Below are 144,179 nucleotides of genomic sequence, written 5' to 3' on the forward strand. Positions count from 1 at the left end.
ACACATTTGAGTATATCCATGAATTTAAGTAACTATGTTACTTTGAATAGGGTAGGCCAAAGTGTTATCGATTCCAGGAAAACACAGGCACAAATTTAGTCTAAATGTCTAAGATATGAATAACTAAAATAGTACATTTTAGTAAAAATCAAATGTAGAGTTTTAAACATGAATGTTTTTGAATCTATATTATGGTTAAAAGTGGCAGCTGAGTTACAACCAGAAGTAATTTTGGTTTAGTGAAAAGTAGACTACAACAACAAAAAAAATTAGCTTGATCTACTGTCCAGTAACAGAAGTTAGTTCCATTAATAATTCACAATACTTTCTTAAAGCCTGAACATCATTTCTACTGCAAGTGAAAATTGCTTAAAGATGTTACTCCGAGAATACCCCCCACCCAACCCAACCAAAAAAGCAAAGTTATGTGTGTACTCCTTCCTCTGCACTTAAGGATTTTCAGACGCATGAAATGATTGAAAGCATGAGACAAATACATTAGCTTAGGAAATATCCTGGGATTACTAAGCATACATTAAAACGTTTCTTTTATCCCACAAGTCTGATCTATGCACAACAAATCGGTTGTTACAAAAACAGAGATCAATATTATCCTTCTCACCTCAAAAATCTAAGAATCTAATGAATTAGCAAATTTGCAATCTCTCAAATTTGAGGAGTAAAATTGATCTTGGAACTCAAGCTCACTTATGGAACCATGTGCACTCTACTTCTGTAAACAAGACCATACGGTTTAAAGTTTTTTTAATCTATAAAATAATGACTCAAAATATCAGTGTGCAGTGCAACCAGGTTCTATTCTGAAAGATTATCACAGAAGAACCCTTTGGAATGGTATAAGCAGAACCCTATTAAAGTTGATTCAAAATATTAGCTAGCCAAAACATTCCAACTCAAACTAGGTGCTGTGTTACATTTTAAAATTCAAAACTAGTCACTCACAGCTGTTAAATAGTAAGTGGTAGCAGAGATATATAAGTAGTAGATCAAGTCTACTTATACAAATATGTTCTTAGAAAAGCCTAATAAGGTAGAGCATAGTAAAGAAAGTTAATTAAAACTATTAATTTGAGAGCCAATACAATTATTAACAACCTCTCAGCTTATAACTTATGAGTATTCATTCCTACCAAGCTTGTTCTATTTCTCCTTAGTAATGAATAACAGCATCTATTTTTCTTAATGTTTCCAGTAGTTGTAGTTAATAGAGGTAGCTGAGCTACTATTAAGTTATTCTTTGTGGATGAGGATTTTTCAAATGTTTAAGTTATTTTTTAAGCTACACAAGTTCTATTAATGCAATAAAATATAATAGGAAAAAGAAAATGGATGCAAGAAACTTTTGCATTTGGCACCTTGTCTAGATTGATACCTCAAGTATTCTTTTTTTAATAAAGTTAATGCACACATCAGGACACACCACAAAGATTTGCTACATATTTACAAGGCACCAACCCTTTCTCACCTTTAACATGAATTAAGCAAATCAATGAAAAGCATATTAAGAACCCCCCACCCCCCAAAAAAACTGTAGTATAAATATATACTTCAGTTCAGTACAATTCATGAAAGTTTGGCCTGGGAAGAGTAAAATAATCCAGATCGTTCTTACAATATAGAAACTGTAAACATTTAATAGCTGCCTTTAGGATTGGTGTATTGTGCAAAAGTTATTATTACTGGTACAGGAATCAAAATGGCAAAAACAAACTATATAAAACTCTGTAAGAAGGTGCTATACTTCTGTGATACAAAAGCAAAAGAGGGATATTCCATTGAGATAAAAATGTCATGCTACTCTTAAGAAGCTGAATGCTCCCTTCATGTAGTAAATCTGTAGTGTGTCTGTGGTGTGTGTGTATGTGTATGTGTGTGTGTGTGTGTGTGTGTGTAGAATTTTTTAAAATTTAAGGCCTAATGAGTAAGGCTTGTTTGAACAAATGAAGTGTGGAGATCAAAAGTCTTGAAACAAATGTATACTGGCATAATGGAAAAGCACCAATGTGAAAGGAAGCAGAAGTCCCCACACAACTTGCTTTGTAGATTTCCTGGTAAATTCCCTGCAGTAGAAGGCCATTAAATTTTTAAAATTATTCTAAATTTATTAACTGTTAATAATTCCATCCCATGAGATGGCTAACCCTGGCTTTTTCTGTCATTTTACGGACTCTGCCTGATCTGGATGTACCAAGATTTAGAGGATCTTCAGTGGACACAAAATTGTCATTATCAGAATCATCATTATATAAAACAGTCCTCCTGCCTTGGTTTCTTGTTTTAATTCGAGGCAGTCTACTGAAACGTCCTGAAAACATAGTATCAAATTCATCATCTGCAATACGTGCACGTTTGGCTCTGGTGGCTCCTCTAGAAGCACCTCTTCCTCCTCTCCCTCTCCCTCTCCCTCTCGTGCCACCTCCACCTCTTCCTCGACTGCCTCGTCCCCTGCCTCCTCTTCCTCTGCCTCCTCTACTCCATCTACCCCATCTGCCCCATCTGCCTCTTCCTCCCGTGCCTCTCGTCTTCCAGTTTCTTTTTCCATTGGCATATTGCTTTCTGAGTTTTCTTTTAGGCCTAGTTTGTATGAATTTGCTATAGTCATGGTCTCCATCTACATAATCTTGATCTGTTCTGGAAGTTGATTCAGAGTCAGAATCAGAACCACAGGTACTTTCAGAACTTAAACTGGATCCTAACTCTCCACTCTCTGAGGAAGATAAATGTGATTTCTCTTTTGTTTCTTTTTTCTCTTTCTCTTCTCTTCCCATGCTCTCATCTTCTTCTGATGCACTAAGTAGTTTTCTCTTGATTCCTGCCCGGGGTTCTCTGCCATCACCATTTGTAAGGGGTCCATCAAGGGAGTGATCTAAATCAAGATGAATAATTTTTTAAAGTTAAGCTTTGACATTGATAAGATGGTTATTTAGGTTCAAAAGTAAAATAAAAAGTCTATCAAAATATATTTGGTGCCCAAAGATAGATGGGGTAAAATCATGGAGAGTGCTGGAGTATGAATTTAAATCTGTTTGAAATGAAAGATACTAAGGTTTTAATTTTTATCTGATTCCTTTTTGCAGGGGATGGGGGGAGTGTGGAGGGATGATGGGTGGTGAGGTAGCTAGGTAGAAATTTTAAGGGCTTGAACTCTAGAAGGAATAATCTGGGAACATGTATCAGAATAATTTTATTCATTCATTCAACAAATATTATTGATTACCTACTATCTGCCAGGCATTGTATGGATTTTGGAATATGGCAATGATGAGACAAAGTCCTTGATCTTTGAATTTATATTTTAGTGTGGAAACCCTGATAGACTATGAAGTAAACAAATAGATAATATAACTTCAAGTACTAATATGGGTTATAAAGAAAAAGAAAAGTGGTTAAAAAAAAAGAGTGTGAATGTATGTATGGGGGGTATGTTAGATAGGGAAGACTTTTCTGCTGAGGCAGTATTTGAGAAAAGAACTGAATGAAGTGAGATCTGGGGAAAGAACATTCCACTGAAGGAAACAGGAACCCAGTATAATTAGAGTAGAAGAGAAAAATAAGAAGTAGTAGGAGATGACTGCCAGTGGAGAGTTTTAAAGCTAGAGAATGACAGGATCTGATTTACATTTTTAAGAGTGCTATGGTTGCTGTATAGAGAATGGAATATAGGAGGGGCAAGTTTGAAAGCAGAGATCAGTTGGGAGTACATTGCAGTGGTCTAGGTAAGAGATGATGAGAGATGTATCAATAGAGGTGATGATAAGTGATTAGATTTAGAATATCTCCTTCTGGGGGAGCTACCAGAACCAACCTTTAAAGTTCAAACTGACAGGAATTGCTGATGGATTGGATGTCAAGTGTTAAGCACAAAATGAAGATCAACTCCTAGGTTTTATGCCTGAGTTAACTTGGTGAATGGTAGAGATATTTTGCTAGGTTAGAGAACAATGAAGGAGAATAGGTTTGGGCAATCTGGTGGAAAGAAAAAATCAAGATTCAAGATAGAAATACTACTAGAAATCCAAGTCAAGACATTTTAAAAAGAAAAAGAAAAAAAGCAAGTGGATATACCAGTCCAGAACTCAGGGGAGACTTGGATAGAGTTGGAGATATAATTTTGGAAATTTTCAGTAATGAGATAACATTTAGGGTAAAGAGAAATAAGAAAGCTCACGAGAGAGCAAGTAAAGAGAGAGAAGGTGGCTGAGGACTGAGACTTGGTATATTCCAACATTTAAAGATAAAGAACAATGGCAAAGATAAGCGAGGTAGGAGGAAAACAGGAGAGTGGACTGGAAAAATTGGAGAGAGCAGAGTAGGGTTGTATGGTAACCACAATTACAATATTAGTCTAATAGTCTAGGTGTCATGGACTGAATTTTGTGTGCCCACTCCCCCCACCCCGCCAAATACATATGTTGAAGCCCTAACCCCCAATATGACTGTATGTAGAGCCTTTAAGGAAGTAATTAAAATTAAATGAAATCATAAGGGTAGGTGGGCCCTAATGCACCAGGACTTGCCTGTGTCCTTATAAGAGAAAGACACACCAGTGCTCACTTGCTCTCCCTGTCTGTGTATGCAAAGAAAAAACTCACACGAGGACACAAGGAGAAGGTAGCCATGAGCAAGCCAGGAAGAAAGCCCTTACCAGACACCAACCCTGCTGGCGCCTTGATCTTGGATTTTGAGCCTCCACAACTGTGAGAAAATAAATGTCTGTTGTAGGTATATGAAAAGGTGCTCAACATCTCTAATCATCAGGGAAATGTAAATCAAAACCACAATCAGATATCACCTCACACCTGTTAGGGTGGCTAATATCAAAAAGATAAAAGATAACAAGTGTTGGCGACGATGTGGAGAAAAGGGAACCCTTGTACACTGTTGGTGAGAAAGTAAATTAGTACAGCCATTATGGAGGAGGTACGGTACAGTACGGAGGTTCCCTAAAAAAACTAAAAATAGAACTACCATTTGATCCAGCAAACCCACTTCTGGATATATACCCAAAGAAATTGAAATCAGCATCTTGAAGAGATATCTGTATTCCCATGTTCAGTGTAGCATTATTCACAACAGCCAAGACATGGAAACAACCTGTATGTCTTTCTACAGATGAATGGATAAAAGAAGGAAATATTGCCATTTATGACAACATGCATGGAGCTGGAGGACATTATGCTAAGCAAAATATGCAAGATACAGAAAGAGAAATATTGTATGATATCACTTATATCTATAATCTAAAATAGTCATTCTCATAGAGGGAGAGAGTAGGATGGAGGTTGCCAGGGGCTGGAGGGAGGAAAAATGGGGAGGTGTTGGTTAAAAGTACAAAGATTCAGTTATTCTGGATATCAAATGTACAGCATGGTGACTACAGTTAACAATACTGTATTGTATACCTGAAATTTGCTAAGAGGATAGACCTTAAATCTCCTCAACACACACACACATACACACAAACTCGGTAACTATGTAGAGGTGATGGATATGTTAATTAGTTTGATTGTGGTGACCATTTCATGGTGTATACGTATATCAATATATCAAATTGTACACTTTAAATATATACAATTTTTATATGTCAAATGGTATCTCAATATGGCTGCTAAAAAATGAATATCTGTTGTTTAAGCCAATCTGTGGTATCTTGCTGTGACAGCCCATGTTGACTACTATACTAGGCTAGAGACTATGGGGATAGCAATACAAACTGTAGCAAGAGATTTGAGTGATACTAAAAAGTTGTAGAATTCACAAAACTTAGCAACTGACACTTATGAGGGATAAAAGGTGAGTCAAAGAACACTGTAAGATTTTAAGTTGGATGACTCAGAAGATGATGGTACCATTAACTAAAATAGTGAGTGCAAAAAAAGAAGCAAGCTTGAAACATAAAAATGGATGATAAGCACTCAAGGGAAATTTTTTTAAGAAGTACTGGAAATGAGACTGGTAGAATAAAGAGATGTTAGGGCTAGATATATGAATTTGGAGTCATCAGCATAAAGATGATAGATGTAGTTATTAAATTCCTTTATTTGTAGAAGACAAAAAAGTGAGAAACTTCAAATAGGAGGCATGAAAGGCTAAAGAAAAGACAAAATATAGAAATATAGGAGAAACAGAGATATAGGATCAGTAGAGTATAGAAGCCAGGCAGTGGAGTTCCTAGAGGGGGTAGTCAATAGCATGCAACGATATAGAGAGATCGAGGAGATGGGGACTAAGAAAAGGACACTGGTTGGTCACTGGAGATTACTGGTGATTCTGGGGAGAAAAGCTTTTGGAGAGTGGTATGGGCAGAGGCCAGACTACAAAGCATAAAGGAATGTTTAGATGGAAAGAGAATAGAGGTAGGAAGTATAAGCTATTCTTTCTAAAAGCTTGACAGTGAAGGAAAGGGCAAAAAGAGAAGTGGCATTAGTATGCAATGTGCAGCAGGATCAGAGGAGAGGGTAAAGATATAAACTGGAAAAATAAAGGCACTAATTATTTTAAAGTAATCTGAAGTTTCAATATTTCTCACATAACTGATATAAAATATATCTTTAGAACATCTATTTTTATGTTATTTGATACTTCAATAACAATGGATAAGCTACTTAATCTTTCATTAAAAATTTATATAAAATAGAAATATATATTCCAATAAAGATATTTATAAGAGCATATTAATCATTCTTCACAAAATTCAAATAGATGAACATATTAGAACTTTCTTTGAACATGCTCAGGGTCCATAACATAGGACTAAGTATAAGAAGAAAGTCTGCATAGCAACAATAACCTTCCAGTATTTATAACTGATGCCCTCAGACATGGTCCAAAATGGATGTACCTGATAATGAATTATTAGGTCAGTGATTTCTTTTTAAGCGGTGAAAATTAGTCTTCAAATAAAAGTTATATGAAAGCTCATCACACGAAATAAAAAACAGAGTTGTTCTGGTTGAAAGGAGAAAGCTCTTCTGAGTATTTCTAAAGTACCTCTTTGGATTACCCAGAAATAGGTAGAGCAGTCTGAAAACCCCTGAATTATTGAGACAGCAGGCCCCCGAAGGAAGAGAATATCTGAGTAACATAACTGGAAAACCAAAGGAAGGTTTTAGAAGTGGATGTTGACTGAAAGAAGGCTCACTTTTCAACACAAGCCCTTTTGTAAAATTGGGGTAGCCCTTAAAAATATGAGGCCTATTTAAAGGTGATTTTGGATTTTTTTTCCTTTCTTATTAATACGGTTTAATAATATGAAAAACCCTAAATGTGTCAAACAGCCTAGTTTTTATGTGCTTGGGGAAAGATCTTTTCATTTAGTTTTTTCTCCCTACTCATTTTAAATTTTATTTTAAAAGACTAAGATATGTTTGGAAATCTGCATATGAAATCCTATCTGACTCCAGTCTGACAATATTGAAATCCTCATTAACTATAAGAACATGCTAATTTTTACTACTTAAATACATCAGCTTTTAAATGATTTGTCTGCCATCATAAAGGAACAAAGAATAAATTCCCTGTCCATATTTATTTCTTACCTTGTTTAATCGGCAAAACTTTATTTCGAAATGATTTGGCTTTCCCTGGGTCATGGCTATTTCCACTTCGGCTATATCCACTGAAGCTTGATGAAGAAAATGGTCCATCCAGTTCATCATCAAGTAAATACAGTGACAGCCCTTCAGCAGCATCTGAAACTTACATTTAAAAAGATTGTAATGTTAACATAATTATGTTTTCAGAAAAATTAAACAGGCTCGTTTTAAAACTATATCTCAGTTATTTCACTCTAACATAAAAATTACAAATTGTTTAAAGAAAATATGAATATTTTGAGAACAAATGTTTTATTACATCATTAAGCTTTCAAGCACAGTTTGTCAGAAAAACTTGTCCAAGGAAACCACCTCCCCACATTATGAATCTTCAATTCTTAGGTTGGCAAATATATTATAGATGAGTGGTCTGAGATATTACAGATGTTAAAAATCATAAAGTCATATAATTTTAAAACTAAGTGACTTTAAAATTCATCTAGTCTTAACACCCTCACTTTAAAAATGAAGAAACTAAGTCCTATGACCTAATGTCTTACCCAGGGCCGCAGAGAGCTGGGGATAAAATGCAACTTTTCTATTGATACATCCAAATCCACTGCTCCTTGCATTATAAACCATATTGCTTCTTCTATATTCTTTAGTTAAACTAAAATACAGAACACCAAAAACAAAAGGCATATTTACCAGGAGATGAGAAAGGAGAGCTAGTCCTGGCATAAGACACTGAGGTATTCTGGTCATTTTTAGGCTGTAACTTCATTTGTTTCTGTTTCCCTTTTGGACTATAAGTAAAAATATATAATAATGAACAAATTTTTCTATTAGCAATATATTATGATAGACAGTATGATACAAAATGCTTAAGCTAAGCAAAGAAGAAATGCAATATAATTTAAGTGAAATAATTCAAATTGGTAATAAGACAAAGTTAAATTTCAATCATTAAAATATAAAAAAAAAAGGTTTTGGTATAGTAAAAGCCATATAAGCAAAGCTTTGGGTTACCAGCTCCACCTTTACACAGGTATAAGAGTTCTAACAACAACAACAAAAATCTCCGGCTTCCCCGGTGGCGCAGTGGTTGAGAATCTGCCTGCCAATGCAAGGGACACGGGGTCGAGCCCTGGTCTGGGAAGATCCCACATGCCGCGGAGCAACTAGGCCCGTGAGCCACAACTACTGAGCCTGCGCGTCTGGAGCCTGTGCTCCGCAACAAGAGAGGCCGCGATAGTGAGAGGCCTGCGCACCGTGATGAAGAGTGGCCCCCGCTTGCCGCAACTAGAGAAGGCCCTCGCACAGAAACGAAGACCCAACACAGCCAAAAATAAATAATAAATAAAAATAAATAAATTTAAAAAAAAAGAATTTCTAAAAAAAAACCAAAAAAAATCTCTTGGATTCCCTCAAAGTAGTCAATAAACTTTAAGAAGTGAGGTAATACATACAAGATGCTTTGAAAACTAAACTGCTATGTCAATGTAATATACCTAGGAGCTCTGCTACTAGATAATGAACTGCTGCTGCTTCTTAGACGTTTTCTGTACCGTGGCCTTCTCCTCTTCTGACTCTGGATTGCTGACTTATATTCAGAGATGATATTTTTAATATGACTTTCAAATAAGGCAGATAATCGCAATGTCATGCTATAGATCTGAAAAGGTAGAAATTAGTCTTGTTTTACCAACTACTTTAATTATATAAAAATAACAGGTTATAAACATGCCTGAACAATATCAACATCATCCTTTCAGACATAATATATGTGCTTCTTACACTTGAAAAATTCTTCCTGAAGAATTAAAACAAAATACCATTTTCACCTACAAATTAATAAAGATTTTTAAAAGATAATATCCAGTGTTGGGAAGGGAAGGAAAAAACATTCTTATACATTGCCAGTGGGTATTTTAATCTGAACAACATTCTAAGGACAATCTGCAATATTTGCCAAAAACCTTAAAATATATACATCCTTTGGCTAATAATTTCATCTTTAGGAATTTATCCTAAGGAAATATCAGAGAATTACACACACAAAATAATTATGTTCAAGGATGTTAAAGATGTTAGCCACAGCATCATCCATTTAAAGTGAAAAACTAAAAACAACCTAAATCTCTAGCACCAGGACGCTGGTTAAACAACACAAAACCACCTACACAAAACCACCTACTCTTCTGTTTTCAAAGAGTAATAATAAGATGGAAAAATGTTCATAATATATATTTTTAAAAAGGCTTCAAAATATAAAACCTACTGTTTAAAGATTATACAAACATTTATGAGTACACATGTAAATGTAGAAAATAAATCAAGTGTGAAAAATTATGTGTACAGAAATCCGTGAAAATTCATTTCATATGAGGTGGAAGTGAGCATGTATATACCTACTGTGCAATTGATTTAAAAGTTAATCAGATACTAGTGATTAGGAAACACAAAAATTATTACTTTTTTGTTCTCAAGATGTTTAAGTACTGACAAAACAGAGAAAGTATTAAATGTGAGTATGAATAAACAGTTATAATTTCCCAATATAGTTCACTAATTTGTTATAATAAAGGGAACATAAATATTCAGAGCTAATCTAAATATTTCATATAAATTAATCCTGTCAACCACTTTTATTTATCAAATTATTTATTGGACATATTAAAGAGTACTCAAATTCCTACCACTCCTTTCCTTGACTTCTCTCTGGCAAATATAGGTATTACTTAAGAGTAAAGAAGAGGCAGGTAGGAGAAAGGAAGAAGGGCTTAATTTCAGAATGACTATGCTAAATGTATCTTTAATGCATGCTTAATAAACTGTTTCAGAGAAAGTACTGAGAATCAAACTTTAGAAACTATGTCAGAATGGTAGTACATACTTGTTTAGCAATTTTAAAACTGGTGAAAGAAAATTGCCTGATATATATAACTAAACACTTAGGTAATTAATCCACCTAATATTGGTTTTTTCATACCCTTGACTTTTTATTAGAGGTATAAGCTTTGGAGTTGCTGAATATTTGGCGAACATCCTTATAAAATTCCAGAGGACTACCATAGTTTCCTGCTTCCAAAGTTTCTTTCACAGTGCTGAAGTCCATAGGAGTGTCTATAACATGATAATCCTACAAAGAAGAATGTGTTATTAAACACACAGGCTGGGTAACAACACTACATAATACAATGGGACTGAAATTTGCATCATCATGAAACAAACACACTGCTCTTCAATCTGCCAGTTACCTCTTCCTAGTCCCAAACCATCCATTTAATAGAAGTCTTTTGGTGGCTCAGGGAAACAGCAGGGGTCTGTGGGAGGGTCTTAGCCCTCACCCTTCAATGGAAAACCATATGACTCTCTCAAGGGACAGAATAGAAAATCCACAGCCACTGGCTTCATCTCTACATAGATGGGAATATCTTGGAAATAGGTAGCTAATTTGTGACATGGAACTATTTAATTCTGTGTGAATAATCCCATCTTCTACTTTCATTGAGCAATGTGCCAGGGAGTTGGCATGAGGGCATTCTACCTAAACTGTCATTAGTTGAAGGTCAAAATCAAATTGGTCATGTTTGTGCCTTTCTCCTATCTTTTTGTTTTTTAATAAATGTGACACTTGTGCTTCATCTAAAGTCTTCAGTCTCAGATTCATAATTAGTTTGATTTTTATTAGTTAGGGGTAGGAGAATATTCTTTCTATTTTAACCTAAATCTTTCAAGTCTAGTTAAGATATTCCTAGGGTTATCATATGGAATTATATCTGAAATTTATACTTATGTATACCACAACCACCAATAATAAACATGTTCTGGAGTGAAAACCATAGTCAATATTAGATCCTTCATCCTACTTAGAATCATTAAGAAATAAAAGCACAACATTTCTCTCAAAGGAGAAGCCAAAGGGCCAGATGAAGGGGCAGAAGAAAGGTATTATAAAAAGAGAAAATATTTTTCAAAGTATGAGGAACCACAGTTGATCTTAATGTATCTTCTTAAATTTTTTTGCTTAAATCATAAAAACCAAAGTATATTCCAACATAATATGGCTTATGAAACAAAGATTTTCATAGAGAAAAAATATTGGCACTTCATGTAATACAATGACCAAAACTCAAAAGACCCAGTCAGCCTGCTGAATAAAGTCCCACTGGGAACAATCAGCTGCAATTACAGACATAATTATGTTGTGTAATTGATGTTTTCTACTCTGCTACAGTAGCTTTAGGCCTATGGAAACAAACAAACATCTACCCAGATGCTACAAAGAACTCTCCAGAGCATGTGTTGTTTAAAAGACAAAAAATAAACAACCAAAAACTCAAAGGTAAAAAGATAGTGAGCAAAGTTGAAAAATAGCTTTACAAATTATAAAAGGTTTGTTTACAGTATTGGGATTTAAAAAAGTAAAACAACACAAAAACAACCAGAACATATATGCCTTTTAAGAGACTACTAGGCCTACCTCACAAAGAGATGGATCTTGTTGTCGTTCTGGAATAACTGACTCAGAGGATTCGCCCTCTTGCTCTTGATGGCCCTATTAGGGTAAAGAAGATATATTGTATTTCCAGACCACCACAACAAAATATCAAGACTTGCAATGCAATTATGATTTAAAGCTCAAAGATCCATAAATAGGAATTATGTGTTTACTGACTATAATTTAAGATGAAGGAATTCTACATTTACCATTCTCCTCTACCATGAAAAACACAAAACTAATTTATTCTACCTAAACCCCCTACAAAAACAAATCAAGTTTTGTTGAACGTAATTTTGTTCCTTATTTGAATAATATTTTTTCCCAACTGAAACCTGTGTATGCAGAGAATACCGATGTTTACTAATTTCAGAGGATGGTTTGATGTATTTCTGAAATATTGCTGTACCTTTTTTCTGAAAAAGCTAAAACAGATTTGCTATCTATACTAAAAGGTTATTCAACATATAAATAGATATACTCCTAGAAAAGGAATCCTGTAATTTAAGTTCTCATGCTTTTATCTTTGATGAAAAGTAATATGGTATATTGATTACTCTAAGTGATCATATTGAATAACTTATTTATTATAAATTAAATAGGGCTGACATATGTTATCAAGGGTCTCCAGTATGTAGAAGTTTATTAGAAGTTAATAAAATGCATTAAACAAATATGCAAAATAAAAGCAGGAAGGAAATGCAAAGATGTTTAGATTAAAATTTGGTTTACAACTGTGTAATTTACAAAGTACATGTCAGGCATTTTAAAAAGTCATGACTAATCACACTACCCACTTTCACAATTCAAAGATACACAAACAAAGAAGGAAGAAGGAAGGAAGGAAGAAAGGGGGGAAAGGGCTCTTAACTAGAACTTAGCATGGACATTTATGGGAAATTACGTATTGGTAATTATTTAAATAACTATACTTACTGGGTAGGAAAGAGGATCAGATGGCTGTCGAAATGGCTCTGAGTCTTCACGTTCATAAATGAGGCCCAACAGTTCTGTGCATTGTTTTCTCCAAGCATCAGGATCACACTTTAAAGACAGTCTTTTGCCTCGGCATTTGACCTGTAGATTTTAAAATAATTATATCTAAAAGCTCTTTCCTTAAGTCTTCATTGATTTTCTCCTGTCTTCCTATGTTAATATATATCTATATAAGATAGAGCAGCTGCTATTTAAAAGTTTCTTAGTTTAGATTAAACATCATTCTCCCTGGCAAAAATATAAACAAATAAAAACTGGATATTATATTCTTAGAAACAGCAAGAATTCTAGTATTCTGAATTCTCATTTTAAGAAAATCTACAAGGTCAATAATTTTAATACCTTAGTCTTTGCTGCTAGTTAAGAATATTTGACAATGGCACCATAATTTTCTCAAAATAACACTTGAACAATATATATATTCTTAAGTAAACCCTTTGTGGTCATAATATATTCTTGCCTTTACTATTTGATGCCTTTTTTACACAATCTGTTTCAGTATTTGAAAGGAAACATTTTCCTTATATACAACAAATGTTTGTCTAATTATCATAGAGGAGAAGTGTGCAGAACAGAGTTAACATAACAGACCTGAGGCTATCTTTAGCAGGGCTTGCTTATAAGGTTGGCCCTTGACTGGCGTCTAGGAACTTGATACTTGAACTCTTTCCTAAATAATAAAGGTGGTTTACTGTGCCCACACTGTTTGTACAAAGAATGTCACTTGTGCTGAACATTCACTTTCCTGTACATTTCCTATGCTTTCCTGCTTTCTGGGAGTCTGGAATCTTGGCAGGTGCTAGCTAGATGGGGTCTACATAGCAAGCTCCCAATAAATTCTTTGGGAGCTCAGTCTCTAATCACACACATGTTGCTACATTTTCATTGTGGGGAAAGAATGTACTCTGTGTGGCCCTTCAGAGGAGAGAGAGAACATAAAGAAACCTGCACATGGATTCCTCCAGACTCTGCCTGTATCTTTTTCCCTGTGATCCAGCTGTGTATCCTTACTGTGTCACTGTCATAAACCTTAGCGATGAGTTAACAAGTATATATACTGAGTTCCATTAAGTCTTTCTAGCAACTCTCCAAATATGTGGAGTTGGTCTTAGGGATCCCTGACACAGGAAGCCTGAATTTTTTCTTATCAGCAGTTCATTTATTCACTTACCCTTCTTCCAGATGAAGTACCAGGACCATCTGAATCTAAATCAACCATTTCTGTATCCTAAAATTAAAAAGGAAGAATGGGAGAAGATATTAAGTTATATTCAGTCTTACAAATTAGATAAAATTTACAAAGAAATGGCAAATATAATCAAAATTAACTCCCTCATTGGAGCAGGCAACAGAACAAAGGTGGGAGGGAGACTCACTCCAAACTTCACCTACATGCTATATACAAGTTGGAAAATATACTGGGAGAAGAAGAGTAAATGAGGTTTCTCTTTAAATCAGAATAGGAAATGAGGGGGAAAATACAATCATTGGTATCTAAAGTTGTACCTAAATGTTAGTATTTTTTAAGAAAACTTATTTTATATGACATGCTAATTTAATATACTATAATCATGAATTACTCATGATTAATCTTTTGCTACTTCAAGAAATACATCTCTTTTCTATAGGGAAAATATGAATGTTTATTAAAACATAAGATTCAGTTAAGTATCCCTCTGAGGGTTAGTTTTTTAATACAAAGAGGCAAGGCCCACACACCACTATTAACTTGGTGATGGTGAAGCACACTGGTAATGCCTCGGAGAATCTAGAAAAAGGCTACAAATGAACTTATCTACAAAACAGAAATAGAGTTACAGATGTAGAAAATAAACTTATGGTTACTAGGCGGGTAAGGGTGGGGGAGGGATAAATTGGAAGATTGGGATTGACATATACACACTACTATATATAAAATAGATAACTAATAAGGACCTACTGTCTAGCACAGGGAACTGTACTCAGTACCCTGTAATGGCCTATATGGGAAAAGAATCTAAAAAAGAGTGGATATATGTATATGTATAACAGATTCACTTTGCTGTACACCTGAAACTAACACAACATTGTAAATCAACTATACCCCAATAAAATTTTTTTTAAAAAAGAAAGCAAAGTAGCTCATGAGCCATTGGCTTCCCTTTCTAAAATTGCTGAATTACATTTTACTTTAATTTTCTATTCTAACCCAGAGTTCCATTCTGAGGTGAGCAACATCCATCCATGATAAAAACTCCCTGAGGGGTTAACATCCAAAAGATATAACAAAATAGGTATAGATTTTATTTCAACATAATAAAGGCCATATATGACAAACTCACAGCTAACTTCATGGTCAATGGAAAAAACCCAAAAGCTTTTCCTCTAAGATCAGGAACGAGACAAGGATGCCCACTCTTATTTTATTTAACATAGTATTGGAAGTCCTAGCTAGAGCAATTAGTCAAGAAAAACAAAGACATCCAAATTAAAAAGGAAGAAGTAATACTGTCTGTTAGCAGATGACATAATATTACATATAGAAAACTCTAAATACTCCACCAAAAAACTGCTAGAACTAATCAACAAATTCAGTAAAGTTGCAGGATACAAAATCAATATACAAAAATAAGTTGTGCTTCTATATACTAATAATGGGCTATCAGAAAGAGAAATTAAGAAAATAATGCCATTTATAATTGCATCAAAAAGAATAAAATACCTAGGAATAAATTTAACCAAGGAGTTGAAAGATCTGGACACTGAAAACTATAAGACCTTGATGAAACAGAAGAATACACAAATGAATGGAAAGATAGTCCATGCTCATGGAATGGAAAAATTAATATCGTTAAAATGTTTGTACTATTCAAAGCAATATACAGATTCAACACAATTTCCAACAGCATTTTTTGCAGAAATAGAAAATAATCTTAAAATTCATATGGAACCATATAAAAGAATTCTAATATCAATCTTGAGAAAGAAGAACAAGCTGGAGGCATCACACCTCCTGATACCAAACTATATTACAAAGATATAGTAATCACAAGAGTATGGTATTGACATAAAACACACAGATCAATGGAACAGAATAGAGCACAGAAATAAACCCATGCATATTGGTCAATTAATTTACAACAGAGGAGACAAGAATATAAAATAGGGAAAGGATAGTTTCTTCAATAAATTGTGCTGGGAAAACTGGATATCCACCTGCAAAAGAATGGAACGGGACACCTATCTTACACCATACATTAAACACAACTCAAAATGGATTAAGGACTTGGATGTAAGACATAAAACCATAAAACTCCTAAGAGAAAACACAGGGGGGTAAGCTGCTTGACATTGGTCTTGACAATGATGTTTTTGGATGTGACAAAATCCAAAGGTAATAAAAGGCAACAAAAGCAAAAATAAACAAGTGGGACTACATCAAACTAAAAAGCTTCTGCACAGTAAAGAAAACCATCAACAAAATGAAAGGCAATGTACCAAATGGGAGAAAATATTTGCAAATCATATATTTGATAGGGGGTTAATATCCAAAAGATATAAACAACTTGATAGCAAAAGAACAAAGAATCCAATTAAAAAATGGGCAGAGAAACTGAATAGACATTTTTCCAAAGGAGACATCCAAACGGCCAACGAGTACATGAAAAGGCACTCAACATCACTAATCATCAAGGAAAAGCAAATGAAAACCACAGTGAAATATCACCTCACACCTGTTAGAATGGTTATTATCAAATAGACAAAGAAATAACAAGTGCTGGCGAGGATGTGGAGAAAAGAGAGTCCTTGTGCACTGTTGGTAGGAATGTAAATCGGTACAGCCACTATGGAAAACAGTATGGAGGTTCCTCAAAAAATTAAAAACAGAACTACCATATGATCCAGCAATCTCACTTCTGGGCATATATCTAAAGGAAATCAAAACAAGATATCAAAGATATAAAGTTGTACTCCCATGTTCATTGCAGTATTATTCACAATAGCTAAGATATGGAAACAATCTGTCTGTCAACAGATGAATGGACAGAGAAGATATGGTGTATATGTATACACAATGGAATATTATTCAGCCTTAAGAAAGAAGGTAATTCTGCCATTTGTGACAATGCAGATGGACCTTGAGGGCATTATGCTAAGTGAAATAAGTCAGACAAAGAAAGACAAATACTGCATGGTATCACTCATATGTAGAATCTTTAAAAAAATAAAGACAAACTCATAGAAACAGAGTACAGAAAAGCGGTTGGGTGGTGGTCCAGATGGTGGGGGGGAATATGGAGAGGGTGGTAAAAGGATACAAACTCCCAGCTAGAAGATGAATAAGGTCTGAGGATATAAGGATCTAATGTAAACCATGGTGACTATAATTGATAACACTGTATTGTATAACTACAATTTACTTAAAGAGTAGAACTTAAATGTTGAAAGAAAGGAAGGAAGGGAGGGAGGGAGGGAGGAAGGGAGAGAGGGAGGGAGGGAGGAAGAAAGGAAAAATAAGGTTGCTGAATTACATTTTACTTTAATTTCCTATTCTAATCCAAGTAATGCTACTTTGAGGAGGTATTCTTGCTACATCAAATTCTGAATCAAAATGCATTTATATGAAAGGTCAGAGAAAATATCAGGAGTAAGAATGATACATTTTTCATTAGTTTCAGGAGGATAATATCTAATTGGCATATCTGAGTTTTCCTTAATAGGTAAATAACGTTTAACTTCAATAATACTTACAACATTTTATAGTCAAATACATTTTTGTGATTTTTAAAAACACTGGAGATTTACCATTCTGGGAATTAATAGTACAGAAAATATAAACATGTAAAATACCTCTGTACAATAATAGCCACTGCAATAAAATCCAGCATATTTGAGTCACTCATCCCTGGGATGAATTGTTTTCCATTAAATATTTTTGAATTATCACTTTTCATTACTGTTTAAGCCTCTTATCTTGGTTTTTGCTTCTCTCTGTCATAGACTCTAGTCACAAATAGCTTAATGTAAATTAGGGATATGACTGTGTGGGGAAATAAGATACATGAGGGTCTACTGACAATACTAATTCCATTTCATTAAGAAAAACTGGTTTATGTTTGCAAATTTTCATAAAGGAAATCAAATAGCAATTCCATGAAACTACTAAAAATGTAGACTTTCAAGTTTAAAATTATAAAATACTTAAAAATTTTATATATACTGTGTAGAAAATTAATCCCTACTAAAACTTCCATCAACTAACCATTCTTTTAAAACACTGTTTAGTGCCTTGTCCTGTTTTCAAGGGCTGGAAAATAAAGTATTGATTTCTCATCACTGAAACCCACTATGTCAAAAAGGATGACTGACCACCTCTCTCTGACTGTAGCACCACTACATTTTTGGTATATATTATCTACATATAGGTTAAAGAGTTTAATACAAAAAGATGCAGGTGTTCAGCCAGCTTTCAGAAATCAGCTTCACTGCTCATAGCCAGTTTTAACACTTACATATAATACTTATTGTACTTTAAATGACAGAAAAGGAATTCATGCCTACTAATCATGCTGTGATTCTTACCTCCTCTGCATCAGTACTGTTTAGCTCTTCTGCTTTAATTTTATTATAAGTATCCAGTATATCAGTACAGCTCTGATCCCTGAGAAGACAAATAAGTTAAAATACATTTCAATAAATTTTAGAAGTCAGAAGTCAGCCTCTATGGGAGATAAAACTGCTTCTTACCCAATAAATCGAAGTAAGACATCAGTTACAATTTTGGCTGCTTTAACTATAGGACTGTCTGGCTCATTGAAAGTCCTAGCATTATGCTCAATGTAGCGTACTTCCCACATTAATGCTGATATTCTCCTATGAAAGAAAAAATACCCTGTTACTCTTGGTTGATACATTTAAAGTCTATTCTAGGATTAGACAACATAGAACAACTAGGCATTTAATCATGATATGTCAAAGGTGTTCAAATATATGTATGTGACTCAATATATGTGTGTGACTAATGTGCACTAATAAAGGTATACAGTTAGAGTATTTGAATCACAGGCAAGAGTTCAGAACCACTGGACTATAAACTTGGATATGAAAACTTGGAAAAGAACTGACCCACGGCATTGTGGGTAAATAGTGATTTGACCAAGGTCAAAGTAACAAAAACAAACAAATAGTGCTTTGATAAAGTCAACAGAAGAATGTTTCATTTTCAGAGAAAAGCAAAAAACAAAAAGGACAGATTTTTATCTCATTGCTTTTATGATATATACTATTGAATGAAATTATAGGTAAAGATATAAAATACACCCAACTGGTTATATTTATAACCATCTCACGGAATAATTGTGGTTAGGACACAGTAGACTCTAGGGTGAGAGAGGTAGCAAAAGCTGCCCTCCACTGCCTTCCCATAATCACCCCACTCCCAACCAAAACCAAGGAAAAAATAACTTGGCTTTTTCTATACACACTTTGGGGCTGGTAATTAAATCTAATTAACTGCTGCCTAATTCCCCAACAGGGGATTTAAAACATGCTCCAAGTCCCTGGAGCACCATAATCAGGATGAATCCACAAACTACTTAATCTGCCTTTAATAAGCTAAAATTAACTGTAGTTTTTGTTTCATATGTGACTTGTGCTAGTCATAATTTCTTCCCTGTCCATACCCCTTCTTACCCTGGAAGAGTGAAAATCTACTGAATAAAGGGAAATCAGTGTTCCAAATTTTCAGGAGAAATTTTGGAGTGGGTCTTCTGAACGGTTATTTTACACTATGAAAACAAAGATCTCAGTGTATCATTATGCAAAAAGGAAAGCAAAAGATATAAAACTATACAAGCTTTTAGGAAATGATAAAAACTAAACAGACCTGTAAAAGCGATTTTCAAGTCTCCGCCTGATGGTGTTGAGGTCAGTTGGATAAGCAACTACAGTACAATACAAGGGATAGGCACTGAGATCCACTGGAACAGCAAAAGGGCTGGCAAAATCTACAACATTTACAAAATTAAAAAAAGACAATTATAAAGAACACTAACATTTCATGTTAACAAACAAAAACACATATAAACAAGAAGGGTGGGCAATATAATACTACATTTCTAAAATGCTGATGATTCAATTATGCAAAAACTAGACCAATACTATTATAATGTTATTCTTTTTATTTGGGCATTCTATCTATGAATCAATCATGCATGATACACTGGTTCAAATCAGGTAAAAACAAGACAGAATTAAAGGAGAACTGTGTTTAACTTCAAATTTATGTCTTTTCTGGATAAATGTCAAATGTCTCGTGATATACTTCAGAAAATATAAGTAGTCATGGAGTAAAACATATTACTGCACCCACTGTCTTTACCAAAAAATCGATCCAAAGTTAGGCTCAGGGAATAGCTAGAGAGCCAAAATGACTCAAGAAAGTAAAAGACACCCTATATGGCTGCCTTCACTATTACAGCCCCAGAACTGAAAAAGTTTGCCAGTCATTACTTTGGCCAAGCAAATAAAAATGTTATTATTAAAACTAGAATCACCATGCCTCTTGAGTTAAAAGTATACCGTGAGAAAATGCATTTCCTTTTACAAAACTTATAATTCTGCTGGTTTTCCTTATTCCTTCCCATCTTCCTAATATTCTTTCACATTCACCATACCCAGGGAAAGAAGGTGGTTGATGCCCTGAATAACTCGTTCACATTCCTCATCTCTGGAATGAGCCCCCCACTCTCCTTCCTGAGGTTTGTATAGCAAAGCAGTCAATTCCTCCTGGGACACAGGAACACCAGCACCAACTTCATCTGGAAAGGCAGCTATGCATAAAGTGAAAAATCAGAAATAATTAGTTTCTAGAATCATGATATTGCCATTTTTCTTTTAGAAAAATTATAATTCATTTTTTAAAAGCATATTTACTTCCTTCTGGAATTGGCTCCATATCCCAGGGACTCATCTTTTCTCTCTCATTATTGTCCCAGCTATTAAAAAATAACAAGATACAAATCAAATTCAGATGACACTTTATATACTAGCATCATTTGCATTACTTCTTGGGGGTGAAATTTGTAAAGGGACAATACAGTTTCCTTGAAGTACAACTTTGCTTACACAAATATAATAATAAGCCTCTAATAGAGAAAACATGGTCCATCAATATGAAAGAGAGTCATAAGCTTACTCTTAGTTCTGCTGGCCCTTTTTTTTTTTAATTCCAACCAAGCATACATTCAATGTTAAGCCAGGGTACGGAATAAAAAGATCTCTTTGGAAAATTCCATTCAGGTTAAAAAAGTCGATTTAATAGATCACTTCTTTCTATGAGATAACCTACTTTATTCTAACAGGTTGAGTATTATAGCTTCTCCAAAAGTTTATTATTCCCTTTTGATCTACAATATGGAGGCTAAAAGTCAATCTTCACGGAATAAACATTTGTTCTATCATTCTTGGGAAGAAAGCTTTATTTATCAGGAATCTTACAACTCTGGTATTTCATGAAGAACAAAAGTAAATTGTAGACAAACAGTATATCCAAACATAATGCAGTCACTCCTGTCTAGAATTCATACCATTAAATAAAAGACTATGTAAATATTTAGTATTATATTCCAGCTGTAACAATTAATTTAAACACTGAATTAATTTCAGTATTCTTCATGAAATAATAATTGTAATTCTTGTCTAAAATAGAAATACTTAAGAGAAAATACAGGAATAAGGGAGGCAGAAATAAGTCTTCAGTTCCTGCTTTGTGTTAGCATGCATACTGGACCAAAAGGTTTATCACCAAATTCCTTCCTTAAAGGTATTATGATTACTTCCTTACAGGTACAAGTCTTATAAGACTAGGTAAGGTAGGGTTTATAGAAAGTCCATGTAGTACTAAAGTATTATATCAGGTGTAAAAGACCATAAATATACTTACTGAACACTGTAACACTGGAAAGAACTATCAGGATACTCTGGTTGAAAAGGCTGCTGACTCTCCACGGTCCCAAACCACCAGGCGTCATCTATTATACTGCGGAATCTATCACCTACAATGTTTTTAGAAATTCTTAAGAGTGCTCTTGAGAATAATCACTCTGTTCCCACTCTAAACTGCTAGTTTTTGTTGAATACAGAAGCAGCATTGTATCCAGCATTATTAGAAGTTTCAATCTGAGTTTTCCATATATGTGAATTTTACATTTTACCCTCTTCAAGGATTTTGATTTCCAAATGCTAATAATTATTCTGAAATAAATCACATATTACCGCATATAATTTAACGTTTATCAATTACTTGGGATCATCATTAGACATACTGCTTTTTGTACTGCGCATATGATACTACAGTTGTTTCTTCTATTTTTTGTTTCACCATTTTGTTTTTAAAAATCTCTTCATGCTAGTTTTGTACCTGTAAATGGCTAAGGAATACGAAACCAACCACATGGACAAAAATGTTTCTCCCACATAAGAAAGGAGAATTTAAAAGTACTAATAGCAGATAATAACATAGTGTTTGCTCTGTGTCAGGTACCATTTTATTCATATCGACCTTATAGGTATGTTCTGATGTGATTCCCATTTTACAGATAATGGAATTGAGGCAGAGAGAGGTTAAAATCTTGCCCAAGATTAAACAGCTAGTGAAGGGGGAGGAATAGAGGGGGAGAGAATAAGAAGGGGAAAGAGAGAAAGGGAGAAAAAGGGAGAGGGGGAGAGGGAGAGAGGAGGAGGGCAGAGGGGTAGATGGAAAGAGGTAGAAGAGGATGAAGAGGGAGCGGGAGAGGGGGTGGGGGGGGAGAAAGAGAGAGAGAGAGAGACAAAGGAGAGAGAAACCCACAATCAGTAAAGGTCTGTTAAAAGCCCAAGTGTTAAGTACTCCATTTCATGGCCATTGACATTTCAAGATTTTCTTTTTAATACAGATTTGTATTCTAATAGAGTAGGTATTCACAGAAAATGTTTTATGCCACATACAATGTTCATAAAATCACCTAAACGTAACTGAAAAGAAAAATTTAATTTAATTTTTCTAATTTGGCTAACAGCTTTTTCAGTCTACCGGTTTCTTTCTGTTAAATCGGTTTAAAAGTTACTTACTCTACTTCAAACAATAATTATTCAGTGAGAATTCTATACTTACCAATCTGCCAGTTCCTTTCTTTGGCTTCATTATAAAACTGATGTAGCACAAGGAAGTCAATGACATCTGGCATGTCATGATACCTGAGGAGAAAGTAAAGTACATATGATTCAGTATACTGATATAACAGTATATGTTACTTTCTAAACATCCAGGAATATATGCTTAATGTGGAGGTATTGAGCAAAATGTTGCAAATCTCAAGGTCCCTGTGAATGCCTTTACTTAAATTAAAGCCCATCTGTTTGATCTGTTTGGCTTAAATATTTACTTATGACATTATTTATATCACTAGCTATATTACTTATTTACTTACTTATTTATTTATTTATTATTTATTTATTTTTGGCTGCCTTGGGTCTTCGTTGCTGTGTGCGGGCTTTCTCTAGTTGCGGTGAGCGGGGGTTACTCTTCAATGTGGTGTGCAGGTTTCTCATTGCGGTGGCTTCTCTTGTTGTGGAGCACGGGCTCTAGGCGCGTGGGCTTCAGTAGTTGTGGCACGCAGGCTCAGTAGTTGTGGCTCACGGGCTCTACAGTGCAGGCTCAGTAGTTGTGGCTCACGGGCTTAGTTGCTCCACGGCATGTGGGATCTTCCCAGGCCAGGGCTGGAACCCATGTCCCCTGCATTGGCAGGTGGATTCTTAACCACTGTGCCATCAGGGAAGCCCTATATCACTATCTATATTACTTTTATCCTGTCTATTTTATAAGATTGTTGTTTCTTACATTACCCAATTGTGTAACCAGGTCTTCAACAAAACTAATGATGCTTAAATGTCTTGAGGCAATTGATCACATACATAGTTCCATATAAAATTCATTGTAATAGCGCAACTCTAGATATGAGAAGAAGCAACAAGGGAGAATATTTCCTGGATTATAAGAGTCTAGTAAAACAAATGATCCCAAGCCTAATCCAGAAATAGGACATTGAGTGGCCTATCAACAAAGTCCTTGCCTGACCTAAGAATAAGCCTTCGTAATGCCATGGGACAAATGGGTCATGACATTCTTCCCAAACCTTGGTTGAATTTATGACCAACAGGGGGTACTGTAAACAAAAATATGTTGCCTGCCACTCCAGTTCTACAAGGATCAAGTCATTAGCCACTGTAGTTGCTGACCTACAGCACACCCTGAAAGGAATTCAAGATGAAATATTCTGTGTTTTGGATATATGGGCCCCTAGATAGTTAAGATACATATGTAATGAAGAATTTCAATGACCCCAGATTCTTGCATCTTCCCATATATAGAAAAGCACTAAAATCATTAACTGAGATATCTGATCCTTGTGACTAGCAATAACTAGCAGGATGTATGCTTGACTACATGTATTTCCCAGCCGCCAAAAAATCATATATACGCTGGCTCATTCCCTCCTACCTCTTGAGAGCAGTTTGTCAGAGCTATCTGAGAGGCTGTCTCCTAGACTATAGTCCTCAGTAAGTCCCCAAATAAAAGTGAAACCCACAACTCTCACATTGTACGTTTTTCAGTTGAGTTATAGATAGATAGATAGATAGATAGATAGATAGAGAGCTATTAAGTGGAGAAACAAAGCAAGAATTCAACATTAAACCTTGGTCTTTAAACTCTAAAGCCTGTAGTGCTGTCATGTTTTCTTTCCCATTAAGACTTGTACTCTGCAGAATACATGATAGGGATTAAAATACACACACACACACACACACACACACACACAAGATCCAAGATAGATACTCACTTAATGGAAAAAGATTCTCCAGTCATTTTGCCTGAAATGGGGTCCAGAAATGCAAGCTTCAAGCAGCATAGTGTAGGTGGTCCAACCTCATATTTGATTCCTACAATCTTAACAAATTCTTGTTCCTATTCATGAGAATACCAATAAATTATTACTTTCAATATAAATAATTGCCTAACATTTGCATATTATTTCATTATTATTTGAACAATTTAAAAATTATCTGAAACAACATTGTAAATCAACTATACTCCAATAAAACTTTAAAAATAAAAATAAAAAAATAAATAAAAATTATCCTAATACCCACCAGATACTAGGCACTCCACTAAGTGTTAAAAGTAATAAGACATGGCTCTTGACCCCTTAATAGCAATTTGTAGTTTAGTGCAGGGCTATAAACCAATGATAAATAGCAGAATCCCCTTGGGAACCTTTTTAAAATTCATGTTCCTAAACCTATTACTATGGAATTGAGTTCACTATGTCTGGGGTAAAGCTCAGTCATACATATTTTGAAAAAACCTCCCCAGGTTTTTCTCTGGGGAGTTAAGAATTGCTCTGCTGGTTAAGAATCACTCCTCTTGTCACTACTTCTCCCCTGAACTCCTTGACAGTCTGTCAGTGGGAGATTTTTGTGGCCGTCCTCTTGCCTCCTCCAGCCCCACAGAACCCTACAAGTCTCAGTCATGCGTGAGTGCATCTCCAGCCATGTTGGCCAGGCTGGTGTCCAGATCAGCAATTTCTGCTGGGAGCTCTACCGCCTGGAACATGGCATCCAGCCCGATGACCAGATGCTAAGTGACAAGACCATTGGGGGAGGAGATGACTCCTTCAGCACCTTCTTCAGTGAGACAGGTGCTGGCAAGCATGTGCCCAGGGCAGCGCTTGTAGACCTGGAACCCACAATCATTGATGAAGTTCGCACTGACACCTACCACCAGCTCTTCCACCCTGAGCAGATCGTCACAGGCAAGGAAGATGCTGCCAATAACTATTCCCAAGGTCACTACACCATTGGCAAGGAGATCATTGACCTTGTCTTGGACCAAATTCGGAAACTGGCTGACCAGTGCACAGGCCTTCAGGGCTTCCTGGTTTTCCACAGCTTTGGTGGGGGACTGGTTTTGGGTTCACCTCCCTGCTGATGGAACGTCTCTCTGTCGATTATGGCAGGAAGTCCAAGCTGGAGTTCTCCATTTACCCAGCCACCCAGGTTTCCACAGCTGTAGGTAAGCCCTACAACTCCATCCTCACCACCCACACACCATACTGGAGCACTCTGACTGTGCCTTCGTGGTAGACAATGAGGCCATCGATGACATCTGTTATAGAAACCTTGATATTGAGGGCCCAACCTACACTAATCTTAATCGCCTCATGAGCCAAATAGTGTCCTCCATCACTGCTTCCCTGAGGTGTGATGGAGCCCTGAATGTTGATCTGACAGAAGTCCAGACAAACCTGGTGCCCCATCCCCACATCCACTGACCTCTGGACACATATGCCCCTGTCATTTCTGCTGAGAAAGCCTATCATGAACAGCTTACTGTAGCAGAGATCGCCAATGCTTGCTTTGAGCCAGCCAACCAGATGGTGAAATGTGACCCTTGCCATGGTAAATACATGGCTTTCTGCCTGTTGTACCATGGCGACGTGGTTCCCAAAGATGTCATTGCTGTCATTGCCACCATCAAGACCAAGCGTACCATCCAGTTTGTGGACTGGTGCCCCCCGTCTTCAAAGTTGGCATTAATTCCAGCTTCCCACTGTGGTACCTGGTGGATTCTTGGCCAAAGTACAGTGAGCTGTGTGCATGCTGAGCAACACCACAGCCATTGCTGAGGCCTGGGCTCACCTGGACCACAAGTTTGACCTGATGTATGTCAAGAGTGCCTTTGTTCACTGGTACGTGGGTGAGGGCATGGAGGAAAGAGAGTTTTCTGAGGCCCGTGAGGACATGGCTGCCCTTGAGAAGGAGTGAGGAGGCTGGAGCAGATAGTGCTGAGGGAGAGGATGAGGGTAAAGAGTATTAACCTGTCTGCTGCAATTTTACACTATTGTCTTGGGACTATCTTATTTGTGTTCTGTGAAGCTGCCCATTGTGGCCCTATCTTGTCAATAAAAGTGATATTTCTATTTAAAAAAAGAAAAGAATCACTCCTCTAGCAGAAATACAGTTTGTAAGTAGGCAGGTGGACATGTTATGTATATGTCTGGGAAAAGGACTTACATTTATGAGTGCCTACAATATTATTTTATAATACCATCCTTATACATTGTTATTAGTCACACTTAACAGATGACAAAACTGAGCCTCATGGGTGCAGTGACTTGTTTCAAGTTATACACTAGTATATAGCAGAGCTGGGATTGAAATTCAGGTCTTATTCCAAAGCCCAGGCTCTTATACCACATATATGTTGCCTCCTAAAATCTCCTATAACCACAGGGTTAGAATTTAAAGTAGGAAATCATATGGTTTATTTATTCCTTTGATTCTAAAAAAAAACAAGAACAAAAACCTCAATTTTCACCTGATTCAGAACAGATGGTAGCATTCCTGTTTCCCAGGAGATGATTATGTAAAGCTCACTTGATAAGAAATTTTAGCACCTTACAACCTTGATACAATTTTTACAAGTGTCAAATCTTTATTTCAATAAATATACATATTCTCTCTTGCATCCTTCCTTTGAAGCATCATTACACAACAACCCTTCATTTACCTGGAAAACTATCATAAAATTGCCCTTTAGTCTCTTGTTCTCAGAGTCGAAAAAACAAAACGACAAAAACAAATGTAAACCTAAGTAGAAATGATGGTGTATGTATCTCTGTGTCTCTTTGTCTGTATTTATATAAGTATGAATGAATGAATGAATATGTATTTACAGTGAGAAAATCCTTCTCTAAAAAATAAACATATCTGTTTTATTCAATGACATGTAGCTACATAGGTACTATATCAAAAGAAATAATAAATAAAGCACCACAAAGTCATGAGTTTCTTAGGATTTATGATATTTACAATATCCTAAATCTGCCAGAATCTCAAGCGTGTTTGTGGTCCACATATGCAGTCACAGTTTATAGAGCCTCTAGAACATACAAAGCTGCTGAGGAAAATATCCACACCATGGAACTACTGCTTTGCTCCAATTATATCAATAGAATTGTATACACTACAGGATCTGAAGCTTGAAGGAAATTAGGTCAAATAATCAAGACAACAGGTGGCATACAAATTTTGGGAACCATAAAATGTGACCCATAACACTCAGCTGTACAAGAGTATGGTACATCACTTTATCCTGGATGAACAATCAATAGTGAAATATCCAGAAACTGAGAATAAGCCTACAGGCTAATAACTTAATTCCCAAGATACTTCAATTGCATAGCTTATTAATTTGGTGAACTTACCCTGAGATCCATTTTATTCCATGGCTGTTTTTGTAGGTTAACGCTGTATATTTTTGATTTTCTTACAGCCCGTACATAAGCTTCATGTCCTTGCCTAAAATATATAAGCTAAAACAAAAAACATGAGGTATTAAACAGCAGCATACCATTTAACACCTCTATATGTCCCAATATATTCCTACAAATGTCCTCTTCTCTTTACAAAGAATATAAATAATTATAATTTTGAAAAAATTTATACAATAAAGGTACTTATAATCAAATAATGTTCATTCAGTACTCATGCCTATGTAGCTCTGCGCTAAATATTGCATAATAAAAACACACACAGTCCTTCTTCTCCTTAGCACCTTCATAAATTTCTGAAGAAACAGACTAATGACAAATGTACACGAAAGTGGTCATATTTTAAAGTAATATTTTTCAAACTGTAATTGACATTCTAAAGCATCAACATTTTAATAGCCTACACATTATATATATATATATATATATATATATATATATATATATATATATATATATATTTCTAACCACAGGCTACTAAATACAGTAATTTCTAGACAGATTAAAATTTTTCTTTTGTAAGAAATAATATCAGAACTAGCATGGTATGGAAGGAAAATGAATCCAAGTGCTTGATAAAACTGTTCACCTCTTTAAGACAGCATTCACTACCATATTCTGATTCATTAAAAAAAGTTTCTTTCCCACAATAATTTTTTTTCGTCCTCACACCATACTGACAGGTTCAAATCACCTCCCAACCACAAAAATCTTAGCCTCCTTTAAGGTTCAGAATACTGGATCTGATTAAACAATCAGCAAACATTTCTAAAGTGAATGCCAACCCTGGATACAGCTTATTGTCCCAAACCTGTGCCCACCAGGGTAGAACAATGCCAGTGTGAATGGCCTTGCAGTAATATTTCCTAAATATCCCTGGGTGCACTCTGTACCTGAGAAGCTTAAGATCAGATTGCAAGTAGAATATGTAAGTAATGCCACCCTTCTTGTACATGTAGCTTCTTCCAAACAGCAGGCCTGCTTTGTAGGCGTTTTTCCCACTCTGCTTCCTTTATTTATTATTAATCCAAATACCCCACAATCATTACACAAAGGCAACCATGGGGACAGGGAAGAAGTCAGGAGACCTGACTGCTGTTGGTGCTACCCTTACAGGCCATGTGACTCTGGCCTTCCACATGCTCACCTGTCAAATGAAGAGGACACTCTGCTGGCAGGGGTGTTCAAAAGATTAATAACAATAACAAAGGACAGAGAGACTAGCATGCTTCAGGTACTATCCTAAGTGCCCTACAAATATCCTTTAATTTAATCCTTCCCAGAGCCCTATAAGGTAGATACCTTTATCCCCACTGTGCAGTTGAGGAAACTAGGGCACAGAGAAGTAATTTGTCAAAATCTTATTAGGTTTCATGCACTCCAATGTCCATTGCAGCACTATTTACAATAGCCAGAAGCAACATGGAAGCAACCTAAATGTTCATCAACAGAAGAATGGATAAAGAAGATGTGGTACATATATATAATGGAATATTACTCAGCAATAAAAAAGAACAAAGTAATGCCATTTGCAGCAACATGGATGGACCTAGATTTGTCATACTGAATGAAGTAAGTCAGAAAGAGAAAGACAAATATCATTATGATACCACTTATATGTGGAATCTAAAAAAAAAAAAGGGTACAAATGAACTTATTTACAAAATAGAAGTAGAGTCATGGATGTAGAAAACAAACTTATGGTTATCAGGGAGAAAGGGGGGAAGGAATAAATTAGGAGATTGGGATTGACATGTACACACTACTACATATAAAATAGATAACTAATAAGAATCTGCTGTATAGCACAGGGAACTCTACTCAGTACTCTGTAATGGCGTATATGGGAAAAGAATCAAAAAAGAAAAAAAAAAGAGTGGATATATGTATATGTATAACTGACTCACTTTGCTGTACACCCGAAACTAACACAACATTGTAAATCAACTATACTCCAATAAAAATTTTTTAAAAAAGAAAAAAAAACTTATATTTCCTATAATACTTTTAAAGGGGTGGTAGAGATAAATAGAAGAAAGTAACGTAAAAAATACCATACTATGGAGATTTTAAAAATACACTGACATATTCTACCAATCAACACTAAGTCAGAATTTCTAATAGTTAAAAATACAAGTAAAATTTTTTTAAAGGTTTAAATATTAGTATATAAACACAACTGTAGTGGTAAAAAAAGTCATTACCATGCTTACCAATAACATGATAAGCATGTTATTCAGATATCCTTTATTAAATATTTATTCCTGTACTCAACAAATATTGATCAAATATGTATGTACAAGGCACTGGGTGCTATGATAACACATCAAAATAAAATCCTTTCCCTCAAGGATATGGACAGACATGTAGATATATGAGTATGATACAAGGCAGAATGTAGTATGTATCATAAGAGAGAAATAATTTAGATGGGAAAGCACATGAAGAAGGAGTGGCAAGCAAATGGTAAGTAGGGATAACATGCAGAAGAAGTTGGCATTTAAGTTAAACCTTGAAAAATGAGCATTTTGAGAGGCAATGACCAGTGGGTAGGGGTATTCCAGGCAAAATAATGAAGGCTTAACACTTAAAAGTAAAAAGTAATGCTGTCATTAAGAGACTGATTATATAAAAGTATGTTTCTGCCTTTATGGGTTCTTTAAAAACATTCTTTAATTCACGTATTTCACTGTCTGATTCACTTATACACCTTTTCCATTACCTGAACAACTGTCATTAGCTAATACACATTAGTCTTGAAGCATATAATCATGCACTAAGTTTAACAAAATAAAGGGAAAGGTAAATATGGTCCTATAAAATAGAGAGTAGTCTCAGATCATAGAGTATACAGATCCTTATTCTGTTCTAAGATTTTTTTTTAAATATTTATTTGCTTATTTATTTATTTATTTATTTTTGGCTGTGTCGGGTCTTAGTTGCAGCACATGGGATCTTTTGCTGTGGCGCATGGGCTTCTCTCTAGTTGCAGCGCATGGGCTCTCTAGTTGTGGCATGCGGGCTCAGTAGTTGTGGCAAGCAGGCTTAGTTGCCCCTTGGCATGCAGGATCCTATTTCCCTAACCAGGGATCGAACCTGCGTTCCCTGCATTGGAAGGCGGATTCTTAACCACTGGACCACCAGGAAGTCTCCCTGTTCTAAGATTAATCCAAAATTATTTCTCTTAAGCCTCCATAAAAAAAGGCAATAAATACAAGAAATAGTGATTTTGGATATACCCCTAAGAAAGCTCTTCTAAGTTTTTTCATACAGCATTCATCCAGAGTATGTTTTACTAAAATAACCACACAAACGAGCATTGCTCAAAAGTCTGACACTTATAAGAAGACACACTTAGGAAAGGAAACATTTTAATAATATCAAAAGATATTATAATAATAAGTAATAGCTTAATTGTAAGGCTACTTGGTAGCTATCTCTGGTACAAAATATCTATAGAAGACAATTATAGAAAAGTTTGGTAAAACTTTTATTGGTTCCAAGATTTTTAGAACCATTTCCAAGGTTTTGCTCCTTCTTTATTATGATGATAATATTACATTCCTACTATGGGTCTTAAGTTGAAAACTGTGGGTAAGCATTTAATCATTCAAAAATGAATGATTAGTCAATATGTCAGAGACTATACAAGCCAACTAGGGCTCAAAATATAACAATGCTACCATAACTTTCATAAGAAAATCAAATAAAAATTTTTCACTGTATAGAATTTAAATCAATTTTTGACTGACCAATCATAAATATGGCTGTTATTCAATCATAGGTTCAGTAGGAAGGCCTTGTTTGTGAAATGACTTTCCCATAAGCATTGAAAGGGGTGATCATCCTCTAGAATATTTTCTATCAGGTTGAGCATGGGCTTCTTTTAAAAAAACAAAACAAAACAAAACAAAAACAGTATTAGGACTTGATTAGGATTCAAAATACCACTCAATTGGGCTTCCCTGGTGGCGCAGTGGTTGAGAATCTGCCTGCTAATGCAGGGGACACGGGTTCAAGCCCTGGTCTGGGAATATCCCACATGCCGTGGAGCAACTAGGCCCGTGAGCCACAATTACTGAGCCTGCGGGTCTGGAGCCTGTGCTCCGCAACAGGAGAGGCCACAATAGTGAGAGGCCCGTGCACCGTGATGAAGAGTGGCCCCCACTTGCTGCAACTAGAGAAAGCCCTCACACAGAAACGGAGACCTAACACAGCCATAAATACATAAATAAAAATTAAAAAAAAAACAAAATACCACTCAATTCTACTATGTGGCAATTAAGATAAAAATAAAGACAATTATTTTCATGGCTTCACAAGCCAATCAATTTATCTCAATGTTCATTGAGCATCTACTATACTAAAGACTCTGTGTCAGGCCCTACAAAGGACACAAAAATTAGTAAGATTCAGTCACCGTCCACAATAAATATATAATTGAGCAGCACAGTTAAGACTGTGAACATATAACTATAATAGAATTGAGAATATAAATGCCCTAAGACTGATATTAAAGTGAGTACTCTTGAGGTTCCAAGAGAAAAACGTTAGTTAACAGAAAACAATTACCTCATCTCCCATCTGTGGGACAAACGGGGAACGTCGTGGTATGGTATCCAAGATCCACTGAGGGGCAAACCATTCTTCATTGGGCTCACCTGCCATAGAAACCAGTCCTCCTTTCTAAAATATAGTTCACAAACATATAAACTATAAATATATGAACAGTTGTAGAAAAAATAGCAGGTAGAAAATGTTAAAAACATCAGGTTATAATAAAACACAAAATATACAAATTTTAAACATTTTCTTTTACCGATTAATTATGCATAACTTTTGTACCAATAAAACAATCAAGTGAGTAACATGTTCAATGTTGGCTGACAGATAATATGACACTATATACTATCTAAAAACCACAAATTTTACTCTTTATGTCCCTAGTATATCAAAGGAATTCAATACAAGTAACACAATAACTTTTTGCCAATTAAATGATGACCATCAAGAAGATAATTCTGTCTACTAAAGCAAGAAGTTACAGAATGAATACAGAATCCATTTTTAAATTAATATTCAAGGAACTGTGTGGATTAAGTTTTTACATCATTCAAATGAAATTATAGTGGGAAAAAAACCCCCATCATTGGGATGAAATAAAAACATAAAGAAATAGAAGAAGCCCTACATGATTTATCATATCCTTCCATTTTACAAGTCAAAAAGATATAGAAATTTATGACTGGTGACATGACAAGAATAATCCTTTTATACTACAGTGGCTTATTTAAAAACTCTACTACAGGGGCTTCCCTGGTGGCATAGTGGTTGAGAGTCTGCCTGCTAATGCAGGGGACACGGGCTCGAGCCCTGGTCTGGGAAGATCCCACATGCCGCGAACCGGCTGGGCCCGTGAGCCACAATTGCTGAGCCTGCGCGTCTGGAGCCTGTGCTCCGCAAGAGAGGCCGCGATAGTGAGAGGCCCACGCACCGCGATGAAGAGTGGCCCCCGCTTGCCGCAACTGGAGAAAGCCCTCGCACAGAGACGAAGACCCAACACAACCATAAATCAAAATTAATTAATTAATTAATTAATTAATTTAAAAAACCCAAAAAAACTCTACTACATTTTAACAAACAACTGTCAAAGTGTTTTTATTTAATGTTAAAATAATAATGAAAATATTCTAGCCTCTACTTTTGACAACAGAAAAATTTCAAAAAATCTTTACATCTTTTATACAATTTTACTTAGTTTCTCAGACGGAATATTATTTTTAGAGAAAAGTGAAGTGTTACTGTTAAGTATTCAAGTATCAAAGGCAAAAACCAAAACCAACAAAAAAAAAAAAAAGAAAAACAACCTGTAAACTTACAAACCTTCTTTCTAGTCTGTTTAGGTTTCTTTTGCCGTTCTTCAAGTGACTTCAAATTCTCCTCCTCAGAGCTGCTGCATATTTTCCGTGTTGCCTGTCTCGTTTGCCTTTTTGGAGGTTGCAAATTTATTCCAGCATCTGCTGTCCAATCAGAATATTCACTTGATGAATCACTGTATATAATACATAAGTTCAGAAAAGGAATAGTTTTGCGTCATGATTGAAAGATGATCATTTTGTAATCAAACAGCATTATAAATGACATGGTTTGATTTTCTTCTAACCAAAGATTAAAAAATATCAAATATAGAATTTTGATCATTACCTAAGTGATTTTAGTGAAATGCTTCTTGGATAAAGTATAATGCTTAGTTTCCCATAACAGGATTTAAAATTCAAAATTCCTGTCCAAATCACAAAAGCTTCTTTAAATAAAGATGTTCCTTATCCCTGGAAATGGTTAAATATAGTTGATTTAAACCTGAAATAAATACACATAGCCTGCCAAGGTGTAGAATCTTGGATTTACAAAGAATCTTATTTTACAGATGGAACTATTTTAGGGAACTAAAGCCCATGATGACATGCGCAAAAAGATATTGGTAGAGCTAGGATAAAACAACAGGTCTCTGGGCTTCCAACCCAGTACTCTTTCTACTATAAAATACTATTTTAACTCTGGCTTTACCAAATTCCTACAAGAACATAATTTCACATTAAAACTGTCAAATGATTTTGACCAAATCAAAACCATTAAAACTACCTGGAGGAACTTTCACTTTGCCATTCAATAACAGGATCCTCTATAGAAGCATCACTTGTGCCAACTGTTTCATCTTCCTGCAACAAAGAGCCAGCAATTGAGATATATGGTTATTATTAACTAGCATATTATTAATTAGCATATATTACCTGTTTTATAACACTTTTTGTATTCCCCCCTCCAAAAAAAAGTTCTAGTTAAAAATGTATGTAATCATTTTTCTATATATACTTGTAACTCATAACTAAGCCTACCAAGTATTTAAAGATTTCTAGCATCTACTATCTTACTGATATGAGACACCTTTTCTTATTTCAAAGACACAATAGACTCCTTAAGAAACACAAATATAACCCTCTTAAATTTTGTTAAAACCAGTGTTTTCTTTTTTTAATTGAAGTATAGTTGATTTACAATGCGGTGTTAGTTTCAGATATACAGCACAGTGATTCGGTTTTTGTTTGTTTTTCATTGGGGTACAGTTGCTTTACAATGTTGTGTTAGTTTCTGCTGTACAACAAAGTGAATCAACTATATGTATACATATATCCCCTCCTTCTTGATTCAGTTTTATATGTATATATATACATAAAAAAATATGAATTTATATGAATATATATATTCTTTTCCAGATTCTTTTCCCTTATAGAAAGCCATTGTTTTAAAAAATACCTACCCAAAAATGATAAAAATACCTATATGCCTCTACCAAGTTAATATAATTACTCTCCATAAAAAAGTTAATCATCTTTTTATTATGTAAGCTCTCAAATGTACCAAGGTAGAGGAAATAGATAACATCCTTGTGTACACAATCTCCAGTTTAGACAATAACTCACAGCCTATCTTGTATATATACCCTTACCAACTGCCTCATACCCCAGGTATTATTGTGAAAAAAAAGCATTTACACTATAAATATTTATTAAGATTAGGATTCTTTTTAAAAACATAACCACAACACAATTATTACATTAAAAAGATAACAATTCTTTTTTTTCTTTTTTAATAACAGCTTTATTGAGATAGAACTCACATACCATAAACTTCACCCCTTCAGAGTATACAGTTCAATGGTTTTTAGTATATTCAGAGCTGTTCAACCATCATCACTAATTTTAGAACACTTTCATCACCCCAAAAAGAATCCCTAAACCCATTAGCAAGGACCCCTCACTCCCCACTACCTCAAGCCCCTGGAAGCCACCAATCTACTTTTGGTCTTGGTACTCTTGTCAAAGTACCCCATACTTTGAACAACAAAATCTGTACCAAGTAATCTTTGTTTTTCTTCTCTCTTCTTCTTTTTCATGTATTTTTAATTTTCTTAACCATCTTAAATTGCTACGTTGCCCTGAATTTCTCCTTGCCTATCTGTCTTAGTGACACTCATGCAACAGGACTCTTTAATCCATCTACATTCAATGTCTTTTTGTTTTAATTCTTTTAAGTCCATGGCTCAGAGGCAACAGGGTTTTTTTTTAATTTTTATTGGGGTATAGTTGCTTTACAATGTTGTGCTAGCCTCTACTGTACAGCAAAGTGAACCAGCCATACACACACACACATCCCCTCCCCTCTGGATTTCCTTCCCATCCAGGTCACCACAGAGCACTGAGTAGAGTTCCCCATGCTATACAGTAGGTCCTCCTTAGCCATCTATTCCATACATATCAATAGTGTTTATATGTCAGTCCCAATCTCCCAATTCATCCCACCCCCCCCTTGTTATCCATACGTTTGTTCACTATGTCTGTCTCTATTTCTGCTTTGTAAATAAGATTGTCGATACCAATTTTTTCAGATTCCACATATATGTGTTAATATACAATATTTGTTTTTCTCTTTCTGACTTACTTCACTCTGTATGATAGTCTTGAATACGTGATCATTCTTTTCAGATCAAGATTTTCATGGGTGGGGGGAGAGAAGGAGTGATATTATTGATAAGAGTTAAAGAATTGTGAATGGTGGGAGAAGAATGAGGGTACCATACATTATCAATGTATAATTAAACCCTCATTATTCACTTAAATACTATAGTTATTAAGAGAACAAAAGGAAAGGACTGGAGAAGAGAGGAACATGAGGAAAAGAACTGCTATAGTCTTTATTTCATTACCATGGAAAAGGTAGGTCTGAAAAAAATCATCACTCAGTAATCTCCATGATTGGTAAAGTCAACAATAACAGAAAACATGTATATTATGATTACACAGTCAACAAGTTCTGGAACTGTATAACTAGTTATCTCAGTTAATATTCCATTTCTTTCCATTTCTAGGCAGATTTGCTCTCACTCTCTTTTCTTACTGTCCCAAAGCCAAACTTTTCCTGGCATGTTTGATACCCTCAATAAAGATAATATCTTCGGTACAAATAAGAGAAGATATCTAAAGGAATTCAATATAATGCTCAAATTTGCCTATTAAATGCCTTATTAATAAATAATACTCATAAGAAAGTCATTAAAATAATTTTCTGTTAAATTTACCCTTAAAAGTAAACCCAAAGTTTATCAAATTGCTATTTCTTTCGTGATATGTCGATTTTCAGCCTTTCATAGAAAAAAAGAACTTTGAAAAGGAATCTAGGTATCAGATATGCCTTAACTTCTTTGTGATTTTACAAGGTCTCGGATATTGACCTCATTGATAGTCTCATGTTATTAAACCTAGTTGAAAAATTTAAAAAAAAAGTAAACCCAAAGTGATGACACTAACTGGGAAACAAAAAATTACATTGAGTAAATAATAGCAGATATCTAACCTCTGAGGAGCTATCTGAGTCTTCCTGTACACCTGAATTTTGACATGATGCTTGTGAATTATGCTCTATGTTGGATCTTGTTTGGTAAGTATGCTGGCGTTTGCGTTGCGTCCTTCGTAAAGACCGCCCACAGCTAGGCGGATAATCATTCTATAAAACAGAAGGAAAATAAATTTTAAAAAATGAAAGGCTCAGTGAATATACACAAAAGAACATATATAAAGCAAATCAATTGGGCTTGATTTGGAGTGAGGGTGGAGGTGAGAGATAGGAATAAAGTCCCAAAAAGAAAACCCAAGATATATTTTTATACTATGTTTTTACATAAAAAATATACTTCATTTTTATATATTTAACCCACTTCCATTAATACAGATTACTTTCCGTATTTTGAAAACTTTGTGATCAAATTAAAGATAGTACTGAAATTCTAAGCTGCAAGAATCTGCCCACTCAGAATTTACATATACCATATTATCTACAATTTATTACAGGATGAAGCAAGATATCTATATCATATGTATGTGTATATATAATTCTTAATATAACATGTATTTCTTTAGTTCTATAAAAAACTACATTTAGTAAACGAGTCAAAATAAAAATTTAATTTTTAATAACAAAAATGTAAAGTAAAAACTGTTTTATTCTACCCTTTACAAGTATAAAATATTCTTACTGATATACCATATGTCAAAACTATAACCCTAATATGTCATCAGGAGTAAACAAGCTTAAAGGTCTTCTAAATCAGTATCAAGGGCCAGTTTCTTATCTTACATGTAAATGTTTCTCATTTTCAATATAAATAAAAATGTTTACAGATCCAACTACCCTGTTTATTAGTCTCAGACAAGTCTGATGTTTGACAAATCAGCTTAGCAGGAAAAAAGAATATAAATCATGGATGTGAGTCATTCAAAATCTCTAAGAAAATAATCTTATCACAGAACATCATATACGCTAATAAAATCTGAACAGAAATTAAGAAAGTGGGTATCAAAATGATCTAAGAATATTTAGAGATATTCATATAATAATTACCTGAAATTGTATTTATCAATACTGAAAAGACACTTAAAATTCAGTACCCATTGCTTATATTTCCTTAATAAGATTAAAATCAACCTAGACTTTCCAATTTACCAAACTCTTCAGGAGTTACAGTTATTAGTTCTGGGAACAAAACTATATTCTTATGCCACTAGTTTGTTCAACCTCAGAGTACTAGTCAGGGGTTTAAAATGCACCTAATGGAGTACAGGAATCTTATTCCCTGATTAGCAGTTTCTACTGGGAATATGAATCTTCCTAATGTATATAGAACAGATTTTACTCCTGTCTAATTAGGTAGGCCAGGAGTAAGCCTAGGGCAGGGGTCAGCAAACTTTTTCTGTAAAGGGCCAGAGTACAAATATTTTGGCTTTGCAGGTCATATGATCTCTGTGGCAACTACTCAACTCCACAGAGCATGAAAGCAATCATAGACAATATATAAATGAATAGGTATGGCTGTGCTCCAATAAAACTTTATTAATAGGAATAGGCAGTAGACCAGATTTAGTCCATGGGCAGTTTGTCAACCTCTGCCCTAGGGTATCTGAACATTTGTTTTACATTGTGATTAGTGATCCAGCATTAATTTTAAAGTTCTACTTTAACCATATGAAAATGGGATTTTAATACAAATATCCTATACCTACAATGACCATATATCCTAGATTTGGGGGGATAGTTCTAACTTTGTGTAATTTTATCCTTATTAATAATAACCATATATCTCCATTTGGGGTTTCAAAAAAATAGTTTCCCTATATACAGACACCTATCGAAATAATCCCTTAATACATAACTGCCACCTTTCAAAAACCTGGTATCTGCAAATATTTACAAATAGTGTATTGCAAAGTACTGTAAAGCTAAACTTACCCTTTGGGTAGCATAAGATGGCTTCTTCTTCTTTTCGACTGTATAAAGACTGATTTCTAAGTCACCTTTAGCAGTTCGACATTCTTCCTGAACCCTAATAACAAATCAAAGGTCAAAGTAACAGAAAATCATCAAAGAGCAAACCAATGGTTTATTTATTATTAGAGAAATGCAAATCAAAACTACAATGAGGTATCACCTCACACCAGTTAGAATGGGCATCATCAGAAAATCTACAAACAACAAATGCTGGAGAGGGTGTGGAGAAAAGAGAACCCTCTTGTACTGTTGGTGGGAATGTAAATTGATACAGCCACTATGGAGAACACTATGGAGGTTTCTTAATAAACTAAAAATAGAATTACCATATGATCCAGCAATCCCACTACTGGGCATATACCCAGAGAAAACCATAATTCAAAAAGACACATGCACCCGAATGTTCATTGCAGCACTATTTACAATAGCCAGGTCATGGAAGCAACCTAAATGCCCATCGACAACGAATGGATAAAGATGTGGTACATATATACAATGGAATATTACTCAGCTATAAAAAGGAACGAAATTGGGTCATTTGTTGAGACATGGATGGATCTAGAGACTGTCATACAGAGTGAAGTAAGTCAGAAAGAGAAAAACAAATATCATATATTAAGGCATATATGTGGAACCTAGAAAAATGGTACAGATGAACTGGTTTGCAGGGCAGAAATTGAGACACAGATGTAGGGAACAAACATATGGACACCAAGGGGGGAAGCGGCGGGGGGGTGGGGGTGGTGGTGTGATGAATTGGGAGATTGGGATTGACATGTATACACTGATGTGTATAAAATTGATGACTAGTAAGAACCTGCTGTATAAAAAAATAAATAAAATTCAAAAATTCAAAAAAAATAAAAATTAGATAACAAAAACACCTTTAAATATAAAATTGGACATTTTAACCATTTTAGGTATGTAATTGAGTGGTGTTAATGACATTTACAATGTTGTGTAACCATCATCACTATTTCCAAAACTTTTTCATCACTCCAAACATAAACTTTGTAACCATTAAGCAATAACTCTTTATTTCTCCTTTCACCAGTCCCTGCTAACCTCTAATCTACTTTATGTCTCTATGAATTTGCCTACTCTAGATATTTCATATAAGTGTAATTATACCCTATTTGTCCTTTTGTGTCTGGCTGATTTCACTAAGCATTATATTTTCCATGTTTATCCATGTTATAGCAAGTATCAGAAGTTTTTATGGCTGAATTATATTCCAGTGTATGTATATATCACACTTTATTTGTCCATTCATCTGTTGACAGGCACTTGAATTGTTTCTACAATTCAGCTATTATGAATAATGCTACAATAAACATTGGCATACAAGTATCTGAGTCCCTGCTTTCAATTCTACTTCTAACGTTTTGAACAGAGAATTATTTCATATTGTTCTACTGCCAGGGGGTAGCATTCAGTTCATATATTAGCTATGTCTCCCTTTTCTTATTACTGCTAAAGAAAGAAAAGGTGAAACCAAATTAATTTTGCTACTTGTTGGCTCAGCTGGTAAAAAGGTTTCGCTAGGAAGATATTAGGATTTGAATGGATTTTCTATGTTCTCTGTCAATGTCCTTTCTCTTTTCCAAATCTATTTCTAGTTGCTGTGCATCATCTGGAGTCAATATTACAGTAAATGTTAAGGTTTACAAATAAGGATAGGGATTCTAAGTTTGAAATTCATCCTAATGAAATCCTTTCATCCAAAGAAGTCTACTTAAATGATATTTCTAAATATACGCTAAGCACTGGGTCTACTACATACCTATACTGCACTCCCAAACTGCTCCAATTCTGAGTTTCCTCAGAACCACTGTTGAATATTGGGTCCATGTATCACTGACATTTAATCACATATGGCCTCATGTTCTTATTTAATAGTATTTTTTCATATCTTCTAACCTAGACTATAAATTCAAAGAAGACAGAGATTATGTTTTTTTCATTTTTCAGTATTCCCCAAAACATTTACCACAAAGCTAAGCAAATTTAAGATAATCTTTAAATAGTTGTTATGGAATAAACTAATGAAATAATGTGGAAAAACTAATGCATGGCTCAGCTAAATTAAAGAAAAATACCTTAGTTATTAGCCTAACATAGTACATTTCATTTTTTTTAACATCTTTATTGGAGTATAATTGCTTTACAACGGTGTGTTGGTTTCTGCTTTATAACAAAGTGAATCAGCTATATGTATACATATATTCCCATATCTCCTCCCTCTTGTGTCTCCCTCCCACCCTCCCTATCCCACCCCTCTAGGTGGTCACAAAGCACCCAGCTGATCTCCCTGTGCTATGCGGTTGCTTCCCACTAGCTATTTTACATTTGGTAGTGTATATAAGTCGATGCCACTCTCTCACTTCGTCCCAGCTTACCCGTCCCCCTCCCCATGTCAAGTCCATTCTCTACATCTGTGTCTTTATTCCTGTCTTGCCCCTAGGTCCTTCAGAACCATTTTTGTGGGGTTTTTTTAGATTCCATATATATGTGTTAACATATGGTATTTGTTTTTCTCTTTCTGACTTACTTCACTCTGTATGACAGACTCTAGGTCCATCCACCTCACTACAAATAACTCAGTTTTGTTTCTTTTTATGGCTGAGTAATATTCCATTGTATATATGTGCCACATCTTCTTCATCCATTCATCTGTCGGTGGACACTTAGGTTGCTTCCATGTCCTGGCTACTGTAAATAGAGCTGCAATGAACATTGTGGTACATGACTCTTTTTGAACTATGGTTTTCTCAGGGTATATGCCCAGTAGTGGGATTGCTGGGTCATATGGTAGTTCTATTTTTAGTTTTCTAAGGAACCTCCATACTGTTCTCAATAGTGGCTGTATCAATTTACATTCCCACCAACAGTGCAAGAGGGTTCCTTTTTCTCCACACACTCTCCAGCATTTATTGTTTGTAGATTTTTTGATGATGGCCATTCTGACTGGTGTGAGATGATACCTCACTGTAGTTTTGATTTTTGTTTCTCTAATGATTAGTGATGTTGAGCATTCTTTCATGTGTTTGTTGGCAATCCGTATATCTTCTTTGGACAAATGTCTATTTAGGTCTTCTGCCCATTTTTGGATTGGGTTGTTTGTTTTTTTGATATTGAGCTGCATGAGCTGCTTGTAAACTTTGGAGATTAATCCTTTGTCAGTTCCGTCATTTGCAAATATTTTCTCCCATTCTGAGGGTTGTCTTTTCATCTTGTTTATGGTTCCCTTTGCTGTGCAAAAGCTTTTAAGTTTCATTAGGTCCCATTTGTTTATTTTTGGTTTTATTTCCATTTCTCTAGGAGGTGGGTCAAAAAGAGTACATTTTAATTTACTTACTCAGAAAGAACGTTACCATATTGACTCACCTACTAACCCCATTATTTAGTTCATTGACCACCACTCTTCTGCTCCATGCCATGAGATCTCTTTCAGTGGCCATCTGGCTTCTAGGAGCATTGTTATGCATTTGTCGGACACCTTCAATTTGACCACTACGTCGGAGTCCAATGTTTGGGGAAGAAGATATGTCCATATTTGGATTTCTCAGAGCTAAAACAAAAACAAAGGAAGGCACCACTCTCTTAGCAAAGGCACCAAACTCTTCCAGATCAGAGCTCTAAATAAAATAGGAGATTCAAAGACAGTACTGCTGGACAATATTGCTATCCCTTTTTTATACATTTTCTGTACCCCCTTTATGGTTTTTACAGTCTTATAGATAAAGCAGGCACTCAATAAATGTTTACTGTCTCTATAGCTCTTTTAATATTTTTCAGAGGACTTTCACAACTGTCATCTACTAAATGCTCAGTAAATACAAAAGGTGTATTTAACATATTTGGTAGATTCATAAATGTTATTAGTACTAGTTCAGAAAGCAGCTTTTTAATCTAAATTCTACCTTTATTTAGCCCATTAAAAGGTTTTTGAATAGAACTCCAATAAAGCTTTCAAAAATAGTAAGAAAAAAATTATTTAAAAAAATTTTTAAACTATCAAAATTTCATTTTCAAAATTGATAAGGAATGAAAGAAAGGGGAAATAAGCAATAGAAATTTTACTTTTGTTTTTAATCCTCCAGTAAGGTCCCTGTTTATTTTTTTTGTAATTGCAAATAAAACAAAAATGGAAACTGAAACATTAAACTGTTAAGATAAGCACCAGAAAGAAAAAAAAAACAAATGAACATTGCAAAGAGAAGTCAGTGGGGTCCCTTTGACTAACAGCATTTCAAATCTAACCACAGAAACCTAGTATTGAATTGCTGACCTCTAAATCAGGGTTCTAAGAAATTTTTATGTCTTAGGAACAAAAGGCCTGGATATATAGGATTATCAGCCCACTTCTTATCTTGTTCCAGGTTAAGGAAAGCTTATCTGAGCTAGGTGCTCCAAATGACATGAACAAAGAATGTTTTTATTTTAATTTTATGGGATACTAAAGAAATCAGGAAATGAGTAAAAGACCATGTGAATCACCTCAAATTTAAATCACCTTATTCATTTCTGTGGACTCCAAAATGTCACAATACCCAAATAAATGACCTCAATTATGTAAATATAAAAAGAAACACATTTGCCAAAATCCCGCACGAGGACTGCATTTTAAACAGAACTAATAGTTCTTGAAAAAAGTAAAACTGACATAGGCTAAGATTATATAAAACTCAGATGCATAGACACATTTCATGTAAAGTGAAGGAAGACATACAATAGATTGGAATAATACTGGTAATTAGAATAAAACTTGTCAAAGTCAATTAAAAAGTTGTATCTGTATTCCCTAAGAAGAGGACTTCTTGTCTTCCAGTATATTTTTGTAAACTCGAGAGACAGATGATATGTTGCTTCCTTTTCAACAAAGGAGGGCAAATTTTTTTTGGTATTAATTTTTAAACTTAAAGTGGCTTTAATTTTGAAAACTTTTAGGTTGGTTCCCCTAGAAGGGGCTGGACTTATTGTAGCACCTTGCTTATTACAACAAAAGTAAAGACTGCAAATACATAACTGAGTTAACAGAAAACAGTATATTAAAATACACCATCTGTGGGCTTCCCTGGTGGCGCAGTGGTTAGGAATCCGCCTGCCAATGCAGGGGACGCATGTTCGAGCCCTGGTCCAGGAGGATCCCACATGCCACGGAGCAACTAAGCCCACAACTGCTGAGCCAGCGCTCTAGAGCCCGTGAGCCACAGCTGCTGAGGCCGCGTGCCACAACTACTGAGGACCGCGTGCCTAGACCCCGTGCTCCGAAACACGAGAAGCCACCACAGTGAGAAGCCCGCGCACTGCAACGAAGAGTAGCCCCAGCTCACTGCAACTAGAGAAAACCTGCACGCAGCAACCCAACGCAGCCAAAAATAAATAAATGAAATAAATTTATAAAAACAAAATAAAATAAAATACACCATCTGTATTCCTTAGGAGATGCTAAATCACTTTAGCCCCAAATGATAATGAGATTATGGCACTTTAGTGTATCATATCACAACTGTAAATTAACAAAAATGTTGCTTTTATTTAAAAACCTAAAATGCTCCTCACATGTAATTACTTGGTACAAGTAAAATAATTAAAGTACAGTCATCATACCTTTTACAAATATACACATACTTACCACCATTAGCAGAATATGATCTATTAATTGGAAAATGTGGAACATCTCCTTCATTAATTAGCCTCAGATCTTGTTCTCTTTGTAACTCCCTGATTATTCCATCAAGAATGCTCTCATCTTGGTCATTGGTTTGTTGCCCAATTACCTGTTCTACTACTTCACCATCACCTTAATTAGACCAAAGATATAAAGCCACAAAATTATTTACATTTCAGTGTACCATAAATATAGTAAAATCAAGCTTAATCTATAAGTTTCTAGACAAATAATTTTAAAGGGATTAAAATGAAAATAAAACGTATAGCAAACAAAATATTTTCTAAAGAACTATTACATATGTCAGCTTGTGTGTTTAACTTAACCAATATCCCCAAACTAGACATTATTATGAGAGCCTTCTCACCTTAAAGAAAAATTATTAAGTTATTAACTTAAAAATGAATTTTCTCTATAGAATATTCCAAGCTAAAAGTTGGGAGTAGAGATTTGAGTAAGGTTTTAATAAGTTCAACTGAAAATACCGAAAATGCTTTGCATCTTTCGTGAGAATTTCCTTTCGGAAAGAAATCAATTATGGTCTTTCAAATATTGTCTCTTTTGATAATACCTCAGTATATTGATGAGTATAGAAATTATTTCTTATAATGAAATTCAACGATTACATCTGAATAAAAACTTATTTACTTCTATGATCTTTTTCTTTCTTAAATACATCTTAGACTTATTTTTCATCTTGTCCTCTAGTCAGATTAAATGGCATCTGGTAGAGTAGCCAAATGATCAGGTCTTATAGGAAGTAAAATATGAATTACAGGTTTTTTTATTCATATGCTTTCAGTTTTATCTCCTATTAATATTCATGCTTTCCCCCCTTATTTAATAAATATGACATCAAAGAAGTAACTATTGGCACATGTGTAACACCATTTCATTGCTCTACAAATCTTTATGAGAGAGAACATAAAAAAGGATATGCAACATTTCATTCTAGAAAGGTCAAGTCTTAATTCCCTAGTAAGGATATAAAATTCCATTTGCAGGAGTTCCCTGGTGGCCTAGTGGTTAGGATTCAGTGCTTTCACTGTGGAGGCCTGGGTTCGACCCCTGGTCAGGGAAACATCCCGCATGCCGCATGGCACAGCCAAAATACAAAAAAAAAAAAAAAGAAAAAAAATTCCATTTGCAAATAAATAACTCATTGCCTCATACTTGGAAGAAAACCTACAAGTAACAAACTAAGGTATGAAGCCATTCTGGTGTGGGAGGTGGTGTGGAGGCAGTATACCTAAGGGAAATATGCCAACCAGAAGAGTTGCTTTAATAGAGAATAGCTTATTTCAATGTCTTTTTCTACTACGTTCCCATCATGCATCACACTCATCACTGCTTCTTCAATATCCTCCAAGATTGAGTGCTATTTAAACACTCAGCATCCCCCACCCCAAAACTCAATAATTCTTTACATTTCAAACATGAGGATGGGTAAACAGCCACTTCCCAGTTTGTAGTTATTGAAATTTCCTCTTCTTCAGTCCATTAACTATGTACTCTCAAATTAAAATACTAATACTATGAGCAGTGGAATTTCACCAATTATAAAAGCTTGACACATTAAAGTTAGTACATTTAATCATCACTAGAAGTCAATACGATAAACAACAGGATCATACATATGTTCAGGGTTCTAAGAAAGCAGGTCAACACATTCTCTGTTTGAGTGTACTCTTGTTTGTCCTAGTCCATTTATCTGTGTCCAGGTGAGATAAACAGTGTAAAAGTACTCTGGTAAGATAAAAAGTTCTATGCAACTGAAAATTAATAAAGTATTAGGTAAAATATAGTATAACCTACTACAGAGTTTAGCATGGGGATATATTATAGAGAGAACAGGAGCAAGTATAACATTTTGCAAAATGTTTTAAATTTAATTTTGTAGAGAACATACCATTAGCCACATATCCCAGCTGTGGTATAAGCTGTTCATCTTTACAATTTTCCCGTCCTGGTACTAGCCTTTGGAATTTTGTGGGATGAGGATTTCCATCAACATCCACCAAGAATGGGGGAGGCATGAGATGAGGAGCTTGTTGGGTTTGTTCATCCAATACATAGTTGTTGGCATCACGGATAAGAGGTCGATAATCCGTATGGAAGAACATCTGATCTGGAATCTTTATGACAGATTTTTAGTACTTAATATGCACAGGAAATTTATAAATAAGCATTTATTTTCATTCCTAGAGCGCATGTGTTTTTCAAATCAGACAATTTCTGCATTATCTTTATAGTCCTCTATAGTCATATGTTCCCTCTAGGTAGAAGTGAATCACCTAGATCATAATCCTATCTTTTCCCCACAAAACTCTACAATCTATATTACTTTCTGGCCCTCCAATATAGTATTTTTCCAATTAGGATAAGAAGAAGCAAAGCAACAACACAGTAGATAAAGTTAGTTATTTTTTAAGTTGTAAAAAAAAATACAAACTTTTATAACTATTTTTCTTGCTTATTTTTATTCAAATAAGAATAGATGGAGTATAATATAAATGGTGAGGCAGGTAAATATCAATTGCATGAAAGACACTCAAAGGTGATACAAGTATTGAGCTGAACTCAAAGATTCTAAGCTCTTTTCCAACTCCAAGATTCTATAATCTACCCTAAAGTCACAGCTACTAAAATATAAGAAACCAATTAAGTTAGCTTCCAAAGTATTTTAACAAGATCAATAATAGGTAAAGTAGCCAAGAAAGAAAATAAGCATTCAGTCACCAGCTGTTTATTCCCAATTTAGGATAAGTAGAGGATGTAATCTGGTAAAATTGTTCTCTTATTACACCTGAAAGGCAATACAGAGAATATGTTCTAAGCAAAAGGATTTCCTAATGAATTTTTTTTTTAATTTTTTAAAAAATTTTATTTATTTATTTTTGGCTGCGTTGGGTCTTCATTGCTGTGTGTGGGCTTTCTCTAGTTGTGGCAAGCGGGGGCTACTCTTCGTTGCAGTGTGCGGGCTTCTCATTGCGGTGGCTTCTCTCGTTGCGAAGCATGGGCTCTAGGCGCGCGGGCTTCAGTAGTTGTAGCACGCAGGCTCAGTAGTTGTGGCTCATGGGCTCTAGAGCACAGGCTTCAGTAGTTGTGGTGCACGGGCTTAGTTGCTCTGCAGCATGTGGGATCTTCCCGGACCAGGGTTCGAACCTGTGTCCCCTGCATTGGCAGGCGGATTCTTAACCACTGCGCCACCAGGGAAGTCCCTCCTAATGAATTTTTATATCTACATCATCCTATATCTTAATAGTAATTTGAACTGCCAAGCTTTATGTTCTGTCAGTGATGAAAAATTTTACCAAAAAAGGTGACTTTGTTGTATTATATCTATTGACACAGAGTGACCCTTATTAACTGGAATACTTCAAATAAAATTTATGAATGATACAATAAAAAATTGCAATCTACAACAAAAATTAAATATACTAACCTTTTCATAGTATCTACTGCATCCAAATCCAAAAAGCAGCAAATGCCCATGAGAATCAGTACAAGCAAAATTGTTTCCATCTGGTGAAAATTTACAGTCAAACACTGCACCATGGCCTTGACCTTCAATCTGAAATTTAAAAGAGTCACTTTAAGTCATCTTAAGAGGTAATTTTCAAATAATAAGTGGTCAATAGCTTCTGCTTGCTAATATCTTGGATTATGTGATGCATAAACATTCCAATGTACTCTCTGACTTCTGTAGCCAGAACCCTACTGTAATAGTAAAGCTCTAAAAGAAATTAGGGAGAATTTCACATCAAACATTACTAGCAATGTCATATCTGAAGAAGAACTGCATGAATGACTGAGGAGAATAAAAAAGACCTAAACACAACCAAATTGACAAAGGCGCTATCTCAGCAAAGTCAAGATATTATCTTCATATTTAAATTGTAATGCAAGTTTTAAAAGAACCATCCTAAAATTAAAGTACACAAATCAATCTCACTAACACAAGGCAGAGGGTTATTATTCACACCCTGAATCTGTATAAAGCCTATAAAAGGGAGCTCAAAGGCCAACAATTTAGAAACGTTTAGTCAGAACTATTCTTCAGAAAGGAACACTAAATATGGTGAATATGAGTATTCCCATCACCACAGGAGGGTGTTCTACTGGAAGAAGAGATGGCTCACCATATTTTTCCATAGTTTGTACGAAATATATCTTAGAAGTATCCATATGTCCAATTCCATGTGTGCCAAACAGCTTTCTGATTACTAACTAAGCTATATGGGGTTTACCAGAGACAGATACAATACAGTCACTGTTGTGATTCATTAATTAGGATTATAGTTTAAACATTAACTTTTTTGTGATTTTGGTTAGTGTTAGCTCCAAATGCTTATTAAATTTGAGTTTCTAGAATTAAGAGCTGGGAACAAGAATTTGGAAAGTGCTAACACCACAATAACAGAGACACCCTGAAAGGCATAATTCTCAACTGGCCTTACTCTTGGGTCTTGAGTCATTCTCTAAGTTATTACATGGATTTAAACAGATGACAAGAGGTTCCTTGGCACTAAGTATACTTTAATTACCAAGTTGTCACATAAGAGAAGTCTGTTTTAATATCAACTAAGCATAGATTTCCCTTACCATGTTAAAATAATTCCGAATTTTGGTCCCCCGGTCAAGGTCCCAAATAAAAATGTTCCCATCATGACCTGCCGAAAGTATGATCTTTTGGTCAAATGGATGTGCTTCCAAAACAAATACTTCATCATCATGTCCCTGTGACAAAATCAATATTAAAAATGAAAAGCAACACTGAGTATCTGGCTTATTTGGTTAAAAGATCTCGGGAGTGTGCTATCAAATCTGATTCAGATGAATTCATGTACACAAATTTAACAGCATTTACTACATGCACGCTATAAGAAATAGTTTAGAGTTCCTTATATATTTAAATGCTGATTTCATAAAATATTCAATAGAGAGAAGACCTGAAAAGATGTTTAAAATAAAGACAGTCCAAATCAGTTACAGTTCATTAACCAGGTCCCTGAAGTGGAATTCTTATTTCTAGGACTCTGCTATTAAAAGGTTACAAAATATGTGACAAACAGAATCTTTTATTAACACCCAATTCTAACACAGTGATAACAGACAAACCTTCATTATTCTTCATCCAGCACTCTCTATCACTGGTATTCATATTGTATTGTGGGAGGCCCCATGGTATATTCAAACAAGCTATAGTTTGTCTTTTTTATCTTTATCTACTTTAAAGTTGAAGGTTTCATCTAATATGCTATCTGAAAAATGGGTTTGCTGCTAAAAAAAAAATAAGTTTGAAAACCAATGCTCATGTTTCCCTGACAATAAATCAAGTAATATCAGTATCTCTATAGACCTTAGATCATGAGTCTGCAAACTATAAACTTCAAGCCAAATCTAGCCCCCGGATATTTCTGGACATACAGCCTGAGAGCTAAAAATGGTTTTTACATTTTTTTAACAGGTAAAAAATGAAAGAATATGCAACAGAGACTATATGTGGCCTGCAAAGCCTAAAATATTTACTATCTGGCCTCTTAAAGAAAAAGTTTGCCAAAACCTGATTTAGATCATTGTTGATTTTCCTAAACTCCTGACTAGAGAGTGCATCATTAACAACAGGCTCAAAGTCTTAGAAAAGCATGCAGGACATCCTGAAATTGGATTTCACTTAGGAACACGTCAGCATATTACACATCAGGGGCTTCTAGAAATGATCATATATTGTGAACCTAAAAAGTGCATTTTATCCCAAATCACTGTATACAAAAATAGAGTATCCTACCATATTACCATTATGGACAAAAATTTAAAAGTAACTTTAGAATGGCTCAAAATGAAAAGTGGAAGATGAGGAGGTAAAATCGATTACAATAAATATCATCAGAAAACTTTTTTCCCAATGACTACCAAAAAAATTATTTATTTATCACAACAAAATCTCTTGCTGAATATCTAATTTGATATAGTAAATACTTCCTCAGTTTCCTAACCAGTAAATAATAAAATTACTCTGTTAAACTCAAATGATAGTGATACAACTACATTAGTGTACATTAGGAAAGAGAGGCTTTTAAGTAGGGGGTTGCATTTTTGGCCAAAATGACATAGTCACTGGGTCATGGGAAACAAAACCTAGTCAGCTTCAGTAATGTCTTAAGATTTATCATCTGCCCTATTTTTATTTATCAAGCACACCTCTATTTCCACCACTACCACAGAATCCAAATTATCATCATGGCCCATCCTATCACAGAATCCTACAGTATACCCAGAGTCATTCTTATCTCATTCCAATCTATTCTCTCTACTCTATTGCTAGAATTACTGGGTATTTTTCAAAAGCAAAATTCACATGCTATTCCTTTGCTTTTAAACCTTTTCATGGTGTCCTGTTGGTCTCAGGATAGATCCTGCAAGACCTTGTATGGTCAGGCCCCTGTCCATTTCTCCAGTCCTATGGGGTGACACTCTTTCTGCTCTCTGTGCTCTAGCCAAAAATTGGCTTTCTTTCTCCTCCTTTCTACCTCAAGACCTTTGTACATGCTTTTCCCTCTTCTTAGAGGGACCTTTCAACCTTCTCACATATGTAATTTACCAAATATTTATTGACCACACTGAGACAGAAAATAAACAAAAAAATACAATAAGAAAATATCAGATAGTGATAAACACTATGATGAAAATAAAGCAAGACAGTGACTGGGAGGCTACTCTAGATTGTTTGATCAGGGAAGGCCTTGTCAAGGAGGTGACATCTAGGCTAAGAGCTACAAATCTTAACCCAAACTTCACTTCCTCAGGAAGCTTTTTCTGACCCTTCCAGACCAGGTTTGGTCATCCTATTGGAAACTTGCTTTGCACTTTTCTTTCTTAGCATTTATTTCTTAAATGCTTGTTTCTTTTTTTTTAAATTTATTTATAAGCTGTAAACTCCAGGAGGATGGGGACCCTTTAATTTAACATTTACTCCTAACTCAATGGTTGGCACAGTGGATACTCAGTAAGTATTTGCTGAATGGAAGAACTTTACGCCCTAGTTAAGACCCTGACATACAAATTGTTAACACATAAAATATAAATTCTATACCAAAACTAAGCAGATTTGACTGTTACAAGTACTAAAAATAGTCTGTTCTAAAATTTCTTCATTAAAATTCACTGGAAACAGATGACCCATGAGTCAGCCCATGGGAAGTGTACCACTAAAGAGAACTCTAAATTAAGATATTTATTAAGACAGAATTTTATAAAACCAATGGCTACAACATGGCCTTTGACGCTGTGATTTTTAGAGATAAAGACCTGTAGCCACTGGCCACATGTGGCTACTAAGCATCTGAAATGTGGCTAGTGAAAATTGAGATGTTCTATAATTGTAAAATACACACTAGATTTCAAAGATTTAGTATGAAAAAATGTGAACAATTTCATTAATATGTCATATTAATTACATGTTGAAATGTTACTATTTTAGATATACTAGGTTAAATAAAATATATTATTAAAATTAATTTTACCTGTTACATTTTACTTTTTTATTGTGGCTACTAGGAAAATTAATATTATATACATGGCTCATATTATCTTTTTATTGGACTGTGCTGACATAGACAAACATTTCCTAGTAAGTAATAAAGCAAACAGTATAGGTTTTTCCACACATATTAATAGAAACTTGTATCAAGGAACAGGGAAAGCCAGAATGAGATAAGCATTGATTTAACAGAAAAAAGGAAGAATCTAAAACTCCCCTAACACAGTGTTAGGGTTTTACTTAGGAAGGAGGACTTGGGAGGTATATGAAAGATCAACTGCAAATCCTCCCAAAATTAAAAAAATCTTTAGAAATCTCAGAGGCAGAAGCAAGAAAAACTACAATCCTGCAGCCTGTGGACCAAAAACCACAGTTACAGAAAGATAGACAAGATGAAAAGGCAGAGGGCTATGTACCAGATGAAGGAACAAGAAAAAGCCCCAGAAAAACAACTAAATGAAGTGGAGATAGGCAACCTTCCAGAAAATGAATTCAGAATAATGATAGTGAAGATGATCCAGGACCTCGGAATAAGAATGGAGGCAAAGATTGAGAAGATGCAAGAAATGATTAACAAAGACCTAGAAGAATTAAAGAACAAACAAACAGAGATGACCAATACAATAACTGAAATGAAAACTACACTAGAAGGAATCAATAGCAGAATAACTGAGGCAGAAGAACGGATAAGTGACCTGGAAGACAGAATGGTGGAATTCACTGCTGCGGAACAGACTAAAGAAAAAAGAATGAAAAGAAATGAAGACAGCCTAAGAGACCTCTGGGACAACATTAAACGCAACAACATTCACATTATAGGGGTCCCAGAAGGAGAAGAGAGAGAGAAAGGACCCGAGAAAATATTTGAAGAGATTATAGTCGAAAACTTCCCTAACATGGGAAAGGAAATAGCCACCCAAGTCCAGGAAGCGCAGAGAGTCCCATACAGAATAAACCCAAGGAGAAACACGCCGAGACACATAGTAATCAAAGTGGCAAAAATTAAAGACAAAGAAAAATTATTGAAAGCAGCAAGGGAAAAATGACAAATAACATACAAGGGAACTCCCATAAGGTTAACAGCTGATTTCTCAGCAGAAACTCTGCAAGCCAGAAGGGAGTGGCATGATATACTTAAAGTGATGAAAGGGAAGAACCTACAACCAAGATTACTCTACCCGGCAAGGATCTCATTTAGATTTGATGGAGAAATCAAAAGCTTTACAGACAAGCAAAAGCTAAGAGAATTCAGCACCACCAAACCAGCTCTACAACAAATGCTAAAGGAACTTCTCTAAGTGGGAAACACAAGAGAAGAAAAGGACCTACAAAAACAAACCCAAAACAATTAAGAAAATGGTCATAGGAACATACATATCGATAATTACCTTAAACGTGAATGGATTAAATGCCCCAACCAAAAGACATAGACTGGCTGAATGGTTACAAAAACAAGACCCATATATATGCTGTCTACAAGAGACCCACTTTAGACCTAGGGACACATACAGACTGAAAGTGAGGGGATGGAAAAAGATATTCCATGCAAATGGAAATCAAAAGAAAGCTGGAGTAGCTATACTCATATCAGATAAAATAGACTTTAAAATAAAGAATGTTACAAGAGACAAGGAAGGACACTACATAATGATCAAGGGATCAATCCAAGAAGAAGATATAACAATTATAAATATATATGCACCCAACATAGGAGCACCTCAATACATAAGGCAACTGCTAACAGCTATAAAAGAGGAAATCGACAGTAACACAATAATAGTGGGGGACTTTAACACCTCACTTACACCAATGGACAGATCATCCAAAATGAAAATACATAAGGAAACAGAAGCTTTAAATGACACAATAGACCAGATAGATTTAATTGATATATATAGGACATTCCATCCAAAAACAGCAGATTACACGTTCTTCTCAAGTGCACACGGAACATTCTCCAGGATAGATCACATCTTGGGTAACAAATCAAGCCTCAGTAAATTTAAGAAAATTGAAATCATATCAAGCATCTTTTCTGACCACAACACTATGAGATTAGAAATGAATTACAGGGGAAAAAACGTAAAAAAGACAAACACATGGAGGCTAAACAATACGTTACTAAATAACCAAGAGATCACTGAAGAAATCAAAGAGGAAATAAAAAAATACCTAGAGACAAATGACAATGAAAACACGACGACCCAAAACCTATGGGATGCAGCAAAAGCAGTTCTAAGAGGGAAGTTTATAGCTATACAAGCCTACCTAAAGAAACAAGAAAAATCTCAAGTAAACAATCTAACCTTACACCTAAAGAAACTAGAGAAAGAAGAACAAACAAAACCCAAAGTTAGCAGAAGGAAAGAAATCATAAAGATCAGAGCAGAAATAAATGAAATAGAAACAAAGAAAACAATAGCAAAGATCAATAAAACTAAAAGTTGGTTCTTTGAGAAGATAAACAAAATTGATAAGCCATTAGCCAGACTCATCAAGAAAAATAGGGAGAGGACTCAAATCAATAAAATCAGAAATGAAAAAGGAGAAGTTACAACAGACACCACAGAAATACAAAGCATCCTAAGAGACTACTACAAGCAACTTTATGCCAATAAAATGGACAACGTGGAAGAAATGGACAAATTCTTAGAAAGGTATAACCTTCCAAGACTGAACCAGGAAGAAACAGAAAATATGAACAGACCAATAAAAAAAAAAAAAAATTCATTTGTAGAGGAATCTTTTAATAACAAGCTCCTGGGAGATGAAGACCTCAAAGAACATGATCTATAACAAAGTGACTCTGTTTACCAGAAAAGACACCTTCACAAAGATGCCTGGCGACCTCAGTGGAAAGGACCATATCAGGAATTATTAACTAAACCGTGTGCAGTGAAACTTGCTCCCATTGACTCATGGATCCATATACCTCATTTTAAAAGTTTTCACAGTCCTGACTGGATCTCTCACCCTATTGGTGACTTCCAACTGAAGCTAACTGGAAACAAACAAACAAACAAAAGCTTTCCTGGGTCAGAAGCAGACAACACCTGAAGTAAACAACTCTCCCAAGAATACAGACCAGGCCAGAGTACTTCATGCCTGACATCTATGACATTGGGGAATTCTGTCTAATTTATGTGAGGATATGCTCCTAGCCCTATTACATACTGTGGGATTGCTACAGTGGTGGTTTTGGTGAAACTTTTGCAGGTGTTATAATTTTAGCAATTACCCAAGTGGCTGTTACTTTATTTCCCTTAATTTTCCTCATGTATAATCTACTATTAGTTGCAGTGATCCTACAAATTCTCAATATAATTAAATATTATCAAAAAAAAAAAAAAGAAATCTCAGAGGCCTTAGAAAAGATTATCTCACATAGGCATCAAATAAGGATGATACTATGGCATACAACAAAGAAATGAGTCATGAGAATTGCTATCTAGTCCCTATCATTTACTACTGTGTAAACCATATGGCAATCTCTTGGCCCTTCTGAAAGTACTTATGAATCGATAATTGAAGCAGATAGGAAATAGGCTTTTAAGTAGAGTTCAACTATGACAAATTCCTTTTTTTAAAAGAAAGAAGGAAAGACACCATTTTCTCCTACGTCTTCCTCTTACCTCTACTTCTTGCATAAACTAATCCCCAAAGGTAGAATACAAGATACCCTTGTTAAAATAAAGTCAGCTCTACCCTTAAAACATTAACAACAAAAAATCCCAACTCATGCTAAAAACAAAATAACTTACATACCCTTGACCACATATGATAACATAATGCATAAATAAATATCAGACTTGGAAAGGATCTTAATAAGTTTTCATACTTGCTTTTAGCAGCTACACCATGTGCCATCCTTATTTTGTAGATATGTCAACAGAGGTACCTTGAATAATTACTTCTCCAAAGGACAGTAAGCCATAGAAAGTAAATTAGAACACTTAAATTTCCTGTCTTCTAGAATAATGCCCTTTTTGACCATTTTAATTATTCCAAAAATAGAATACTTACGGATAAAGTATGAAGAAGTTGGCCTGTGATAGAATTCCATACTTTCAAAAGGAAATTGTTCACTGCAGTAATAACTGTGGTATCATAGCGATCCCAGGCCACCATAGTCACCTTAAGTTTAGTGACCTTGTCTTCTCCAGATGGCAAATTATTCCTAAACAAAATGATTTCAGGTTCATAAATTTTGAACAAAGGTGCATCTAACATAGCAAATTATGGCAAAAATCTCTCCAGGAGCATGCAACTTTTTAAATTAAAAACTCCTAAACTATACTTTTAACTATTCATGAAATAAAATAATACGAGTAACACATAGGGCAATACCCATAAGCTTATTTTAGGGAGGAAAAAAAACACAATATGACAAAAATTTTATTGTTAGTTACATGAGAACAACAACAAAAAAGTGAAATTAGAAAGGAATCTGCAGATACCTTGAAAAATAAAGTACAAGGTTAGATTGGTTACCAGAAAATATGAAGAAAACATATAATGGACACTTTATTCTTAAATATTCATTTTTGAAACTAATAGGTCTTATAAAAAAGCAGTAAGAAATTCAGTAACTTTTGTTTTAATTGAATGACGTTATCAGTAGCTATGACCACAAAGTTGGTTCTATATTGTTATTAATGGGAAGATAATTAATTTCCGGGTCATACCCTAAAGGAATTGCAGTATCCTAAAGAGGAATTATATATCTTCCAATGAACAGTGAAGATGATGAAACAGAATTCTGATTAATTGTATTTATAATGTCAAGTAGGAATGTTAGCAATATGAAATATAAAGGTATCCTCAGTAAGTCAGAGAAATATCTAAACATACGATGACACTTAATAGGGACAATCCTCAAAGTAGAAAATAGTATAAATAGATATAAAAAATGACTTAATAGAAAATCAGGGCAGAGAATGATTATATGGGCATTAGTAAAGCACAGAGATCTTTGGATCACAAGAGACCAGAATTTTCAATGAGTCAGCTATGTTCCTATCATCCAATCTGTCCATCAACAGCAAAAGGCAATAGTGCTTAGAGACTATATACAGATGCAAACTTCACATCTACCAATTAACTACAAATTAAAAAGATATTTATTTTCATTATTAAATAGAATTCAATAATGTAAAACATACTATACCATATGAGAACCACTAAAATATCTAACATCCAATCTTACCCAGTCATTTTAGTAGCCATATCTAGCACTATACTCTTCCACTCTTGTTGCTGATATTGCCAGATTCTTGCCGTTCCATCTCTACTTCCACTAACAAATCTTAAACTGCAAAGAAACAGTTAAAATATCCTTATTACCTTCCTCTAAAATGGAAATCACTATTTTTCTAATTATAAAAGTAATACATTCATCCTCATATATTTCTGCGGAGAATAAAAATGGTACACTTTGTAAAACAGTTTGGCAGTTCCTCAAAATGATAAACAGTACCATATGACTCGGCAATTCTACTCCCCCATAAATATACAAGAGCAATGAAAACATAAGTCCACACAAAAACTTGTACACGAATATCCATGACATTATTCATTATACGCCAAAAAGTGGTGACAACCCAAGTGTCGATCAACTGATAAATGGATAAACAAATTGTCGTATATCCATACAATCGAATGCTTGACAGCCACAAAAAGGAATCCAATTCTTATACATGCTCCAACATGGATGAATCTTGAAAACATTATAAGTGGAAAAAGTCACAAAAGACCAAATATTGTATGATTCCGTTAATATGAAACATCCAGAATAGGCAAATCTATAAAAACAAAAAAGTGGATTAATGGTTGTTCAGAGCTGAGGGTGGAGGTGTAAAAAGATTGGGGATTGAAAGCTAAAGGGTATGATATGGGAATTCTTTTTAGGGTGATGACAATGTTCTAGGGATATGGATTAAGAGATACAAACTACTATGTATAAAACAGATAAGCAACAAGGATATAGTGTACAGCATGGAGAAATATAGCCATTATTTTATAATAAACTTAAATGGAGTATAATCTATAAAAACATTGAATCACTATGTTGTACACCTGAAACTAATATAGTATTATAAATTAAATATACTTCAATTAAAAAATAATAAAATAGGGCTTCCCTGGTGGCGCAGTGGTTGAGAATCTGCCTGCCAATGCAGGGGACGCGGGTTCGAGCCCTGGTCTGGGAGGATCCCACATGCCGCGGAGCAACTAGGCCCGTGAGCCACAATTACTGAGCCTGCGCGTCTGGAGCCTGTGCTCCGCAACAAGAGAGGCCGCGATAGTGAGAGGCCCGCGCACAGCGATGAAGAGTGGCCCCCACTTGCCACAACTAGAGAAAGTCCTCGTACAGAAACGAAGACCCAACACAGCCATAAATAAATAAATAAATTTAAAAAAAATAATAATAATAATAAAATAAAATTGATCGTAGTGAAGGCTGCACAACCCTGTGAATATACTAAAAACATTGAATTTTATGTGGAATGTATCTCAATAAAACTGTTATAAAAATACATTCATTAACCTATAAATCTATCACTGTTCATAATTTAGTTTCTATTCTTTCAGACTTTATTAAAGATATATATATATATATATATATTTAGATATTACCCCTACAGAAAATAGAATTACACTACATATAATGTTTTATAATGTTTTTCTTTAATTTAAGTGTACAGTTTGAACTCTGAACAATGTAGGGATTAGAGGCACCGACCCCCACACTGCCACACAATCAAAACTTTGCGTGTATATTTTGACTCCCCCAAAGTTAAATACTATTAGCCTACTGTTGACCAGAATTACCAATAACATAAACACTTGACTAACACTTATTTTGTGTGTTATATGTGTATCTACATATATTTTATACATTCATGACATACCTTTCTCTTAATTTTTTTGATATTTCTAGGCTACATGGTTTGTCTGAGTTTTTTCAAATTGTCACAAATCTCCAAAACTTTTTCTAATGTATTCATTGAAAAACAATCTGCATAAGTGGACCTGCACAGTTCAAACCTATGCTTTTCAAGGGTCAACTGTATTTTGTAGATATATTTCTATGTTTACAAATATAAAAACTACCATCACTTTCAATAAATGTTCAACAATATGGATATATCAAAATTTATTTAATCAACCTCCTAATGATGAATATTTTTACTGTTTCTAGTCTTCGCCATTATAAATAATGTTGTGATGAATATCTCTATACACATCTTTGTAAAACCTTATATATATCTTTACTGAGTCAAAGGGTAGGCACATTTTTTTTTTTAAAGAAAGAAAAGCTTTATTCTGTCTCAGCTTCAGGTTTGGCCACAGATGCACACACTGGGAGCTGTCAAATCAATGACATTTTCCTAGTATAACAGTATAATGGACTCTTTCATGAAGAATTTATACTCTCTTCCTGAATCTTTTCTCCCTTATATTCCCCCTTCAGGGTAGGCACATTTTGAAAGCTTTTGACATACTGCCAAATTATTTCCCTGAAAAGTTTTTTTAAAAACAATTTACAGTATCATCAAGGTTGTGGGGGAGTGTCTATTTTCCCTAAACCCTTGTCAATATTGGGTGTTATCATTTTTCAATATCCTGTCATTCTGAAAGAAAAAAATTGTTACTGTTATTCTAAATTGCATTTCTCTGATTATTAGTAAAATTGGACATCTTTTGATGTATTTACTGGCCACATAACTAATTAAGATAAAATAATATTTCTCATTTAAGGAAAAAGGCAAAGAATTAAAAAATTCATATACTCCTAGAATGAAAGAATAGTAGCTGTACAAACCTTCCAGTGTATAGCTCAGTAGGGTGCAATAAACCAACTTAAAAATTATTTTAAGGATTTTTCATTCCTAATAAAAACATCACTCTTTGTGGACCATCATTATTTACTCTCGCATTTAACAAAGATTAACACATTCATCATAGTAATCACCCAGTGTTTGAAAAGTATTTAATAATAAAACATGGTCACCCACATAAAGTCTTTATAGACAGATAAGGATACAAATTTATGCTAAGTGGTTGAATTTTTAAATCTATTCTAGGTCAATTTGTAGGCCAGGGCAGAAGATTATCACCTTCTGGGGACCAGACATTTGAGAGGGTACATGAATACCTGTATATAATTTCTGAGTTTACAGACATAGGAAATTGTGTATCATATGAGTAGTAGAGACAGTAAGCAATACAGATGCTCAAAGGAAGACAAGACAGCTAATATCTCAAGCAGTCAGGAAAGGCTTCAGGTAGGGTATGAACCTTAAAAGGAAGATAGAACTTAGAGAAGAAAAAGAAACAGGAGGCAGAAGGAAAATAAAAGGAAGGAGAGCAAAAGGGAGAGGGAGGACATAGGCGGTATAGAAAAGGAGTGAAAGGAAGTAGGCTATGATTATTTCTGGTGTGAGGTAAAGTATAAGTGAAAGAATGGATAAGAGAATGTATATGGGATGTAATAATAATGATGACTAAATCAATTGGGCTGGATCTAAGTATTTAAATGGGGAATAGTAGATAAGAAAAGAATGTAGGTATAAGTCAAGTTGAAGAGAATTCTGAATGCCAGGCTAAAACATTTGAATTATAAACAAAGAGAAAACACTAAAGATTTCTGAACAGGGCAATGTTAATCTGACAGAGATGGACTAGATACATTTAGAAGGGAAAAGAAAACTGAAGGTAATGGGTCAAATAATGGAATTCTTGACTAAAATGGGTGATAACAGAAATGGAAAAAGGAAAATCACTAATAAAGGAGGAACTGATAGACTATGGCTACTACTTGGATGGGAGCTTAGAAGAGCTGGGGTAAGAATGTCATCAAAGACAGACAAGGGCTTTCAGCCTAAGTGACTGGACAGAAAAAAAAATGTAGTAGAAGTAGTGTTTTCTGAAGAAATACAGGTAAAATATGTGAAACATCTGTTTATACAGATATGTACTACATAGTTACCTGTCTCCATTGTTACAGAACTGAACAGCAACAACCTTGTCCTAAAACATAAAACAGATTTTTGGTTAGAATTAATTTATTTTTAAAACGAATAAAGTACTCTTCCCGCCATATTCACATATGAAAGTATCATGGAGTAGATATTTTAATGCTATAATTTTCTTTAAAAAAAACCCTCTAATTTTCTTTTAAAAATTAATGAAGGCTGAAACAATACATTAACTAAGGAGGAATACTTATCAGCAGTAATTTGAGATAAACCAGACATAAGCAAACCTGTTTCTAAACCATAATCTCAAGAGACAGATAGTTCTGAATAGGTGATAGTTTATTATATTCCCCATAATAAGACAGCACACTAATCTAAAATGCCAACTTAAAATAATTCATTTAATAGTAGTTGAATTAAATTCCTCACTTAACTTTTTTTTTTTTAATTTTAGAAAACCAATGATTTCCTGTTTCTTACATGGTTTATTTAATTATTTTACAATGAATTCATTTGACCATCTTTAGGTTCTATAATTTAGATACTGTTGTTTGAACCTTTCTTTACAATGACTAAACTATACTTTTACAAATATAATGTGCATTGTAGTGATTATATTATAGTAATGTACCTTCAAATGTTGGAAACATTTTCACAAACCACAATTATTGAACTACATTTGAACGTAATTTTTTAATTAATTTTCTTTTTTTATTTGAACTTAATTTTTAATAAAAAGCTCAGATACTAAATGTCTTCGTATTTAATTATTTTTTCATTTTAAAAACGTATTAAACCGTCTTCATATGTTCAGACGTATCTGTGATTCACACTGTTCCATGATTTCACTGAGTATTTATCTGACAGATTCGGGATTCTCACTGCCAGTTGCAATAACTGGTTTTAGATGTTCTGGAAGGACATCTTACTTTCAATGACTAACAGCCACCACTGATTTCAACAAGGAATGTTTAAGTTTTCTGACTTTTTCTTAGCTAGGCCCTTGCCAAAAAGCCCCTACCAATCAGTTTTTCTTCATCTTTTCCCCCCTCAATTATTTCCCATTCATTTATTATCTCCTCCTCTCTCAGCTCTCAATAAATTTGACTGCACTGTATACACACCTTGCTTGGGTGGTAACTGTAAAGATGCCTCCTTTGTGTGCTCTAGCACAAGTGGATTTTTCCCACTGGATAGTCTCAGATTGAGATCTTTATATATTTCCTAAGTTTTTCTCTTTCACAATTTACATAATATTCCAGGATTTTAGTATCTAGGAATAAGTAACAGCAAGGTGAGAGCTCAGCTAGGTTCAGTAACTTTTCATAAGGAGAATATCCAATTATGTTTATATGGTAAGACAAAAGCAGGAGGCTGTTTCCAAAAGCTCAAGGAAAAGGTTTCTAACAGGGGTCTCTTTTACTACAAATTTCGGGAACATGATTGATTCTGGAACTCACAAAGTATCTTTTTTTAAAAGTCATCTTTCAGGGAAGTTATGTGTGTTTTATTGATATGTACTAATACTATTCTAAATAAAGTGTCAATAGTAGTAGGAACAGTAACAGTAAGACTTGTAAAGCTGAGTACTTTCAAATGCTGACTATACAGCTTTGACAATGAGGAACATGAGATATACAGTGAGCTGAAACAAAAATACTCCCATATTCAACAGTAAATAATTACCTGGAGAAGGTAAGGAAATAAACAGAAGGAAGAAGTGAAAGGTACACAGGGATATGAATAAACAGTAGTGGCTCCAAGATTCCTGAAAATGTCACAGGAGAGTGGAAAGAGCTTGGGAGGAAAAATGCCAGGCACCAATGGCTGTCACCCCAGCATAAAATTGTAACTAAGTGGGATTAGATTTCAGGAGTCTGATGGCATTCTGAAAATAATCAAACTAAGATCAATGAGCTAAATTCAGTAAAAAGAATTTTTTTCCTAAGACACACTTTAATGTGTCTTTTAATAAGTGTATAGACTTCAAAGTAACAAACACTCATATAATTAATAAAATAAAGCAAGCTAGAAGAGGATTTTTATAAATTATTACTGTAATATATATTTTTCCCTTCCCATACAGTCAGATAAAAATTGTCTTAAATACTACAACCATACTAAATCCAGAATTTCACACTGATCTTCATTACTAAAGAGACATCTTACCATATAGGTTTCAGTACCAATCTATATTAAATTAGGGTAGAGATCAGAAAAGAAATAAAACCAATTTTCCAGGGGTGTTTAAAAAGAAAGCAACATATTTAAGTTTCTCATTTTGTTCTTACCGTATGTGACTCTAATTCAGCAATTTTCTCAGGGATCTCAGAACCCAAATAATATATTCTAATCACATGGTCAGTGCTACCTGTTGTAATGAACATACCACCTAGAGGATTAAAAAACAAACAAACATTGTACCAAAGAATTTTAAAAACCCTCTGATGGCTTCCTTAGTTATACGTTACCTTGTTAATTAAAAAGCCTTCAAAAAACATAAGGTTATTTTCTAACCATTAAAGACATATTAACATTTCTGAGGAAAAGTAAGTAAAATTCAAGAAAAACAAGAGGAATATTTAAAGAACAACTATACCATTCACCCAACAAAAATCCACCAACTATACACTAAATACAGGCCTTTGGATCATAAACATTAAAGGCATTGAGGAATTCATTTCTTCATATTTTATGTAAAAACATAATGTTCCAAAATTATTTATAAAATAACCTATATCTACAATTCTCTGTATAGTGGCTATAGTGGTTGAGTGTGAAAACTCAGCAGCTTTTGGGATGATGAAAAAAATTCTAGAGATGGATGGTGGTAATGTATGTAGAACAATGTGAATATACTTAATGCCACAGAACTGTACACTTAAAAAATGTTCTTAAAATGGTAAATTTCATGTTCTATTTTACCACAACAAAAAAGAAAAGGTTAACCAGCACATAATTCTTAGCAGTAGAAAAGCACTGTTTACATACTGTGAACATGTCTTCTACATGGAGCCACTGTAAATGTTTTCTGAAAAGTCAGGGCAGGATTTTAGTGTTGAATTGTGTATGAGTATTGGGTGAAGGCTTTACTTTTTACCAACTAAATTCTGCATTATATAAAAACATATTAATTGTAAATAAGAAAACAACTCAAAATCTATTACATGTTAATTAGAGACTACAAAGGTCTGTCTATTATAACATATGGTTCGCATTTTTAGTATGCTTCCATTAATTCTCAAACATATGCATTTTTTCTCCACAAAATTAAAAAATATTTTACAATTGAAAAATCTTTTATAACTGGATTATTCAATATTTTAGATACTCAAAACATTCAATTTTTACACATACCAGAACTGAAAGATGAACAAGATATCTGAACTCCAGGTCTAGATCTCTCAGTAAATTTCACGGGGCGATCTCTAAGAGAAAAGTAAGATGTTTTTATTTTTCATCATGTTCATTTAATGTGCAAGAATTTTAGCACACTGCTAGATAGTGACAGATTTATCATCAATATTATAGAAACCACAAAACTGAAGTAGTAAGTACTATTCCCATTATTGAAGTTAAAAATACATTTAAACTTACAAATATACTTTATGCTATCAGTATTATTATGTTAGCTTTACAAACAAATTACCATGTTACTTACTACCATCATGAAGAAAGGTTCAAAGTGTTCTTACCAGAGTAAGAAATGAAACAAATACTCCTTATCAAAATTTTGTGTATAAATTAAATAGTCTCTTCAACATTGGTTTCATAAAAAATTTATTCTAAAATCTCTAACATCAAATTGAAGTAGGTATGGATATGTACATACACACTCATACATATATAAATTTATATACTTACATACATGGACTATCAAGAATCTCTCAAGGTGATAAAGAAAAATTTCTAACCCAATTCTAAACTTACTTAAACTTCATTGTTTTTACATGCCATTGCCAGAAACAGATAGTTCCGTCAGCACCAGTAGAAGTGAGGTATCTGGTTGTGCCTTTAGTTGATGGACAAAACTGGAAAAAAATTTTTAATTAAAATAGAAACCTTTCATGTTCAAGCTTAATTTCAGTTTCAAGAAATTAGTTATTTAAATTTCCTAGATTAATGAATACCTTATAAAAATTCAAAATATCAAAAAACTAGAAAAGTCATTCATTGAATTTAGGATAAAATATTTTAGCTCTAAAGATAATTATTTTAAAATTATTCAACATCATACTTTAATATTATTATTTTCCTACTTTTAATGGAGGAAAAAAACAAAGTCATTACTAGTTAAACCATTACAAATCTGCTGAATACACGCTTATATAGCAACCATATAAAATTTTTGTAGTTCACATGAAAAAGGCATGCATCAGAAGTAAGTCTAAAACAGTGATAAGGAAGTTAATGTCTAAGTATTTGGGTTTTAACATTTTACTTTAAACTCTAATTTCAATGAAGTATGATAGAAATTTCACCATTCTTAAATTTAAATCATCTTCATGTGTTTTAATGGATAACATAAAATAGGTCAAATGTCTGTATGTATCATTGTGGAAAAAAGAGATTAAAAAAATACACTTGAGTTGCCAATTTAAAGTATGACTACTATCTGATGGTCTTTATCATGTAGGATTCTCAGGCTCTAACTCTCAGTATCTTACAGGTCCTCAGAAGAGAATCAGAGAAGGGAAAAGCCACTAGGATCCTGATACCTGGGACATAGGAAAAGGCTGAAAATCAAACCAGGGTCTCTAGCATGCTCATGAGCTTTAAAAATCCCAAATAGGGAATTCCCTGGCAGTCCAGTGGTTAGGACTCAGAGCTTTCACTGCCATGGCCCAGGTTCAATTCTTGGTCGGGGAACTAAGATCCTGCAAGCCACTCAGCATGGCCAAATAAATAAACAAAAATTAAATAAAAAATAAATAAAAAAAAATTCCAAATAAACATAATGAATACCTTCCAATGAGATGAAAATTAAGGATCACTGGATTTGAATAAATTTTAAATTCAAATCAAAAGAAAATTATCATTATAGATATTAGAAGTCATTTATTTAGTTTTCTTGTTTGGAAGCACAGAACTTCTAAAGACTACAGAGTTTAAATCAAACAAAAAATATCAATTAATATTATCCATTAATAGTTGATGAATAGTAAAGAAATCAGTACTGAGGTAGCATGCTTATATTTTCATTTCTGACATAGAGAAGTGTGCAATAGAAAGCTTAATCCACAATCTATAGTAGGGGTCTGCAAATTAAGGCCCACACACCAAATCCAGCTTGCTGCCCGTTTCTGTAAATAAAGTTTTATTGGAACACAGTCACCTTACACTGTCTATGGTTGCTTCTGCATTGCAAAGGCAGAGTTAAGTAGCTGCAACAGAGACCATATGGCCTTCAAAGCCTAATATATTTACTATCTGGCCTGTAAATTTGCTGATCTAGGATCTATAGGAATGAGACAATAAAATATGAAATATAATGATTTTATTAAGTTTGAAGAAACACTAAAACCTTTATTATGCTCATATTTAAAATGTTTCAATCACAAAGGGGAATTCAGTACATTAATGTACCTTAACTGGATTGTTTTTAAATGAGAAATCATGTTTAAGATTATAAAAACACATATGTGCATTTCTGAATACAAATTAATACACAGTTATTGAAGAAAAGTTAGAAAATATAGAAAAACAGAAAAAAAGCTATTTATAATTCCACTACCCAGAGGCAACCACTATTAACATCATACCATTTTACCTCAATTTTATTAAAAAAGAAAGAAAGAAAGAAACTGAAAGAATAAAAATACACTATGATGTTAACAGAGATAGTCAATTAGCAAAGAATAAAGCATATAGAATGCATGCTAAATGATGATCATTACTATGAACAAAAATGAAAGAGTGCTGGGGGGGTAATGATTTACAATTTTAGAGTGGTAAGTTTGTCAGAGAAGGTCTCCCTGGAAAAGTGACAGACATTTCCATCACTTAGAAAGTAAGGGAACAAACCATGTGACTATCCAAAGAGGACCATTTCAGAGACATGAAACAGCAAGAGCAAAGACAGGAGTGTAGCTAGAGTGGTCTAAAAAAGCAGCTAAAGCAGAATGAGAACAGGAAATGAGTAGTAGGAGATAAGGTCAAAGAGAGCAAGGGGCTGAGTATGTAAGACCTTGTGGGTCATTGTAAAACCTTCAGCTTTAACTCTGAGTTTGGAGGCTATTAAAGGTTCTGAGCACCAGTGACATGACTTAACTTCCTTTTTTTAAACTTCCATCTTAAAATCACTCATGCAGCTATGCAGAGGCTAGACTGGGACAGGAAAGAGGGATGGGAAGAAGCAGGAAGATCAGTTAGAAGTCTGTTCCAAAATCTAGGTCACAGATGATAGTAATTTGAAATAGGGTAGTAATGATAGAGGTCATGAGAATTTGTTCAGATTCTGGATATATTTTGAGGGTAGAGCCAACATGGTTTGCTAACGAGTTAGATATGGGCTATGAGAAACAAAAAGTCAGGGATGACTACTCTGAGCAATTGGAAGGATGAAATTGTCATTTGTTTAGATGGGGAAAGCTTTGGGAGGAGCAAATCTGAAGAAGGAAGACAGGGGTTCAATTTTGAAGATGTTGAGTTTGAAATGCCTCGTAGACATTCATGTGATGATGCCAAGTAGGTAGTTGAATGTACAAGTATGGAGCTAAAAGATAGGCCCCAAGATGGAAATACAAGTTTGGAGTCATCAGCATACAAGATGAAATTTAAAGCCATGAGAGTTGATGAGATCAGTAAGGGAAAGAATGTTATAGAAAAGAGGTCCATACAAAAACAAACCAAAACAAAAAACAAAAACAAAGAGGTCCATGGATCTCTAGGGCACTTACACACATAAATCAAATGAGACAGAAACTAGCAAATGAAACTATGAAGGAGCCAAACAGTTCCATAAACATTTCCAGTATAAACAAATATTCATATTTTTTTATGTTGTATGAGACTATCTCCAAATTCCAGAAACAGTCTGTCAGACAGGATGGTGGGAACACAAGTAACTAGTAATATCCCAAAACAAAATCCAAAAAATAATTTCAACTAATTAAAACTTTGACATAAAAGTGTTCAAATCTAATATATGTTGAATCCAATTCTTGCTAGGGCCTCATAAACAGGTGATATATTATTTAAATAACACACAAAAAATTGACTGGCATATTTATTAGTGATTAAAGAACAAAGAAAAGTGAATGGGAGTAATTATCTCATCCGCAAAAGTAATCTCCTTGACCAAAATAAAAGACAGTGTCAGAAGGATTCCTCTGTTTTGCTGTCAACACAAAGAAGAGAACAAAGTTCTTTGGGGAGTATCCAGGACTTTCACTACCAACATCTGGTAAAAACACTATATGGACAAATATTTAAAAACTCAATGTATTGTATGTCAAACATCAAGTTGAAATAAGAAATGACTGAAACTAAGAATAAAAATTTCCCTAATATTAAACTATGCATACACACACACACACACACACTAAATCTGAACTGATAAACATTTTGCATTAAATATTAACACAAAGTATGCCAATATTCAAATTAGAAGCTACTTACATCCTACCTAAAAGGTACTGGTGTTGTTCCTTAAGGCAATTCCAAGTCTCTTCCCTTCTTCACAAATACAAATGAGATAAAGAAGATGTCTTACACTGCATTTGAAAAACCTTTTCAATGACCTTTTTACTTATTTCTAAAGGGAACAGATTTATATGAAAAGGAAACTTTAAAAAATACCTGTCTGCAAGGTAGGGACAAAGCCCTTAAGAGATCAATATTTTTCTGTTGCCATTCTTTGTATAATCCACATGATGTAACAAAAAACAAGAGAATTCTCATTCTTATTACATATACTAGAGGTAGCTTTTTATTTTTCTTACCTGTATGGAAGTAATAGAAGCTGAATGTCCCTGAAGGACTGCAACTGGTGCACAAGTTCGAAGACACCACACTCTTACAACTTTATCACAGCTGCCTGCGGCAATGAGAGTGTTTTCATAGTTAACAGCCATGTCAGAAATTTCAGCAGAGTGCCCTCGAAGTGTAGCAAGAAGGCGCCCATCATCTGTTGCCCAAATTTTCACCAAACAGTCATCTGAACCCTATAGCAACACAAAAGGACAGAAGATTTACAATAAAGCAGAAATTCGCTCCCTCCCCGCACAAAAAAAGCAAAAACAAAGGAGAATTTTATTAAGTTACTTCTAAGCCTTTACTTTTTAGTCTCTTTTCTTCATATAACATGGAGTGAGTAGAAAATATAAAATATGTCCAAATGATAGCACTGACAAAGCACTGTCCAAACTGATAATGGCATATGTGAATAACTCCTCAAAACTACTACCAATCCTGACAACTCAAAATATTTTTTACTTTTAAGTGATTTGGCATTAACTATCTCTGCCATTATTTCTTTCCTTACACCTGACAGCCTTTTTTCTTAATTGCTTGAATATTTTTTTTCTCTACAAATACTTAAAACTTTAACCTAAAATCTACATGCAAACATGAGACTTTGTTAATAATCTCTGGGGAAAATATTATGTGGAACTTCCTACTGAGAATTTCAAAAGAGCTTTAAATAGTAAAAAGCAATTCTACTGTGGTAGATAAGCTATTTAATAATTATCTGTTTATAAAAAGATGAAAATCATCATCCTCATCTTCATCAACACCCATATACTTAGGTGATGCATTTTGGAGTCATGAAAACAACAATGGAAGAGTCTGTAATGAACTCCAAGAAGTCGAACTTCTTAAAATACAAACCACTTCCTTTGTTGTAGCCTAGGAATTTAAAAAGAAAATTATGCCATTACCTACACTTCTACATTAACTTAGTACTGAAACAATAAGACTAAGCCTTTACTTGGAAATATTAGTGTGCTATAATTTTGTACTCAAAAGCACACAATATGATCTGGTTAATAAAAATCCAATTTTAAAAATAATTAGTATTAAATTCAAAGAGAGATATATATAATAACTGTAATCTTCATTACTAAACATGTAGTTCAACTATTCAACTATAAGGATGATGTAATCATTAACTAAGCAGAACTGGCACCAATGGAAAATGCATTTTAATAAATGTTTGCTAAAATGGAATGAAACCAATTGAGTAGATAAACTTGTTTCACATAAATTAACCACCTCTAGAATATAAGGCCTTCTGAAGATTTAATTTTTTGAAATTAGATTTCCCAAATGATAGAGGTCATTATAGTTCATCCATTTACTTATATAGAAAGAGAAAAGATTTTCAATTTCCACTCATCTTTTCTTGCATGCATGCGTCTAAAAAGGAAGAACTGCTTACAAAGCATAATTCAATGCCATGAAGCCTAGCTTCCATTGTTGTAAATCTCTAATATGCTATAGTATCATTAATTTTAAACTCACTGTAAAAATTCTTCTCCCACTTCGGTCAAATGCTACACAGTAGACAGATGACAAGTGCCCCAGAATTCTCTTATGCATCTTAATGTGCTGGTAAGCAGATGAAGGGAAAATATGGCTGAAGCGACTACATCCGGTTAATTGCCTGGCAGAGGTGATATTCACTGAAAAACAGAAAACACGGGATTCACTTCTTAAAACCTAAAAGTGAAAACTACATTTAACATGAAGTTAAATCATCAGTATTATGATGAAACAAAACAGGGTACACACACCACGGCAATTCTACACTGTGAGAAGTCTAAATTCCATCACACATTTCACGATTTTATGAACTCAAGTTCACTACCACAAAGCACTAAGAATACTCTTCTTTCAAATCCCAGAAGTCTGATTTTCTGTTTACCTTACTATGGTTTCCCAAGTACAATCCCCTTTTGCCTTTCTTGGTATACTTCAGACAAAGACACTGTAACTTTAAATATATATAGGTAAATCTTACCATAACATGAAAGAATTTTAGAATAAAAACGGTATTTGTTTAAGTATAACACATCTTAAAATGTATATAGGAAATTTTATGAACTCCTGTCCTACCTCCTCACACCCATCCACCCTGTAAACAGCTGCACCTAAAAATTCAAGAGTAATACAAGAGATGTACACAGTAAAAAGAGGAAGGAAGCTATAACACCACATAGGTTTTCAGTAACAAACAATCCTTTCTAGACTTGTCTATAGGTTCTCCCCCTTTTTGGTTTCAGAAACTATTGACTCTCCCTCTAATCAATGAACTTTTGAGAATTCATCTCTTATAAGGTCATCTTAGATCCTGTCTCCTTTTTTGTTTGTTTGTTTTGTGTTCTGATTTTCTTAAAAAGCAGCCAGAATAAAGCATAAATCTGCAAAATTCTCCTCCAAATACCACCTGGATTCTACTCACTTCCCTAAAATGAAGATCTTGTTCCCTATGTAAGGATATACAAGCACCTACTTGCTCTGTGACATTCCACCAGTCTTCCCTTATACACTGAAAGTATTCAGCATCCCACATATTATATTTTAATCAAAACATATAAGTCTTAAAGGTTAAAGTGACCTTGAGGCAAGGCAAAATTTTACCATACTTCATAATAATATAGTATAAATAATAATAGCTTTATGTTGAAACAAGGCAAAATTAAGGCAAGAATTGGGTTGTAGCTAGATTAGTACAATTAGAAGCATGCCACAATCAAAAATAAGAAACCTTTCAACATCTCAATCTTAAGAGCAATGAAGTCTTTTTCAGGCAATGGTCAATCTACTGGCCACCTTAAACTGACAAAATGACAAAAATTGAATGATGAATAGCAAAATCCAACTTTGAATGCAAATCATTAGAAATCTGAGTATTTATGTCGAGATGCTGAATAAATAATGGTGGAAAATCCATAAGCATCAGTACTAGGTAAGAGGTTTCCTTTTTGGCAGTTGCTTCCCATGCCAACCTCTAGAAATGGCCACAACTCTAAGATGGGAAGAGCAGGCACCGTAACTTTCGTACTTTAGCAATCTTCCCTCTCCAGTCAAACATTTCTTACTGCTCTGAGTTCCTTTAAACAATCAACCATTACTTCTGCTTTGCTTTTTTACATTCATAGTCTGTAAATAAATAGAGGAAAAGGTGTGTTACTTTTAAGGAAGGATTTCTCAACCTTGGAACTATTGGCCTTTGGAACTTTGGGACTGAGGATTCTTTGTTGTGGGGGGCTGTCTGTCTACTGTAGAATGTTTAGCAGCATACCTGGCCTCTACCCACCAGATGCTATTAACACCCCACCAACAACAACTTGTGACAAGCAAAAATATCTCCAGACATTGCCAAACATCTCCTGGGGAAAAAACTGCCCCTGGTTGAAAACCAATTTGAAGTTTAAAAACAAAAAACACCATCAACATGAAGAAAAAAATCAGAAAAGCAGAGATAGAGAAAGAATCAGAATTACAGAATATATGATGGACTATTCTGTAAAAATTAATAATTAAAATATGAAAACTCCATCAATGTGGAACAATTTAGGAACTACAAAGCAAAAAATATAAAATATGAACTTGTAAGTAGGTGATGATTTAAATTATACAAAAAACACATACATATATGTATAAAGACTAGAAAGAAAAAGAAAAATGAAACCAACTGCTTTGTGATAAAAGTATAGATTTTTTTAAGTTTCACTTAACACTCTTCTAATAATACATTTTTATCTTAAACACAAGTTTTCTATTAGGTTCTCTAGTCCATTAACAGCTATTCAAAAAATTCCTATATAAGGTATATCACATATTCGACAGCAGGATCATCAAATATTCCTTCTTTCCTATCTCAGCGATTTTTGTTTATTCATATAGCACCTGAGATGATAATATTTATACATTTTTCTCAGTCATTTGGTAATGTCAACAGGCCTTAGGCTCTATATACAATAAGGAGTTCTGTCAACACTCTTTTGCATGTATTCTCCATTTAGCCACTATTTTTCAGCACTGATGCTTTTTGCTTTTCTTACATCTCTAAAGAATCCTTTATCAAGAACATTTTCTGAAATTTGTAATGGCTGATAACTGACTATAAAAATACAATTAAAAAGAGTTCACTTTTGACCAATCCTTGAGTATTTTACTAGAAAGTAGATCTCATTCTTCTAGCATAAATATTATATAGCTCCTTCGGGGGAGAGGGATGCTTAGAGTCCTTATTCCTTTCCTCAAAAGTAGTAATAAAATAAAGGGACACACACACACAATTATCACTGTGTTGTATTTAAATATCTCTGTCAAGATTACTATGAAAAACTATATGCCAATAAAGTGGACAACGTAGAAGAAATTGACAAATTCCTAGAAATGTACAATCTCCTAAAACTAAACCAGGAAGAAATAGAAAATATGAATAGACCATTGGTAACCAATCTAGTGGTTACCAGTGGGGAAAGGAAAGGGGGAAGGGGCAAGTTAGGGATAGGGGATTAAGAGGTACAAACTACAATGTATAAAATAAATAAGCTACAAGGATATATTGTACAGCAAAGGGAAACATAGCCAATATTTTATAATAACTATAAATGGAGTATAATCTATAAAAAATGTTTGAATCAGTTATACACCTGAAACTAATATTGTAAATCAACTATACCTCAATTAAAAAATAAATAAATAAAAATAAAACAGTCAAAAATAAAATAAGGGACTTCCCTGGTGGCGCAGTGGTTAAGAATTCACCTGCCAATGCAGGGGACATGGGTTTGATCCCTGGTCAGGGAAGATCCCACATGCCACGGAGCAACTAAGCCCATGCACCACAACTACTGAGCCTGTGCTCTAGAGCCTGCGAGCCACAACTACTGAGCCCATGCACCACAATGAAGAGTAGCCCCTGCTCGCCACAACTAGAGAAAGCCTGCACGCAGCAACAAAGACCCAACACAGCAAATAAATAAATAAATAAATAAAATATATACCCTTTTTTAAAAAAATTTAAAAAATAAATATCTATCAAATGTACTATTTGAATGCATTGTTTCTTCTTCTATTATAAGCAGAATGCAAGATTAGAGATGAGCAATTTAAACTTTCACCCTAACAAAGTAGAATGAAGTATTAATGAGAAACAACTACAAATAAATAAAAAAAGAAAAATCCCACAATCCTATGCCAATATATCCACTATTCATTATTGCATTCTCAATATTAAGCCTTCTAAAATCTACTGTATTTCAAAGGTATGTAATAAGTTTTAGTATATATAATTAATTACCTTGATTACTTATTTAAGTATTTCAAAAACACTATAAAGAGTAAATGTTATCTCAGCTTCAATTTACTAAGGAATGTAGCTCTCAAAGTTACAAAAGTGAAATGACAATACAACCCTCAAAACACTGGTTAGAACGGGGCAATCAATCAACATAATTTTAGTCAGAACAAAATGCCTGCTTCTCCATCCACTGTTGTTAAGGATCTGGCAACCTTGAAAAATAGTACACCTTACTTATGACACCTTTCTATCTGGGGAGCTGATATGGTTATAGTCAGGTTCGAACAATCAACTACAGAGCATTTTCTCTTGAGTACTGATGTGAACATGCCAACCTTGTCTTGAAATACATTAAGAACTTTTGAGAAAAACATCTTTGATGTCACAATAATTTCTTTGTATTTAGCAATGCTGACAAATTCAATTAGTAGATAAATTAGTCAAATATACATACATATAAAATGTATTTAAATACAAAATATTACATTCAGAATCCACTATGTCTCCTAAGTTTTTTCTTTAAATCTTTGTAGGATAAGCTTCCAAACTGTTCTCTAAAAAATGATATATGAACTAACCCAAAAAGAGACCAAAATGCTTAAAGATTCAAGTAATAACAAGATAAGACTTATTCAGTGTATTTTATAAACTTTTTAAGTCACAGAGATTAATAAACAGCTACAAATGGAATAATTGCTTTCTCTCTTTAAAAGGTATTTGTTGACAACCTACTATGAGCTAAAGCACTGTGACAAATACTAGAATACAACTTATAAACGAGTCAAACAAGATTCCCATCCTTGTGGAATTTACATTATTCCACTGGGCAAAAGCTTTCATCATTTACTCAATTGCAGGAATGAATAAGATACTTTAATGAAGTGATCTGCAGGAATATATATCTCTCAAAATGTGTTTTTCTAATAAGTTCTGCAAGTGATGCTGATACTGTGCCAAATTTGTGAACTACCAATTCTAGTCCAGCTTCCCTTCCCACAAAATTATCCTTTCTATAATGTATCTGGTAGATAGCCATTCAGCCTCTGCCTATACACTTCTAGTAAAGAGAAGATTATTTCTCAAAAATGAATGATTTATATGTTGAGCTGCTCTAATTTTGCAGAGACTCTACCTTTAACTGAGCTCAATTTCTTTCCCTGCAAGTTCCAGAGAATCATACAGGTTTAGCCCTTGAGAGCTACACTTAAAAAAAAAAGTCAAATCCCTTTGTTATATGGTAACCCATGAAATATTTAAATCATTTGTGCCTTAAGTCTTCTCTCAACATGTGAAGTCCCCTCTATATTACTCACAGCCATAATTTACAAACACCTTTCTTTCCTATCATTCCCTATAGAAAAAAACATTCTTTCACCATAAACGCTACTGTGGTTGCTTTTTTCTGGTAAGTCTCTAGTTCATCAATGTCTGAGCCTCTTAAAACAATACGAGGACTTCCCTGATGGTCCAGTGGTTAAGATTTCACACGTACAATGCAGGGGGTGCGGGTTCAATCCCTGGTCAGGGAACTAAGATCCCACATGCCGCATGGTACGGCCAAAAAAAAAAAAAAAAAAAAAAAAAAAACAACTGAGCAAAATATCCCCAGTGGTCTGATCAGCACAGAGTACAGGGGATTATTTCCAGCTATGCCTCTATAAATGTAATTTAAGATTGCAAAGACTACACTAGTTTTCTAAAACAGCTGCCTTACACTATCTAATAGTCAGATTAAAGTTAGTTTGACATTCTTTTCTAGTAAATGTATTTAAGGTCCTAGTGATCACCTCCTTCTTTTCTAAAAGTACACAAACCACTTATTAAATAAGCCTGTCTAAAATTTTCTTGGGGTTAAAGCTAAGTTCACCAATCAATAATTTAAAGATCTGTTCTTTGTTCCCTTATTGTATACTTGTCCATTGGTCATTTCCATTTCTCTTGTCTACTCTGATTTCACAAAGAATACCTGCCAGTGAAAACTAGTTCAGTATACTGTGACTTAATTCATTTGGGACTCTTAAAGCAGCTAGGTACTCATGCATGTTGGGTTTTCTTCTCTTTTAACCATGCTAGCTCTATCCTTTACAGTTTAGAGATCTTCCTCTTTGATAGAGAAGACTAAAGCAAAATATAATTATCCCCAGCACTTACATTTTAGTTATAAATTTATTCCATCTATTCCTTTTTAATAAATCTATAGGTTCCTTCCCCATATGCTAATTAGAACTTTAAAGGTGTTTTGGGGGTATTCTTATATGGATTGAACCATATGAAATTGTTGATATTCAACCATTTTCTACAAATAGAAGTAGTAATTTTAAATGGCTCAACATAATAACTAAATTGGAGTGGGGAGGAATAAAAGGACATTCATTATTAGTTTGATATAGATATCCTGCTTTTTTACCTCTCCATTAGGAAAGCATCATCCATACTGTACAGTCTGTAATATAATCCAATATAAATTTCTCACTCAGTCTCTACACACTGTTTTTCATAGCACAGCCACATTTTGGCCTATGGATTTGTAAATACATTTAACATGCACTGCTACTCCTTACCTTCCTATTAGATATGTTTGTTTAGGACCAAGTATCGCCACTCATCACATTTTAAGAACTAATACCATTACAAGTTTTGAATGTCTTTATGTTAAATTTTCTAGTTCACTTTGTTGCGTTATATCTAATATTTGTAAATATTCTGCCTAACCTGTATGTTTTCTATCATGAATTACTGGTCACTTCCTCCTTTATGGATCTTTTCCCTATGTTATACCTGCTATACTTCATCATATCACTTTTTTTTCTTATGGGTAATTTTACTAGTGCCAGTAACAAACGGTAAAATTAACTTATTTTGGCTTAATTTCCTGTGCTTTCGCCACATCAGTTAGAAGTGGTAATGAACAGTAAAAGGGAGAGAATACAAGGTCACAGTTATCCCACAAGAAGACTCAAATTTTATGAAGAACATATTAAAGAATTAATTAAAACTGAATAAAATGCACATAAAGATTCTCCTGAAATCTATTTTTTCTATTAATATTTTAAATGCTATTTAATTACCTTTAGAAATTAATAATACTGAATGGTCTTTGAAAAAAGGAATAGAATAATATCATAATTTGAAGTGTATAATATTCTAGTGTATGTTGGATATTAATGCACCATTTTATGTAATCAAATTCTATTTGTTTCAAAATTACAATATGGAACACTGTGTCCCAAATTAATAAGGTTAGAATCAGACTGACTTTTTTCATCTAGTCTTCAATAACAGCTTTGCCTTCCTCACTTTTTGGCATCCTGAATTATAAGGATGTGCTTCTTTTCTTACGTTACTCTTTTTTTCACTGTCCTCTCCATTAGTTATCCATCCCACCATTGTATAGGAAAAAAAGTAAAATCTACCAATAACCTATAAAATTCTAGTGTTAGAAAAAAGTGTGTGTATTTTAGAACATTTGTTGAGTGTGGCACAAGATATACTATTTATTCTCTTGACTTCAAAGGTTAGCACTAGACCCTCAAATATTGAAGGGTGATTTTAAAAAAAAAACTTAAAAAAATTAGAAGAATCAATAACAAGGACACTTAACAACAGTACATCCAAATTGAGGACTTATTACAGGGTTGTTGTACAAAAAAAAACTGTATTAGTACATCAGCTTATTCCTACAATAGTTCAAGACCACACAGTTTGTTCTCCTAAATTCAGTCAATCACATCAACACACTTAGGTCAGTAAGCAAAAAGAAATAGAAGGATCATTGCAAGTGCATAAATTCTGTGAAAAAATACCTCAAAGCACATTTCCTTCTATTATCTTCATACATGAAAGATAGAACATTATTAGACCAAAAAATGATTAGGAAGCCTATGCTAAAACATACTGAAACAATTATATAACAGGTAGAGGACAAAAACTGTAAAGTAGTAAATAAGTTTAAAATTAGGGAAAGTTGTAATAAAGTATAAAATATTTGTTATTTTATACTAAATTTAAGGTTTTATATTTTATATACTTAATAAAGAAAATGTTGAATTAAAATGAGTATTTCTTATAGAATTTCATACTCCACATGATTTCTTGCTAAGACACAGCTATCAATAGCAGAATCCAAATTTAAAGTGCATTAGGGGAATGATGTCAGCATCATGACAGTTTAGTTTTTCTTTTTTTCTCTCCCCTCTGATGAACAACTAACTGGGCAATAATAGCTGAGAACATCCCAATCATGGGAAAGGACTTGGACATACAAGTACATGAAGCTAATAGAAAACCTTATTACCGCAATGCAAAAAGACGTTCTGTAAGACACATTAAAATGAAAATTTCAGAAATCAATGATAAAGAATATTAAAGCCAGCAACAGTAAAAGAGAAAGTAACCTACAAAGGAAACCCCATTAGCCTATCAGCAGATTTTTCAGCAGAAATTCTATAGGCCAGGAGAGTGTGGACTGACATATTCCAATTATTGAAAGAGAAAAATTGCCAGCCAAGAATACTTTATCTGGCAAAGTTATCCTTCAAAAGTGAAGGAGAAATAAAGGTTTTCTCAGCCAAACGAAAGCTGAGGGAGTTCAGCACCACTAGACTTGCTTTGTAAAGAAACACTAAAAGGAGTTCTCCAACTGAAATGAAAGAACTAAAAAGCGAGATGATGACATATGAAACACTCTGGTAAAGGAGAAAAATGGACAGAATTAGAAAACTGTAATTCCATATTAGAATGGTATGTTAACCACTTAACTTTAGATACAGGTTAAATGGAAAGACTATTAAAAATAACTATAACCACTATAATTTGATAATGAATACACAGCATAAAAAGAGGTAAATAGTGAAATTGAAAATAGAAAAGTGGAGGAGAAGGACTCCCCTGGTGGTCCAGTGGTTAAGACTCTGTGCTTCCATTGCAGGGGGCATGGGTTCAATCCCTGGTTGGGGAACTAAGATTCCACATGCTGCATGGCACGGCCAAAAAAAAAAAAAAAAAGAAAGAAAGAAAGAAAGAAAAGTGGAGAAGAAAAGGGGTGGAAATCTTTAAAGGTGAATGAAGATAAGTTGCTATCAGAATAAAATGGACTGTTTTTTCTTATCTTTAAGATGTTTTATGTAAGCCTCATGGTAACCACAAAGCAAAAATCTGGAATAGATGCATTAAACTAAAAATAGGAGAGACAGAGCATTCCACCATGGAAAACCAACAATTTACAAGGCAGGCAGAAACAATGGGAAAAAGAAACAATGGAGAAATAAAACAACCACAAGGCAAACAATAAAATGGCAGTTGTAAGGCCTTACATATCAATAATCACTCTAAATGTAAATGGTTGAATTCACCAATCAAATGGCATAGAGTGGTTGGATGGGTAAAAAAACAAGACCCAACTACATGCCATTTACAGGCAAATCGGTTCAGCTCTAAAGACATATAGGCTCAAATTAAAGGGATGGAAGAAGATACTACTGGCAAGTGGAAACCAAAAGAAAGTGGGGATAGCCATATTTATCAGGCAAAGTAAGACCTTCAAGCCAAAAATGATAACAAAGACAAAGACTGTCATTATATAATGATAAAAGGAGTCATTACATCAAGAAGGTATAACAATTGTAAATATATGTGCAGCCAAAATAAGAGCACCTAAATATATTAAGCAAATACTAACAGGTCTGAAGGGAGAAACAGACAACAAAACAACAATACTAGAGGACTTTAATACCCCTCTGTCAGCAATGGATAGATCACCCAGACAGAAAATCAATAAGGAACGGTTGGAATTGAACATACTTTAGATCAAATAGACTTAACAGATATATAGAACATTCCATCCAATGGCAGCAGAATAAACAATCTTCTCAAGTGAACATGAAACATTTTCCTAAATAGATCATATGATAGGACACAAAACAAGTCTTAGCAAATTTAAGACTGAAATCATTCCAACTATCTTTTCTGACCATAATCGTATGAAACTACAAATCAACAACAAGAGGAAACCTGGAAAGTCTACAAATATGTGGAAACTAACCAACACACTTCTGAAAAGCCAATGGTAAAAGATAAAATCAAAAAGGACACAAAAAAACTATCTGAAACAAATGAAAATGGAAACACAACATATCAAATCCTATGAGATGCTGCAAAAGCAGTTCTGAGAGGAAAGTTTATAGTGATAAATTCATGTATTAAAAAAATTAGAAATACTGGAAATAAACAACATCACTTCAAGAAACTAGAGAGAAGAACAAAGTAAGCCCCAAGTTAACAGAAGGAAGGAAATAATAGATATCAGAGTGAAAATAAATGAAATAGAGACCAGAAAAACAATAGAAAGGTTCAACAAAATTAGGAGCTGGTTCTTCAAAAAGATAAACAAAATTGACAACTTTAGCTAGGCTAAGAAAAAAAAAAGTGAAGACTCAAAACAATATTAGAAATGAGAGACATTACAACTGATACTGCAGAAATACACAGGTTCATAAGAAACTACTATAAACTATTATATGCCAACAAATAGATAACCTAGAAGAAATGGATAAGTTCCTAGAAACACATAAACTACGAACACTGATGCAGGAAAAAATAGAAAATCTGAACAGATCAATAACAAGTAAAGAGACTAAATCAGTAATCAAACACCTCCCAACACAGAAAACCCCAGGACAGGTGGTTTCACAGGGAAATTCCACCAAAAATTTCAAGAAGAATTAATGACAGTCCTTCTCAAATTCTTTCAAACTGTAGAGGAGGGAACACTTCCAAACTCATTCTATGAGGCCAGCATTACTCTGATACCAAAGGCAGATAAGAGCACCACAGGAAAAGAAAACTACAGATCAATATCCTTGATGAACACAGATGTAAAAAATTCTCAACAAAATATTAGCAAACGGAACTCAAGAACACATTCAAAGAATCATAGAAAATGACCAGGGCTTCCCTGGTGGCACAGTGGTTAAGAATCCACCTGCCAAGGAAGGGGACATGGGTTTGAGCCCTGGTCCGGGAAGATCCCACATGCTGCGGAGCAGCTAAGCCTGTGCGCCACAACTACTGAGCCTACGCTCTAGAGCCTGTGAGCCACAGCTACTGAGCCCACACGCCACAACTACTGAAGCCTGAGTGCCTAGAGCCTGTGCTCCAAAACAAGAGAAGCCACTGCAATGAGAAGCCCGTGCAGGGCAACAAAAAGTAGCCCCCACTCCCCACAACTAAAGAAAGGAAAGCCCGCATGCAGCAACAAAGACCCAACACAGCCAAAAATAAAACAAATTAATTAATTAATTAAAAAAAGAAAATGACCAAGTGGAATTTATCCCTAGGATGCAAGGATGGTTGAACATACGCAAATCAATAAATATAGTATATAACATTAATAGAATGAAGCATAGAAATCACATAATCATTTCAATAGATGAAGAAAAAGCATTTGACAAAATACAACATCCTTTCATGATAAAAACTTTCAACATATTGGGTATAGAAAGAGCATACCAACATAATAAAGGCCATATGCAACAAACTCATAGCTAACATTATATTCAATGGTGAAAAATCGAAAGCTTTTCCTCTAAAACCAGGAACAAGACAAGGATGCCCACTCTCACCACTCTCATTCAGTTTAGTACTAAAAGTCCTAGATAGAGCAGTTAGGTAAGACAAAGAAATACAAGACATCCAAGTCGAGAAGGAAGAAGCATAATTGTTGTTATTAGCAGATGATATGATTTTATATATAGAAAATCCCAAAGACTCAAGTAAAATATGTTATAAGGAATCAACACATTCAGTAAAGTTGCAGGATATAAAATCAACATAAAGATATGAGTTGCATTTCTATACACTAATAATAAAACATCTGAAAACAAAACTATCCCATTCACAATAGCATCAAAAACAATAAAATACCTAGGAGTTAATTTAACCAAGGAAGTAAAAGATCTGTACAAAAATAAATAAATAAATAACTACAAGACTTTGTTGAAAGAAATTGAAGATACAAACAAATGGAAAGAAATTCCATGTTCATGGATGCAAAGATTGTTAAAATGTCCATGCCACCCATATCTATCTGTAGATTCAACACAATCCCTATCAAAATTCCAATGGCATAATTCAAAAGAAAATTCAAAATTCAGATAAAACAATTCCAATGGCATAATTCAAATAAATAGAAAAAGCAATTCTAAAATTTGTATGGAACCACAAAAAAACCCAGAATAGCCAAAGCAATCCTGAGAAAGAACAAAGCCAGATATACCACACTTTCTGATTTCAAACTATACTACAAAGCTATAGTAATTAAAGCAGTATGGTATTGGTATAACCACAGACCCACAGACCAATGGAACATATTGAGAGTCCAGAAATAACCCTCCATATATGGTCAACTAATATTCAAAAACAGAGTCAAGGGAACCAAGAACACTCAATGGGGAAAGGATAGTCTCTTCAACAAATGGTGCTGAGAAAACTAGATAAACACAGGCAAAAAAAATGAAATTGGACCCCTATCTTACACCACTCACAAAAATTAACTCAAAATGTACCAGAGATCTGATACCATAAAACTTCTAAAAGAAAATGTAGGGAAGAAGCTCCTTGACATTGGTCATGGCAATGATTATTCACATATGACACCAGAAGCATAAACAACAAAAGCAAAAATCAACAAGTGGGACATCAAACTTAAAAGCTCCTGCTCAGAAAAAGAATCAAAATGATGAAAAGACAACCTACAGAATGGGAGAATATTTTTACAAACCATATATCTGATAAGGGGTTAATATCCAACAAATATAAAGAACTCATAAAACTCAATAACAAAAAATCTGATTAAAAAGTGGGCAGAGGATGAGTATAATTTTTGTGACTTTCTGTCTGAATTAAAAAAAAAAAATCCCACAAGGACTCAGAGGCAAAGAATATACAAATCAATTTTCACTGCAAAGTAAAGGAGCTGTTACAGTGGAGGATTACTGGACTGAATGTCAATATTATGACATAGTATGAGTGTGTTTCATGTTTGGTAATTGCAATCATTGTTGCTTTTGTTGTGGTCATCCATGTACAATGCTTGGTGTCAGTCTATTTATCTCTTGTAAAAATAAAATACAGTGTGTGTGTGTGAAAAAAAAATATATAGATGGCAAATAAGCATATGAAAAGATGATCCACATCACATGTGATTAGGGAAATGAAAATTAAAACAATGAGATACCGCTACATACCTTTTAGAATGGCCAAAATCTGGAACACTGACAACATCAAATGCTGCTGAGGATGTGGATCAATAGGAACTCTCTTATGAAAGACAAATACCATATGATATCACTTATATGTGAAATCTAATTAAAATATGATACAAATGAACTTGTCTATGAAACAGAAACAGATTCACAGATATAGAGAACAGACTTGTGGTTGTCAAGTGGGATGGGGTGGGGAAGGGCTGGATTGGGAGTTTGGGATTAGTGGATGCAAACTATTATACACAGAATGGATAAACTGTATAGCATAGGGAACTATGTTCAATATCCTGTGATAAACCATAATGGAAAATAATATGAAAAATAATGTATATATATATATATATATATATATATACACACACACACATATATATAAAGCTGAATCACTTTGCTGTACAGTAGAAATTAATCAACACAATATTGTAAATCAACTATACTTCAATAAAGTAAATTTAAAAATCAAAAACAAAACAAAACAAAACAAAACAAAACAAAAAAAAAAAGTGGGCAGAGGAACTAAACAGACATTTCTCCAAAGAAGACATCCAAATGCCCACCAGATAAATGAAAAGATACTCAACATCACTAATTGTCAGGGAAATGCAAAGCAAAGCCACAACGAGATATCACCTCACATCTTTTAGAATGGCTATCATCAAGAAGACAAGATATAACACACACTGGCAAGGATGAGGAGAAAAGGGAAGTGTTGGTGGGAATGTAAGTTGGTTCAGCCACTATGGAAAACAATATGGAGGTTCCTCAATAAATTAAAAATAGACCTACCAGGGAATTCCCTGGCAGTCCAGTGGTTAGGACTCCACGCTTCCACTGCAGGGGTCACGGGTTCAATCCCTGGTTGGGGAACTAAGATCCCACATGCTACATGGCAAAGCCAAAAAAAAAAAAAAAGAAACTACCATATTACCCAGAAATTCCACTTTTCACTATATACCCAAACGAAATGAAAACAAAATATTGAAGAGATTCACTCTCACTTTTATTCTGGTATTATTCACAATAGCCATGATATGAAAACAACCTACGTACCCATAAGAGATGAATGGATAAAGCAGTTGTGATATATATATACAATGGAATATTATTCAGCCATGATAAAGAAGGGCATCTTGCCATTTCTGACAACATGTATGGACCTTGAAGACTTTATGTTAAGTGTGATAAGTCAGACAGAGAAAGACAAGTACTATATAAAGACAGTAAGATGGTGGTTATCAGGGGCTGGGGCCTAGGGGAATAGGACAGATGGTTAAGGGTACAAACTTAGTAAATAGTAAATAAGTCTTTGGGATCTAATGCACAGTATAGTGAATATAGACAACAATACTGTTGTATAATTATCAAACTTGCTGAGATTAGAACTTAATTATTCCAATCACTAAAATGAAATGATGATTATGTAACGTGATAGAGGTGCTAACTATCATTACAATGTCAATCATATTAAAATATGTAAATGTATCAATATGTTGTACACCCTTAAATTTACACAATGTTATATGTGTAACAAATATATTTCAATTTAAAAATGTGCATTAGGGGCCTTTCCTGGTGGCGCAGTGGTTGAGAGTCTGCCTGCCAATGCAGGGGACACGGGTTCGAGCCCTGGTCTGGGAGGATCCCACATGCCGCGGAGCAACTGGGCCCATGAGCCACAATTACTGAGCCTGCGCGTCTGGAGCCTGTGCTCCGCAACAAGAGAGGCCACGATGGTGAGAGGCCCGCGCACCGCGATGAAGAGTGGTCCCCACTTGCTGCAACTAGAGAAAGCCCTCGCACAGAAACGAAGACCCAACACAGCCAAAAATAAATAAATAAATAAATAAATTAATTAATTAATTAAAAAAAATAATGTTAAAAAAAAAGATAAGAAAATTCTGGAGATCTAATATACAGCTTAGTGACTACAGTTAATAATAATCTGCTGTATACTTGAAATTTGGTAAGAAAGTAAATCTTAAGAGTTCTCATAACACACACAAAAATGGTAACATGATAGGTAACTGACAGGTTTATTTTTTATTGTGGTAATCATTTCACATGGTAGACATATATCAAAACACCAAGTTGTATAACTTAAATGTATACAATATGTATTTGTCAAAAATAAATAAATAGAAAGGAAAAATGCAAGCCAATACTAGTGAAGATTCTGAGAGGCTAATCACCATTTCTGAGGCCCTAGAAAGTAATCTACACACAACCATGATTTACCTTTCTCTCTTTGAACTAGTATATGTTATAGAATTGTGCTAGAGCTTGAAGGGACTTTAAAGATTAATTTTTACTGTAATCACTCATTTTACATATAAATAAACTATGATCCAGGTTGGTGAAGCAAATTTTCCAAAGTCATACAGGTGATAATTAACAGAAAAGGAGGGTGCTTGAACTTATGTCCAATGTTCTTTTTTCTTGTACCACAGCTACCTCTCAGTTAGTGCTTTATGTTTAAACATATCAGCAATGTTTACCCCCCACCAAATAAAGGATACTGATGGGTCAAAGCAGTGAACTCACCCCCTTGCTTTTCTGGGTACCAAGTCACTATTTAATATAAATGAGGACATGTGTTTGACAGAAAAGGAGAGCGGGGCAAAGGATATATACAGTAGTAATCCTGTGGGAAAATCAAAGAGCCAGGCAAGTAGCTCAACAGGTGTTGGCAGAATGGGTTCTACCAATTCCCCCTATTTTGGCAGAATGATGGAGTAAACAGGCAACATAGTATTGAGAAAAGAACAAGAGGCCTAGCTTCTTCCTTATCTATAAAATCTATAAAACAGGCATAATACCACCTATCTAAGTGACATGAATTTTGTAGAACATCTAGCACAGTAGGCTTAGTTTCTGTGAAACTTAGTTCCTATTCTTCTTCCCTTTCCTTTCCTCTCTAGAATTTCAATGCTCTCACATTCCAAAATGGGTAGGGTGGACGGAAGAGGGAAACATTTGGTATTAGATTGGTTACTCTAATGATAGTAATCTCTATGATAAAGAAAATAATAAAATATATACAAAAATATTATATTATCCATACTTTGCCAACCAGAGTAGACAAAAAAATCCCTTGTTATATAATAAAACTTAACATTTATTTAATACTTTTTATGTGCCAGGCACTATTCTAAGCACTTTATATGTTTAACTTATTTAACCCTACAAAGTGAGTACTATTAACATCCACTTTTTAAAGACATGGAAACTGAGGCATAAAGGGGTTAAATAATTTCTCCAAGATCCCAAGCTGGTAAGTGACAGAGCCAGGATTCAAATCTAGGCAATATGACTTCAGAGGTTGATCTCTTAACCAATATTGTATAACAGTTTTTCTGAAAATGAGAGAAAAAATTTTAAAAATTATCATTTGCACCAATAGGTAAACTGTGTTCCAAACCTTCTAGCCCAAACCAACCCAGATCATAATTACTTCTGCCAAATCATCTAATCCCCAAACTATAGTATAAAAAAGCAAGATAGAATATGTTTAAAAAGAGATTGAGAGAGCCTCCCATCAAGCCTCTTAGATAGCCTCAACCACCAGAGGGCAGACAGCAGAAGCAAGAAAAACTACAATCCTGCAGCCTGTGGACCAAAAACCACAGTTACAGAAAGATAGAGAAGATGAAAAGGCAGAGGGCTATGTACCAGATGAAGGAACAAGAAAAAACCCCAGAAAAACAACTAAATGAAGTGGAGATAGGCAACCTTCCAGAAAAAGAATTCAGAATAATGATAGTGAAGATGATCCAGGACCTCGGAATAAGAATGGAGGCAAAGATCGAGAAGACGCAAGAAATGATTAACAAAGACCTAGAAGAATTAAAGAACAAACAAACAGAGATGACCAATACAATAACTGAAATGAAAACTACACTAGAAGGAATCAATAGCAGAATAACTGAGGCAGAAGAACGGATAAGTGACCTGGAAGACAGAATGGTGGAATTCACTGCTGTGGAACAGACTAAAGAAAAAAGAATGAAAAGAAATGAAGACAGCCTAAGAGACCTCTGGGACAACATTAAACGCAACAACATTCGCATTATAGGGGTCCCAGAAGGAGAAGAGAGAGAGAAAGGACCAGAGAAAATATTTGAAGAGATTATAGTCAGAAACTTCCCTAACATGGGAAAGGAAATAGCCACCCAAGTCCAGGAAGCGCAGAGAGTCCCATACAGAATAAACCCAAGGAGAAACACGCTGAGACACATAGTAATCAAAGTGGCAAAAATTAAAGACAAAGAAAAATTATTGAAAGCAGCAAGGGAAAAACGACAAATAACATACTAGGGAACTCCCATAAGGTTAACAGCTGATTTCTCAGCAGAAACTCTGCAAGCCAGAAGGGAGTGGCATGATATACTTAAAGTGATGAAAGAGAAGAACCTACAACCAAGATTACTCTACCCGGCAAGGATCTCATTTAGATTTGATGGAGAAATCAAAAGCTTTACAGACAAGCAAAAGCTAAGAGAATTCAGCACCACCAAAACAGCTCTACAACAAATGCTGAAGGAACTTCTCTAAGTGGGAAACACAAGAGAAGAAAAGGACCTACAAAAACAAACCCAAAACAATTAAGAAAATGGTCATAGGAACATACATATCGATAATTACCTTAAACGTGAATGGATTAAATGCCCCAACCAAAAGACATAGACTGGCTGAATGGATACAAAAACAAGACCCATATATATGCTGTCTACAAGAGACTCACTTTAGACCTAGGGACACATACAGACTGAAAGTGAGGGGATGGAAAAAGATATTCCATGCAAATGGAAATCAAAAGAAAGCTGGAGTAGCTATACTCATATCAGATAAAATAGACTTTAAAATAAAGAATGTTACAAGAGACAAGGAAGGACACTACATAATGATCAAGGGATCAATCCAAGAGGAAGACATAACAATTATAAATATATATGCACCCAACATAGGAGCACCTCAATACATAAGGCAACTGCTAACAGCTATAAAAGAGGAAATCGACAGTAACACAGTAATAGTGGGGGACTTTAACACCTCACTTACACCAATGGACAGATCATCCAAAATGAAAATAAATAAGGAAACACAAGCTTTAAATGACACAATAGACCAGATAGATTTAACTGATATATATAGGACATTCCAACCAAAAACAGCAGATTACACGTTCTTCTCAAGTGCGCATGGAACATTCTCCAGGATAGATCACATCTTGGGTCACAAATCAAGCCTCAGTAAATTTAAGAAAATTGAAATCATATCAAGCATCTTTTCTAACCACAACGCTATGAGATTAGAAATGAATTATAGGGAAAAAAACGTAAAAAAGACAAACACATGGAGGCTAAACAATACGTTACTAAATACCCAAGAGATCACTGAAGTAATCAAAGAGGAAATAAAAAAATACCTAGAGACAAATGACAATGAAAACACGACGACCCAAAACCTATGGGATGCAGCAAAAGTAGTTCTAAGAGGGAAGTTTATAGCCATACAAGGCTACCTAAAGAAACAAGAAAAATCTCAAGTAAACAATCTAACCTTACACCTAAGGAAACTAGAGAAAGAAGAACAAACAAAACCCAAAGTTAGCAGACGGAAAGAAATCATAAAGATCAGAGCAGAAATAAATGAAATAGAAACAAAGAAAACAATAGCAAAGATCAATAAAACTAAAACCTGGTTCTTTGAGAAGATAAACAAAATTGATAAGCCATTAGCCAGACTCATCAAGAAAAAGAGGGAGAGGACTCAAATCAATAAAATCAGAAATGAAAAAGGAGAAGTTACAACAGACACTGCAGAAATACAAAGCATCCTAAGAGAGTACTACAAGCAACGCTATGCCAATAAAATGGACAACCTGGAAGAAATGGACAAATTCTTAGAAAGGTATAACCTTCCAAGACTGAACCAGGAAGAAACAGAAAATATGAACAGACCAATCACAAGTAATGAAATTGAAACTGTGATTAAAAATCTTCCAACAAACAAAAGTCCAGGACCAGATGGCTTCACAGGTGAATTCTATCAAACATTTAGAGAAGAGCTAATACACATCCTTCTCAAACTCTTCCAAAAAATTGCAGAGGAAGGAACACTCCCAAACTCGTTCTATGAGGCCACCATCACCCTGATACCAAAACCAGACAAAGACACTACAAAAAAAGAAAATTACAGACCAGTATCACTGATGAATATAGATGCAAAAATCCTCAACAAAATACTACTAAACAGAATCCAACAACACATTAAAAGGATCATACACCACGATCAAGTGGGATTTATCCCAGGGATGCAAGGATTCTTCAATATACGCAAATCAATCAATGTGATACACCATATTAACAAATTGAAGAATAAAAACCATATGATCATCTCAATAGATGCAGAAAAAGCTTTTGACAAAATTCAACACCCATTTCTGATAAAAACTCTCCAGAAAGTGGGCATAGAGGGAACCTACCTCAACATAATAAAGGCCATATATGACAAACCCACAGCAAACATCATTCTCAATGGTGAAAAACTGAAAGCATTTCCTCTAAGATCAGGAACGAGACAAGGATGTCCACTCTCACCACTATTATTCAACATAGTTCTGGAAGTCCTAGCCACGGCAATCAGAGAAGAAAAAGAAATAAAAGGAATACAAATTGGAAAAGAAGAAGTAAAACTGTCACTGCTTGCGGATGACATGATACTATACATAGAGAATCCTAAAACTGCCACCAGAAAACTGGTAGAGTTAATTAATGAATATGGTAAAGTTGCAGGATACAAAATTAATGCACAGAAATCTCTTGCATTCCTATACACTAATGATGAAAAATCTGAAAGAGAAATTAAGGAAACACTCCCATTTACCATTGCAACAAAAAGAATAAAATACCTAGGAATAAACCTACCTAGGGAGACAAAAGACCTGTATGCAGAAAACTATAAGACACTGATGAAAGAAATTAAACATGATACCAACAGATGGAGAGATATACCATGTTCTTGGATTGGAAGAATCAACATTGTGAAAATGACTATACTACCCAAAGCAATCTACAGATTCAATGCAATCCCTATCAAATTACCAATGGCATTTTTTAGGGAGCTAGAACAAATCATCTTCAAATTTGTATGGAGACACAAAAGACCCCGAATAGCTAAAGCAGTCTTGAGGGAAATAAGCGGAGCTGGAGGAATCAGACTCCCTGACTTCAGACTATGCTACAAAGCTACAGTAATCAAGACAATATGGTACTGGCACAAAAACAGAAACATAGATCAATGGAACAAGATAGAAAGCCCAGAGATTAACCCACGCACCTATGGTCAACTAATCTATGACAAAGGAGGCAAAGATATACAGTGGAGAAAAGACAGTCTCTTCAATAAGTGGTGCTGGGAAAACTGGACAGCTACATGTAAAAGAATGAAATTAGAATACTCCCTAACACCATACACAAAAATAAACTCAAAATGGATTAGAGACCTAAATATAAGACTGGACACTATAAAATTCTTAGAGGAAAACATAGGAAGAACACTCTTTGACATAAATCACAGCAAGATTTTTTTTGATCCACCTCCTAGAGTAATGGAAATAAAAACAAAAATAAACAAGTGGGACCTAATGAAACTTCAAAGCTTTTGCACAGCAAAGGAAACCATAAACAAGACCAAAAGACAACCCTCAGAATGGGAGAAAATATTTGCAAATGAATCAACGGACAAAAGATTAATCTCCAAAATATATAAACAGCTCATTCAGCTCAATATTAAAGAAACAAACACCCCAATCCAAAAATGGGCAGAAGACCTAAATAGACATTTCTCCAAAGAAGACATACAGACGGCCACGAAGCACATGAAAAGATGCTCAACATCACTAATTATTAGAGAAATGCAAATCAAAACTACAATGAGGTATCACCTCACTCCTGTTAGAATGGGCATCATCAGAAAATCTACAAACAACAAATGCTGGAGAGGGTGTGGAGAAAAGCGAACCCTCTTGCACTGTTGGTGGGAATGTAAATTGATACAGCCACTATGGAGAACAATATGGAGGTTCCTTAAAAAACTAAAAATAGAATTACCATATGATCCAGCAATCCCACTACTGGGCATATACCCAGAGAAAACCGTAATTCAAAAAGACACATGCACCCGAATGTTCATTGCAGCACTATTTACAATAGCCAGGTCATGGAAGCAACCTAAATGCCCATCAACAGACAAATGGATAAAGAAGTTGTGGTACATATATACAATGGAATATTACTCAGCCATAAAAAGGAACGAAATTGAGTCATTTGTTGAGACGTGGATGGATCTAGAGACTGTCATACAGAGTGAAGTAAGTCAGAAAGAGAAAAAGAAATATCGTATATCAATGCATGTATGTGGAACCTAGAAAAATGGTACAGATGAGCCAGCTTGCAGGGCAGAAGTTGAGACACAGATGTAGAGAATGGACATATGGACACCAAGGGGGGAAAACTGCGGTGGGGTGGGGATGGTGGTGTGCTGAATTGGGCGATTGGGATTGACATGTAAACACTGATGTGTATAAAATTGATGCCTAATAAGAACCTGCAGTATAAAAAAACAAACAAACAAACAAAAAAAAGAGATTGAAAACTCCTAGAAATAATAGGTGGGCTCAGTAAGGTCACAGGAAATAAGATCAACACACACAAATCAAATGCATTTCTATACACTAATAATGAATATGCAGAAACAAAAATTAAAAACACAATACCATCGAAAGGGGTAGGGGATTAAGAGGTACAAACTACTTTGTATAAAATAAATAAGTTACAAGAATATATTGTGCAGCACAGGGAATATAGCCTCTATTTTATAATAACCACAAATGGAGCATAATCTTTGAAAATTGTGAATCACTATGTTCTACACCTGAAACTTACGTAATATTGTAAATCAACTATACCTCGATAAAAAATAAAGTGTAAAAAAACCACACACATTTATAATCACTCCAAAAATTAAATACTTGGATATATACTTAACAAAACATGTACAATATATGTATGCTGTAATTATAAAATGCTGATGAAAGAAATCAAAGGAGACCTCAATAAATAGAGACATACCATGTCCATGGATTGAAGTCTCGACATAGTAAACACGTCAATTCTCCCAAATTGATTTATAGGCTTAATGCAATTCCTTTCAAAAGGCTTTTACAGACATTAATAACCCTGTCCTAAAATTTATATGGAATGGCACCGGCCCTAGAATGTTGAAAACAATCTCGACAAATAATAAAGTGAGAGGGATTACTCTTTCCAACTTGAAGCCTTACTATGTAACTACAATAATCAAAACAATGCGGTCCTGGTAAAGAGATAAACACATAGATCAATGGAACAGAATAGAGGACCAAGTAGATCCACACAAATAGTAACTGATGTTTGAAAAAAGTACAAATCAAATTCAATCGAGGAAGGATATCATTTTAAACGAATGGTGCTGGAGCAACTAGATATCCATTGATAAAAAATAATGAACTTCCACCTAAACTTCAAACCTAAACTTCTCCCAGTTTACCAACCCAGCACCTGTGCTTGCGCTATTCCCTTAGCCTTATGCCTAACCTCTGCCATTTCAGCTTGTCAATATCCTTCTTATCCTTGGAGGCATAGCCTAAAACCATTCTTTTTCATGAAATCTTTCTCAATCACTTCAGCTAAAACTAAATCCTCCTGTTTCACTTCTTATCGTGGTCCTTGTATTAGTTATCTGTGCATGTCTCTGCACTTTAAGGATAGAGATTAACATCTAATGTATCATGTACTGACCTAGCTCAGTCCCTTGGAAGCAAAAGACCCTCAAGTATTTGCTTAATTAATCTGGTCCCACCTTTCCCAAAATATCCAACCATAATTCATACTCCTCCAGGGCATAAATTTTCCACTTAAAATCAGAGAAGCCTTCTTTTCTGTCCTATGCAGATATCCTCTCATCTGTAATGTTCCACCTTTCAAGTTATAATTAATCCTTCAAAGTTCATCTCAAAAGTCACTTATTCCTTAAAATCTCTCAGTGTTTCTCTTAATCAGTTTCATCTCTCCTTCCTTCCTTAATGCCCATTACTGTATTTCCCTTAAATCACTTAGTCTATGTCTGCTTTAGACAGAACATTTGTGCCTCCTCCACCAAATTCATATATTGAAAACCTAATACCCAATGTGATGGTATTAGGATGTGGTACCTTTGGGGAAGTAAACTAGTGACTTTATATAAGAGGCCTGAGAAAGTTCCCTTGCCCCTTCCTCCATGTGAGGTATCTATGAACCAGAAAGCCAGTTCTAACCTGACACCAAATCTGCTGGTGCCTAATCTTTGACTTCTCAAACTCCAGAACAGTGAGAAATAAATTTTGTTCATAAGCCACCTCGTCTATACTATTTTGTTATATCAGCCCAAAAGGACTGAGACAATGCCTTGTACTATAATCATAGTCCAGCATCTGTCTAAACCTCCCCAAAGAGTAAAATTCTTGACAGCAAGGACTGCCCTGAACATTAGAAAAGGTTTTGCATATATTTGGTGTTCAAGTATTTGCTGAATTGAATAAAAATTATTTTTACTATTCAACCTTCCAAAACCATTGAGAATATAAATTCCATAGTAAGTTTGATAGGGAATATTGATCAAATCTGCAATTTTCTTCTTATGACTTACAAGATATCATTTCTGATTCTCATTTCAAGATATCATTACTGCCTCTCTAAACCTTGCCTTCTTAGTTTCTTATATTGTTTTTTCTACCTTGACTCACCCTTGATGAAATGCTAACAGTTCACTCAAATTCTATCCTGGGATTTCTTCTCTGTTTTCATGCTGTCCCTGCAATCTTACTTACCCATATACTAATTACTGCCAAATCTTTATCTCTAACTTACGTCTTTCACCTGAGCTCCTGGACCACATTTTCAACTACCTAATGGACATCCTTCCCCTCTACCTAGATGTACCACTGATGGAGAGTTCCCAAATCACATTCATTATCCTTCCATCACAAGTTTTCTATATTCTCCCTCTCCTCAATTTTGTTACTAATAGTTTTACTCTTCCTCTTTTATGCCCCACATTCAACCAAACTGTATTATTCATCTCACCTCCAAAATTTTGCTTGAATCAATCCAGTTATGTCCATTTCTATTGCTACTACCCCCACACTCATCATCTCCTGTCTATACCTACAGTAAGAGCCTTCCCTCTGATTTCCCTGCCTGCCTCCTCCATTCTCTCTCCTCTCCAATTTATCCTATATTCTGCTACCTGAGCTATCTTTTCAAAATAAAAATCCAATCATATAATTTTCCCATTCAAAATTACCCAATGGTTCTTCAGTACCTATAGGATAAAATCTAAATTCATTAGTGTAGAACAGAGGTTGGCTAACTTGGGTTCATAGGCCAAATGCAGCTCACCACCTATTTTTACAAATACAATTTTATTAGAAAACAACCATGCTCATTCATTTACATATTATCTAGAGCTGTTTTTACACTACCACAGAGTGGAGTAATTGCAACAGAGACCAAATGATCCAGAAGGCCAAAAAAATTGACTATCTGGCCCTTTATCCAAAAATTTTGCTGACTCCTGGCATGGACAGTTCAGAATAATTGGACCCCAACCTCCCTTTCCAGTTTCATCTCCCACCACAAACTCTAGGCTCATACAAGGAGTTCTATTATGGCAACTAGGAAATATATATTACTTACTTTGCTGAGACTTTTGTGGAAAGGGCACTGGATTTGGAGACAAAGAACAGGTCCTGAAACTTAAGCTTAGATACTAAAAAAGCACCCCACTACAGTTGCATGTGAGCTAGATAATCTTTTTGTGATGATAACTCAAATACCAGATCTTTAATCTATGAGTCATTATTATCACTATCAACATTATTATCAGCATGTGTGATCCAATATCATAATTACAAGTTACATTTGCATAACATTTTAAAGCTTATAAAGTAATTCCAAAGACATCTCATTTGAGTTCACAGTAATCCTGTGAGATCTGAAGGCAAGCATTTTCTTCAATTTGTAAATGAGGAAATTAAAGTCCAAAGAAACTGTCTTGCCTAACATCAATACATAGCAGACCCTTGGTTCAATCCAGGTCTCTTGATTCTAGTTCAACAATCTTACTTTTCAATGCTGTCTATTTAATGACATTATAGAAAATATATAATGAGCCTGAAATAGGAAATTACTATAACATCAAAAATTCTACATTATATTCCTCAATCTTCCCTCTACCTGCAAAAGACACTGAACAAAATCGGCAGGGACTCTGGTATCTACTAAATTGGGTTTTACTGGAAAGTTCACCAAGAATCAAAGAGTTGGTTTGAGATGGCCACATCAGTTGTTAAACCACTCTTCTACTCCACTCATTCTCTATTTACAGTGGACAAAAATCTGTTTGTTTTAAAATTATTGTACACTGGCATGGAATTTTGAACTGGTGTTAGAAAAATGTTTGTAGACCAAAACAAAAGATTTTCAATTCAACAGACTAAGAACATCCAGAAAAGCCCTTAAACACAATTAATAACAAATTGTTGTAGGTTGACCATGTGTTTTTAAAAGATTTATAAGAACACATGTTGAAAGAATCAAAACCTATCTGGGACTGAAAGAGTAAATATCAGTTAGGACTGAAAAAGAAAAAAGCGGCCCTGCAATTAATCAGGCTGGGAGGACAGACACAGATAAAGCCAGCTGAAAAGTTAACAGGAAACACTGTTTTTCCCAAGGTCATGCAGCAATTGTAAAATATCACAGCGACCCCTTCTTTGGGTGATTACAGCTTTCTTACCAATGATGCTCCCATCCTCACTTTGGCATTTTCATTTATTACTGGAGCGAGATACCCAATTCCTAAACCACCCTGCTTCATGACCGCACCCAACCCTTAGTTAATCCCCACTTCTCTCAATTTACCTCAGAATCAGCCACCAATCCAGAACTAATCCTGGCTTCCTTCAGACACTCCTCAAAATTCTTCAGTGGTAAGCCAAAATTTACTAAAGACACTTCCCTCCTCCCTCTTGCCCAGAGGCCTTCCACGGTGCCTCAGGAGTACATTCCCTCACTATGAGTCAATAAATTTGATTTTGTCAAACTACAGGCTTGTTCCTGGTGGTCTTTGTTTGATGAGACTTGCACAAGGTAAGTTATTTTGAATTACCCTACACATTCAGCAGTTTAGTACTGACCAAAGCCCTCCCAGCTACAAAACAAAAAAAACAAAAACAAAAAACACTTGAACTGGACTTCCCTGGTGGCGCAGTGGTTAAGAATCAGCCTGCCAATTCAGGGGACACGGGTTCCAGCCCTGGTCCGGGAAAATCCCACATGCTCCGGAGCAACTAAGCCCGTGCACCACAAGTACTGAAGCCCACGCGCCTAGACCCCGTGCTCCACTACAAGAGAAGCCACTGAAATGAGAAGCCCGTGTACTGCAACAAAGAGTAGCCCCTGCTTGCCACAACTAGAGAAAGCCTGTGCGCAGCAACGAAGAGCCAACGCAGCCAAAAAAAAAATTAATTAATTAATTAAAAACACAGAAAACACTTGAACCTAAACCAGAAAATCACTAACCACAAGAAACTTTCACTGCCAATAAGGATGAATAACTCACTGATTTCTACTGCTTATATCACAGGAAATATCTGATCAATGATGCTAAGAGATAACAGCATCTACCATATCTTTGCCTGCCAAAGCCAGGAAACTACCATATCTGCTGGGAAAAAGAGTATATCATCGTGCTCGCTTCGGCAGCACATATACTAAAATTGGAAGGATACAGAGAAGATTAGCATGGCCCCTGCACAAGGATGACACGCAGATTCGTGAAGCGTTCCATATTTAAAAAAAAAAAAAAAAAGAGTATATCATCAACTTGGCATCAAGCTCCAGATAAAAACCAGATGTGTACAAATTGGTGATATTATTCGATTTTTAACACAAATGAGTCACGTAACTCTTGAGCAATTTTATCTGTCACCTACAATCTAATAATATGCTATACAAAGTGTTCATGAAATCCTTGTGTAATTTGCTAACTTTTAATTTTTAAACTTTAATACACATTATATAAAAAGTAGAATATTTACAATTCTTCTGCAACTGGCATTGATAGATAAACTGAATTAATTGTTTTAAATATAGGTCAAGCTAACTTCACATCCATAGAAGCCATAAACAACCCAGAGAGTTTAAAGGTGCCTCTTTACCAGTAATGCTTTGGAAATAGCAGGTCTAGCTATTTTAAAGAATAATCTCAACCCCTTTGCTAGGCCAGCCCTATGAGAGGAATGAAGGACAAAGGACATTATTACCAAAAGCATGTTCTAATATGATGCCTATAGCATCAAGAAATGTTTTAAAATCCACTAAAACAACTTCATAATAATAAAGCAAAGCTGTGACCTTCTAAGAAATAGTAGCTACATACCTACCTCAAAGACAAACCTCAGGAATGTGGGGGTAGGGTAGAGGATGAAGCAGGGAGAGGGGTGCTTTCAGCAAAAGCTTAAGACAATCAAAACAGTACCAGGCTCAACCAATAATTGCTAACCAAATAAAAGACTTAAGGCTTTATACACACAAGGCAGAAAGGATTATTGTTCACAGATCAGACTTCTTACACCACACCCATCACCATCAACATCATCTTCAAAAACAGTTTTTCAGGAAACAAGCTGTATTTAAAGAGGGCTAAAATATTCTTGGATTAGTCTTTTCTCTTTTACAAAAAAGTCAATTGATTAACATTTGTAGTTTTATTTTTTAATTTTAATTAAAAAATAGAAAAATAGCATATATACGACCTTATGATTGGTTAAAATGCAGTTGAACATATCAATCAGCTCCTATAGGTAGAGAGGACAATAACAGACCAAGAAAATACTCTGTCAAGAACGTTGGAAATTGACTCATGAAATTCAGTGTTAACTCCAGATTTAAAATGACTAGTGTTTTCTGTGTGAAACTTGGTTTGGGATTTCCCAAAATAGCTCTAACAACAAATTAATATAAAGTCTTAAAAGAAGCCAGAAAAAAAGGGCAAAAATGAATTTTAATAAAACCTGAAAACTGTAGTAGAAGCACAACAGAATTATTTCTTTCATGGATTTGATGCTACTATGAATCAAATTATATCTCTGAAACCTTAACCACACAGAGTAACAGCTTCACAGTCTTTAAGGCTGATGTCATTCCCACCCCTTAACACCCATCCACAGTACAATTTAAGTAAACCTAGTAAGTCCTACAGGCTATTGGTATTCATGGTCATTGAATGTCTTATTGCTAGGATAATATCATATAAGATATGGCAAAGAAACAATATTTCTAACTCCATTCAGGCTTTCTGCAAAGTTCACTTAATATAATTTGGGAATAAATATCCTAAATTTTTATTTTACTATCTTCTTCTAAACCATTTAATTTGATTTGGTTATTATACACAGACATTTTAGACTGCCTTTTCCTCCAAATAAACAAATCTAAACTGTTTTACAGCTTCCCTTTGTGAACTATAAAGTTCTATTTCTATAAGGTACTGGGTAAAATGTATAGAACAAATACTAAAAGATCCTTTTAGAATACTCTGGTGCATGTTGAAAGAAAAAGCTAAAGAAATGACAAAGAATAATGAGGAAAGGAAAAAAGTGTTCTTAATAGGATTAAACAGAAATTATTTTTTCATTATATTTTACATGATCATACTAAGACACAACAAAATCTACTTTCTTTCAAATAAAGGAACTAAAATTATTATCCTAATATTAATACAATATTGATTCCAGAAATGGATACAAGGGGCTAGAAACTCATACAAGCTATATAAAACCATAAAAATGCCTTTAAAAGGGATGCTTCTGTTTCCATGTGGCAGCAATCATAGCACTTCCATTCATTTAATATTTAGTGAGCACTCACAATGTAGCACATACAAAAGACTCTGAGTTTATATTCCAGTTCTAATTACTTGCAGGTGTGACAAGAATCCCTTGCTCCTCTCCAGATACAAGAAAGTAATAACTTTAGAAGCAACTTGCTTCATGCATAATTATCAAGTACAAAAAGGAGGAAGGTGAAGTGGAGGGAAGCAGGCAACAAAAAGCAAGGCTTGGCCAAAGTGTGATGCATGGGCAAGAGATGAGAACTACATAAAATCAGAGGGAGGATGACAAATATTCCTGGCAGAAACCCAGCCAACCTCAACCAAATAAAGTTTACCTTAGAGTACTTTCTTTCAATTTACATTTACATATTAACAAGAGGTAGATTTCCCACCTCCAAGTGAATTCTGGCTTTAAGTTGACATATAACCATACAATGGCCAATAAGTCAAGAGCCAATCAATGCTAAATGGAAGCTTATGGCAACAGATAAATATTAATTTGGCTACAGAGTTAATACAAGCCTCCTGAGTTATATAAGTTGTAAATTACAGGCCTACTATGTAAATTACAGGACATTGCTATATGTCAATTGTACTAAAGATAAAAGGGGTATAGAAAGGTTTAGAGTCTTACAGCATCATGCCCTTGACTCAGTTTAGAAATACAAGCATGTACATTTGTTCCTTGGGTATAATGTTAAGTCTCAAACTAAAATGAACAAGCCATCTTGCTGCCATTTCTATGGATAATTTTATGAAAATTGTTTAGAATGTGACAATTAGGACAATTTCTGAAACTTTTACCATGATGGGTAATAACTATAATACTAGTTCTTCTAAATATTCATTTCAAACAGACATGAAACAGATTTTTAAAATTATTTCTGTACTGACAAACTCTCAAAGCAGAGTTGTACCTGTATGAAATTATATTTTCAAGTTCTAATGTGACCACTACAAAGTTTCCAAAACAACGACTAATTTTTAAAGGGATGAAGAAATAACAATACGTAGTGATTATAGTGCAAGATCTCAAACAATACTACAAATATTAATTACATATGCCCTAGGATTTCTTTGAGTGGCATTAGGTATTAATACTGTTTTGAAAGAAAAAGACTCACAGACATAGAAAACTTATGGTTACCAAAGGGGATGGTGGGGGGAGGAGGGAAGAAAAATCAGGAGTTTGGGATTAACATATACACACTACTATTTATAAAACAGAAAAACAACAAAGACCTACTGTATAGCACAGGGAGCTATATTCAATATCTTGTAATAACCTATAATGGAAAAGAATCTGAAAAAGAATAGATATACATATATATGTTACTGAATCACTGTGCTGTACACCTGAAACTAACACAACATTGAAAATTAACTATACTTCAATTTAAAAAAGTTAAAAAAAAGAATAAGACAGGGACTTAATATGAAAAGTACTGTTTTGAATTTAGTTCAATTTTTTTCCTCTGATTTAATTTGACACAATGCAAAACCAACTTGATTAGTCAAGCATACAGCTAATGAGGTGGCATGACTGGAGCTTAGACCTGTAATAATGTAAATATAGGCATTGTTGCTCTTGCCCTATAGGAATTTGGAAATTCATTCCTGGTAAATTTAAGTACACATATATTTAAAGTATTACAGCTGTTAGTCTGGAGAATGTAATCTGGGAATTAACTCCCAAATTCCATTCCCATGCTCCCTCTCCTCCATTTCATTAAATTATTAAATAATATTGCTGATTAACTGCACAAAAGATGGGAACATTTGAATAAATAATCCAATATAGTAGAGAGTCCAGATAAGGTCAGAATTTTATTGGTTTTGGCCAAAGACAATTGTAAAACTTTCATTGGAAAGAAGTGGCACAAAGTGATCTTTAAAGTGAGTTACTAAAATCATAATAGGAAAAGCTAAAGGCAGTTTCTAAGTACAAAAATTGGAAACATTCCAGGTTAAGTATATAAAGTGAATCATTAGGCAATATATTATTACCAAATTATGCACCTATCCAGAGGGCTGCTTACGGATTCCCACACTGGTCTAGATCTGCACTGTCCATTGGCTATATGCAGTTACTGAATGTCAAATTACTTAAAGTTCCATAAAATTAAAAACTTCGACCTCAGATGCAATAGCCACATGTGACTAGTGGCTACTGTTTTGGATATCACAGGATAGAACCTTTCCATTATCACTGAAACTTCTATTGGGTAGCACTATACTATATAAAATACCAGTTAAAATGAGTGCCAAGAAATAACTGGTACAATTCCAACTATACTGAATAAAATTTTAAACGTGGGACATATCTATTTACGATAAAAATTCTACAGAGTAGGAATAGGGACTTCTCTGGTGGTCCAGTGGTTAAGAATCCACCTTCCAATGCAGGGGATGCAGGTTCGATCCCTGGTTGGGGAACTAAGATCCCACATGCTGCGGGGCAACTAAGCCTATGTGCTGCAACTACTGAGCCCACGCACCACAATTACAGAGCCCACACGCTTTGGAGCCCGTGCACCGCAACTAGTGAGCCCCCGAGCTCTGGAGCCCGCACACCACAACTAGAGAGAGCCCACGCAATTCAACGAAAGATCCCGCGTGTCACAAATAAGACCCGACGCAACCAAAAATAAAATAAATTTTTTTTAAAAAATGGAAGTAGGAATAGAAGGGAACATCCTCAACCTGATAAAGAGCATCTACAATCATACTTAATGGTGAAAGATTGCCTGCTTTCCCTCTAAGATCAGGAATAAGGCAATAACATCCAGTCTTACCACTTCAATTCACCATTGTACTTGAGGTACTAGCAGTTCAAGGCAAAAAAAAAAAAAAAGCACTATAAGGCATAAAAGATTACAAAGGATAAAGTGAACCTGTCTTTATTTGTGGACAGCATGATCATCCATGTAGAGAATCCCAAAGAATCTCAAAAAAGAAAAAAAAGGCTATTAGATCTAGTTAGTGAATTCTGGCTTAGCAATATACAAAAAAAAAACAAAACTGTTTGTGTTTACTAACAACAACTGGAAACTGAAATTTAAAAATATACAATGTAAAATAGCATCAGAAACCCTTAGGGAAAAATTTCACAAAACATTGCTGTGAGAAATTTAAAAAGACCTAAATAAACGGAGAATTTTACTATGTTCCTGGAATGAAAGGCTCAATGTTAAGATATTAATTTTCCCCAAATTGATCTACAGATTCAATGTAATCCCAAACAAAATCTCAGTTGCTTCTTTTTATAGAAATTGAGAAGCTAATTCTAAAATTATACATTGCTAGTAGGAATACAAAATGGGATAGCTACTTTTGAAATAATTTGATAGTGTCTTAAAGTTAAACCTGCACTTACCATATGATCCAACAATACACTACCTAGCTATTTACCCAGAGAAATGAAAACAGATGTTCATGCAACAACCTGTACAAGAATATTTATAGGCCTTGATTTATAATAGCCAAAATCTGGAACAACCCAAATGTCCATCAATAGATGAATGGACAAACAGAATCCAGTGTATCTATACAACAGAATACAACTTGGTGAAATGATATGCATGAATCAAAAAAGAATTAGGTCTAAGTGAAATCAAACAGACACAAAAGGCTACATACTATATAATTTCATTTAGATGACATTCTAAATAAGGCAAAAGTACAGTAATAGATAAGTGGTTTCCAGGGATTGAGGAATAGGGGATTGACTGCAATGAGGCATGAAAGAAATTTAAGGGGTGATAAAAATGTTCCATATTTTTATTGTGTTGGTGGTGGTTATACAAATGTATTCATTTGTCAAAACTCATTGAACTGCACACTTAAAAAGGCAGAACTTGGGAATTCCCTGGTGGTCCAGTGGTTAGGACTCAGGGCTTTCACTGCCAGGACGGGTTCAATCCCTGTTGGGGGAACTAAGATCCCACAAGTCATGTGGCGCGGCCAAAAAAAATGGGGGGAGAACCTTTTTATGTGAATCATACATACACCATAATATACTTGACTTAAAAAATAAAAGTGATGTGGCTGGCTAATCCTTTATCTTTTGAGTTCTAAGTGTAGATCTGTTATAAAAGGAAGTATTGGTAACATCTGACCATGAAATGTTTTTTTTTTTTTTTCCCTTTGGCCGCCCCACACAGCTTGTGGGATTTTAGTTCCCCAACCAGGGATTGAACCTGGGCTCTCAGCAGTGAGAATGTGGAGTCCTAATCACTGGACCGCCAGGAAATTCCCCATGAAATAGTTTAGAAATAGACTGGAAGGCAAGCAGTGTAACGTATGCCAGTCACATACTTCTCTGGGCTTTGGATTTTTCTGCTGTAAACAGGGGTTTGCAACCCAGTTTCCCAAATCTGTTCCCAGGAAACTTTCAGAATGTTACAGGTGTTCTGGGAGAAGGGTTTCCACTGTCAAATTACTTAGATAATGCTCTCCTTAAGGTGATTCACAATGCATTTCAGCGTATGAAAGGATCTGAGCAGTCCTACATGCATTCATTTGTTTCTGTATTTTTTAAAACTCAGTGTTTCCCACATTTACTTGACCAAAGAACCCTTTTATCAAGAAATAGTGTTGCTAAAAGTTCTTTCTAGTGCTAAGATTCTTTGATAAAACCTTCAAGACTTACCTTCATGATTAAGTTTTATTTATACAGGGAAACTATAAAACTGATTTTAAAGTAGCTATGGAAAGCTGTACCCCACAATGAGAAAACTGTCTCAAATAACAAATTTTAAAAGATTTTCTACTCATCTTGTTTACTTTCATAGTCAACTCCCCTGAGTTTTTATCAGATTCTGAATTCTAAATATGTTGAACTTAAGTATCTTGACTAGTATATACTACATGAAAATACATCATGATTGAGTTATCTCTATTTCAATAGCTCCTCCCCAAATAACATGGCAGATTTAAGAATGTGAAAGCATCAGTGACAGGGACACTAAAATTCCTAAGCAATTACCATTATGAATAACAAAATGATTAAGTCAGAATGTAAAGCATTTACTGTACAAAACCAACAGAAGTTTGAATGTATATGCATAGTAGAAAGAATTTTTTAAAAGAGAAGGAAAGAGGGACTTCCCTGGTGGTCCAGTGGTTAAGACTCCATGCTCCCAATGCAGGGGGCCTGGGTTCGATCCCTAGCCAGGGAACTAGATCCCACATGCCACAACTAAAGATCCCACAAGCGGCAATGAAGATCCCACGTGCCACAACTAAGACCGGGTGCAGCCAAATAAATAAATATTTTAAAAAAAAAGAGAGAAAGAGAAGGAAAGAAAGAATAAAGAAATATTGAAAACCTAATACTCTACAGGCTGTGCTTCACATGTGACCACTGAAGGAAGTATAAAGCATATAAACAATGTTGATAGTACGACTAAGACTATTATATCTTTTGAACATAAATAAATGCATGAAAAATAAAAGCTATCTCAATTTAATTCAATAAATTAATTATGAATAAAGCTAAAGGGAAAAGTGAACACCAGAAAATTCTGGATGGTAAATAAACTGCCCCTGAAAATGAAAAAAAAAAAAAGTTAAAAACACCATGTCCAATTAGACCCAACCCAGTAGTCTACTTTTTCCAGTAATATCCAGGCTATGGAAGAGTAGTGTTAGAAATATATATCAAAGAATCCAATTTATCTTAATAACACTTATGAATCTTTATCAATGACTTCATCTAAATATTTTAAAAAATTATTTCTAGTCTAAATTTATTTAACCTCTTTGGGTAAATAAGTTTTATAAGCTAATTATATAAAATAGTATTTCTTAAAAAAGGTAATCTTATTTTTCAATTTGAATTTAAGGCATATTCTCTAGGCACTAGGCACTACATAAAATAATGTAATTTTTCAGAAGAGTGAGAAAATAGGAAAATAGGAAAAGAGTGGCAATTACTCATCTAGCTGCTTGGTTCTATACATTCTTTGCAAGAATTAACTTTAGTATAAATGGTTTTGTTAGCTAGATCTCCTCGGGAACCACTACTATTATTTCTTCATAATGGTCTGGCCAGAGATGACCCAGGAATAATATGAACGGGACATGTGAATTTCAGTAAACTACAAGTGGGAAGGGTGATTTTTTTTCTTTTAATAAAGACATAAAATTTATTACATCATTATAAGTTTGGCAAGCAGCTATAAGCATAATGTACTTTTGCTTCCTTCTGAAATCTATCTTTGCATAGTTCCCTGAAAAATCTTTGAGCTCAGCACAGAAGTATGTAAATAGACATCCATATGGTAAAAAACACCTGAAATATATAAAAAAGGAAATGCTTCTGCTAAGAGGAAAGAAAGAAAGAAAGAGAGAGAGAGAGAGAGAGAGAAGGAGAGAAAGAGAGAAAGAGAGAAGGAGAGGAGAGAAGGAGAGGAAAGGAGAGAAGGAGAGAAAGGAAGAAAGGAAGAAAGAAAGAAAAGAAAGGAAGAAAGGAAGAAAGAAAGAAAGGAAGGAAGAAAGAGAGAGAGAGAGAAAGAAAGGAAGGAAGGAAGAAAGAAAGAAAGGGAGGGAAGACAGGAGAGGAGAGGAGTGGGGGAGAGGGAGGGGAACGGGAAGGGAGAGAAGGAAGAGGGGAGGAGGAGGGGAGGAGGAGGGGAGGGGGGAGGGGGAGGAGGGGAAGGGGAGGAGGAGAGGAGAGGAGGGGAGGGGAAGGGAAAGAAAGAAAATGAATTTTTAAAAAAGGTTACCTTTTACAAAACCATGATTATATTTGCTTTACATAAAAATGCTTTAAAAAATCTGGACCAACCATGAAACTCTTCAAGAATGTAAGCAGTTTGTTTATTCTTCAAATTTAATTCTGGTACGTATTTTTGGCTGTATAATGAGTTCAGGAAGGAACAAATTAAGTATATGTTTATAACTCATATGGACATTACTCACCCACATTTGGAGGTTTCACATAATTTACAGGTAGTTCTGGAGGTCTGCCTCTATGTAGAGCTGCAAAAGCAGAGCCATTCCATAGTGTACTCTTACAGTCTATACAAAAAGATTCAAAAGTTAGTCAAGGCATAGAACAGTTTTTTTTAACTGTACCCCAGAGGCAAATGTCTGTTTTCAATTTTATTTATTGAAATACATTTTTAACTATTAAAACCACAATAAGAAATAACATGCATATGCTTAAAAGTGTTATAATCTATATTATGATAGGTAAACACCAATGCCTTAATATTATCATCAGGATGTTTTATTTCCATGCTGATATAGAACCAAAGCTTTTATTATACATATATTTGAATCTTATGTAAATATGTCATGGATTAATAAGGTTTTAAGTTTACATTGGTCCCCTTCTTGATCTTTAGGCTTATACACATCTTCTCATATAAAACTGTATAAGCAAGGAAATGAATACAGCACAAGTATGCCAGGTAAAATTCAGAAACATTTATACTTCGTGTATGCTCATGTTATGGAGCGCCTGCCAGCTGTGCCATAACAGGTAACACTGCATATCAGATGATAATTGAGTAAAAATAGTTGTGTTATTTATCTTTAATGTTTATGTCAAAAAATTCAAGCAAATACAAAATATTCCTAATAATTCAACTTTGAAACAAAAATATTCTACTACTCTCTTGAAAGGTTTCAAATTAACTGAATTGAAGAATTTCCTTAAATTATAAAATGAGATATTTAAAAACTGATATCATTTATGTAACTATTTATATTTGTAAATTAGGATTTTTAAAACATTATGCTAAAAAAACAAAACATAGAAATAAATTGGTTGCTAGACCTGAAGTATTTAATTCACTAAGGCATCCTAAACGCCTAATTTCACATTTTTATGTTCAGAAAATTCTATCTATATAATTTACATATGGTGGTTCCGTGTAAAACTTTGGGAGAAATCTGTAAAAGAATGAAAAATAGTGGAGTAGAGAAACTGTTACTGAACGCTGATGGATTGATTTTTTTTTAATATTTTTAATTATAAACATAGTTACATATCATAATTTTCATTTACCTGTTATGAAATGCCCAATGTGATTAGGATGATATCAAGACTCAAAGATTAAGAACATCAAAATGCAATGAAAGAATACTTTATGTATTTATACTGTACTAATCAGAGCAGCGATCTTTTGAGATTTCTATTCCACAGGATTACAAAGAGATTTTATATTCTTTACCTCTACAGTATTCACTGTTTTACAGAAAAGGGCTCCATTTAGGCCTCTAAAAATGTACTTGTACACTAGGAAAATAAAAACAAGATTGGCAAGATAAGAAAAACTAAAAGAAAATTAGTATTTAGAAAAGCATGGAAACATTTAATTAACATAAAAATATACTACTCTCGACTCCTTCCTCTAAAAACTGTAAAAATCTTACCTTTGGCATCCCGTAACAGAGACTGCCGACCAACACCTAGTAATGTCTGTACCCCAGGAACACTCTGAGGGATCTCCTTATCTAGTAAGGGACCAATCCGCTCACAAATTTTAAGGAGGTAGTCTGGAGGAATGTGTGCATTGGCTGCCACCTAAAAAGCATAAGTAAAATACAGGAAAACAAATTTGGTTTAAAAACATTAATCTAGTCCATTACCAAACTGTTCCATCATGGAAAAAAGTACAATTTTAAAACACACAAGGAAAATAACATTTTAAATATTTAATACTTCAACCAAATTTAAGAAACAGCTACAAAAATTAAGCATCATTTAAACAAATGATAACATGTAAATGACATGGCAGTTTAACTTACTTTTTCGTGCCTTGATTAAATCATTTGCTTAGCTGCTAATCTAATGCAATAAGCATTACAAAACAGCAAAAAGGAGCATGCCTAAAAATCAAAGAAGTACAAAGATGATGGGTAAACTCTACTAGTACTTGATCAGCAGTGATCAAGAATCAGAGAATCTAGATTCTATATAAATGATAAGAATGCAAACAAAAGGTATTACTTGCACCAAACTCTCACTTAAGTCCCTTTAGGATTAACAGGACACATTTGCTTAATTAAAGCAGAACTCTTTCTCCTAAAAAAGTTAATTGGTTTTCAAAAGAGTATCAAATTAATGCTTATTTTAAATACCATGTTCTAAACAAGCTATGTACTCAAAATTCATTGAAACATTAACTCATTTTTTTCCTCCAAGTGCTTTATTTATTCATTTTAACATTAACTCATTTTTAAAACACAAGTAAATTTCTGAAGATGATTAACAAATGTAGATAGGGATGAGACAATAAAACAACGAAACTCGTTTTCATTTTTTATCTAAGCTAATGTTAAAGTCACTGATGTGTTTCATAAATATCTAATTATTAAAACAGTAAAGAGTAAACTAGAATATTAAAAATCCTTAGATAAAAAGAACATCTACATTCTCATCTTGACAAAAGGCCCTAAAATCTACTTACCGTTACAATGCCAATTTTTATAAGTGCTACAGAGAGAGAAATATATATATACATATATATACCTACCATCACATAGGACACATATCAATATATTACCACCAAGTCGAAAACAATATAGCACAAAGGAATAATTCTGTAAATCATCCCTAATGATCACCAGAAGAGATTATGTGTGTTCTTGATAAATACTGGTTCACTGAATCAATGAATGAATAAAAACCAAAGTCTATCTATAAGCAATATCATATGAACTCACAGAGGAAAAATCTTTCTCCTATCAGGGTGCCTTTTTTGTTTTCTTAAGAAACACAGGTCAAAGAACTACAATCCAACATGTACTTAGGAATCTGGGAATAAATGATTCTATTGTGATTTTTAAAAATTATTTCCTGCCAATTATCTTTCGTAAGTCCCTGCAAAAACGAATTTTAATCTACCAAAATCACTGGGGCCTGGCAACTGTCATGATGGTCAGGAAGAATGGCAACTTAATGGGACTTCCCTGGCACAGTGATTAAGACTCCATGCTTCCACTGCAGGGGGCACGGGTTCGACCTCTGGTCAGGGAACTAAGATTAAAAAAAAAAAAAAAAAAGGAAGAATGGCAACTTAACCTGATCATTTGCATCTACAAGGTTTAGCTTCTGGATTGGGACAAAGGATCAAGCAAATTCTTTCAGTTATTTCACACATGTCTAGTTTTGTTCTCCAAGCAATTAACTACATAGAACTAAAATATACAGGTAATATTAAAGTCAAAGTACGTGATGATTCAATCTAAAAACTTTTTTTTTTGTTACCTAGAGACACTGATGCCCTAAAATCCTAGTTTGTAATTCATTCTCTCCACAATAGGGCATTCCTAAATAGGCCTACATGCAAATATAGTTAGTACTCCTAAAAACATATATCTCAAAGAAAAAAGCCTTAACATACTGCATATTAACATCTATAATAGTTTGTGCCTTTCTTCCCCCAACACTGTCTTGTATAAACTGGGCTTCTGATATCAGTCATTACTTTTTCACCAAGTAAATGTTATAAGGCTTTACACACAATGGTAGTTAATGTCTTTAGTGGCATTTTCTTTTTTATCAATTTTCTTTTCCTCATTTCATTACCATCTCAAGAGTTATTCACTTGTTACACAAATCTAACTACCCTCAAACTTGCAATATATATATAGAAACATATAATCCAGAAAATGGGAGTTCTCTGATATGAATTTTTAGTATTACCCTCTTAAAGAAACCTGTCAGAATTATATCTTAAACTGAAATCTTAGGCGCCCTGGCTACTTCATTTTATAAAAACAGTGATGTTTGATTTTCAGCTAGTTATATAAATTTTTTATCAATTCCTCAGTAATCATTTAAAAACACAGAATCATTAATTAAGCAACTAAAACAGGGCTCATCTACTCTCAAATTCTCCCCCTTGAAAATTGGTATTATAAACTATTAAAGTTTACAAGTTTGTTTTTCACCCTATGCAATAGAAAATTGCTCAATTTCTAGGCAGTCCCATTCAAAAATCCATTCCTCTAAAATCAATAAAAATTTGATTGTAAAACAGCACTAGAGAAACAGAGCGTCTATCAACACAATGGCAATAACAATACTTTTGAGTTTGAACGTGCCAACACAATGGCAATAACAATACTTTTGAGTTTGAACGTGCTCTTTTCCTTTTAACAATATTTACAGGCTTCCAGACTATATCGGCACAGTTCTGGCAATGATAGTTTCTTCTAAATCAAACTTCAGGACTTATAAGTGGTATTAAACATTTACTTCAATCCATTTGCTTTGCCTAAAGCTGGAATTCCTTTTTTTTTTAATTTTTTAAAAAATAGGTATTTATTTATTTATTTGGCTGCGCCTGGTCTTAGTTGTGGCATGCGGGATCTTTAGTTGTGGCATTCAAACTCTTAGTTGGGGCATGTGGGATCTAGTTCCCTGACCAGGGAGATCAAACCGGGCCCCTTGCATTGGGAGCGCAGAGTCTTAGCCACTGGACCACCAGGGAAGTCCCCAAAGCTGGAATTTCTTAAAGGTGATCTTTTTAGGCATAAGAACTCTTATCCACCCTCAGTAATTACATTTCTAAGTTTTTAAAAAATTATTAGAATTACATGATTACATGTGAATATAATGTAATATATAATAAAATGTAATATTAAAAGTATGTATTAAAATATTCTATGAAATTTGTGGCTTATTAAAAGCCACTCTTTTTGATTAAAACTCAAAATATTCTAATTTCAGTTATTTAACCAAATTTCTTTCTGGAATATAATGGCCAAGAAGTAACACAACAAGCACTTTGAAATCTGAAGAAGAAAGGCATTCTCTAAAAACAAAGTTCAAGAGCATAATACAAACTTTTGTATTATTCTGTAAAATAGCTCCAAGGAGTTAAATTATAGAACCTTTGAACTGGAAGGATCCTTATATACAATCAACTTAATTCTGCATCTTACAGTAGGAAAAACAGATCCAGAGAAGTGAAGTCCAATGGTCACAATGAATGGACAGGAATCTGGGTCTCTGTGCCCACTGTTATTTCTATTACTGTCCCATTAAGGCAGCTGAAAAATCATGAAAGTAACACAAAGACTGCAAAAAATTAAAACTATAAATTTGATAAACTGAAAGAAATTAAACGAAGCCTAGATTATAAACCTTCTTGATAGGAACACTGGCTGACCTAAAGAGCAAATCTAACAACTGAAATTACCACACTTGAGAATCATTATGACAACTGAGAAGACCAGAGAGCTCACTGAGATGATCGATCCTACTACTCATAATTAGTTAAAAGGAAGCCAGCTGGGCACTGAATAAAATACAAAAGGTACCTAATCTCAGGGGACCAGACCTGCACCAAGAGCTACATTTGAAATACTAATTTTCAGATAGCCATGATAGCATTCTTACTTTGGCTTTTCGAAATAATAAGATCAGACAATTAACTAAAAAACAAAGAAAATAGAATTGTGTGTTTTGTTTTCTAACTAGAATCACTACACAGGTAAAATGAAGAATGAAACTGAGACCATATGCTGAAGAAGTAAAATGCAACATTTTATCTGAGATTTGACATTTTTTTGGGATTTCAATATAGGGATAGAAAATGCACATCCATAAAGTTAGTCACATGACTTTTTGATATTTAGGGACAGGAAACAAAACAGATTTTGAAAAATACAGCAAGGCTTTAAATATATCAATATAAGTATAGTAGAGATAAGCACGGTACTTTGAAGTCTAAGAGCCTGGATTACTCAGGCTCTAAAATTTACTAGCTGTTACTCCTTCTGGCAGTATGATACAGTAGAAAAGACTTAGATTTGAATTTTTTCCAGCATCCCCAGGATCCTACTTATATGACCTGCAAAGTTATTCAGTCTCTCTGAGCCTGAGCTTCCTCATCTGCAAAACAGGGAGTAATGATAACCACCTCATATTATTTGTAAAACAAAAACAAAATCATTCACTCATGCGTTCATTCATTCAGACATTTGAAGTATAGGGATATAATGGAAAGATTAAACTGCTGCCCTAAGAAAATCCATAATCCCACTGGGGGAAACAAACTAGTAGCTAGAAACAAATCAAATCTACAAGCGCCCAGAGGTTTAGTACAGAGAGCTAAGGAAGCAAAGTACAGAACCTAATTTAGCCTGGGGGTAGGGGTTCCTGTCCAATTTCACACCTGAATTCTAAGTGAAAGTTAACAAGGCAGACAAAAGGAAGGGAAGGCATTCCAGGCAAAGAGAAAGGCACCCCCACCTAGTAAACACACTTTGCACAGTGACTAGTACATGTATCTCCTCAATGTTTAAGATGCTCCTCCACAACATTAAGTTAAAAAAAATAAAAATAAAAAACTCTATCCAGAGTATCATCTGATTTTGAAGAAAAAAAAAATGTTCATACTTGTACAAAAAAGATGAAAGAAAACATAAAAAATTAAGTTTATTTTCTGCTTGATACTGTTCAGTAAAATATAAATGTCTGCAATAATCCAATATTATCTTTACAATTTAAAATTTGAGTTTTAATGTTTGCTGAATTTGAAGGAGGAGAAACGAAAAACTGGGAAGCAAAGGAAAGAAAATAGGCCTTTCCATTGTAGTAATACCACTGGTTAACAGGGTGGGCTACAAAGTGTTAAGACTTCCTATCATTTTCTTTTGAAAATATTAATCATTGTTCATAGCATTTCTTTTTATTTTTATTAGTTTTAAGCTTTCCTCAGGAATGAGACAGGCAGAGCAATCCACCTAGGGCTCAAGTATTCTCTGGTTTATACTGCCTCAACAAAGCACTAAAAGTACTATAACCCTGAGGTCAGATGATATCAAGTCAAGAACAAGGGACCCACCCACAGTCTAGAAGTTTCTCAGTAGAGAAAGATCCAATAAAAAGAACTCCATACTAGCTAGCAGATTAGTAAGCCTAAAAAATATATATCATGAAAACACTTCTAAGAGCTTCCCTGGTGGCACAGTGGTTGAGAATCTGCCTGCTAATGCAGAGGACACAGGTTCGAGCCCTGGTCTGGGAAGATCCCACATGTCGCGGAGCAACTAGGCCCGTGAGCCACAACTACTGAGCCTGCACGTCTGGAGCGTGGGCTCCGCAACAAGAGAGGCCGCGATAGTGAGAGGCCCACGCACGGCGATAAAGAGTGGCCCCCGCTTGCCACAACTAGAGAAAGCCCTCGCACAGAAACGAAGACCCAACACAGCCAAAAAATAAATTAATAAATTAAAAAAAAAAAGCTACAAACATCCGTGACTTATAAAAAAAAAAAAGAAAAAAAAGAAAACACTTCTAAAAAAGTTAAGAAAATTGAACAAGTAATAACTAAGAACCAGCTAATTATAAAGCACCATGGTAGATACTAAAAGGCATAAGAAAACATCTTCAACAAGATAATTTAAAATACAAGAAATAAATTGTCAATAATGTATAGAAAATAAGATTAGGATAAGAAGAGATCAGTCAGAAGGGTTGAGGATCCCTGCAACAAGACATGGGAAAAACATACCTCCCACTTCTTAAAAATGAGTTAATATTATACCAGTATCATATTGAATTACTTTTCTGTAATTCATAAAAATGCAAATAACACTAAATATCTTTTCACATAGTGATCATTCCTTGCTTAACACAGACGCACTTCAAAGACACTCATTTTGGGCTCAATTCTGACACTTTTTAAATGCTTTTTTAATGGTACTATTTTATATTCCCCTTACCTTATAAAAAATATTAGGAAAATTGGGTGGTGATAATTAGCCAATTACCAAAGAAAACATAAATTCTGGTGTCATAGTTCTTCAGATTTTAATGCTAACCATTCAAACTCTCTGTCCTATATTTAAAATGTAGTAAAATGTAGTAACCAACTCATTTGCACTCATTTGCATTCTTTCATATTTAACTCATTTGGTCCACACAAAAACCTTGCAAAACAGGTAGGGGTTTTTATTTTATAAATGAGGAAACTGAATCTCTGAGAGGTTAAGTAACTTGCCCGGGGTGGCTCAGCGAGTAATGACTATCTCCCGGACTAAATCTTATGGCCTTTTCTACTTCCCACAAAATCCTATTTGAGAAATGTCAAACAAAGGCATCTCTAAAATATGACACAAACACTAAGTTGACTTTAAATTACTATTTTGCTCCCTACAAAAAAAGTATTAATCAGTCGATAACCAACATCAGTAAAACTTCAACAAAAACACACAAACTAAACTAATATTCAAATGTCACAAAGGTGCTTTCTGGACAAAATTTTATAAGAAACATTCACCCAATCCAAATTCTTACTCTTCAACAGCAGCTCTCTTCGTTTCCTTAATACCATCTTATTTGTACTGAGATACCAGTTTTCCTAGGACTGATGCTAAATCTCCAAAAGGATTTTAATCATTGAAAGTATGTTTCTAGAGCCCAAGTGTGGAAAAAAAAGCCAGTCATCAATCCAGATGAATAGGTAAAACAAACATGTCATAGACAGCAAGAGCGTACACGTGGCTCAAGCCAACCAGTAGTGAGGAATACCAGTTTCCAGACATTGACTGCTGCCTGCTATAAGCCCTATCAGTTAGCATTATATCCACACAGGAGTCAAGCAGCACATGCTTTTTGGTTTCCCATGATGCATTCCGTTCCTCCTAACTATGGCTGTGTGTCCACATAACAGTTAATAAATCACACATGCTTAAATTGCTTCCACACTTAGAGATGCAATAACCATGCTACCAACACTCAAAGATCATTCTACAGTTCTAATAGACAATTTAAGCTATTACTAGTAACTAGAGAAAAAGAGCTGGGTAAGGTAAGAAAAAAATGCAGGTATGTCTGGAATTCAAATACAGTGTTTTAAAGCAGTTGGTGAGGATCAAATGAGATAATGTGAAAACATTTTTAAACTCAAATATGTTAAATGCAGATGTAAATTCTTATAATGACATATATCACCATAGATGTACTATTTTTAAAGACAGCAGTTAACATACGATCTTGATCAAAGTTTTTTAAATAGCAGAAAACTGCTTCAAGTCTTTTGAATATAAAATGAAGGTAATAAAATTTATGTCACTCCAAATGTAAGCACTAATTGGTGCTTTCAATTCTACAGGTGAAAAATGCTGAATAAATGTAAAAATATATACCACACCTAAAGATAATTATGTCTTTGGTTCAGTCTTATGATAGGAGTACCCATACAGTGATTCAAAAATGTTAAAGCATGCCTTTAAAAAATGTTTCCAACTCACCATTCCAATATATAAAATTTGTATATTAACAAAACTGTTCATTTGTTTACACACACACACACACACACACACACACACACATGCCCCTCACTGCTCTGTTTGTCATCCCCAATAAAGCTCCAAGGAGGAAGCAATAAAATAGTCAACAATTCAACAGGGTCACCACAAATGAAAGGACATCTGTATTTATTTATATTATCTACCTTAAGATGTAAGAAGCAAATCTATTTCTATTATGCTGTGAATAACAGTCAAGCAGAAATAAAGAAAAATACTCAGATCAAACTTCAAAAACAATCACCCTGACTTCAAATCTCTCCCTGTATCATTACAAAATTATGAAAATTAATTTAGAATTTTTTTGAATGTCATAATCAAAAACGTTACAGTTCAACATAAACTGACAAACATTTCATGTTCAGACTCATTTTTTTAAAGGCACTTCAGATCTTGACATGTCAATACTTGGCTGCAAGCAGCTTTTACAAAAAAGCACCTTCCCGTGTGTTCCAAATTATAAGTAAAACACTAAATCAGATTTAAGAAAGAAAAAATAGGGATTTCTAAGCTATGCAATAGTAACAGTAGTAATGAAGTATTGAAGAAATCTAAGTTATTATCTTAATATTCTTCTGGATAAATCAAGTTAAGCAGTATAGACAATTCAAATGAAAATATACATATGGACAGAAAGGCAGGATTTTTGTTTCAAGTATGTAGCATACATGACTATGCAACTTCAATTCAGTATTTTGATATCCTTGTTTATAGTCCTTCACCTCTTCATTATGCGTTTGTCTTCTTTCCTTTTTATATCCCAGTACATCTTCAGTTTGAAGTGCTGCTATAAAATTATACTAATTAATACTTTGCCCTAAATTTCAATCCAAACCATGTAGCTAAATCAAAGATCACACTGTATAAATCCATTGTTCTAATAGCACTTTAAAAAATACTACCCCGGGACTTCCCTGGCGGTCCAGTGGTTAGGACTCTGTGCTTCCACGGCAGGGGCACAAGTTCAATCCCTGGTGGGGAACTAAGACCCTGAACGCCCCTTGGTGTGGCCAACACAACAAAACAGAACAAAACAAACCTACTCCAAGAAAAAAATCCATCTCTCCTACAATGAAGCCACTCAAAATCTCAAGTCAGATTTGAAATAATTTGTATCAACAATACGACTGATGAATCTAGCAATCAAACACTGCACACTCAGTTCTCAGCCACTTCTTTTCCTTCCATTCAATTCTCAGCCCTGCCTCATCTTCCCTTACAAAGAAATCTATAGGTAGAGAACAGACATATGACTAAAAATAAGACCATACTATCAAAATGTAATATCCCTACAAAAATTGGATCCTGGTGTGGAAAAATAAAAACCTATATGCACAATACAAAAAGTAAATTAAAAACAAAAAAGATAACACTAAACCATAGATAACAGTCAAACAATAGAAGAAATTCTGTATATATAAAAATTAAAAATGTATAAGGAATTATAAAAACAATAAATTAAAAAGATAAAGGTGAAAATCAAGTATATGTAGGGATATACAAATGGATTAATGACAATTAAAAAAATAACTTGTTAAAGTTTAAGCCTCACTAATAATGGGGAAAAGAACCAATTAGGTCAACTGAGTACTATTTTCACCTATTAAAGCCACCAAAAGATTTTTAAATATTTTAAAAATTCATTCTAAGTATCTAGATGGTTACATTATAAATTAGGACAATCTTCTGGAGAGCAATTTTATAATATATAACAACAGCTATAAAATGGATGAGTCCCTTGACCTGATAACTCCACTTCAGAATACAGCCCAGAAAAACAACTGAAAAAAAAAGAAAAGAAAAAAAAGGAAAAAAGCAGAAAGACTACTTAACTATGCAAAGATATTAGTGAAAAACTGGAAGTAACCCAAATGTTCAACTAGCAATTGAGTTCTAATCACAGCAACTTAAAAACAACTGAATCTTTCCTTGCCATTAAAATAACAATGACTATTCAAATATAGATAAGTATATGTAAAAGTGTTAAGTAAGAAAATATAAAGCATAAAGTGGACATTGATTACAATTACATGAAAATATGCCTTTACAATATAAGGAAAGGAAGTCTAGTAAACTGGGCTTTGTTTTTTTTGTTTTTCTCTGTGTGAGTGTGTGTGTGTGTGTGTGTGTGTGGTTAGGAGACTATTTTTAATCATTTTGATGCTCATTTACTTTTTGCCACTGTCAAGTTAATTTTTAAAAAGCTTTTTCCTTTTAAAAAATGTTACTTGCTTAAAATGGTCTACTTAGAAACAAATAAATACAAACAAAAATATTGTCAATACACCTCAGTATAAAACTCTATCTTCAAAACCACATTAGTCATAAAGTATTAAAACATATTGGTAAGCACTGTTGTTTTTGCCCTTTTTTTGAAAGAACTTCAGTCCAACAAAAAGTCTGACTACAAATTAAACTGGTAATACATGCCGTTTTTCAAAAATATTTTTTATCATCGGAGAATTTTTTACCATTAATATTACAGATGCTGGAGTTTATCCTTATCACAATTATTATACCATTTTCTGTGCTTTGCAAAACTAAAAAAATTTAGTCAGTAGATTTGGTGATAATTAGCATGGCCTCATTCTTGTAATTTAATACACAGAAAAATATCAAATGAACACCAAGGTAATTTAAATATAGTCCTGTTGAAAGCAAATTTTAAATCATTTTATTCATATTTAGAGTCTACCATACCCCTCCAACTTTCTTTAACTTTGTCTGATTTTCCTCTGTTTGGATCTTACTGGAAGGAAAGATAGCTGAACTTAGATTTTAGTAACATCACCCCTTTCTCCTTTCATTTCCTTCCAATTTACTGTGCCAGTGGCTAACACAAGGGAACATCCTCCCAAAAATAAAAAGGATCACCTTTTTGTGTGTGTCAATGCCGAACAGAAGGTGCATTTACACTATGAATTATATTTGCTGAACAAACAACAGTCAATCCAATGCTTTTGGTCCTTTACTAAAGTATATTCTATTTTAAAATATGACCATTGTTGTTTCCTTGTAAATCCAAAATCGTGTTTCGTCAATTCTCAAAAAGCTCTTAATCCACAGTTCTTATTTAGTGAAATTGTTAACTGCATAAACGCGATTTAATAATGATTTGATGAGCTATTTTCTACAATCTCAGATATACAACGATTATGCTTTTATTCCGTAGTCGATTATCTAACCCCCGGCAAATTTTGAAATTAGCTTGATGCTATTATTTTTAATTGTGCCGATTTTCCCTAGTCCCTGGTCCGTCAACTCCCCTCCTGAACCCCGTCTGCCGTGCGGCCCGCCGCCCCCAGACCAAAAAAAAAAAAAAAAAAAAAAAAAAACAGCCTGGCCTCAGTTCCCGTATTTCAAGCCAGGACCAACCAGAAAGCAGTTTTCTTCCACTAATCCGGAACTCCGGGCTGTTACCAACGCTGTCATTGGCCAGCGTCAGTCCTTGGTACGTGCCCCAAGATAACCCCCTGGTTTCTCTCCCTTTTCCCCCTACAATGGGCCTTTCCCGATGTTTGTAACATATTCATAATCCACAATACGGCATCTCTGATAACCAGTTCACATTCTTCAAAGTTTTCGGGTGGAAACAAACGAGGCCAAGGGGAGGGCAAGGTACCCTTTCTCTGACTCGCCGGGAGGGGGGAAGGGACAGTTCTTCGGCTCAGCACTGAGCTCCAGAGCCGCGTAGGTTGAAGGGTTGGGGGCGGGTTGGGGGAACAAGGTGGGGAGGGAGTGGAGAAAGAGTTGGGTTAAGTTGAAATGAAAACTTTACTCACCAGATCCTCGAAGCTTCTTCGGTGCTCTCTCCCCTCCCAGTCTAAGCGGCGCGGAATAAGCTGGGGGCCGGCGAAAAGAAAGGGGGGAGGGGGCAACGATAAAGGCCAAGCCTCTGCTCTGCATCAACCCGACCCAGTTTGGGTCCGGGTCCTCGACCCTTGGGCGTCTTTATTTCTGTTGGCCTGATAGCTGTTGTCTCAGAGCTAGACGAGTGTGGGGGGAAGGAGGCCGAGGGGGAGGAAATCCTGAAAAAACACCTCCCACAGGCATAAAGAGGGGGCGAGTTAAGACCCCAGCGATATCCGCCCCTTTTGAGGGAAGAAGCCGGTTCACCACTGTGACAACAGCTATGAGTGCCCAGATCCAAACCTTCCTCCCGGCCCTAGCCCTCCACCCCTTACTTGCCCTTCCTCCAGTCTCACCCCAAACGTCCCCACCTCTTCCCAAAGGGGCTGCGTACCTGATGCTCCTCGAGCTCCTGCACTAGCACCTGAGCAAAAGGGAAACACGGATATGAGGGCAGCTCGGGCCATCAACCCATTCCTCCCTCCCCAAACTGAACCAAGCCGCTGACGGCAGGGCTACTCAAGGCCGGCCTTTCCCTCACCCACAGCGGAACCGCACACGCCACTGCCTCGATTTCCCCACTGGGACCATTCCCCAAGACTCCCAGATCTCCTTCCCCTTCTCACCTGAGCGGATTTGTTGCAGGGTCCGGACTGCAAGAATCTAGCGATCAGGTAATACAGCTCTGAGGAAGAGGGGGGGAAAGAGGTTGAGAGGGAGGCAAAGAAGAAAAAATAGAAGCTTTTTCAAAAGAAACTGACAGCCGTCGCGCTAAGCCCCCATCCTCTTAGCCCCCGGACACAGCTACCCACCGGCTTCGATCTGGGTAGGTGCCGCCGCCATCCTTTTCCCGAGGGGGTTTGGGGGATTTGCTCCAGAGGGGCTGGCGGGGGCGGGTGGGGATGCTGCCTCTATTGTGGTGAAGCCCCCATGCCCAGGAGTCCCGCCGCTTCCGCCGCACTCCTCGTCCCAGTTTCGGTCTCTCTCGGATTCATCGCATCACGTTTCGACCCATAGATATTCTAGCCCAAGAGCTGAGGAGGCGGAGGAGGAAGGAGAGGGAGAGAAGAGGAGGGAGGAGCCGAAGTCGCGGAGGGGTGGGCGGGGGCAAAGGGGGTGGGGAGAGGGGAGGGTAAAAACTGTGAGAGGGACCTGCAGCGCTCGTTGCTCACCGCCAGAGGCACTAACGCATCCTCCAGTCCTCAGCTCTCCAATACAGCCGACAGTTACCTAGCTACCGCTCCCGGAAGGAAGGGGAGGTGCTAACTGATGGCAGACGCTCTGGCAGCTACCGTAGAACTCAGTGGTGACGTTCCCTTTGGCGAGTTCCAGAGTGGTTACCCTTCCTGTGAGGGTAATCGGGCCCTTTCCTGTTGAGGACCTTTCCCTCTGGCGTGATCGTGAGGAACATGTGAGGAGCCGACTTGCTTCAGCTGCTTTCTTCAATTCCCTCCCGGCACCGAGGAGGCTTTGGTTTTTTTGTCTCTCTTCCACCGAAAGGAGGCTAGCCGCTAAAGGATCTCGTGACTGAGAAAGAAAAGGAGCCCCTACTACGTTGTCACTTGTTTCTCTTTAAAATGATTTTTGCACCAGATGAAAATGCTGTGAACTTAGCAGTCCGGAGGGCAGGGCTCATATTGTTATAGAGAAAGAGCAGCTCTCAAAACGTCCCCTGATTCTGATAAATCTTCAGGAAGAATTTGCTGTCAGACATGAAGCATTTTATTTTGTCCCCTTCTGAATGTTTAACACATGCCATATCTGTCCCATTCCTATAGGATAATTTTCAATTGTGTCTTCAAATACTGTCAAAATATTTTACGTTAACCATGGATTTTTATGTATTATTGCATATCTGTATTCAAGGTAGTTTTCTACAGGTTTGGGGCAACTTTCGTTATTTAATATATAACCCCTAACTCTTAGTACAGTACCAACTTTCAGTAGTTGGTTACTGAAATCTTAAGTGATCAAAGGATTTGTAGAGTAATTGACACACATATAGTAAACAGTCTACTTCCCTACTTTCCCTCACGTAATATATTCCCACCTCAAGCCCTGACCAAAAAGTAATTAATAGAAGCTGAACCTGATGAGACCAGAAATGCTGTTTAAGCTGCATGTACTGTTTACATTGAAATATTCAGATTTGAAGGTTCACCTTTTAAGGTTAGGGCTGGATTCTTAGGAATTTGATTTCCTCACTCAGAGTTCAGCCATTGACCACAGTGTGCCTAGAATTGCATTATACTGGCATAAACTTAGCCTAGGTTGGTTAGTTCTCACTCTGGCCATTATTTTCCCCTCAGAAAGAAAGAACCACACAAGATGTGATATGATAGGTCTATCTTTGGTCATTATGCTGTAGTACTTGATAAGACAAATGCCATTAACTGAAAAATATTAGATATTGAAAAGATCTGTAAGCCCTAGATAACTCATTGCAAGTAGCTTAGCAAACACCAGACTAAATATATTTTACAGATCAAGTATAATATATACAACAGTTACCATTAAGCCATTACAATGTACTAAGCACTTCACATATTTTACCTCATTTAATCTTTATAATGACCCTAGGAGGTAGTTTCTATTGTTATCCACATTTTACAAATTATAAAAATGACTATATGACTTTGGACAACTCACTGAAATTCTGTGAACCTTATTCCTCATCTATAAAATGTAATAGTACTTGCCATGACCACTTCACAGTAATTGCTGTAAAAGTCATGTGAATATATTTGTGTCATATTTCAAACTGTATAGGGCATTGTTATTTCAGTGATTGCTTCAATATCAGTCTGGGTGCAATCAGGAGAGAAAAGGCACACAGTAATTTGAATAGAGAAAGTTTAAGGTACAGAATTATTAACAATAACAGAAGATTGGAGTAATGAGGAATTACCTAGTAAGGGGTAAAGAGAACTCTAAAGAATATAGGAATAGAAGACATTATATATAATATAATAGCAGATAGTAATAGCCACTAACCCTAGAGCTGAGAGTACTCTCAATCCCTATTGCCCGCCCAGGGCTAAGATCCAGACCTTATTGGAGAGGACACAGCCAACCAAGGCTCATTCAATGGCAGGAAAGATGCTGTGGTACCTTGCTGAAACTCCAACTTCTGGAACTTTCTAGAAGCCTACCTTCTGGAATCAACCCTCTAGGGTACCTGGGAAATAATGTTCACAGGGAAATGTCTCACCAGAGGCACTTTACTACAAAACCACCAGAGGCAAGGTGCCAGGGGAGGCTGCTGGGTGCTACCAAAAGCATGCACCACAGGAGCCAGGCACTAGAGAAAGCTGCACAAGCTGCAGGAGCAGCCTACTCCATAAGCACTCCAGAAGCAGGACGGAAAACCTTTTCTTCTTATACTGTATTTCCAGTTTGCTCTACTGACGAAGCTTCAGTTCTCACTGACCAAAGGAAAAATATTTAGATAGCCCAGATCCATTTTCGTAGAGCAGTCAATAATGGAGAATTTGGAGATGATGAGCAACAAATCAATAAACTGGCACAAATTCCCTACTGTTTTCTTGACTGTAAGGACTAGGTTGATAAAAGGAAAGTTATTAAAATGTGTGTGTTAACATAAAAGTGTTCATTTGTTCTTTAGGATAAGCCAAATGCTTTGAATTATTTTGTTGCAATTAAAATCACCAGTCTTAACCCTGTGGCCAAAGGCTTAATTGGGAAGGGAAGGAAATTTTTATAAGCTAAAGCAAATATGGATTTACATAGAAAAGATCAGGAATGTTTACCTGTTAGGTATTAGTTTCCTAGGACTGCCATAACAAATTACCACAAACTGGGCAGCTTAAAATAAGGGAAATTTATTTTGTCACAGTTCTGGAGGCCAGAAGTCTGAAATCAAACTGTCGCCAGGCCAGAATTCCTTCAAAATCTCTGGTGGAGAACCCTTCTTCCAGCTTTTGATGGCTCCTGGCATTCCTGGAAATTATGGTAGCCTAACTCAAATCTCTACCTCCAGCTTTACATGGCCTTCTTCCTTGTGTGTCCCTGTGCTAAATCTCCCTCTCCTTTTTCTTACAAGGACAACAGTCATTGGATTTTGGCCCCATCCCAAATCCAGAATGATCTCATCTTGAGAACCTTAACTTAGTTACATCTACAACGACTCTATTTTCAAATAAGGTCATATTCACAGGTACTAGGGGTTAAGGCATGGACATATCTTTTGGAAGATATATAACTAAACCCACTAAATCATTTATTTTATTCTGACTCTTTAAAAATCACATTTTAAGGGAAGATCAAAGTTGAAAATTTAACAGTTCTCCCCAGGATGGCCAGAAAAGAAAGAAAGAAAAAAAAATAGGAAATTCTGAGATGGAGGGACAGAAGTAGTAAATAAGAAGATTAAGGGACTTCCCTGGCTGTCCAGTGGCTAGGACTCCATGCTTTCACTGCCGTGGGCCCGGGTTCAGTCCCGCAAGGGAACTAAGATCCCGCAAGCCACTCAGAGTAGCCAAAAAACAAAAAAACAGTTTAAAAAAAAAAGATTAATATACCAAACTCTGTAAATAAATAGTTGCTCTCTTTTCCTGTCTCGGTTTCTTAAAATAACAAAATTATATAATGTAATTATTAAAATAATGTATTCTTAGATTAAAAATATATCACATACATTATAATATGTTGACATATTTTAATACATTGTATAGGTGTGATATGCATAACAAAAATAGGAAAAAAAAGAAGGAAGAGGGAATAGAACTATATAGGAGTAACATTTGTATATCTCAAAAGAACTGATTTAGTATAAAAGCGAACTACATTCTGTTAAGAGGTATACAATCAACCCTAGATGAACCACTAAGAAAGTAACTTTAAAAAGAGTGAAAAAATAATTTAAAAAATTAAAAAGTTCAAAAAACGAAACAAAAAAATTTTAAAGTTCCACTAAGGAATATTTACTTAATGCAAAAGAAAGGGGAAAAAAAGGAAGAATAGGACAAAAAAAGACATGAGATATATAGAACAAAAATTTAAATGGCAGACATAAATCCAACTATATCAATAACAACATTACATGTGAATGGATAGGTTTCACTTCTGGCATGACAGACATCATGAAGAGCTTTGTAGACCAGTTCTCCAGTGAACCTAGTAAAAATTATAAAATATAAACAATCATTTAAAGTTTCTGGAAATGGTCCTAATGTCATAAAACAAATTTTTTTTAAAAAACACGTGTTGAAGAAATCTACTAAAACTTTTTTTAAAATATTTATTTATTTATCTATCTATCTATTTATTTATTTATTTTTGTCTGTGTTGGGTCTTCATTGCTGTGCGGGCTTTTTCTAGTTGCAGTGAGTGGGGGGCTACTCTTCGTTGAGGTGCATGGGCTTCTCGTTGCGATGGCTTTTTGTTGTTGTTGTTGTTGTTGCAGAGCACGAGCTCTAGGCATGCAGGCTTCAGTAGTTGTGGCACACAGGCTCAGTAGTTGTGGCTCGTGGGCTCTAGAGCACAGGCTCAGTCATATCAAAAATATATTTTATGCTGGGTCATATGATAGCTCTATTTTTAGTTTTGTAAGGAACCTCCATACTGTTCTCCATAGTGGTTGTATCAATTTTCATTCCCACCAACAGTGCAAGAGTGTTCCCTTTTCTCCACACCCTCTCCAGCATTTATTGTTTCTAGATTTTTTGATGATGGCCATTCTGATCGGTGTGAGATGATATCTCATTGTAGTTTTGATTTGCATTTCTCTAATGATTAATGATGTTGAGCATTCTTTCATGTGTCTGTTGGCAATCTGTATATCTTCTTTGGAGAAATGTCTATTTAGGTCTTCTGCCCAATTTTGGATTGGGTTGTTTGTTTTTTTAATATTGAGCTGCATGAGCTGCTTATAAATTTTGGAGATTAATTCTTTGTCAGTTGCTTCATTTGCAAATATTTTCTCCCATTTTGAAGGTTGTCTTTTCTTCTTATGCTTTCCTTTGCTGTGCAAAAGCTTTTAAGTTTCATTAGGTCCCATTTGTTTATTTCTGTTTTTATTTCCATTTCTCTACGAGCTGGGTCAAAAAGGATCTTGCTGTGGTTTGGGTGTGTTTTCTAAAGTGGTTCAGGGAATTTACTCTCTAATCCGATTAGATTCAAAGATACTAATGAGCAAGGAGCTAGGTAACTCTGTATATGATAATTTCCACTATTTTTGAAAAACTAATAAGTATAATGATGTTGGTTGATTGTTCCTAATGTCGCTAATGGTGAAAGAAAAGGAGATCAGGGATTCAAATTCACAAATTCAAGAGGCATAAAAATGACCTAAGAACTTCTATTTGTGTCATGAAGGAGACTTTATCGCTTGTAGCTGCAGAGATGAAATTGCTAAAATTCAAATGTAGAACCCCATCCTGTGACTGGTTGAGTTACAATGCAAGTTGAACTCCCAGCCTTGCAGGGTGTCTACTGTTAAAGTGAGGGCATGGATTGAGAAAGAATGAGATCCCATAAATTGTGGGAAGATCCTGATGAGGCTGAGGACATTGGGCCCCTAAATTCTGATTAATCTTATTTACCAGTCGAAGAGACCTCCCCACCACCAATGGAAAGTGTCCTCCTCAATCCCAGCAGAATTGGCCTCCCAACCCCCATCAGAAGCAGCCTTTCACCTCCAGCAGAGGCAGCGAGGTGGCAGGGGCATCTCTACCTTGATTGGTATCAGTTTTTCCACCAACAGCAGTATCAGGCTTTCTACCTCCACCTAAGTGGATTAACCATACATTGCCCAAGGAAACTAAAGACCTTCCCTAAGGCAGTTGCCATGTAAGACAATGGTGATTCTCCTCAGGGCCCACCCCCACCACCACTCTTTGCTTCTAGACCTATAACTAGACTCAAGTCCCTGCAGGCTCCTAAAGATGAGGTACAATGTGTGACCCATGAGGAGGTATGTATTCCAAAAGAACTACTTGAGTTTTCTAATTTATACAAACAGAAGTCCTGGGAACATGTGTGGGAATGGATATGAAGGATGTGGTTAATGGTGGAAGGAACATAATGAATCAGGTCAAATTTATTGATATGGGCTCATTAAACAGAAATTATGTGTTTAATGTTGCAGCCCGGGGAGTTAGAAAATACTCTGTTTGTTTGGTTTGTTTGGTAGGGCTAAAGTGTAACCAGCATGAGTGAATTAAAAATGCTGGGCATGCCTTGGTTTAACAGAGGAGGGGCTACAAAGGCTTAGGGCTTAGGGAGACTGGAATGGTGGAGTGGATTTGTCACTTAAGACCAACCCACCCAAATTGGGAGGGTCCAAAAGACATACATTTCACCAATGCTGGGAGGCATATATTTGTGAGGAGAGCCACAACATCCTTGAAGAGCTCTGTGATCACTCTTCTTTATAAGCCAGACCTCACAGTGGAAACTACAGTTACTGAATTGGGAAACCTAAGTGCAGTGGGAATAATTGGATCCCCAGGTGACAGAGGCCAATTGGTTGCACTTAACCATTAAAGGCAATGTGGGCATGATTGTTGTAATGGACAGCAGAGTTAAAGCTGCAATTACAAAAGTATGACTTGCCCAGACCTAGAGCATTGGCTAACTGATCATGGTGTTCTTAGAAGTGAAAGAGATAGGAAGCCTACTAAAACCTTACTTGATCTATATGAGCAGAAAAGTTCTTAGTCAAGTAAACCAAAGTCGAACCTAAATCATAGAAACAGAGAGTCACAATCACTCAATTCCCAGATGAGAGAGTTTACAGATCCATAAACCCTTGAATAAAGGGGAGGGCACCTTCCTTCAAGGAAGGACCTGGTACACTCCTGAAAATTATACTGTTAATCTTTCTCTCAGCTTTACCAAAAAGGACCTATGGCCTTTTACCAAAGTAACTGTATACTGGGGAAAAGGAAATAATTAGACCTTTTGGGGACTACTGGATTCTGGCTCTGAACTGGCATTGATTCCAGGAGACCCAAAATGTCACTGTGGCCCTCTAGTCAGAGTAGGAACTTATGGAGGTCAGGTGATCAACAGAGTTTTAGCTCAGATTTGTCTCACAATGGGTCCCCAAACACATCCTGTGGTTATTTCCCCAGTTCCAGAATGCATAATTGGAATAGACATACTTAGCAGGTTGTAGAATCCCCACTTTGGTTCTCTGATCTGTGGAGTGAGGGTTATTATGATGTGAAAGACCACATGGAAGCCCTTAAAACTGCTTCTACCTAGAAAAGCAGTATATCTAAAGCAATACCACATTCTTGGTAGGGTTGAAGAGATTTGTGCCACCATCAAGGAACTGAAAGACATAGGGGTGGTAATTCCACCACATCCCCATTCAACTCTCCTATTTGGCTTGTGCAGAAGACAGACGGATTTTGGAGAATGACAATGGATTATTATAAACTTAATCAGGTGGTGACTCCAATTGTAGCTGCTATACCAAACGTAGTTTCATTGCTTGAACAAATTAAAATATCCCCTGGTACCTGATATGCAGCTATTGATCTGTCAAATGCCTTTTTCTACATCCTTGTACATAAAAATCCACCAGAAGCATTTTACTTTCATCTGAGAAGGCCAACAATACACTTTCACTGTCTTACCTCAGAGGTATATGGAATCTCTGGCCATATGTCATAATTTAGTTCTCAGTGACCTTGATCAACTTTCCCTTCCACAAGATATTACACTATTCCATTACACTGATGACATTATGTTGATTGGACCTAGCAAGCAAGAGGTAGCAACTACTCTAGCTTGTTGATAAGACAGTTGCATGTCAGAGAATGGGCAATAAATCTGGTTAAAATTCAGGTGACTTCTACCTCAGTGAAATTTCTAGGGGTCTTGTGATGTGGGGCATGTTGAGAATTCCTTTCTAAGGTGAAGGATAAGTTGTTGCATCTGGTCCCTCCTACAACCAAGAAAGAGGCACAACACCTAGTGGGCCTCTTTGTATTATAGAGGTAGCATATTCCTATTTGGGTGTATTTCTCTAGCCTATCTACCGAGTGACCCAAGAAGCTGCTACCTTTCAGTGGGGCCCAGAACAAGAGAAGGCTCTGCAACAGGTCCTGGCTGCTGTGCAAATTGCTCTGCCATTTGGACCATATGATCCTGCATATTCAATGGTGCTTAAAGCAGGTAGGGATACTCTTTAAAGTCTTTGGGAGGCCTGTCTAGGTGAATTATGGTACAAACCTTTAGGATTTTGGAAGAAGATCCTGCCATCATCTGTAGATAGCTACTTTCCTTTTGAGAAAGAGTTCTTGGCCAACTACTGGGCCTTAACAGAGACTAAATGCTTCACTGTGGGCCACCAAGTTACCATGTGCCCTAAGCTTTCAATCATGAACTGAGTGTTGTCTGACACACCAAGCCATAAAGTTGGGCATGCACAGCAACACACCATTATCAAGTGGAAGTGGTATATACAGGATTGGGCTGAAGCGGGCTTTGGAGGCACAAGTAAGTGACATGGAGAAGTGACCCAAATGCCCATGGTCTCCACTCCTCTTTTTTTTTTTTAATCTATTCCTCTTAAACTACAGTAAGTCCCCTGCATATGAAACTTCAAGTTGTGAACTTTCAAAGATGCAAATGTGCGTTAGTATGTCCAATCACATAAGTTAGTTTATGTGTCTGGCGTACATTGTCACGTGTGTGCATCCTCTACAAGTGGTTGTGCTTTTGTGTACTTTACTGTACAGTACTGTATAGAGTACAGTAGTACAGTATCTTTATTTCAAGCCCAGGAAAGAGCTACTACCCAGACATCACTGGATCATTTTTTCAAGAGGGTAGATGGAATTGAATCCAACAAGGAACCAGAAACTGTGCCATCAACCTCAGGCATGAGTGAAATTGCAGCTTGCCCTCCATCTCCTATTGCTGATGATCCTTCAGCTCTACCATCTCCCACCTCCTCTCCCTCCTCCAGTCAGTAGCTCTTCTTGCCTGTTCACTTGATGCCAGCCCCTGTATGCCAGCTGTTGTACTATACTACTGTACTTCTCAAGGTACTGTACTGTAAGATTAGAAATTTTTTCTTTGTATTTTGTTTGTTTTTTATGTATTATTTGTGTGAAAAATATTATAAACCTATTCGTACTATATAGCCGATTGTGTTAGTTGGGTACCTAGGCTAACTTTGTTGGACTTACGAACAGATTGGACTTACGAATGCACTGTTGGAACGGAACTCGTTCGTATGTAGGGAACTTACTGTAGAGGATTTCTTTTTTGAATTTTGACTATTTTTTTTCTTTAGTTGGGTACAAATTATATAGCATCATTCAAAAAGTTAATAGTCACAATTTAAGGATTTCTCCCTTAAAAATTGTCCACTTATTTAACTATTAGACGTTATCAACAAATATGAACAGAACAAGTCATACTAAAGTTGCATTCATATCTGACTAACTGAGAACTTTCATTATAAAAAAAAGTATATAATTTTCTACTTTCAGCAAAAAATTTAAAGAAGTAATTTTGTTTTACATTTTAGGGAATATCTGAGAGGCAGGACATATATAGTTCAATCTCTGTATATGCAGTGAATCTGTAGAATGGCATCCCACAAAACACAGTGATAATCTAAGAGCCTACTACAGAATTTTTAGTCTTCAGAGAAATATTGTTGATTTCAGCATTCTTATTTACTAATGTAAGACAAAATTTTCACCTTAAGTTTTGGGGAATTCTGATTAATCAGGCATTATAAGCCATAATTCCTAATTCCCCCAGCTCTCTGATTAAAATGAAAATTCACTGTGATTAATTTTATATACATTAAAGTCCATATTGCTCATTCAGTTTATTGTTTCACATTTTTAAATAGTACAGCTGAAGTCAAATCACCTAGTCCCCAAATATCACCTCTTTCTTCAAAGTGCATCACAAACAAAAACTCCCTACAAAAGTGTCTGATGTGAATTTCTTATTCTGAGTAAACTTGCTTTCTACCTGAGCTAACGATATCAAAGTACACTTTGTCCTTTGAAATTCTTATGAATTTGCTAGTAGTTTTATTTTTCTGAAAATAGCTCTTTCCAGCATGATGCAGCACAAATAATGAATGGTGTGAGTGTCAGAAAAATTTTGTTCTAATTCTGGCTCAATCATTAACGGTGTGAACTTAGGCAAATCATATAACTTATTTAGCTTAAAAAAAACCCAAAACTATAAAATGAATATATTCCTCCTAGCTCTAAACTTCTGTGACTATAATCTTTACTTCTACTCCATTACTTTATCCATTTCAGTTTTCAATATCCATCCAGTGAAGATGCAAGTCTCTTATTTCTGTTACCTCCTTTAAGATAACAAATACTCATCCAACATATCCCTACCCTACTCCATAGTGCTCTCAATTCTCCTGCATTTTTCCTTTTCTCTCTTCCAGGGTGCTTTGTGGAGACCCTGATGCTTGTAGGCAAATTCCACTTTTTTCTAAAACCTGTTTGTCAGCCTAACAAAATCTCATTCTCACAAGAGGACATCAACTTCTCCAGTTTTCCTCACTGGAGATTTCACCTGCAGACTCCAGTGCATGTGGCTTCCCCAGTGCCCAGCTTCTGCAGCATAAGGGCAGTTTCTCCAGTGCTTGGCTCCTGTAGCACGTGTAGCCTCCCAAGTACTTAGCTCCTTCAGCAGAGATGGCTTCTCTACTGCTCAGATCCCACAGCTTCCCTTGAGCACTTACCCCCTGGGCATTTTTCTAGCTGATACCTCCACATGATCAGCTGTCTTAGGTACTCCAGAGGGTGGTTTCTGGTAAATCTTGGAAGGCAAATTTCCAGCAAGTACCAGCATAACACCACAGTGACTTCTCTGTCATGGTAGTGTCCACTCCAATAAGGTCTGGATCTCAGCCCTGGGCAGGGGGTGGGGTGGGGATGCTTTACTTTGGGTGCTCTATCTCGGCCCTAGGAGTAGTAGCTATTCCTTATTTCTGCTATTCTTACATTCTTTAAAGGTTTTACTTCTTACTAGCCAATCCCCTCTTATTCCCATTCACTGTTGTAGTTAATAATTCTTTACCTTAAACTTTCCCTGTTCAAATTACTGTGTGGGCCCGGACTGATACAGATGATTCTATTTCTTTGTAGCTTAATTCAGTCCTTAATTGTTTGCAATCAGGCTTCTATTCCAACTGCTACTGAAAAATGGTGAAATCCAACCACCTTTCTCCATCCTGCTTTTTGCTGCTTGTGGCAGAAACTTCTTGAAACTCTTACCTAGGCTTCCATGATATTATATTATTTGAATTGTCTTCCAAAATTTCATTTTTTCCTTCTGTATTTTCTTTATTTACTCAATTTCTGCTCATACTTCTTAACTGTCACTACCAAAGTCTGACTAGCCTTTGGCTACTTTCTGTTTATTTCTCTTCTTTAGATAACTCATATTCTCATGGTTTCAGCTAACATATCTGATATAATTAATTCCAATCTATGTTTGTAGTCCTCTCATTTCTCCTAACTTTAATCCTATATCATTCGTTCTTTTATTCAACAGATATTTACTGAGTTCCAACTATGTGACAGACATTGGTAGATACTGGACATACAAAAGTGAACAAGGCACATTTCCTGCACACAGCAGGTTTATTGACTGGTGGTGAGCAATAACAATAAACAGAATATTATTATACAGTGTGATAAGTGCTGCAATTGAAGTAAAGAGTACTATGGGAGCATAAAAGGACACCCAACCTAATCTTGGAGGAGGTCAGGGAGGACTTCCCAGAGGAAAGATGTAATCAGAGACCTGAAGGATGAGCAGGAGTTAACCAAGTGAGGGGACTTGAAAGGGAGGAAGAGGTTAGAAAGACAATTTCAGGAAGAGAGAACAGTATGTGAAAAAGCCTAAGTGTCATAGAGAGCATAGAATTTTTGGGAGACTTCAGTTAGTTCAGATCATAGAATTGTAGATCAATTAGCCAGACCATAAAGTTTAAGGGGAGAGTGACTAAAATGAAGCAGAGGTCAGAAATTCAAATTGTCTACTTCTTAGACATTTTTCTTGTGATGTTCTGCAAACATCAAACTCACTATGTATGGGTAATAAAAAACACATTTCGACATCTTTTGTTTTCCTTAAAAGTTCATCCTTTCAACTTCTAACCTCTTATTTTTCTGTTTCTCTACAGAAATCATACCCTTTTATGCCATTTTTTCTACTATCAAGATCATTGCTATTCCTTTGCCTTTGACTATATTGCCTCCACTCTGAAACTTCCACTTTCATCCTTTCTAGTCACTCAATTTTATTATTTATTTATTGTCTCCCTCTTTAAAGGAAATTTTCCTGACCTATTTTCAGTACAAAATCATACTTATGTAGTATTTTTCCCTCCTATATCATTAATTATTTATTTCATGTAACCATATACTGTTGTACCTTGCTCGCTGATTGTTTTATTCACATATTTCTGGGTGCTGTGCTGAACACAAGAGACCCAAGAGTGAACAAGATAGACAGGACTCCCTAACTCCCTAACTATCCCTTCCTCTCACCTTTCCCCCCTGGTAATCATAAGTTCATTCTCTAAGTCTGTGAGTCTGTTTCTGTTTTGTAAATAAGTTCATTTGTATAATTTCTTTTTAGATTCCACATGTAAGAGATATCATACTATATTTCTCTTTCTATGTCTAACTTACTTCACTCAGTATGACAGTCTCTAGGTCCATCCATGTTGCTGCAAATGGCATTATTTCATTATTTTTAATGGCTGATGGGAGGGGAGTTTGGGAGAGAATGGATATATGTATACGTATGGCTAAGTCGCTTTGCTGAATGCACCTGAAACTATCACAACATTGTTAATCAGCTATACTCCAATATAAAATAAAAAGTTAAAAAAAAAAAAAAAACATAGACAGGACTCTTGCCCTCATGGAGATTATAATATACTAGAGTTTTCTGAATGCATGTCCTACCTTTTCAGCTATACTGTAAGCTCCTTGAAGTCAAGGGCTATGATCTAAAGTTTGTGGTAAATGTGTCTGAGCTCAGAATAATAGAAATGAAAAAAAATCAAAATGAACAGGTGAAACGCTTGAGCTTAGTAACATTCTTAACAATATCCCTAGGTAGTACGGACACATTTTCTAGAAAATGGGGCATTTATCTAGGGTATAACATATTCTAATTTTTAAATACTTTACAGATGATCACTCATTTTTTCAAGTGCATATCACAGCAAATATCTTAAACATTTATCAATTAAACATATATTCACCTATTAATTTATGATAAATTCTAACTTCATTACATTAATCCAACCTCATCATTATTGACATTTTGGGCCAGATAATTCTTTGTTGTGTGTTTGTATGTTGGGTGGGGGCTGCCTGTGCATTGTAGAATGTTTAACAGCATCTCTGGCCTCTTCCCACTAGATGTGTGTAGCACCCCTCCTACCCTAGTTGTGACAACCAACAATGTCTCCAGATATTGCCAAATGTCCCCTGGGGAGCAAAATCACCCTGGTTCAGAGACACTGCAACCTTATTCTGAGATTCGTGGTAAACAGTTGCATGGTGACCTTCAGTCCAATATTCAAAATAAGATCTCTGTTTGCATTTTAGCAGAAGTCTGAGGATTCCCCACACACAAATCACAGTTGCTTTTTATACAGGGTATATTATACTCAATAAATGTTCATATTTTTAGAAATGAATGTGGAATTTACTCATTCTTTGGTATTCCTTATCTTTCAGGGAAAAAAACTAACGTTTATTAGCTATACATTGTGATAAGTGTTCTACATGTATTATCTCACTTTAATTTCTATAACAACTCTGAGAAGTTGGTATTATATCTACAGATGAGAAAACTGAGGTTCAGGAAAATAAAGTAATTAAAAATTTTTTTTATTGAAGTATAGTTAATTTACAATGTTGTGTTAATTTTTGCTGTACAGAAAAGTGGCTCAGTTATACACACATATATATATATTCTTTTTAATATTCTTTTCCATTATAGTTTATCCTAGGGTATTGAATATATTTCCCTGTGCTATACAGTAGGACCTTGTTGTTCATCCATTCTATATGTAATAGTTTGCATCTACTAAACCCAAACTCCCAGTGCATTCCTCCCCCCACCCCCCTCCCCCTTGCCAACCACAAGTCTGTTTTCTATGTCTGTGAGTCTGTTTCTGTTTTGTAGATAGGTTCATTTGTGTTATATTTTAGATTCCACATATAATTGATAACATATGATATCTTTCTCTTTCTGACTTACTTCATTTAGTATGATAATCTCTAGTTGCATCCATGTTGCTGCAAATGATATTATTTTGTTCTTTTTATGGCTGAGTAGTATTCCATTGTACATACGTACCACACCTTCTTTATCCATTCATCTATCAGTGGATATCTAGATTGTTTCCATGTCTTGGATAGTGTGAATAGTGCTGCTATAAACATAGGGGTGCATGTGTCTTTTTGAATTATAGTTTTGTCCTGACATATGCACAGGAGTGGGATTGATGGTTCATATGGTAATTTTATTTTTAGTTTTCTGAGGAACCTCCATACTGTTTTCCATAATGGCTGAACCAACTTACATTCCCACCAACAGTGTAGGAGAGTTCCCTTTCCTCCATGCCCTCTCCAGAATTTGTTATTTGTAAACTTTAATGATGGCCATTCTGATCAGTGTGTGCTGATTCCTCACTTTAGTTTTGACTTGCATTTCTCTAATAATTAGCAATGTTGAGCATCTTTTCATGTGCCTTTTGGCCATCTGTATGTCTTCTTTGGAGAAATATCTATTTAGGTCTTCTGTCATTTTTCAATTGGGTTGTTTGTTTTTTGGTTGTTGAGTTGTATGAGCTGTTGGTATATTTTGGAAATTAAGCCCTTGCCAGTTGCATTATTTGCAAATATTTTCTCCCATTCTGTAGGTTGTCTTTTTATTTTGTTTATGGTTTCCTTTGCTGTGCAAAAGCTTGTAAGCTTGATTAAGTCCCACTTGTTTATTGATTTATTTTATTTCTATTGCCTTGGGAGACTGATATAAGAAAACATTGGTACAATTTATGTCAGAGAATGTTTTGCCTACGTTCTCTTCTAGGAGTTTTATAGTGTCATGTCTTATGTCTAAGTCTTTCAGCCATTTTGAGTTTATTTTTGTGCATGGTGTGAGGGTGTGTTCTAACTTCATTTGTTTACATGCAGCTGTCCAACTTTCCCAGCACCACTCATTGAAGAGACTTTTTCCCATTTTATATTCTTTTTTTTTCCATTTTATATTCTTGCCTCCTTTGTCAAAGATTAATTGACTGTAGGTGTGTGGGTTTATTTCTGGCCTCTCTATTCTGTTCCACTGATCTGTATGTCTGTTTTGTGCCAATACTACAGTGTTTTGATTACCATAGCTTTGTAGTATTGTCTGAAGTCTGGGAGGGTTAGGCCTTCTGCTTTGTTCTCTAGGAAACTCAAATAACTTGTCTAAATTTATACAGTTCATGGTGTAAATGAGTTTCAAATCCAGAACTCTGACAACAAAACCAGTTTACTTTCACACTTACTGACCTTTCTTTCATCTGAGTAATTCACCAGTAGGAATGAGTTATAGAGTAAAATTTAATACCAGCAGAAGGTGGTGGATCAAAAAGTTTCCATTCTTACTTTGGGGGAAACTGTTATTAACTTTCTCAATTTACACCCCACCATCTCAGTTTTCATGTTGTTTAAAGATATAAACTACCAGAAACTCATCAGTTTCTCATAACAGCTTTCTAAACGAGAAGGGAAAAGAGATTGATCTCCACTACATGCAAATAAATCAAGGGTGTTAGAAGGATAAAGATCTAGTTACTCTGTGATAAACACTTCAGTAGTATTACAGAGGTTTCAGTGGTTTTGTTGATCTTTTTTCTAGTTGAAAATAATGTATGTTTACTTATGATAGAGTTTAAAGGATAGTGTGCTAGAATGAGAAAGTACTATTCTGGAAATCAGGAGATTCCAGAGATTTTAGTTTTGGTTCTTAATGTAATTAAGACCCTGAGTAAGTTATTCCTCTACTCTGGACCTCAGCTTCCTCACTTGTAAAAGGAAGGGTAGTAGCCCATATGATTTCTAAGGTCCTTTATAGCTCTGACATTCTAAAAAGATCTGTGTTGTAGAAAACTCCTCTGAAAGAAATAGAAATCATAAATATCATATATAATACTATTAAGGCTTCACTGTTTAAGTAAAAAATAATTGGAATTGGGATGATTGTAGAAATTCAAAATTATATACAATCCTAAAGTTGTTCGTTCCTTAGGGTTTTTTATTTGATTGTTTTAGATATGATTGTTATTTAACTCCATTCTTGCCTAAAGACTTTTTTTTTCTCCTCACATTTCCTCTAGATGGTGCTCCATAACCAAAAATCACTCCTTTTAGGCTAGAAGCTATTAAGAAATATTCTTAGTCAAGCGCACGCTCCCCTGTGTCTCTAAATTCTCTATTATATTTTATCAGTGTCACAATTTACAGGATACCAGCACTATAAAGTATAAACATATTTTTCTAAGTTTTACAAATATATTTAATATAGCACAAAGCACCATCTGTATGGAATAGTACCATCTGTTGCGCTGTGTACTGATCTCATATCTGTGTTATGGAAGCCAGGCATTAATTGGTGTTAGATGTTTAGTATTCTGTTGATCTGCTAGATAGTGTGTACATCACTTATAAAATGAAGCTTTTGGGAATTCCCTGGTGGTCCAGTGGTTAGGACTCCACCTTTCCACTCAGGGGGCATGGGTTCAATCCCTGGTAGGGGAACTAGGATCTCATAAGCTGCTTAGCATGTCCAAATAAATAAATAAATAAAATGAAGCTTTTAGAAACATAGGACAGGAGACACATAGTTTTTCGAGGCAGAAGCTCGGTGTGTCTCCCTTTGCCTGACAAAGCAATAAAGCTATCCTTTAAAAACAAAAAGAAAAACAAAAAAAAAACATAGGACACTTTGAGTTAAATTTTCTTTACACTTATTCAACAGATACATAATGAATATTTTAAAGGCAAAGTTTTACTTATATGTTATGTATTTCTTATTATAATATTTATTATTTCACAAAAGTATTAAAACTTCATACATAGGAAAGATCTTAGACCAGATAATTTTTGACTTGTTTTTAAAAAAGGGTCATAAATGTCTTTTAATTAAAAAAAAAAATTACTGTTGCATTTAATGTCTTTATTCTTAACTATTTTATCATTCTTTAGTTCTCTACTCTCTTTAAGGAACTAATTATTTCTGTAACTCTAATCCCTTACCATCACTCTGCTTCTCACTTTAACTCTGAATGCCAATGATGTAAATTCCTTGGTATCTCAACATATTGAAAGTACCAACTTGAAAGATGAGTTGTCTCTGAAGATTTTATGTGTGGGTTTTATCAGATACGATTTTGTATTTAGCTGCCATTTTTAAAGAATCACTCATTCAGCAAATGTTAAATGTAACCAAAGTTGAATGTTTTAATTTTGTGTTCATTGATTGTTAGAGAATTTTAAATATAGTGTAATTAATTTCTTTTTAAAAAATTTTTATTGGAATATAGTTGATTTACAATGTTGTGTTAGTTTCAGGTGTATAACAAAGTGAATCAGTTATACATATACATATATCTACTTTTTTTTTTAGATTCTTTTCCTATATAGGTCATTACAAAGTATTTTTTAAAACATCTTTATTGGAGTATAATTGCTTTACAATGGTGTGTTAGTTTCTGCTTTATAACAAAGTAAATCAGTTATACATATACATATGTTCCCATATCTCTTCCCTCTTGCATCTCCCTCCCTCCCACCCTCCCTATCTCACCCCTCTAGGTGGTCACAAAGCACAGAGCTGATCTCCCTGTGCTATGTGGTTGCTTCCCACTAGCTATCTATTTTACGTTTGGTAGTGTATATTGAGTAGAGTGCTCTGTGCTATACAGCAGGTTCTTATTAGTTAACTATTTTATTTATAGTAGTGCGTATATGTCAATCCCAATCTTCCAATTTATCCCTACACCCCAATGCCCTGGTAACCATAAGATAAATAGAATCCAGTGTCTCACAACATAATCTCAAAATGAAGAATCAGGACAACTATACATGAGTAAGAAAAGACAATCAACAGACACTGACACCAAGGTCACACATGGAATTATCTGACAAGGATTTTAAAGCTATTGAAAAATACTTCAGTGAGCAATTACAAACACACTTGAAACACATAAAAAATTGAAAGTCTCACCAAAGAAATAGAAAATAAAAAGAAGAACCAAATGAAAATTTTAGAACTGAAAATACAATAACTGAACTAAAAAAACTGGATGGTTTCAATAACAGAATGAATATGACAGAGGAAGTAATCAGTCAACTTGAAGGTAGAACAATAGAATTTACCCAGTCTGAACAACAGAGAGAAAATGACAAAAAAATAAATGACAAGATCCTTAGAGACCTGTGGGACAAACAAAAAAGATATATTATTAGTAGCATTGGGATCCCAGAAAGAGAGGAAAAGAGTATGCAGTAGAAAACTACTAGAAGAATTATAGAAATGAAGAACAGATTAGTGGTTGTCAGAGATTAGGGATGAGGGGAGGAAGAAAGTGGGGTTAGTATGACTATAAATGGATAGCGTGAAATGTCTTTGTAGTGATAGAATAGTTGTGTATCTTGATTCTGGTGATGGCTATATACATCTACACATGATAAAATTGTACACACACGCACACATACACAAATAAGTACATATAAAATTGGTGGAATCTAATTAAGATTTGTGAATTGCACCAATGTCAATGTCATGGTTTTGATTGTACTGTAGTTACCCTGGGGGAAACTGGTTGAAGGGTGAATTGGATGTTTCTGTATTAATTTTGTAACTTCTTGTGAATCTATAATTATTTAAAAATTTAAAAGTTAAGAACAGCCACTTCATATACTGGGACCAACTTCTGATTAGAACAGTAAAAAGATAAACTTCAAAATTAAATAGAAGGTTTTTTTTTCACTTGTGATACATTGATCTCATTTTATTTGGCAAGCACACAATAAAAAAATTAAACACCTTCCCTCCTCCCCTTTTGCACACAGCTAGAAAACCTGTATAAGGACAAACTGACTTTAAGTGATTCTATGTACTTCAGATGTAAATGAGTTGGGCTTATTTTGTAATGTAAGACTCTAGAGAATTCTCATCAACTCCACATTGAGTAACAGACCTTCAATATTATGCCTAATTTTTATTTGTCCCATGTTTAGAGCTTCTATTATTTACGTGTGTCTTGTGCTTTCTTGGCAATATGTAAAAAGATTATCTGAGTTTCCTCAAGAGTTATATTTTAAATTTAAAAATGCATTAGTCTATGAGCAGTGAAAGCATGAAATACATTGTCTCCACTCAATAATTCACTATTAAATCAATATACAAAAAATGTTTTTTTAATTAATTAATTTATTTTGGTACTTTTTTTTTCTTTTTAACACTTTTATTGGAGTATAATTACTTTACAATGTTGTGTTAGTTTCTGCTATATAAGAAAGTGAATCAGCTATACGTATACATATATCCCTATATCCCATCCCTCTTGCGTCTCCCTTCCACCCTCCCTATCCCACCCCTCTAGGTGGTCACAAAACACTGAACTGATCTCCTTGTGCTATGCGGCTGCTTCCCATTAACTATCTCTTTTACATTTGGTAGTGTATATATGCCAATGCCACTCTCTCACTTCCTCCCAGTTTACCCTTCCCCCTCCCCATGTCCTCAAGTCCATTCTCTACATCTGCGTCTTTATTCCTGTCCTGCCCCTAAGTTCTTCAGAACCATTTTTATTTTAGATCCTATATATATGTGTTAGCATACGGTATTTGTTTTTCTCTTTCTGACTTACTAGAAGGTTTTTTTGGGAAGGAAACTCACACAAGGTTGTTTATGACAATAAAATGTGTGAACCTGAACAACTAATAATTTATGACATTATTAGAAACCTGGTTCTTAAATTCTTTTTCTTCATTTTTTATTCTTTGTGAACATAAAACATAGTGGATATTTTTGCCACACACTACGTATATGACATTGGGCATGCTGCTGAAACTCTAAACATCTTAGCATCTTAGCATTCTTATCAATAAAGTAGCAATGACAAAAGAGTACCTATATTGCAGTTATTATAGGGGTTATATAATATAATTAAATGGAATGCTTTTAAAGAACTATGTTCAGAGAAAACAATAAAGTTAAGTAAAATTAAAATAAAGTATTAAATTAGCATTCTGTTTGTCCTTTTTCCTTGTTTTGGTTGCCAAGAATTTTGGAGTGGAATTTGATGTAAATTTTCAAGAATTAAATACAATAAAACACAGAATACTAAAACACCTTAATAAACATGACTGAGGTTATTCTAGTGCTTTAGAATGAATATGTGAACACCCGACATCATTACAGAGTACAGAAATTTGGAAGTTTTCTCTCTATGGAACCAAATGGCATTACTTGGAAATTGAATTATTCTGAAACGTATAGTTCTGGTATGATATTGTTTACTGGTTATCTTTATTTTTATGTGAATAGTAAAGTAGACACCCTCTATTTAATTGAGCCTACCAGTTATTTGATTAGAGTAAACAAGAATATATTCTATCACTGCAATTTCCCCTTTATTCTTTTTCCTATATAGTAACCATTTGATTCGTGACATTGAAAAGCCAAACTATCAGAATCTGAGATCTGAAATTTCATACTATCTCTTTTGAATCTCCGTTATCTGACACACTGAGATGCTATCTTCATAAACATTTTCCTTCAGATACATGTTTTTTTTAAACACAAGTGGAAAAAGGTAACTTATTTTAAAAAAATGTTTTAACTGATTTACAACGTTGTGTTAGTTTCAGGTGTACAGCAAAGTGAGTCAGTTACACATATACATGTCTCAACTCTTTTTTAGATTCTTTTCCAATATAAGCCATTACAGAGTATTGAGTAGAGTTCCCTGTGCTATACAGTAGGTCCTTATTAGTTGTCTATTTTATATATAGTAGTATGTATATGTCAATCCCAATCTCCCAATTCATCCCTAAACCCCTAACCCCCTGGTAACCATAAGTTTGTTTTCTACATATTTAACTCTATTTCTGTTTTGCAGATAAGTTCATTTGTAACTTTTTTTTAGAGTCCACATATAAGCTATATCATATGATATTTGTCTATCTCTGTCTGACTTACTTCACTCAGTATGACAATCTCTAGGTCCATCCATGTTGCTGCAAATGGCATTATTTCATTCTTTTTTTTACGGCTGAGTAATATTCCATTGTACGTATGTGCCAACACTTCTTTATCCATTTCTGTATTGATGGACATTTAGGTTGCTTCCATTTCCTGGGTATTGGGAATAGTGCTGCAATGAACACTGGTGTGCATGTATGTTTTCGAATTATGGTTTTCTTTGGATATATGCCCAGGAGTGGGATTGCTGGATCATATGGTAGCTCTATTTTCAGTTTTTTAAGGAACCTCCATATTGTTCTCCATAATCACTGTACCAATTTACATTCCTACTAACAATGTAGGAGGGCTCCCTTTTCTCCACACCCTCTCCAGCATTTACTGTTTGTAGACTTTTTGATGATGGCCATTCTGACTGATGTGAGGCGATACCTCATTGTAGTTTTAATTTGAATTTCTCCAATAACTGTGATGTTGAGCATTTTTTTATGTGCTCTTTGGCCATCTATATGTCTTCTTTGGAGAAATCTCTATTTAGATCTTCTGCCTATGTTTTTATTGAGTTGTCTGGTTTTTTGATATTGAGCTGCATGAGCTATTTGTATATTTTAGAGGTTAATCCTCTGTTGGTCGCTTCATGTGCAAATATTTTCTCCCATTCTGATTGCTGTCTTTTCATTTTGTATATGGTGTCCTTTGCTGTGCAAAAGCTTTTAGGTTTAAATGGGTCCCATTAATTTATTTTTGTTTTTATTTTCGTTATTCTAGGAGGTGGATTGAAAAAGATCTTGCTGTGATTTATGTCAGAGTGTGTTCTGCCTATGTTTTCCTCTAAGAGTTTTATAGTATCCAGCTTTACTTTACATTTAGGTCTTTTTTTGAGTAGAATAGAATAGCTTTCTTACTTTGGCAAGCAAAGGGGGACACAGTGGTCTCCTGCCCCAGAAACTGTGTGTCCCCCCCCTTTTTTTTTGGCCACGCCACCTGGCATATGGATTCTTAGTTCCCTGACTAGGGATTGAACCATGGCCCCTGCAGTGGAAGCACAGAATCTTAACCAATGGACTGCCAGAGAAGTCCCTACATTTTAGTCATTAATCCATTTTGAGTTTATTTTTGTGTATGGTGTTAGGGAATGTACTAATTTTATTCTCTTACATGTAGCTGTACAATTTTCCCAGCACCACTTATTAAAGAGACTGTCTTATCTCCATTGTATATTCTTGCCTCCTTTGTCATATATTAGGTGACCATAGGTGTGTGGGTTTATCTCTGGAATTCTATCCTGTTCCATTGATCTGTATTTCTGTTTCTTTGCCAGT

General features: G+C 35.0%; 1 protein-coding gene, 2 non-coding genes and 1 pseudogene across 3 annotated transcripts; 3 read left to right on the forward strand and 1 right to left on the reverse strand.

The window, feature by feature from the left end:
- Positions 1–1,106: 1,106 nt before the first annotated feature.
- On the reverse strand, positions 1,107–121,639 carry BRWD3 (bromodomain and WD repeat domain containing 3). Its single transcript, XM_059910688.1, has 41 exons — positions 121,419–121,639; positions 121,233–121,291; positions 121,001–121,030; positions 120,540–120,599; positions 108,865–109,015; positions 107,404–107,502; positions 71,449–71,609; positions 69,927–70,148; positions 65,914–66,014; positions 65,341–65,411; positions 64,275–64,375; positions 61,995–62,035; positions 58,209–58,313; positions 57,026–57,179; positions 50,065–50,199; positions 48,905–49,033; positions 47,369–47,594; positions 45,424–45,591; positions 43,173–43,356; positions 39,747–39,840; positions 37,818–37,967; positions 35,049–35,125; positions 34,290–34,458; positions 32,979–33,092; positions 28,341–28,448; positions 24,915–25,039; positions 23,189–23,271; positions 21,980–22,091; positions 20,971–21,032; positions 20,712–20,867; positions 19,922–20,042; positions 18,784–18,909; positions 18,619–18,697; positions 14,228–14,284; positions 12,997–13,137; positions 12,043–12,117; positions 10,549–10,698; positions 9,068–9,231; positions 8,265–8,362; positions 7,560–7,718; positions 1,107–2,887 (listed from the first exon to the last, which is right to left on the reverse strand). The coding sequence occupies exons 1-41, from the start codon at positions 121,447–121,449 to the stop codon at positions 2,133–2,135; spliced, it is 5,403 nt and encodes a 1,800-aa protein (XP_059766671.1). The 5' UTR covers positions 121,450–121,639; the 3' UTR covers positions 1,107–2,132.
- On the forward strand, positions 25,604–26,950 carry LOC132356940 (tubulin alpha-1C chain-like; annotated as a pseudogene).
- On the forward strand, positions 98,333–98,439 carry LOC132358090 (U6 spliceosomal RNA). Its single transcript, XR_009500444.1, has one exon. It is a non-coding gene; the product is annotated as a U6 spliceosomal RNA (small nuclear RNA).
- Positions 105,587–105,659, forward strand: TRNAW-CCA (transfer RNA tryptophan (anticodon CCA)). Its single transcript has one exon. It is a non-coding gene; the product is annotated as a tRNA-Trp (tRNA).
- Positions 121,640–144,179: the final 22,540 nt, after the last annotated feature.

The sequence above is a fragment of the Balaenoptera ricei genome, chromosome X (assembly GCF_028023285.1).
Source record: "Balaenoptera ricei isolate mBalRic1 chromosome X, mBalRic1.hap2, whole genome shotgun sequence".
Classification (NCBI taxonomy): domain Eukaryota; kingdom Metazoa; phylum Chordata; class Mammalia; order Artiodactyla; family Balaenopteridae; genus Balaenoptera; species Balaenoptera ricei.

Bases quoted from the DNA above. Each gene is read 5' to 3' on its own strand.
- BRWD3 (XM_059910688.1), bottom strand. From the start codon at position 121,449: ATGGCGGCGGCACCTACCCAGATCGAAGCCG. The intron at 57,180-58,208 runs GTAAGATTGGAT...CATTTTGTTTAG, and splicing joins ATGGCTACTAAAATGACTGG to GAATAATTTGCCATCTGGAG. The intron at 13,138-14,227 runs GTAAGTGAATAA...TAAAATCTACAG, and splicing joins GTACTTCATCTGGAAGAAGG to GTCAAATGCCGAGGCAAAAG.